Raw genomic sequence first — 112399 nt, forward strand, 5'->3', positions numbered from 1 at the left:
GCAATGCACAAATATTGTTTAGCCAGTTCACACTTTTGGAAGCTTCCCATCCCATGTTATATATCACAGCAAGGCAATGCTATTCAATGCAATGCAATGAACTGCTCTGTTCTTAATTTACTTTGTGCCATGCACCCCTTTGGTCGTCTGGTAAAGCCGATGCATTTCTTCTCACCATAATGTATAAAACAAAATCCTTGAGTTAAAAGGAAATCAACTACACTGAAATACAGTTATCAAAATATTTTTTTTATTTAAAAATATGTGCACTTATTTATTAATGAGTTAAGACACAAGATCTAGTGGTGGGCCTAATAACTACTCTTAATATCAAAGTATGGACGAAATAAATGATATTGCAGAATGGCTGCAACAACTGAAGTATGCATAGAAGATCTGATTTTTACTGGTAACAAAGGCTCAGGTTGACACTATTGTGGCTTCCTGCCTACTTTCATAATGAAAGGAAATGATAAATTTCGGTTAGAGTTTAATGAAAACCAAAACACAATTTCTCCCCTTTCCAATCTGATAAATCCCCTAGATTTTCCTGTGCAGCCCTTATCAAGAAGCCCTAGTGTATACATGCATCATTTTCTAAATATTCAAGTATCTTTGTATACATTTGTAAGTGGCCAGAAGTGTTTTAAATGAGCAGATATGAACACATTTGTCATTGAATGCCTGCTGTCAAACTGCCGGAAATACAGGCATTCCACCAGCATTAAAGGAAGGTGTGTGAGCAAGCATTTTCATCTTTGCCAATCTGAGAGATGAAAAACAGTATCCTGGTGTAGTTTTATTTTGGGTTTGTCTTATTAAAAGCAAACCTGAGCATCTTATCATATATTTAAGAGCCATTTCCTATCTGTTCACGTCCTTTGCTTACGGTTTTATCGGTTCCTTTGCAGGTTTGTTGCTGCATCTATCACCACGACGAGGATGTAAACAGCGCCCCCTGGAGTTAAGCACGGAGACCCTACTTACTGGTCAAGGTGAAGATTTACATTGCTATCCATTGTATTTTTACCTCAGATTATTGTTTGTTTGAGTCATCCAAATAGATTAAAATAGAATGTGCAATCCTTAGGGCACTAGTCTTATTTAGGGAGCAGTGTGGTCTAAGATGAAGTCTGAAAGAAGTCACAGCAATTTCATAAATGCAGTTATTGCTGGCAAGGGAAATGTCATGGAAAAGGTTTGATAGAATGTTTACTTCGACTTTTTTTTTCAACTCTGTAATTATGTACTATTTGTACGCAACAAACAAATGATAAGAATGAATACACGTGGTGAAAATTCAAATAATACAGAGGAGTATGAAAAGAACAGTAAAAGAATCTCTTTTCCCAGTGTCACTCCAACATCGGAATTTTAAGAACAATTACACTGGGGATGTTCCTTGAGCCCAAATTGTGATTTTGAAATACGTTTTCCCACTACAAAGATCCAGGGCTTCTGAGAGAAATAATGGGTTCCAGGTCTAGGGCAGGAAATGTACAAAATGAGCCTGGTGCTTCATGTTATACCAGATAGCAAGAAGTTACCAAAGACTAGTAGGTCATAGCAAAAGGACACAGGACTCAACTTGACCTGAGAGGGAACATCTTGAGCATCAGTACGGATAATAACTGCCATGGCCTGAAGTGCAAACCAGAATACTAAACTGAAATAGTATACAAAATAAAAAATAATTGGTCACACTGGGGGGACAATTGGTCACACAGGGACACAGCAAAGGCCCAGCCAGGAGCATGACTTTGATAGGCAAACTAGCCAATCTAGAGCCTCTTCTCTCAGGTTCATGATTTCGGAGGCCACATTCTTCTGCCTTGACCATCCCAGGTTGCCAGGCAACCCGGGACCATTCCTACAGCTGAGAGCTCACCGAAATTATTCAAACTAGCCACATTTTAAATTATTTAACCAGCCCAGCTTTGACTTGTCCTTCAGCTTCAATAAAGGTGGCCTAGGCTCTGCTGACTCCTGCCCCTCTGCCTGGTGTTTTTTCCAGGTGGCCCTGTGCTTCCTGTCTCTAGGGCTGTGAGTATAATCTATTTTGTTTCCCCAAACTTCTTTGTCTCCTCTGGCCATATCTGACTGACCATCGCATAAAAGAACACAGAACACTGGATAAGACATCCCAGAATTATCTTGTGTTTCCCTTGCTTCAGTTCTAGAATCAACCATTTCTTCAAGGAGTCCTGATTCCTTTTATTGCAGAATGGTATTTAGAAGCCAATATCTGAGCACTAAGTATATTTTATGTACAGTGTACAATGCTTTTGTCAATATTTGCTCTTATCTGACCAAGCCCACCAGGTTGGAGGCGGTATGATGTCGCGGTTAAGAGAGGGGGCTCTGGATTCAGAATGCCTGAATTCAAATCCTAGCCATCAGGTTCAAGGTTTGAGGACTTGGGAAAGTCATTTAAGCTCTTCAATTTTATCACCCGTATGATGATGTATAGTACCTACCTCAAAATGTTGTTGTGAAAATTTAGTGAACTAGACAACTAAAGTTCTCAGACCTGCATGCATGACACACAGGAATTACTCAATTGATATTTGTGGAATGAATGATCCTCATTCATTGATCAGAAATTCTTTCAGAAGAATGAAAATGAGAGGAAAATTCTGATTCATATCCTTTCCAGAAAATGAATAAAAAATGAATTTGTCAGAGATCCTTAAAAATGTTTTCCTTAAAAATTCCCCACAATAATTGTATTTTATTTTTTGAGAGAGAGAGAGTGCATGCGTGCGCACATGAGTAGAGGAGGGGCAGAAGGAGAGGGACAAGGAATTTTAAGCAGGCTCCATGAGCTAGATCTCACCACCGGGAGATCACGACCCCAGCCGAAGTCAAGAGTCAGACGCTTAACTGACTGATCCACCCAGGCGCCTCTCCCACCTCCAACAATAATGTTGTTGTTTTTTTTTTAATGTTTTATTTAGTTTTGAGAGAGAGAGAGACAGACAGACAGACAGACAGAGCACGTACAGGGAGAGGGCAGAGAGAGAGCGAGACACAGAATCTGAAGCAGGGCTCAAACTCAGGAACCATGATATCATGACCTGAGCCGAAGTTGGACGCTTAGCCCACTGAGCCACCCAGGTGCCCAATAATAAGTTTTAAATTATCTTTCATATATTGTGAGCAGTGAAAGGACGTGCCTATGTAATGTCACATACACGATTTTAGGGAAAAAATGCTTTCCACTTGTCTATGTTCATGTTCTTTTTTCTAATTATAAAAAAAGTCGAAAGAAACACACAAGCCTGGTGCCAACGTAGATGTGATGCTGTATCTGGGCTTCTGATTCCTAAAAGTATCAAGTCATGGCAGAACACACCGGGAACCCTGGAAAGGCAGTCAGGAAGGTGGGGGAGGAGGGCGGTCTAGAAGGAGCAGGCCCTACAGTCATTCTCCCCAGTGTTGTCTTGAGGGGGCGTGAGAGCTGCCAGAACCTGCATGTGCAAAAAGAGATGCAAGGCAAAGCAGGGATTCCACATCCCCGGCTTACTTTCAATAGCATTCCCTCCACAACTGGCATTTCTATCCCAGATTCCTGATTCAATGACTCATAGGGAGAGCACTCTAAAGGATCTCACCAGAGAAGCTTATTTGGTTCCTACTGGGCAGGAATTAATGCATTACAGGTATTCTAGATAATTTTTAGGCTTCAAGTTGGTGTTTCAGTCCCTTTGCAATTCTTGCTCAAGTCTTTTCCTCATCTTGTAAATCTGAAAAAGTAACTTCCAAACCACTTTTTTGAAAACCCATGACTCTGCAGAATCTTTTAGTCATTTGAAATGGGGCAGACTAATTATTTAACATAAAAATGGAATGGATTTCACATCAGCATTCCCATAGTAGGCTACTACTGTGTTTTTGTAACCTAACACAATGAAAGGCGTTGTCACTAGATGATTCAGCTAGTTAGAATCTCAGCTCCCTTTCTGGGGAGGAAATTTGAGGCATGGCGTTTATATTAGATGCTAGGGTAGTGCTTACCCGGACAGTAATGCTTCAATTCTCCTCCATCAATGCCAGGCAGAGACTATGAACAAGGAGATAGGAAGTTAGGTCAACCAGCCACCTTGGCCAGAAGCAAGCAAGCATTGTAGCCAACCCAAATCTGTCATGCTTCATTGATATCTGTCTGTCCCTCTCACACACACAACACATGCACACACACACACACGGAGTCTCAATTGCTCCATTGCTGTAATGCCCTTCTCAGTAAAATTCCCTAGGGCAAAATCAACAGTTACCTGAGTTCTCAGCTCATTCAGTATCAGTGGGAAGCGTGCCATGTTGGACTTTGACTGACAGTCACAAAAAACCAGTTTGACTGAGAGTGGCAAGGCCATGAGGTCTAAGTGGAGTATTAACTCACCAACTTGGAATGGTTCCTTGGAGAACGCTCACATTGCCTCTTATTTATGCTTCAGCCTAAGTCTCCAAGAGTGTCGAAGTCATAGAAACGACTAAACAAATGTACAGCAGGAAGATTTGTTATTCAGAACTCAACCACACACACACACATAAAATCTCCTCTGTCACCAGGGATCCCTGGAAAGTGGTATCTAAAAATCTGCTCTGAGTCAACTGCCTCAGTTCTCATCTTTGTGTGATCTTTGACTCCCAACTGATAGAAGCCCCATGGAACCAAATTTTAATTGGCATGAGAGCAAGAGGGGGAGAGTTTCACCCCCACTTTTCTGAAAAAAAGCAAGCATATTTTTTATCTAAGGTCCAAAGCCAGGTGGGGAAATCCTTTTCCACATTAGACTGGAGTAAAGAAAATGAAAATAACCTTTATTGTTTCTTTCCTGTACTAAGTGTAGGAAAAAAATTACTCTTTTTTTTTGTTTTTACTTTTAATTGTGCTCATATCTTAATTGTTGACAGTTCTATTTTGCTACAGGAAAACCAAGTTTATTGAATACCACCATAGCCTTAGTACTGTGCCCACCAGAGTTCTGATAATTTCACTCAGATTGGTGTAAAGTCTTCCTATTTGAAAAACACTGGATTGATTTTTAGAAAGATTAAAAAAAATTTTTTTTAATCTTTATTTATTTTTGAGAGAGAGAGAGACAGAATGCAGGCAGGAGAGGAACAGAGAGAGAAGGAGACACAGAATCCAAAGCAGGCTCCAGGCTCTGAGCTGTCAGCACAGAGCCCAATGCAGGGCTCAAACTCACGCAGTGAGATCATGACCTGAGCTGAAGTTGGAGGTTTAACTGACTGAGCCACCCAGGTGCCCCCAGATTGATTTTAAAATCATTTATCTAATTAAAGTAGAGCCCAAATGATTAGTGTCTTGGAATTGTGTGATTCAGAAATATCAAATAAAAAATCCTGTAAGTCATTTTTCATGGGTGACAGTGTTGGGAAGTAGTATAAATAAGCCAAATGTGTGAAGGAAGAATATGAGTGTCTGAGTCAGAGAGATCTGAGTAGGAATCCAGAGCATGTCACCCGCCAGCCTTGTGACTTTAGCCTACGTACTTAACCCATCTGAGTCTCCCTTTCTTAACCTGGAAACGGCTCCACACAGAAGAGCTGTAAAGTTCAGTTACAACATGGGAGAAACTGACACGTCTCTATTCTGCATACTATTTAATTGTCCTCTCTTCCTTCCCCTAAATGTACAGAAGCTGGATAACAGTTTTGTTTGTTTGTTTGTTTGTTTGTTTTTGTTTTTGCCATTCTCCCCAAAGGCAGCTGGGATCTGGGGAAGCAAAAGAATCACAGAGAACCACCTGGTTGACCAGGTTCAAAATACACATGCAGAGGAATTGGTTTCCTTGTTTAGGGTTTGTTTTTGTTTTGATTTAATCTGTGGCTTTGCTTCTGAACTGAAATTAATCTCTCTAGACCTCAGTGGTCTCATTTATAAAATTAGGAAGTCAGACCATCTACCTCAGTGGATTTCAACTTTGGCTGTGCAAATAGAATCACTTAAAGAGTTTTCTTCAAAGGAAATTCCTGTCCCCACCCTTAGAGATTCCCTGTTTCCTTAGGGCTGAATCAGTGTGTGTGGTTTTAGAAACCCACAGGCCACTCTCCATTGAGACTCAGGTGATCTTTGAGGCCTTCCACCATTTCACGTGTCTGACTCTATTATAAAACCCAAGGAAAAGATACTCAAACTAGAAAACAAGTATTCATGTGCTGATTGTCACAGGCATGTTCTGGAAGTCCTCAGCTCCCCTATCCCTCAAGGGAGCAAGCCAGCCCTTTGGAGCAGCCAGACCCACATCTTGAGCTTCAGACCATGGGGCAGGCATCCCAGGAGCTACCTTGTCTGAACATGACAATGAGACCTAGGAGATTCCCTGGCTTGATGAGGGGGTAAATGGCCACTGTGAGATGCTGAACTACAACTACCAGATGGGGATGGGAGCATGGAAGAGAAAGGGCAATGCAGGTGAAGGTGAACTCTGGTTTAATCTTGGGCCAAGAAGCATATTTATTTTATTTTATTATTTTTTTTTGAGAGAGTGGGAGTGTGTGTGCATGCCTACACGTGCAAGTGGGGAGGGGCAGAGAGAGAGAGGGAGAGAAAGAATCCCAAGTAGGCCCTGCTGTGTCAGTGCAGAGACCCATGTGGGGCTCGAACCCATGAACTGTGAGTTTGTGATCTGAGTGGAAACCAAAGAGTTGGACGCTTAATGGATTGAGCCACCCAGGCGTCCCAAGAAGCTTATTTTTAACCCAAGAATAAAATTAGCCACAGTCTAAAGTGAGGAGAGAGCCAGGAGATTGTAGCTAAGATGACTTAACACTGCTCCTTCTCTCCACCTTTCTTTTCCTGCAGTTGTATGTCCTGATTATAGTTTCAAATAAAGCACAGCTCCCAGCCTCTCTGCCTGGTCCTATGCTCATGTTTCCTTTAGAATGCCTGTTCCTCCATCTACATGGGTGCAGAGATGGCTCCTAGCAGCCATGTTTATTCAGTCGCCACGTATGTGAGCGCATCCTTGTCCAGTGTAACTCCCTTCCTTGAGAATCTGAGGTTGATGAGTCTCTTGAACAGAGAAAAATGTAAACTTGGTAACTGCCAGTAGCCATATTCTTTTGTGTGGACTGTGAAAGAGACAAATGAGTCTGCATTAAGAAGAATGAAGTTACAGACAGAAGAGTCAAAAAGAGTCCAAGATGGAAAGTAAAGACATTCTGGATTTCCTATGGAGTTTGGTTCCCCCCGTCCATCTGCATTCTTACTTGTTAGTTCATAATTAATGTCCCTTTGGTTAGGGCAGCTAGAACTGGCTTCTGCTACTTATATAGTTGACCCTTGAACAGCCATGGGTTTCAACTCCATGGATTCACTTATACTTGAATTTTCTTTTGATAAATATAGTACAATATTGTAAATGTATTTTCTCTTCCTTACGATTTTCTTTTCTTTTTTTTTTTTAATTTTTTTTTTTAACGTTTATTTATTTTTGGGACAGAGAGAGACAGAGCATGAATGGGGGAGGGGCAGAGAGAAAGGGAGACACAGAATCGGAAGCAGGCTCCAGGCTCTGAGCCATCAGCCCAGAGCCCGACGTGGGGCTCGAACTCACGGACCGCAAGATCGTGACCTGAGCTGAAGTCAGACGCTTAACCGACTGAGCCGCCCAGGCGCCCCCTTATGATTTTCTTAATAACATTTTCTTCCTCCAAGCTTACTTTATTATAAGAATACAGCATATAATACATATAACACAAAATATGTATTAATTGACTATTTATGTTATCAGTAAGCTAGTGCTCAACAGTGGCTATTAGTATGTTAGAGAGTCAAAAGTTATATGTGAATTTTCAATTGTATGGGGTGTCAGCACCCCAAGCCCTGTGTTGTCCAAGAGCCAGCTATAATTAAAAAAAAAGCTCTAACAGGTATGGTTACTATGTATGGATCATTATATTTTTCATGTCCAAATGAGTGAGAAACTAGCGGTTTCCCAATAAGGAAGGGCAAAGCACATTTGGAAAAAAGCAACCAGGAGGCAGGAGGTCTGGGTTTAAATCTTCCTCTTAGAATCCCACAACCATATGGAATCATAGACTATTGACATTAGTTCTTAAAGGAAACTGATTTCCCCTGCCCACTAGCTGGACGATACTGGGAAGAGTTTTTAACGCTTGTGAACTTAACTATAAAGTGGCCGTAAAGATTCTGTAAAGGGGTGAGAGCTGAACCATTCACTCTACTGAGGCTTCTTCCAACATTTAAACATTTCTACGATATTATCAAAAGGAGTTTCCCCAGGAATTATTCTTGAAGCCACATTCTGCACATCAAATGGTTAGGAGAGCTAACCATAAGGAGCCATACCAGCCGCTGTTATAAATGACACGTAAAACTGAACATTTAAAAATGTAAATGTAATAAGTGCCTATTGTGCCCAGCTTTCCATAAGACATTTTGGCTTTGCTTAAAAGCAAATAACCTTAGAACTGAACATATTCAGCTCCCCTATTTATTTGAACAAAATTTAGCAAGTGCTTATTGAGAGCTAGTGAAATTCCTGCGACTGTGCCTGCTGTTGTATCCTCAAAGGAAAGATAACCTGCTCTCTGGGACCTCTGCAGAGCCGGGGAGGCTGATGAGAATGCACACTAGTACATCGTGATCTGATTGGTGCCGAATGGGGGTGTGTCCAAGGACGATGTGGGAGTGACCAGCAGGTCTAGGAGGCCGGCAGGGGTGTGGTAGAAAGTGTCATGGAAAAAGTGATGAGTTCAGCCAAGGGAACAAAGCTGGGTGGGGTGGGCTACGGTGAGAAGGAAGATCAGGGCCTTTCTGGCAGTGGGGCAGCACGCCCAAAACACGGGGTTGACAACCACTGTCCAGAGCTCAGAGGCCTGCAGTCCTAGGATGAAGTAAAGAACACTCTTTTCAAAGGTGTTTGTGCATTGGGGCTAATTCCAGAGAGAATGATGGAGATAGAAGTGACCTTTTCTTTTAACGTTTATTTATTTATTTTGAGAGAGAAAGCATGAGCCAGGGAGGGGCATAGAGAGAGGGAGAGAGAATCCCAAGCAGTCTCTGCGCTGGAAGAGCAGGACCCGACGTGGGGCTCGAACTCACAAACTGTGAGATAATGACCTGAGGTGAAACCAAGAGTTGGTTGCCTAACCAACTGAGCCACCCAAGCACCCCAAAAGTGAACTTTTAATATAACTGTGGGAGCTCCAGTGTCTAAAAATTAGTCACAAATGATAATAAAGGGATCCAGTACATAATGGAGTAATGGAATCCTAGAGAAGTAGATATATCATAAAGGGAGTAGAGACACCTTGCCTGGGACAGGGGGCTGATGAAAATAGCAATAACAAGTAACATTTATTGAGTTATTACTAAATGCCAGGTGCTTCATGCTTTGCAAACATTGACTCACTTTATACATCACAACTCTGTGATGTAGGTTCTATTATTATCCTGTCTCAGGAGGCTGTCTCCCTCCCTCGTCTATTCCTCTTTCCTGCACTTATCACCACCTAATGAACAAGGTATTATATTTATTTAATATGATTTTGTATGTGTCTCTCATTTTCTGATAGAACAGACTCTCCTTAGGGCAGGGATTTTTGTTTCTTTTGTTTCCTGCTGTATACCCAAAACTTAGAAGACACAGTAGGAGCTCAATAAATATTGGTGAACAAAGAATGATAGAAACTGAGGTACAGAATGGTTAATGCCACCTCAGTCAGTTAAGCTTCTGACTTTGGCTTAGGTCATGATCTCGTGGTTTGTGAGTTCGAGCCCCACATTGGGCTCTGTGCTGACAGCTTGGAGCCTGGAGCCTGCTTCAGATTCTCTCTCTGTCTCTCTCTCTCTCTCTCTCTCTCTCTCTCTGTCTGTGTGTGTGTGTGTGTGTGTGTGTGTGTGTGCCCCTACCCTGCTCATATTCTGTCTCTGTCTCTCTCTCTCAAAAATAAATAAACATTAAAAAAAAATTTTTTTAAAGACATTGATTCACGTATTTATTCAATTTTTCAGCAAATATTTACTGAGTACCTACCACACACCAGGCATTGTTCCAAGCCCTGGGAAACAACGGCGGGTGAGGCAGAAAGGTTCTGCACAGACAATAGAAAAGGAAACTAGTGAATACATAGGTTAACTTCAGGGATGATAAATTCTTGGATGATAACAGAGCAGCACGATGTGATGAAAAGTAACTGGGGAAGGTGCATAATGCCATTAGATGGGGTCTTTGGAGAGGGCCTCTTTGAGGGGATGTGTAAGCAGAATCCTTCAGCAGGAAGCTCCAGAAGGCAATGCTTAGAGCAAGGAGGACAGGGAGGCCGGGGAGGGAGGGGGGTTGGGGGGAGGGCCCGGGGGGGGGGGGATTTGGAGAGTGGGATGAAACCCAGAACGTGCCCATGGAGATGGCAGCTCTGTATAGGAAACTGAGAGTTCACAGCCAGGAGAAAAAAGCCAGGGTCATCTGTGGGACAGAGTCTGGCTAGGACCAGAACCAAGTAGTTAAACAATTGTCCAGAAAAGCATATCTGATTATTAAACGAGGAGCCCAAACCAGAAAAGACCCTGATTTAGGTTCCCAGATGAGGGGCAGAAGCAGAGGGTACCATGCAGAATGACAGGAGTGTGGGCAAGGTGGACAGACTCCATATTACAAGTGAAGCCTGAAAGTGGCCTACATCGAGTGGCACTTTGTCCCCCCACCATTCATGCATATGCTGTATGTCTGTCTAGAGCTGTGGAGCCAGTGGAGGTGACAGTGGCCTCAGGGAACATGTAATACAAACGGTATTTACCCGGCCTGTGGACCAGTGATCCCCAACCTGAGCTAACATAAGACTCATTTGGAGTACTTGTAAAAACTTCAGATGACTGGGCCTCATCCCTAGAAATTCCTATTTATTCTGTTGAGGGTGGACCAGGTATCTGCATCTGTGATGCAAATGGTCTCCAGACAGGATTCATCCGGAGAAATGTGGAAGAGAATCCACTAATGGGCTTCAGGGAGTCCATGAAACCCTGAAAGTGAGTGAAAAATGTGTGTGCTTGCATACACGCACATTCTCTGGGCAGGGAGAGAATCCATACCATCACAAGAGTCTCAAAACTTAAGACCCACTGATCCAATCCTGTCCCACACTTTAGAGAGGAGGAACCAGAGTCCCAGGAATGTGATGACTTCCCTGATCCACAAAACTGGAAAACAGCAGAGGTAGGCTGTCACTCCAGACTTTTTGCATGACCCTCACTCTCTTCTCCACACTCTGTTGATCGTAGGGGTGGGGGAGAAGGGGAAAGGTGATTAAGCACTCAGGAGCAAAGTCGTCAAACGATTGCTCACCCTCATTTTGGCCCCAGGTGGGATGGATCAGCAGAGAGGAGGTTTGCAACGATGATGCCTTAACAAAGGGCCCAGGCATTCACCTGTATGCCACCCCAGGCCTTGCTATCTGTGGAATCTCCTCTCCATTAGGACCGAAAGCCAGGGACAGAGGGTGCATGTGCCCAGTTGTTGGATGCATGGTAGAAACAGAGCAACGTTCTTGTGAAGATCTGCCCACCTATGCCCGAGCAGCTGGGCAGTTCCAGGCTTCTCCACCTAAAGTCAGTTTTCCATCCCTCTGCTTCCTCAGGCCAGTCTGGATCATGGCCCCACCTTTGTGAGTATGTTCCTCCCAGTCCAGATTCTATGTGACTAACCCCAGCTCGCCTCCTCACATTTGGTATGCATCCAGCCCTCCAGTGTTGGCCTAAATCCTTCAGACTCCGGTCTCAGCCTGAGCTGCTGGATTCGACAGCCTTGCTCACCTTCCTCTTCTGAACTAACAGTACCCCATCTTGGACTTCTGCCTCTTTTCTGCACTCACTATTCTGTCCTGGGCACACGTCCCCTCCAGTCCTGGCCCCACCTGGCCACCCCGTCCTTCCCCAACCTACCTGGCTTGCACAAGCTGCTCTTCAAGGGCTAAACTTACTCATAGTCCGACCCCTCCTTCTGTAAGATGGAAGTAACACCCTTTCCCTGCCTTCACATGTAAGCCTGCAACAGCTGGTTCAGGAGCTGGCTGGGTAGACCACAGGTAGACCCGGGCCCTGATCAACAACCCTGGCTCTCCCGCTCATTCTGCATTCTCTCCGTCCTGTTTCCCTGCTCTGCTTGCCGAGTCCCTTTCTCTTCTGTCTCTTTCTTCTTCTTCCTTCCTGTCTTTTTCTTTCTATCCTTCTCCCATGCTTTAGGCCTCCCTTGGCCTTTCCTGGCATTGCTTTGCCTGAGAGTAATACTCAGGAATAGACAGGTGCCTGAGCCCTTTGGGTTGACTAACGCCACCTTTGTTTTGGTACCAGATTTGTTTTGGAGGCAGATATCCAGGAAAGCTGGACAGTCGGATCGGTCCTGCAGAGCAGGCAGTAGGCAGAGGAAAGAAGCCTGGTTGGTAATTTTCCCAACAGCCACCTCCAATCTGTGGGTGATGGCTTTTAGACACCTTACCTTTAACAGACAAGGAGGCAACCTCAGAGCTCAGGAGACTTGCCCCAGGTCTGGAATTAAGTCAGTGCAGCAGGGGAAGTGAACACAGAGCCCTCAGACTGGCAGCTGTCCAGACAGCTGCATGGAGCAGGATCACAGCTCGCTGCCTTTCAAAGCCTCAACCGGCACGGTCACACTACGGACACTTGACAGTTACTGGAAAGTTGTATTACGCGTTCCTGTCAATTCTTCATCCTGTGAAGGAGTAGCACTGTGAATTTCTCGGTGAAGATTAATCATTTTCTTTCTTGCTTAAGACTGAGGCTGTTTCCCACATCCCTACCCTGGTTTCGCTTGTCTCAAGGATTTCATTGCAAGGGCGGGACATTCCCCCTACCTCCCCCCACCCCAACCAGAGCCTGCAATCAGGACCAATGAAAGCCAAGTACCTCACCGCCTCCCCCTCCCCCAACCCGGTGACTAAGAACTGAGTATTTAAGAGGTTGCAGGAATGGGCTGAGAACTGCTTTTGCTTTCTCCACAGACAGGCATACTCTCTTCTGACTTGGCCATCACTGAGCTGCAGAGTGAAGAGGGAAATCCTCGCAGCCTCTGCCACCACCATGTGTTATGGAAAATGTGCACGGTGCATCGGACATTCTCTGGTGTGGCTGGCCATCCTCTGCATTGTAGCTAATATTTTGCTTTACTTTCCAAATGGGGAAACAAAATATGCCTCCGAAAACCATCTCAGCCGCTTCGTGTGGTTCTTTTCTGGCATCGTAGGAGGGGGCTTGCTGGTAAGTTGTTCAGAATTATTACAAGCTTAAAAAAGTCTCTTCTGTTAAAGAGGTGTTTTCATGGAAAGTTTTCTACAATGCCTATTTCCAAAGCCAGTTATTTTTGTTCATCTTCTTTTGAAAGCAGATTGCACAAAAGTTGAGCTACGCCTAGTGTATTAATTTTATCAGACGTTTTACAAAGTCCTCTTTCAACCAACAGCGAACTTCCTTTTTGCTAAGCTCTCTCACTTTACGGCTAGAAAACAGATATTAGCTTTTCAATCAGATCTGAGAGTGTCTAGAGTTTCTAGAACTGAAGTGGGTAGGCATTTAACATTTGCCCTAGGGAGCTGGGAGGGCGTCACTGGTTCTCTGTCTAAATCAACAGTTTCGGATCCAAATTATCTGCCGTTTATTCTCAGACATCTGTGACAGGAAAAATTATCAATTATGAGTGTATTGCTACTTAAAAAGAAGGATACATTTTCTCCTTTATGTAATCCTGGGTGTGGTGTCTAGGAAAAATCCTCCCGTTAGCAGCAGATCAGGATCTGAAGCTAACAGCGGAATGTGTTGTTTTTTCCAAGGTTTGTTTTTAATTGAAGTGAGAGGAATTTGCCTGCCAACCTGGGAGCTGAAAGTATTAGCTTCAACCACAGCACGGAAAGAATGTGGACAAACTCGAGCTTGCCACTTTAAATGCTGGGATTGAGAAGTTTAAAAAGACATTTTGTGGAATTGCTCATACCACACAGAATATTTTTCTTAGTCAAGAAAAGACCTGAAAACATTTAAATTTAATGCACTAATTATGGTATGGCAAATCGGCTTTGAATTTAAGTATCGTTACCATGTTAACAACGGTTTGTCCTTAATATAACGTCACCCTTGTTTAGGCTTCTTTTGATCAAACTCAGAGTATTTCATACTTACTTTATTTAAGGAGCTTTATTGTGAAGCAACAACCATACAATCGCATCATCAAAGAAACGGTTTTTATATATTATATGGTGCTTTCATCTCTCCCACTTACAAAAACGTTTCAGTTATTATATTAAAGACTTGTATCATCTATGTGTACAAGGGGGGAAAAAACGAATTAAAGGCAGGGTGTAACAGAAACAGAGTTTGCCTCTGGGACTACGTGAGGGAACTCTTGTGGAAGAAACATATTTATGGGTTATTATTCTATCCCTCCCATACGACACCCTCACCCTAAAGAATGCTTTGACACATTACATGAAAACAAGCAGATATTTCATTTAGAGGTGTTGTTTTTTTCCCCCTCATAGTTTTACATTCTTTGTGATACTGGGCCGACCTAACCCAAAGCCATTCCACATTGTCAGAAAGCAAGGTATTTTACCAAAAGATGCTTAGCCTGACCCTCATGACAGGCTTTAATGTGGGAAAAGATGGTGATTTTAATTTGATTGTTTTCTAACCAGATGTTCCTGCCGGCATTCGTATTCATTGGGTTGGAGCAGGACGACTGTTGTGGCTGCTGTGGCCACGAAAACTGTGGCAAGAGATGCGCGGTAGGTGCTCCAGCTCTGGTGGTGAAAAGGGTCCCTGGGAGGCAGGTGCGACGCTTGGGCTCACTTCTGCCGTCTCTCCTTTCCCTAGATGCTTTCTTCCGTCCTGGCGGCCCTCATTGGGATTGCAGGATCTGGCTACTGCGTCATCGTGGCAGCCCTGGGCTTGGCCGAAGGGCCAGTATGTCGTGATTCTCTTGGCCAGTGGAACTACACCTTTGCCAACACCGATGGACAGTAAGTCATTGTTCCCTGTCTGACCACACATTCTTGTCCACCACATGGTATAGGGGCAATCCCATAGAGTTGGAAAGGCATCAATTATCCACGTATCCGTGCACTCAGCCAGGCGGTGACTCAGGCACCAGGCAGTGGTGTCAGAGGGTGGATGCCCAGTCTCTGACCTGGAGAAGCTCTAAGTGCTTTTAAATGGATTCACTGATTCAGCCCTCATGATACTCCAGGAGTTGACTTCCACTCTTGCTCCTGTTTTACAGATGAGGAAAAAGAGGCACAGAGAGCTGAAGTAATTTATCCAAAGGCACATTCCTAGGACATGACAGCCAGGCAGCCGGGCTGTAGAGTTCGGGCTTATGTAGTGTGTGCACTATACCAAAACAATTGGCTGGTTTTACTATTTTATAAGAAAATATTGTGGAATCCTTACATACTATGGATGGAAAGCATCTGAATTTAGCCAACTCCCCGATTGATCATACTATCCTCATACACACACTCACAATATAACATAATCGCTATGTACAACAAACCCTTTATTTAAAGTGATCAGGCGGGGCACCTGGGTGGCTCAGTACATTAATTGTGCACCTACAACTCAGGTCATGATCTCAATGTTGGTGAGTTCGAGTCCCACCTCAGGCTCTGTGCTGACAGCTGGGGGCCTGGAGCCTGCTTCAGATTCTTTGTCTCCCTCTCTCTCTGCCCCTCCCCTGCTTGGACTCTGTTTCTCTCTCTCTCTCTCTCTCTCTCTCTCTCTCTCTCTCTCTCAAAAATAAATAAACAACTCTGTGTCTCTCTCTCTCTCTCTCTGCCCCTCCCCCGTTCATGCTCTGTCTCTCTCTGTCCCAAAAATAAATAAACGTTGAAAAAAAAATTTAAAAAAAAAAAAAAAAAAAAGGGGCGCCTGGGTGGCGCAGTCGGTTGGGCGTCCGACTTCAGCCAGGTCACGATCTCGCGGTCCGTGAGTTCGAGCCCCGCGTCAGGCTCTGGGCTGATGGCTCAGAGCCTGGAGCCTGTTTCCGATTCTGTGTCTCTCTCTCTCTCTCTCTCTGCCCCTCCCCCGTTCATGCTCTGTCTCTCTCTGTCCCAAAAATAAATAAACGTTGAAAAAAAAATTTTTTTTAAAAAAAATAAATAAACATTAAAAAAATTTTTTTAAATAATAAAAATTAAGAGGAAAGTAAAGTGATCAGGCTACATAAGACAGTCTTATACATGATCTTAGCATCAGGATAATTTAAGCTCCGTTGTTTTATGTCGGTACTTATTTCTTATCTATTACTGAGAAAAGAACAGAAATAGCTCATAGAAACTGATGTACATGACAGCAAATGAATGACATCCTTCGTTGAATTTTGAAAGGCTTCATTATGAGATTAAGGAGTGGAAATAATATGAATAATGATTTCAATTGCCCTTACCCTATCGAGACTGTCCCCCGTGAATTGTATAGCATACAGTGAGTTTGTAAAATCGTGAACATGGAATTATGTGGACCTGGATTTTAATCCCAGCTCTGCCTTTCTCCCTCAGCAACCAGGAAACAGTGAACTGAGCTCTGTGTTTCTCAGTTACTTTGTAAAATAAAACCAATGGCAGTTGTCATAGGATAAATGAGATAATAAATGTAAAGTATTTATCACACAAGCTGACACACTCTGAGGCTGGCCTCTGTTGGCTGTTAATATTATCTGCTAACTGACAATGAATATAACCCAATAGTAGCCTCTGAACAAATGTTAGCTTTACGGGGGTTTGAAATTTGGGTGGCCAATATAGTTATGGATCGTGATTCAACTTTGTTCAGAACATACTGAATGTGTGAGTGGAATTTGGCTATATATGCACAGACATTCAAGCTACTGCACAAACCCCCCTCCAAAAAAGATCATGATGGATGAAGCTGGAATGCAAGGAGAAGTGAGAATATCGCTCAGCATTTTACAGCTGTTTGATTGTATGCCCCTCCCACCAGCCACCCCAGCTTCTGTAAGAAGCCTTCTGCTTCTATATCATTCCTCACTTCAACCTGTCCAGGGATTTCTTTCTTTTTTTTTTTTTTTAATTTTTTTTTTTTAACGTTTATTTATTTTTTTGGGACAGAGAGAGACAGAGCATGAACGGGGGGAGGGGCAGAGAGAGGGGGAGACACAGAATCGGAAACAGGCTCCAGGCTCTGAGCCATCAGCCCAGAGCCTGACGGGGGCTCGAACTCATAGACCGCGAGATCGTGACCTGGCTGAAGTCGGACGCTTAACCGACTGCGCCACCCAGGCGCCCCCTGTCCAGGGATTTCAATATGAGGAATAACTAATGGTCACAAACCAGTGATTAATTGCTCAATAGCCAGATGGGGACAAAGGAATTTTTTACATTGTGTCCTAAAATTACAACTTCCCCCCACCTCCTGATATGCAGAAAGATGGGGTCATAAGGACAGAATTCTTTTTTTTTTAACCAACACATTGAGTTTCTGATTGGCTCAATGAACCATTCAAAGTTAGGTCTCTAATTCTAAGCCCCTTTGTTCTGCTGTGGTAGGAAGAAGTGATAAGAAAAGATTTATACCAGACCTCTTTGTGGGATTAAGTCAGTTGTAGATTTTCCCACGATTGAATCCTATTTCATTAAGAATCCAAATGCTTTATGATGTAGCAAAGGCTGAAATTCTAAAAGAGGAATCAGAGATAGAATTTTTCAGACTGTAAGAATATCCAGGTACTTAGAAAGTCTCCTAAGTTGTATATATACGTGTATATGACTTCTGTGTGTGTGTGTGTGTGTGTGTGTGTGTAGTCAAATGTGACTTCAGTGTGGTTTGCTAACATTTCACAGAGTGACTTCGGATTATTTATCGTTCAATTACTTTTAAAATGTGTTCAGTACCTACTATGTACTAGATACTGATCTAGGGTCTATATATACAATGATGAAAGGTCTGGTTCCGGACTTCATGGAGCTCAGACTTGTGGAATAGTTACATAAGCAGGTACTCTCCTGGCCTAGGGGAGATGCCCTTCCTCACACTTGGTCTTCCTGATCAGTGTACTGGTTACATTGAGATTGCATATTGTCTCCTCCCTTAGATGCTATGCTCTTCCAAGGCAGAACCCATGCCGTGTTCACCATTATATCCCCAGCCCTGGCTTGAGGTCTAACTCACAATGAGTGCTCAATAATCTTTGTTGAATTTTATGTTTATCATTGCAGCAAGATCTGAATTTGTCACTTCGTGAAATGGCAGACTAGAAAAATTTGACACAGGTCATTGCATTAGTTTCTTTTTTTCTGAACAAAAAAGCACCACACAGAAAGTAGCTTATGAGACATCCCCTTAGACGTGGTCGTATATCAGAAGTTTCTTCTTTTCATCCACAGGTACCTTCTGGATACCTCCACATGGTCCCAGTGCACGGAACCCAAGCATATTGTAGAATGGAACGTCTCTCTGTTTTCCATCCTCTTGGCCCTGGGTGGAATTGAATTCATCTTATGTCTCATTCAAGTAATAAATGGTGTGATGGGAGGCATATGTGGCTATTGCTGCTCTCGCCAACAGGTAAGAGCTGTGAAAATGTCACAGCCTGGCCCTGGGGTATTCAATTACTGTAACACACTGTTATTTTCATCATAAAGAAAAAAAAAGGCAAAATCAGATTCTGCTCCAACTACCAACGTTTGTTCCTATATCATCTTTGTGGCAAAGCATTTACAGCATTCAATTTTGCTTTCAGTAATAAGCTTCCTGAATATCATAGTTGCTGGGTTATCTTTTTTTTTTTTATAGTTGGCTCTGTGTATATAGGAAAATGCTGCCCGTACCCAAAGTTTCCTTTCAAGAGCAAACTCACTGCCCCTTTCACTACCCCTGCTCTGGCCAAAGAGACACAATTTTGCTTGCTCTCATGTTCCCAACTAGTATATGCAAATAGTGGTCAATGTTCATTGCACCAGGCACGGAGCTAAACTCACATCTCAGAAGAGACTATGAGTCAGACATTAAGCAGTATGTCTAAGATCACCTAGGCAGGAAGTAACAGGCTTCAAACCCTAGGTCATTTTATGCGAGCTCCTGCTCTCAACCTGTCCGCAACACTTGCTGTTCTGTTGGATTTTCTACAATGCCTTCTAATAAGGAGTCACAAAAATACCCAAACAGCTAAGCACAGAGAATCACTAATAACCTTTGAATAGCAGCTCATGAAAAAAGCCTTTCATGGTGAAAGAAAACCAGGAAGCACTTGTTTCCTGGGGATATGATTTCAGAGAGAAGTATGCATTTGTTAGTAGCGGGGAAAGTTCTTGTTTCTATATCCTCCTAAAAAAAAAAAAAAAAACCACATAGTAATGAATTGATGGAAGTCCAGCTTTGGTCCAATTTTGGGAGGTTAGTTTTATGTCTTATTCTGTAAAACAGGACTAGGTAAACAAACTTATTTAATTTATATTTTCCTAATCATTTACTCCTTTGGTTCAAGGTCTCTTAACTGTCTTTTAAAATAAGACAAAATCTAATTAAAACTGAAAGCATGTGGCTACCATGAAAAACCTTGCTATGAATAAAAGGAAACTTTCTAATTTTTGAGGGGACGTTAAAAGAAAAATCTAGTTTTCCTTATCAGGCAAGTACAGCAAGATTAATAATTTCCTTGGGAGCCTGCCAAATTTCCAAGAAAACAGCGCAGTGGGAAACCTTCAATATGAAGTTGTTTCCAGGCAGTATGGTTGGGGAGAGGCAGAGGAGAGTCCTCTCAGACTTACTCTAATGTGACCTATCTTTAGCCTTGGATTTCATACAAGGCAGAGTTTAAATTAGGTGAGGCCCCTTTGGACATCAGCACTTGTGCATTTTGGGGACAGGCATAATATGTCAATGACCAAAATTGCTGTAGCGATTTGCCAGAGTGACCCTCTTCTCTGAGCGGGGGTGGGGAGCAAGTAGTCCCACGGGATTTCCCGTCTGAGTCACCGAAGAGATGGCTTTTTCACAGACACCACGGTGCAGATCTGCTATCTTTGTTTCTAAGACAAAAGACGCTTTCAGAGGGCAAGGTTTTTAGTGTAGATGAGTCAAGTCTGTAACTTGGTAGCACTTAATTGGGAAGGTTACCCGCATTGAGCCCACTCCTGTGTGAAACTCCCATGGCATTATCTCTTAAATCCCTAAGATTAAAAGCCTACCCCAAACGCATTCAAAGCCAAGCAAACACCAGTAAGCTGTGGTTTCCATGGCCCTTTCCTGCAGCTTTTCCTAAGAGAGGACAATGGATCTGGTTTGTTTAGGAAACATTTCAGGAACATTGTCCAAGCTCTCAGTGTTGTTGGCCAAAAGCTCTGGGTAGTGGAGATCAGCCCACTTTATGTTTGCTTAGAACAGGAATTTTTAGGACTAACATGGCATCGTTGTTTGTTTAGCCTGATTGTAACGTAATGCATATTTCATTTTCTTTACAGCGATACGACTGCTAAAAGAACCACCCCACGACAGAACCACGATCTTCCTTTATTTCATTGTAATTTATATATTTTACTTGTATTAATTTGTAAAACTTTGTACTAGTGTATCATACTCCGTATATTCTACTTTTATAAATGTGTATAGAAGCTGGCATCTTCATGTGATGTCAGTGTTTGAGCGTAGCAAACTGTTTTTTTAGGAATGAGAAAATCCATGAGGTAATTTACAGACTGAATGACGGTCGGTCCTCAGCATAGCTGAGACAAACTCTGGCCTGAGTGATGTTTTTTAGAAACATTATAAGGATAAATATCACACTCCAATTACTATTATCTATGCCTGGGTTTATTAAAGGAAAGATTTTTAATTGCTTTTTTTAAGATCGTGAAGGAGAAAATCCAAAAACTTGAAAAGATGTGTCTTTTTTCACTGTTTATATGGTGTTTCCCATTCATATGCCTGCAAATCTCTGGCAAGAGGCCTTTTTGAAGTGTTTCATGTTTCATAAGAGACAGACACTTGCCCAGAGAGGGTGCGCTGGTTGAGTGCCCTGAGCTAAAGGAAGGCATCAAAACATGCAATGCTGCCGAGAGTACTGGCAGGTCCTAAGTTTCTCTAACAGGTAGAACACTTTTTGTCCTTCAGAGACAAGCACCAAGGATCATGTATTGACAAAGAAAAAGGCCTGGATAGTTGGATGAGGAAAAGATGGGAAACGGAATAAAGCAGTTTCATCAGCATCATGGGAAAATGGGGCAGGGGGAGGAAGGGCAGAAGGACCATGAGGAAACAGCCCCCAAATTTGATGGTTTAAATACAACAAAATAAAGTATCCACTACAAGTTTTTTTTCTTGTTTAGTTTCACTGTCCTTTGTTTAAGGTTCTCCCTTTTGGGGTGCCTGGGTGGCTCGGTCAGTTAAGCGTCCGACTCTTGATTTTGGCTCAGGTTATGATCTCACGGTTGTTGAGTTCGAGCCCTGCATCGGGCTCTGTGCTGATGGTGCATTTGCTTGAGATTCTCTCTCTTGCCCTCTCTGCCCCTCCTTTACTCATGTGCATGCTGTGCATGTGCGCTCTCGCTCTTTCTCTCTCAAAATAAATAAATAAGCTTAAAACTTTTCTCCCTATATATATATATTTTTTTTACAGCCTGAGGGGTGTGCAGCCCTTATTGCTTAGGGCTTTGTGTCTTCTGGGTTTTTTATCCCACTTTCTCTCCCTCATCCTCTCCTTCTTCTACGTTTCTCTGTTCTCCGTGCATTGCTGTTGCTGTGCCATTACCTTGGGGTCATTACACCACTTAGGTCCTTTCTACTGGATGCCCGAGGCATCAGGCTCCTGGGGAGGGTAACAGACATTTTCTCCCTTGATATTTTATATCTGTTATACAGAGTTGGGCCCTTTCAAGAGACAGGATTCCCTGATCTATTGGGAATTATCTTCAGAAGTTTTCTGCTTTTCGTGTTTATTGGCCTGGGAAATAGATGAGTTAATAAAGGAGCTTCTTGGGCTGTTGGACAGCAGAGTCCCTCCTGTGTGCTGGGTGCCCTACAGTGGCTTCCCGACGGAACGGTTCTAATCTTTTCTGTGCTTCTGTCTCCCTCTGGCAGTCCTATGAAGACTACGGACTTCTTTGAAGAATGCCATTTAAAAGTGCATAAAATAAAGCATGATCTTTAATCGAATTGTGATATTTCATCAAAATGTTTTTGATAAAATATTGCGATATTTTTATCAAAATATTTTTGAAAATTATAATACAGTTTACCTGACAGCCAGCTCCATCACACCAGCCTCTGTAGACAGGAAGGCAGGCAGTGGTCTAGGGGGTGGGCCTAACAACTGTACTTTTGATACAGAAGTAACATATAATTTATATATTCTTTATAATCATATATGCTTTGTATTGTTAATCAAAGCATGATCAGCATTGCTGATACTACTGTGAATTGTTTCATGTAGTCATAACAAAGGAAATACTATATTTTCCTTACAGGTTAGTAAAAACATTGGCATTTTTTTTTCTCTCTGGAGTTTAACACCCCTTCTCCCAGGTAGCTATCCCTGGGCCTCTTGGGAATTCTTGGGCACCAGATTAAGAGCCCCTGAAAGAGAAAATCCAAACAAGAGGCATAATGATCAGGTATAAGCACCTCTTTTTCTTGAGTCTATCCTCAAGGCAACAACAATAATAATGATTAATCATGATAGTAACAATAGCAACCATTTATTGAGTTCCTTCGATGGGTCAGTTACTATACTTAGTTTCTACACATATTATTTCACTGAAATCTCTCAGCATTCCTAGGAAGTGTTGCTTGTCTCCACTGTACAGAGTCAAAGCTCAGAGAAGTTAAGTAATATGCCCAAGGCATATTATGATATGACTTCAGGTCACTCTAACATGAAAACCCATGCTTTGCTGGTTTCTGTCCTTGGCCCCCTCTTCCTCCTCTGTTACCCCTGCCCAGGTGCTGGGGTCTTGTCTCCTCCAACACTGACTCAGCCTCTCCACTCACCCAAGGGGGGCTTTGACAGGTCCCTGTGACCCTCAGTCATCCCACCCCAGAGCTGAAGTTTGAGTGACTCAAAGTTTTCCCTAGTTTGTAAATTCTTTAATAGTAGACATTGCCATTTTCCAGAGGAAATAGCAAAATAAATCACCTTCTACCCTAGTTTATTTATATTTATAGCTCACATGGTGGGTCTATAATATTCCAAACCCTTCAATTTGACTGGAAATTCCCTCAGAGATTGTATCAAAACAGCTTATTATATCACCTGGCAACATAAAAGCAATACAATTACTGTAGAATCTGAGTCACCTGAATAGCACACATGGCCCAAAGGTTAGATAGTTCCCTCCGAGTATAAATTTACCATAGTTGCCAAATTTATAAATAACTTGCTAGATATAGGGAATCTCTTGAAGTAAAGTCTGAGGAAATTGATGGAGCATTACCTTCACCACAATTTGTTTCTTGTATGTATGTGAGACCCTTTTGACTATGTTTCCTCTGATGCTTACCCACCATGGGAACAGGTATGGGATTTGGTGCAACTTTTCAGAAAAGCAACAATCTGTAAGGTCTGCATATCCTTTTTAACCCAGTGTATGTGCGTATGTGTCTATCTGTCTATTCTATCTATCTACCTATCTATCATCTGTCTACCTACCGTCTACCTCCCTATCTATCTATCATCTATCTATATATCTATAACTTCTAGTAATTTATTTTAGGAAAATCATTAAGGATATTTGATTTTAGCCTTGCAGATGCCACCACCCGGAGCCCCCTGAGCCTCCCAGCCACAGTCAACTCCATCTAGTTCTTCAACATTGCTATGGATGGCGAGCTCTTGGGTCAAATCTCCATCGAGCTGTTTGCAGACAAAGTTCCCAAGATAGTAGAAAACTTTCATGCTCTGAGCACTGGGGAGAAAGGATTTGGTTATAAATTTTCCTGCTGTCACAGGATTATTCCAGGATTTATGTGCCAGGTGACTTGACTTCATAAACCATAATGGCAAGTCCATCTGTGGGGAGAAATGTGATGATGAGAATTTCATTCTGGATCACACAGGTCTTGGTATCTTGTCCACGACAAATGCTGGACCCAACACAAACAGTTCTCAATTTTTCATCTGCACTGCCACACCTGAGTGGTTGGGTGGTCGGCATGTGGTTTTTGGCAAAGTGAAAGAGAGCATGAATATTTGGAAGTATAGACTGCTTTGGGTCCAGTAATGGCAACACAGCAAGAAGATCACCAGTGCTGATTGTGGACAAATCTAATAATTTGGCTTGTGTTTTATCTTAACCACCAGCCCATTCCTTCTGTAGCTCAGGAGGGCATCCCTTCACCCCAATCGACTAGAAATATCCTATAATCTTTGTGCTTTCACTGCAGTTCTATGGGTTCCATATTTTCCTTATTCCCCTCCAAGTTTAGCTTGATTGCAAAGTTAAATTTGTGATTATGAAATAAAACCTAAACAAATAAACAAAAAGATGTTCAGTTCCAGGGATAATTTTGGGAGTAGTATTTATACCAAGAAAAATAACAAGAGCCTAAATGTCCAACAAGGAACTGGTTTGGTAAAATGTCAGCACAATAAAATTTTATTTATATTTATATTTATATTTATATTTATATTTATATTTATATTTATTATATATATGCACTAAAAAGTAATTTTGGTTAGATTCTGGGTGATTTTTGTCTTGATTCATTTTGTCTATCTATACCTACTAAAGTTTTTACAATAAACACATATTACATTTGGAAAGAAAGCAAAAATGAGAAAACAAATATTCATTCCTGAAATCATTCAGGGAGTCGTCCACAGTCTTTGAAGGAAAATCCCCAAGTGTATGAGAAAACCATTGTTCCTTTCGGTGGACAGAGGAGTCATTCTTCAGTGAACTCTGGAGAATAATTGTGCAGGAAATTAGCTGAAGGGCTGGGCCAGGTGAGACAGGCAGTAACCACAGGCTAAAAATATTGTGGGGAGGCCATAATTCCCACTCTGTGTTTGGGAAATGTAAGTACGTGGTGTCTACTTAGTCTAGCTACCAAATAAGATTTTTATAAATATCAGCTACATATCTGTTTTTCCATTCTTAAAAATGAAAGCAATGAAATGCTTTTACTTTGAGAATTGGCCTTTTATCAGCGCTTTTTGTAGCACAGCTTGAATTTTCCTCATTTTCCTCTTCTGAGATGAGAGGGATGGTCAACAATGGGGTTATAGGACATGGTCCAGCCTGGTTTGTGGAGATGATTCACAGCACATTATATAGAGAAATTGTCACCCACCCCAGGCTAGTAAAAATGGTCCTTCCTCCCCTTTTAACACAAAATAATTTTTGTGTTTGTTCATCTTTGTCAATTTAGATACTTTTTAAAAAAGTGGGCCAGGTTGGGATCTCACAGAATACTTAACTCCCTATTGTTTAATCCCTTGGCTAAAGTAGATGTGCTAAAACTACACTCAGTTCTGTCAATAATCTCTGACACCTAGGTTAAGTTTTTAACTTTTTAAACTTTTATTGAAATGTAAATTTTTTACATGTAGAAAAATGCACACAAAAATGTGTAGCTCAGTGAATTTTTTTAAATTTCAATTTATTTTTGAGAGAGACAGAGAGAGCATGAAGGGGGGGAGTGACAGAGAGAGAGGGAGACACAGAATCCAAAGTAGGCTCCAGGCTCTGAGCTGTCAGCACAGAGCCCAACATGGGGCTCGAACTCATGAACCCCAAGATCATGACTTGAGCTGAAGCCAGATGCTTAGCAGACTGAGCCACCCAAGTGCCCCTACCTCAGTGAATTTTTACATATGTTTATACACATGTAACCACCATCTAGATCAAGATGTAGGACTCGCAGCACTCAGACAACTCTCTTGTGTCCTCTCCGAGACAGTATGTACCTACCATCACCACACACACTCAGAGTAACTACAGTTCTGATTTCTATCACCATAGATTAGTTCTGTCTGTGCTTGAACTTTATAGAAATTGAATAATAAAGCATGCTTTTCTTGTGTCTGGTTTTTCTCACTGAACGTTATGTTGTTGAATGTTGACTCCTGAAATATCAGCAGAACGATCTGTTCATGAGACAACGCTGAATGTATTGCTTACGGCCATCAGGGAGAATACCACCTTGAAAGAACTTTCATTGGAGGGAGAAAGAAAAGGCTGAATTTGAGATTTTGATTCTGGTTCAGGTGAGTCTTTCAGTGCGAAGACTTGAATAGGATTTGTAGGAATTCTATCATTTAGGACTGTGGGAAAAGCATGGCAAGGATTTCGAGGCGAAAGGTTCAAAGACTCCTGAGATAGGAACTCTTGATGTTTTCTATTGAAAAGATGATGGGGTCTTTTGGGAAGTTCTATAATGAAAAATAAAGTTATTTGCCTGGGTAAGAGTATCCTGGAATAGTAAAGCTATGTTAATGAAGACTATGGAATAATAAAATCATGGTAATATAGACAGTAAGCTGTGGAGCAGTTTATGGTTTTAGTCCTCAGTGTCCAAGTGGGGGTTGGAAGGTAGGTGGTTTCAATTTGTAATAATTTTGGTATTCATCTGTGTTGTCTTATGTAGCAGGAGTTTGTTCTTGTCCTTTGCTGTATAGTGTTCCATTATTTGAAAATAATACAGTTTATTTACTCTGATTCTATTAATGGATATTTGGGGTGTTTCCAGCTTTTGTATCTTTGGAAATATGTTCTTATGATCATTCTTGTACGTGTTTTTTTGGTGCATATAGTACAAGTGTTGGTTTGTTTGCTTTTGCCTTGGTAAGGACCCAAACTGCCAATAGAGGTTCTTTTGTTGTGCTCTAGTTAGCATCCCAGGGAACCCAGAGTTTCCCCCTGGCCCAGCACCCTGAAGGTTTGGCTCATCTCTTCATCCAAGGGATTTACAATCAGTCACGAGTTCAGTATATCTGAACTGACCACTACATGCCCTGTCCTGTACAAAGTGCTGATGACCCAGCTGTAAACAATATTTTACAAGCTCTAGTAGGCAGAGTCCTTGACCATGTGGCTCACCATGGTATTCATGGCTCCTAGAATAATGCCCGGCAAGTAGCAGGTACTCAATGATCAGTGGGTCAGCAAATCTGGTCTGCTGCCTGTTTTCGTAAATAATGTTTTGTGGAAAGACAGCCATACTCATTTGTTTACATAGTGTCTATGGTTTCCTTCCTGCTGCAGTGGCAGAATGGATAATTGTGAAAGTTAACTTATGTTCCCACAAGACCTGAAATATTTACTATCTAAATCTTTACTGAAAGAGTTTGCTGACGTCTAGTCTAGCTGGCCATTTGTCTCACTAAAAATTGACACTTCCATTACAACAGGAGAAGTATGGGTATTTTTGTTATTTTTAAGCTTATTATAGAAATTAAAAAACATTTTAATAAGTAGAGAGAGAAAAAAATGAAATTGGTTTACCGGCCGACCAGCTAGAAGAATGGATACTAGGGAATATATTAGTTTCCTAGGGATGCCATAACAAAGTACCACAAACTGGGTAGCTCAGAGCAACAGAAATTTATTTTCCCCCGGTTCTGGAGGCCAGAAGTCAAACATCAATGTGTCAGCAAAGCCATGCTCCCACTGAAGTTGCTAGGGAAGGATTTGTTTCAGGACTCTCCCCTAGCTTCTGGAAGTCTCAGGCATTCCCTCCACTTGTAAAAGGACATCCTTTCCCTATGTCTCTTCATGTAGACTTGTCTCTGTGCATATCTATATCTGTGTCCAAATTTCCCATTCTTAGAAGGACACTAGTTGAATTGCATTAGGGTCCACCCTAATAACCTCTTGATTAATTTGATTACCTCTGTAAAAACTGTACTTCCAAATACAGTCACATTCTGAGGTACTAGGTATTAGGACTTCAACATATCTTTCTTGAGGGGACACAATTCAGCCCACAACAGAGGAAACACTAGCTGTCTCTGGGACTTCATTAGCATCTTCTAAACTAAACAGATGTCCTATGAGACCTCTTTGGAAAAAGTCTGGGAAATAGTACACACAAGACAAATCTTCCTGAAGATTCACCACACCCATTAACATTCCATAAACTCTGAGAAGTCTTCTTGTAAAACCTGCTTAACTCAAAACTTCCCAAATTATTTAACTCATAGACCCTAGGGCTGCAGCTTTGGAAAGAAAGTAAATAGCAGATAAGAAGAGAATCACGGATTTGGAAACATGATAAACTTGTAAGGGGACAATAGATGATAGAGGTCACAGAAATTTTTAATGGTGACCAGGAACTTAGGATGAAAGAAAAAAAAATTCTCAATATAATTAGCTGCTGCCTGTTCAATGTACAGAAACTCTGATGTGCTTTATCTACATCTGCTGTTCTTGAATAGCTATGCAGGGTTACCACCCTTCTGGATCTTGCTCCAATTCCCTAGGAGAATATTATGTGTCCTTCAAGGACCCCAGCTCCCTAGGTTTGTAAGGAGTTCCGATTTCCAATGTCACAATTTTGGAAATGAAAGTTTCTACTGTAGCTGTCTTGGTCTCCAAGTGGGAGATGTCTCTGAGTGGGACAGACAATAGAATTTCAGAGATATAAGTAACTTAATTATAAGTAATTTCATTCCTCCATAGTTTAGGGTCAAAGCTAGATCTTCCACCAACTCCATTTCCAAGTCCCAATGTGTTAATCGTGGGGTGTGCTTGTATGTGAGTGTGGGCACTGGTATATGTAACCTACAAACCCTTGCAAAGACTGAGAAGAAACTTCCCTCTGCATTTGCCTAGGCATCCTCTTGTGCATGGGTGTAGAGGTATGGGGAGCAAGGACATGCCATGGATGTGAGGTAGGCAAAGCTTGAGGTTAGAAAGAGACAGAAATGAAATGACATATTAGTAACCAGTTTCTGCAAAGGCAAGTTGGATGATTCAGTCTCTAGCACCTCTGGCTAGAGGGTTAGGGTGTCCTGTGAGTCAGGTAATCTGTGAGCAATTAGGCGTTTCTTTGGCCCAGGGAAGCGTCACACTAGAGGCGATGGTGAGTCTCACCTTGTATAATGAGAGAAGTATTCATATTCACATCTTCAGGACTCCCTATGCAGATGAGAACATCAGGGTTTGGAAGCTTGTAGATGTGCTAGGTGGGAGAACCGCACCCAGATATAGAGAAAGTATGAGGAGGGCTGCAGAGGCTCCCTTGACCTTCCCTGAGCACCACACTTTTCTTGGCTCCACACCTTTTACTCTCCCATCACCTCTGCTTCTGAGGGTAAAGCAAACTAAATGAAATGGTTTCCATAGACCACAAGGGGGTGGTTCTATTTTCCTTTCTGAAGATTTCTTTTTTCTTTGGAAGTCATGCCCCCTTTTATTAAAAAAATTTTTTTTAAGTTCGTTTGTTTATTTTGAGAGAGAGAACATGAGTTTGAGCGGGGTGGGATAGAGAGAGGGAGAGAGAAAGAATCCCAATCAAGCTCCATGTTGTCAACTTAGAGCCCAGTGTGGGGCTTGAACTCATGAAACGTGAGATCTGACCTGAGCTGAAATTGAGTCTGCCACTGAACCAACTGAGTCACCGAGATGCCCCTCACTCCCCCTTTAATGCCTCAGGGAATTAAATGACAACTGGACTCTGACTTTGACTTTTACCAAATAACAAGCACATTTGAATAACTAAAGGTCCACAGAAATTTGATCAGCCAAAGGACCATGCAGAACGGGTGCTGGTTTTCACTCAAGAACCTGGGATTTGGGTTATGACTGGTGATCTTGGAGAAGTCATTTTTTTCTCTCTGAGCCTCAGTTTCCTAATTTGCAAAGTGGAGATAATGTAATCTCTAACTGCCTATCAGGATTAGGATGGTCAAACTAGATCCTATATGAGATCATTGTAATTTATAAAGTTTTGTGTCATATTATTGTTATTTTTCCATGAATAAAAGGATTAGAATAGTAGTTCCATTCTCACTCTCATTAATTCTTGCCTCATCATCATCTTCCTCACCCAAGTCATGAACTCTGGGATTCAGGAGCCACCCAACATGTGAAGACTTTGCATATAACTTCTTCTTCCTTTGAACTTTAGAACAGGAGCTCATCTCTGTATGTTAAAATCACCCAGCAACTAGGCACCAGTATCTCTCATGAACATAGAGGTAAGAATTCTCAACAATCTAGTAGCAAATCAAATCTTAACAATGTATAAAAAGAATTATCTATCACAGCTAAGTGGGATTTAGCTCATGAATGCAAGTCTGGTTCAACATTTAAAAATCAATTAATGTAATCTGCCACATGAACAGACTAAAAAAGAAGAAAAATTACATCTCATACCAATATATGGACAAAATCCAACACCCATTCATGATAACAAAACAAAACAAAACAAAACAACTCTTGTCAAACTAGGAATAGAGGGAATTTCCTCAACTTGATAAAGAATATCTACAAAAATCCACAGCTAACATCTTACTTAAGTGAATAACTAGAGTGTTTTCTGCTAAGATCAAGAGCAAAGCAAGTATGTCCCCTCTCATCACTCCTTTTCAACATCATACTGGAAGTTTTAGCTAATATAACAAAACAAAACAAAAATGATATAAAAGGCATACAGATTGGGAAAGAAGAAATAAGCTGGTTTTGTTTACAGCTGACATGATTGTCTCTGTAGGAAATCCAAAAGAATCAACAAAAAAACTCCTAGAACTAATAAATGATTTTAGAAAGTCGCTCACTGATCTGTAGCAAGAAGGGCAAATTTCTGGAATATATGCTGCAAACTCACTTGTCCTGTCACCCATGGCAGACCTCACTGACCTTTCCCAAACTCTTTCCTAGTGAGCCCAGACATGGCCTTAGGATCCTTCTCAGCCCATCAGGTGGGCATCAATAATTGATCAGAGTTTGCCAGTGGAATCCCCTTTGTCATCTCTGCTTTATAGATTCACCCCATCTCCAAACCAGGGTCGGCTTTGCTGGATCTTCTTCCCCCTAGTCCTGCCTCCTTCTCCATGACTTGAAAAGTTTGGTGTTTTCACAGGAAAGCTCTCCAACAGAGAGGCTGAACAGACTCTGTGACAGCTGCTCAGGCTCTAGGACAAAGCTGTACCTTCATACTGTGCTTAGTCTTTAGCTCTCAAGGACTTTCTGCAAACATTAACTCATTTATTTGAAAAGTCTGGGGCTATGAGGACTAATGAGATAATGCTGATGAAACACTCTGTGTTCCCAAGATGAAAGACAGCAGGCTATTCATATAAAAGGCATTTTTAGAGGCTACTGAAAATTCTCACAGGGGTTGGCTGCCTTTTTTGCTTTGCTGTGAATATTGTTTAAGGCCAGGAGACAAGGCCTCACTACTGTTCTTTAGAGAAGGCTCGGTGATGTGGGAGGGGTAGCGGTGAGAACAGCTTGGTAGCACTCCTGCATCTATCACTTTCTAGTTTTATTATCTTAAGCAAGTTTCTTAATGTCTCTTAGCTTATTTTCCCTCCTATGTCCAATGGGAATGATAACGTCTGGTTCAGATAATGTATGTGAGAATAGACACTTGATGTCAGCTCTTCTAAGGAGTTGGGCCAGCTTGGGCTGATTTTATAGAGCCACACAAGCAGTATATTTGCACTTTAGTAAGAGGAAATGTAGAGGATGGTGATGATTAAAAATCCAGAAAAGAGCCTTTCTCTGACTAACACGAGAATTAGGAGTTCTCAACTCTTTTAGAAATCCCCCTTATTGATCTTTAATTAAAAACAAGAGCCATGATGAGCCCAGCATGGCTCTAGAAGTCAGGTTGTATCCATTCAGACAGCTGACCTCTCTATTCAAAACATACCAAGTGGTTACTCCACACCAAGCTAAATAATGGGGATGAAAAACAAAGCTGTCATTTTCCCAATGTGTGAGAAGAAATCCCTGCTGCAAAATACAGATAACACATTTCATTAATTCTAGGATGCACATTTTTATCACACTGTAACATACCTGAAATTGGAGTGCATCTTAGACCTATCACAGTTTAAATAACAGCATTTCCTTCTTTTATTAATGCATCACAGAATAAATGGAGCATCTTGCAAATGATGACATCAGATTCAGTGAAATACAGCAATAGCTATCTCTCAGGACTATTTGCGGGTTAAAGGGAGTAAATTGGAAAAGCACCTGTATTTATGATCTACTGATTCATAGCAGATAACCCCAAAATTTAGCAGCTTAAAGCAATAAACTTTTTTTTTTCCTCATGGTTTCGGTGGCCAGGAATCCAGGAGCAGTTTAACTCAGGTTCTAGGTCAGGGTTGCTTATGAGGCTGCAAAGGGAACTGGGTCTACTGTCATCTGAGGTTTGACTGGGCATGGAGGATCCACTTCCAAGATCATTCATGAAGCTGTCAGCTGGAGGCTTTAGTCTCTACAATGTAGCCTTCTCCATTGAGCTGCTTATGACAAGGCATCTGGCTGATCCTAGAGTCAGTGGGGTGTGTGTATGTGTGTGTGTGAAAGAGAGAGACAGAGACAGAGAGAAAGTCCCAAGATGAAAAGATTGAAGCTGCAGGTGTTTATACCTAGTCTTGGAAGTTACATACTGTCTCTTCTGCCACATTCTGTTGGTTACACAGACCAACACTGGTACAAGATAGGAGGGTGAGGATGGGTGTCATCTTGGAGACTATCATAGTACCTAACACACTGAAGGATGAAAAGAAAGTCAGAAATAAATATTAGTTTTTCTCCCTGTGTAGTACTCTCCTTTTTACCTCCTATAAATTCTGTTGGAAGAGATTGGGTCTTTAGGTTTATACCACCATCCAATTCATACTTTCAGTTTGCATAGCTATCTAGCTGGAGTGGCAAATGTAATGAAAGTGAAAGGATGTCAAAGAGAAGTTTCTGTGTTTGACAACTTGGTGTGGCTGGGGATGGAGACCTTCCCTTCTGGCTTGTGTTCAAAATGGAGAATCTTAGGATTTTACTGATCTCTCTTTATAAAAAAAATGCATCCAAACTTTAGAGGCTAATCATCCAAGAGAACTCAGCCACCTTAGGGCTTCTGACCTTCATAGAAGGATGGTTTGGCACCACATGATGGCCTAAATACAAGAGCTCGCAGGATCTCAGACCTGGAATCTTTTGTTTGGATGCAAGGAAACTGGCTAAGCAAATCATCATTTGCCAGTGTAGTGAAAAAAATAAACAGATGATTATAAAATTCTGGAGCCATCAAATCCTGATTTCCAAGTATTATTGGAAATAAGAAGCCTAGTTATTCACAAATGAATTTAGAGCAGGCCTGGATATTGTCCCATGTACCCTAAGTCTATGGTTCTGGAAGTGTGGTTCTGGCCCAGCATCATCAGAGTCACTTGGGAACTGATTTGAAATGCAAATTCTCAGTCCTCACTTCAGATCTGCTGAATCAGCCCACATGAGAGTGGAGCCCAGTGAAGCTTCTGTGTTTTAATAAGCAGGTGATTCTGATGCTTACTCAAGTTTGGGAACCACTGCTCATGGTAAAATCCTTTCCTCTGATGTAAGATATATCCCAACTGTCCCTCCATCTGCCCTCCACACACACACAAAGCAGAGCTGAATTACAGTGTTTGGGGATGCACTTGGGTAATACAATTATGAAGAAAAGTAAGGAAATGATTACTGTAAAATCAGGAGAGTGGTTACTTTTGGAGAAAAGGGAGGGAGATATGGGTTGTGTAGGAAGGCGCACATGGAGGGCTTCTGGGATAGGAATGTTACCCATTTGAAGGAGTGTGGGATCACCCGCTATGTGTCAAGCATGTGCTTTAGGAAGGTAGAGACAATGCAAATATGATGGCTGGGGATGGACACATTCACACCCCTAGTTCCAGCACAGAGTAGCAGTGCTATTCTTTTCACAAAAGTAGAGTCTCAAACAAATGAAACCCAGTAAAATATAGTGGTTTTCCCACACCAGCGATCAATTTTCCACTACTCTGAACATCAACAGTTGTCTGACATTTTTCTCTAATTTAATTCTGATTCTAATTACCTGGAGTTAGTGTCAGATTCCACGGATTTAAGAGCTCAGTCCCATAAGACTGTGTGATCTATGTATCTCCTGGCTGGGACAGCCATGCCTGGGGATGATATGACCTGATAAGATGGATGCTGGCTTCACTATACATAGATTTGGTGGGAACCCCTTATTGGGTTACTTTGCACCCAAGATGGAGAGAGGGACAGGGAAAGTGTAGAGCAGAGTGAGGTGACTCCAAAGACCAGCAGCAGTTTGAACTCAGCAGTCCTTGGAGAAAGATGTGTGTTCAGTGTGGAAGCAGATATTGAGGAGTCCACCTTAACCATTCGCTTTGACTTATTTCTATCTCCCATCCGGCTGCTACTTAATCCCTTGGCCCTCCTAGCCTGGTAGTATCTTCAGAAATGGAGATGCAGGGTAGTGTTGCAGAAAGAGCACTAGACTAGGGGTCAGGGCTTTCATCCCAGGCTTGCCCCCTGACTTGAGTAAGTTCACTCCCTTCTCAATGCCCGTGACATTAGACCAGACCATATATAAGCAGATTATAGTAAAAACACGCACAGGGCTGGAATTGGAATTGGAAGGATAAAATACCTCTAAGGGCATTGGATGTATTTCCCATCATGCAGATATTATATTACAGATCTATAACTTCATTGAAAAATAAAGATGATAGAATGAAAATGTATTTGGTATTATTTTATCGTAGCTTTGTAACAGGAGTTAATCTTTCTTGTATCTCTTTGTTTCTTTAGTGAGAGAAGTGGAAGTTACTTTTCCTAGTGCCAGGGTAGAAAATGGCTACGTGGACTTCCCCAGGGGAGTTTTCCCTTAGGAGGATACATATCAATTTACACTGTAGAAGACAGGTAAGTAAAGGGTGAGGAGCCCTGAACATCCAGGGAAAGATGAAATAGAGAGGCCCTTTATGTTTGGAGAGTTGGGGGGTAGGGGATAGGTGGTGGAACTAATGCTGCACTCCACCTCTTGGGGATCACTGGAGTGAAAGGACTGAGAGAATTCTGTAGACAGTGGAATCCATTCCGACTCAGAGATTCAGGGGCCAGCTCTGCGTGTACAGAGACTAAAAGAGCTGGGTTGAAAGGGTGGCCATATGAGGGCCTCTGACAGAGCCGGGTGCTGCAGGGTACTGTCCCTGAAGAGCCCTTATGGCCCCTTCAGAACAGAGCATGCTATGGGCCCCTCACAGCAGAGGAATCATTTTAAGGTCAACCAACTGGTCTTCAACAGCGACACCATGTGGCTGAGAGAAGTAAAGACAGCACTGGACTTGAAAGATCCAGGGTGAGCCTGCACCCAAAGGAACAGTGAGTGGGTGTACGTAGGTCAGGAGGAAGACTGACCTTTTTATTACTAGACTAGGTAAGGACTACAGTGATTTTGTTTGGTATTGGTACTTTGAGTTTTGGGAGCAATTCATACTAGTTAAATACATTCTATGATAAATGTTAAAAATAGATTTTACATTTCTGGAAATCTGTAACTACAATGTTTTGACTTTTGCAGGTTTTGCTGGAGCCTCTGAGCATCACACTGCAGACTACTGAACACAAGCATTGTTTGGTTTCCTCTTTCACTGCATGGTGTCCAACCTGTTTTTTGAAAAGGAAGAGGGAGAATGGAGGACTCAATTTTTGAATTTCAAATGAGATTACACCGGGGTCATTATATTTTTCTCTAAGGTACCTTTCAGCTCAAATGTCTATAGTTGTATATGGAACTTTTTAATGTTTTAAGACTCTCCTGGAAAAGTTATTCATGCTACTCACTGTGGACTTCTAGTTGATCAAATGTTTCATTTCGCTTCCAGCTGAATAGCACAGTATTGGTTTCTCAAAGCATTTATTTGTAAATGTATTAGGAATAAGACTGTGTTAACTAGTCAAATGGGTATAGTCCACGTGGTTTAGAGTGTCATACATTCAAACAAATAGGTAATGTGTGAGTCCCACTGTGTGTCAGGCATTGTTCTGGTCATGGAAGATAGAATGGTATAGAACAGAACATGGCACCTCCCTCAAGGAGTCTCCCTGGCTAGAGAGAACCACAAGATGCTCTAAGAGCAGAGAGAAGGAAGATCTGAGCCAGTCTCAGTTGCCAGCACTGATTTTGAGGGGCATAAAGGCACAGATAGATGAATGCCAACAACCAAGCATAGAACCAGCCCATGGAATCAATAATTTACATGTAGGCAGGCCTGCTCAGAAGTTGTAGTTGAGTGTTGGAATCAAGACTACTTGGGTTTGAATCCCAATTCCACCACTTAGCAGCTATATAATTTCAGGTATGTCACTAAAGCCCCAAGTACCCCTAGTTCCTTACCTGTGAATTGGAGAGGATATCTACCTCAGGAGAAGTTTAAATTAGAGAATATTGATAAAGTGTAATGTTGAGCAGCATTGCTGTATAAATTGAGCTTTATTTTAATAATAATAATAAATCAAAAATTTGTAGACCAATCAGATCATCAGTGAATTTTTGTTATATTTGAATCAGGATTGACCCATTTAATAAAGACTTGCTGGTTTAGACCAGATGAGATTTACCATATTTCTCTAATGCTCTCGATATTGACCTTGGCTGCATATCAGAGTCACCTGAAGAATCTTAAAGCTGATGCCTGGACTTCAACCCCAGAGTCTGATGCAATCAGTCTGGAGTATGCTTTGGGCTTCAGGGTTTTTAATCATGCAGCCCAGGTCTAGCTGAATATGGAAAGTGAGCAGATCTGTCCTTGGGTCACAGGCAACCAAGGCAGTTACTGATGACTTTCCCCTTATATACCTGCATTCTGAGCTAGAAGTTGTATTGGAAACAACCAGTGGGAGAGGGAGTCACTTCCACCAACTGGTGCTAAAAATTGACAGAGGCACCTGTACTTCTAACCCTGTGAGGCATTTGTTAGTCCTAACTGTACCAGGACGTGTTCCTCAGCCAGCAGCTATGGGATGCCTGAAATAGATGCAGTTAGAAAGGTGGATTCCAGGGACAGCTTTGCTATAGCCCAGGCAAGGGACTATCGACAAATCATTCTTCCTGCTCCATCTCGGTTTTGTTATCTGTGTCTGTTTACGGAGACGAGAATATTCTTTCCGTATGCCCATAGACCTGTTCTTAGGTCCATGAGTTATGCTGGTAAAGCACTTTGCAAGCCATAAAATACTGTATGAATGAAATAAAATACCCAGTAGAGATTTGACATTGCACTTTTTGAAACTAAAAACTGCTATTTTGTATAGTTTCTGCTGTCCAGAGCTAAGTTTTTAAATACCTTATACAAAGCTGTGATGATTGAGACCATTTTCTATAGCAATTCTATGTCCTAGGTTTCACAAAAACAAAACAGCAGTGAATTCTATTTTCTATTCTAATCAATAATTTATCGTGATAAACCTTTTGCAAAACACCATCTAAGGTGTGGGCCTACAGGGTAAAATGACTTCTTTTTTTTTATGGAAAAGTAATTACTGTAACGAGTTTTTGTTTTGTGGGAGGCTCTGTAAAGGAAATCTAATTCAAATGGAGTCAGAGAGCTGAAGGTAGAGCTCTCAAACTAAACCTCTGGCTGCAGCCCTTGTATTCCCAACAGGAAGAAACCTATACTTTACAACCCCAGCAGGAAGAAAGATTTTCACCTTACGTAGCAACAGCCAAGCCAATGAGAGACTGTTGCAATTCAGCCAATGAGAAGCCACTACCCTTTGAACTCCCAGTTTATTCAGATGGACTTTTTTGTTTATAACAGCCTCTCCCAACTCCAGCTTTCCTCTATAGAAGAACATTCCTCTCCTTTGTTCTCTGAACTTGGAGTATGGTTTTGGCATAGCTTGCCTGTCCTGAGTTGAAATTCTCTGCTATTCCCAAATAAACCCATTTTTTGCTGGTAAAATAACTGTCTTTTTTTTTTAAAGTTAACATATGTAAATATAAAGCACTTGGGGCCATGCAATTTTATTGAGGATAAAAAGTAACCAGAATTCAAATTAAGGGTTCTAATTAGTAATGTAAATTAGCAACATAAATTAGTGAGGTTTTTTTTTTGTTTTGGTTTGGTTTTGGGGATTTTTTTTTTTTTTTTTTTTTTGTAGAATTATTTCCTTTCAGGTTATGGAGACGTTAGAGAACATTTATTTTTCTTAAAAAACACAATTCAACTAAGTAAATTTTAAAGATCTTACTAACTTTATTCAGAGATTCATGAACCCGGCAGCACCCAAGCTACCAAATAAAAAGGAGCCCCGAGTAATTGTACAATTCAAGAGGGCTGATAGACCAAAGTGAGCAGGAACAGAAAGTTACACTGGGCAAAAGCAGATTGGTTATTGCAAGGTTACCTTCCTTACAGCTAAGGGACGTGTTGGAGCTGGGTCAGGTTAGCTGCGCTGAGCAGACGAGCACTGATTGGTTGACCTGGGCCTTTCTTTCTTGGGAGGGCTGAACATAGAAACTTAGTTAAAAGTTTTGGTTTGCTGACATCAGACTGAATGTGAGTGACTCCACCTTGAGCCCAAACTGGTCACGTTACCACCTTTCTAAATCTGATTTGGACTGCCTAGCAAATACGCATTGTTGTATGTTCTTCCAGAGCTGTGTGTGCTGTGCTGTGAGCAGCTAGATGCCGATGTGGAGCTGGCAGGTAGGGACCACTGGAGAACTCTGCAGGCTGATCTCTTAATCTCATGCTGCAGGACAAGGTTATATGAAAAAGACAACTTTTCTATGGAAAAGTTAAAAGTATGTTGAGAGGCTACAGATTCCATGCAGTCACATTGCCCTCTTTGAATCCCAGTTTCAATTTTTACCAAGTGTGTGACTTCAGGCAAGTAATTTAACCTCTCTGTGCCTCAGTTTCGTCTTCTATTAGATGGAGGTAATAGAAGTAACTACATCATTAGGTTGTTATGAAGATTAAATGAGTTAATAAAGGTAAAATGATTAAAACAGTAGCTGGGACATAATAAATACCATGTAAGTGTTAAGTAAAATACACTTTTTAACACAGTGTTACAGCATCTGTAATTTACTCTAAGGCATATTGGTATAAACAAACTATAGGAGAATAAACTTTATTCTACATCTTCGTGGTGAAAAATTAACAATGAAATGCCCAATTTGAGAATCTACTTTCCGAGGATGGTTAGAGCAGAGCTTTGAATATTGCCAGATAAATCTATATCAGAAGGTAAGTGATTTGATTTAGTGTTAAAAAGAAAAAAATAGCGGGGTGCCTGGGTGGCTCAGTTGGTTAAGCGTCCAACTTTGGCTCAGGCCATGATCTTGTGGTTCCTGATTTCAGCCCTGTGTCCGGCTCTGTGCTGACAGCTCAGAGCCTGGAGCCTGCTTCGTATTCTATGTCTCCCTCTCTCTCTGCTCCTTCCCTGTTCATGCTCGCTCGTGCTCTCACTCTCTCTCTCAAAAATAAACATTTTAAAAAAAGAAAAAAATAATAAATGATGGTAACAGCAAAAAAGCAATTTGTTGAATAATATGCTTCATACACTGTCATTTACATTTATTCAAATGTACTGTCAAGTACATTTATTCACTCAACATATATTAAGAATCCACTACATTCCAAGTACAGTGAGAGGCGTGAGATACACATTGGTCTAAGATGGACGTGAAACCTGCCCTTTGGGGCTTCAAGATGAGACCTAAAGGATGAGGTGGTGCCCACCAGCCATGGCAGGTGGGGATAGAGTTCCAGGCAGTGGGAACAGCAAGGACAGGACCTGAGGGCAGGATACTCAGCAGGTTTGGGCAAACGAAAGGCAACTTGGATGGTCGGATAGTGGAGGGCAAGAGGATAGCAAGCAGCAGATGACTCTCTGGGAGTGTTTTTGCTTGATCTTCCCGAAGCACTGGACCTATTGAACCTTGAAATTGTATCCCCCTTGATTTCCACGTTGCCTCTACCACTTGATTTTCTCCCTTCTTATACAAGGTTAGTGTTCCCCAAATTCATATCTACTCAGAATATGACCTTATTTGGAAATAGGGTCTTTGCTGATGTAATTAGGCAAATGATTACATGGATTACATGGATTAAAGTGGGCCCTAAATCCAAGGATAGGTGTTCTTATAAGAGGCCCATGTGAAGATGCATAGAGAGATGAAGGCCACGTTATTACAGAGCCAAGATTGGAGCGATGCAGCACAAGCCAAGGACTGCCAAGAATTGTCACCACCACCACTGCTGGCATATAGGCATGGAACAGTCTCCCTCAGAACCTCCAAGGAACCAAACCTGCTGGCACCTGAATTCAGACCTCTAGTTTCCCAAACTGTGAGACAGTAAAGTTTCTGTTGTTTTATAACACCTGGTTTGTGGTAATTTGTTATGGCAGCCCTAGGAAACTGACATACATCTCTTCAACTGTACATTCTCAGTCCTTTTCCTGGTTTCTCCTTCCCGTTCATACCCTTGGTGTCATCCAAGGCCTCTATCCTTGTTGATACTCACTTCTTACATCCTGTCCTTGGCACCTATTGGCAAACAGCCTTACTCTCCACCCAAGGCAAACAGGAAAGAAGTCTGGGAGTTAGCCAATAGGGTTTCCTCTATTTCAGCTTCCACATTCAGTTAGTCACCAAGTCCCATGAACACTGCACTCTTTTTAAAAATTATTTTTCAAGAAGAATGGGTGGGTAATACTTGCACGTGATTTTAAAAGATATAACATGAATAGATAAATACACAGACCAATGGAACAGACTAGACATTCCAAAATAGATCCAAACATATATAGAAATTTATTAAAGAATAAAGATAGTCACTAGAAAAAATATTTACTTAAAAAACTGGTGTGGGGGGGCACCTGGGTGGTTCAGTCAGTTAAATGTCTGACTTTGGCTCAGGTCATAAACTCATGCTTTGTGGGTTCAAGCCCCACAGAGGGATCTGTGCTGACAGCTTAGAGCCTGGAGCCTGCTTCGGATTCTGTGTCTCCCTCTCTCTCTGCCCCTTCCCACTCGTGCTCTGTCTCTCCCTCTATCTCAAAAATAAATATTAAAAAAAATTTTTTTAATGGTGTAGGGACAACTGGATAGCCATTTCAAAAAAAGATAAAATTAAATCTTTTGTATTTTTTTAAATTTTATTTTTTATCTTTTAAAACTTACATCCAAATTAGTTAGCATATAGTGAAACAATGATTTTAGGAGTAGATTCCTTAATGCCCCTTACCCATTTAGCCATCCCCCTTCCCACAACCCCTCCAACAACCCTCAGTTTGTGCTCCATATTTATGAGTCTCTTTTGTCCCCCTCCCTGTTTTTATATTATTTTTGTTTCCCTTCCCTTATATTCATCTGTTTTGTCTCTTAAAGTCCTCATATGAGTAAAGTCATATGATTTTTGTCTTTCTCTGACTAATTTTACTTAGCATAATACCCTCCAGTTCCATCCACGTAGTTGCAAATGGCAAGATTTCATTCTTTTTGATTGCCAAGTAATACTCCATTGTATATATATACCACTTCTTCGTTATCCATTCATCCATCGATGGACATTTGGGCTCTTTCCATACTTTGGCTATTGTTGATAGTTCTGCTATAAACATGGGGTGCATGTGCCCCTTCGAAACAGTACACCTGTATCCCGTGGATAAATACCTGGTCATGCAATTGCTGGGTCATAGGGTCGTTCTATTTTTAGTTTTTTGAGGAACCTCCATACTGTTTTCCAGAGTGGCTGCACCAGTTTGCATTCCCACCAGCAAGGCAGAAGAGATCCTCTTTCTCTGCATCCTCGCCAACATCTGTTGTTGCCTGGGTTGTTAATGTTAGCCATTCTGACAGTTGTGAGGTGGTATCTCATTGTGGTGTTGATTTGTATTTCCCTGATGATGAGTGATGTGGAGCATTTTTTCACGTGTCAGTTGGCCATCTGGATGTCTTCCTTGGAGAAGTGTCTATTCGTGTCTTTTGCCCATTTCTTCACTGGATTATTTGTTTTTTGGGTGTTGAGTTTGATAAGTTCTTTATAGATTTTGGATACCAACCCTTTATCTGATATGTGGTTTGCAAATATCTTCTCCCATTCTGTCGGCTGCCTTCTAGTTATGCTGATTGTTTCCTTCACTGTGCAGAAGCTTTTTATTTTGATGAGGTCCTAATAGTTCATTTTTGCTTTTGTTTCTCTTGCCTCTGGAGACGTGTTGAGTAAGAAGTTGCTGTGGCTAAGATCTAAGAGGTTTTTGCTTGCTTTCTCCTTGAGGATTTTGATGGCTTCTTGTCTTACATATAGGTCTTTCATCCATTTTGAGTTTCTTTTTGAGTTATTATTTTCTTACAAGAAAGTGGTCCAGGTTCATTCTTCTGCATGTCGCTGTCCAGCTTTCCCAGTCCCACTTGCTGAAGACACTGTCTTTATTCCATTGGATACTCTTTCCTGCTTTGTCAAAGATTAATTGACCATACATTTGTAGGTCCATTTCTGGGTTCTCTATTCTGTTCCATTGATCTGAGTGTCTGTTCTTGTGCCAGTACCATACTGTCTTGATGATTACAACTTTGTAGTATAGCTTGAAGTCTGGGATTGTGATGCTTCCTGCTTTGGTTTTCTTTTTCAAGATTGCTTTGGCTATTCAGGGTCTTTTCTCATTCCATACAAATTTAAGGATTGTTTGTTCTAGCTCTGTGAAGAATGCTGGTGTTATTTTGATAGGGATTGCATTGAATATGTAGATTGCTTTGGATAGTATTGACATTTTAACAATATTTGTTCTTCCTACTCAGGAGCATGGCATCTTTTTCCATTTTTTTGTGTCTTCTTCAATTTCTTTCATAAGCTTTCTATAGTTATTCAGTGTATAGATTTTCCATCTCTTTGCTTAGATTTATTCTGAAGTATTTTATGGGGTTTTTTTTGTGCAACTGTAAATGGGATCGATCCCTTGATTTCTCTTTCTGTCACTTCATTGTTGGTGTATAGGAATGCAACCGATTTCTGTGCGTTGATTTTATATCCTGCAACTTTGCTGAATTCATGAATCAGTTCTAGCAGTTTTTTGGTGGAATCTTTTGGGTTTTCCGTGTAGAATATCATGTCATCTGCGAAGAGTGAAAGTTTGACCTCCTCCTGGCCAATTTGGATGCCTTTTATTTCTTTGTGTTGTCTGACTGCAGAGGCTAAGACTTCTAATACTATGTTGAATAACAGTAGCGACAGTGGACATCCCTGTCTTGTTCCTGACCTTTGGGGGAAAGCTCTCAGTTTTTCCCCATTGAGGATGATATTAGCGTTGGGTCATTCATATATGGCTTTTATGATCTCGAGGTATGATCTTTCTATCTCTACTTTCTTAAGGGTTTTTACCAAAAAAGGGTGCTGTAAAAACTAAATCTTTACCTCATACCATGGACCAGAATAGATTCCAAATGAATCAGTAACCTAAATGCAAAAAAAAAAAAAAAAAAAAAGCATGAAAGAAAACATAACCAGGTTTGGAAAGAACTTCTTAAAGCTATAAAACAAGATCCCAACACAACAATAGAAAATCTTGATAAATTCAACTATATATATATATATATATATATATATATATATATATATATGTTTTTTTTTTGGCAAGGCATACAACATCACAAAGAAAGCCAAAAGGCAAATGACAAATTGGTGGAAAATACTTGCCACTTACATTGGGACTAATCTTTTTAATATATAAAGAGTGCTTAAAAGTAAAAAAGAATGGAATGTAAGACCTGATAGAAAAATGGACGAAATCATAAACAGACAATATGAAAAAGGGATATACAGTTGACCCTTTTTTTTTAATGATTATTTTTGAGAGAGAGAGAGAGACAGAGTATGAGAGGGGGAGGGGCAGAGAGAGAGGGAGACACAGAATCCAAAGCAGGTTCCAGGCTTCAAGCTATCAGCACAGGCCCTCCACGGGGCTCGAACCCATGAACTGTGAGATTATGACCTGAGTCAAAGTGCCATACTTAACCGACTAAACAACCCAGCCACCCCATAGTTGACTCTTAAATATGTAAAAAGATGTTGACATTTACTCAGAATAAATGCAAATTAAAATTATACAGAGATATAATTTCTCACCTACCAGATTGACAACAATTCAAAAACTTGGAAAATATACTCTGTTGGTGAGGCTATGGGGAAATAAACACTTCCATACAATGCCTATGGGACTGCAAAATGATACAGACCCGGGTGAAGGGAATTGGACAATTCTTTTTTTTTTTAATTTTTTTTTTCAACGTTTATTTATTTTTGGGACAGAGAGAGACAGAGCATGAACGGGGGAGGGGCAGAGAGAGAGGGAGACACAGAATCGGAAACAGGCTCCAGGCTCTGAGCCATCAGCCCAGAGCCTGACGCGGGGCTCGAACTCACGGACCACGAGATCGTGACCTGGCTGAAGTGAGAAGCTTAACCGACTGCGCCACCCAGGCTCCCCTGGACAATTCTTAATAATAATTATGTATTTACCCAGGAAAACCACTTATAGGAAATTACCTTGAAAGGGAACTTTCATAAATATGAAAGAATGTGTGTACAATATTCCTCATTACAATATGACTTGTAATAGTAAGATAGTGGAAACAATCCACATGACTACCAATAAATTAAACTGTGGTACAGCTACAGGAGTACTATGCAGTCATAATTTAAAAAATATGAAATATTTCTATAACCTGATATGGAGTGGTTTCCAGTATGATATTATTAAGTGAAAAAAATGAGGTGTAAAAAACAAGGAAACATAAAATAAATATATATATTTATATATATATACATACATATAAATATATATTTATTTATTTATATATGTACACATATATATGTTTTTGTTTATTTTTTGCAAAAAAAAAAAAAGGGAACACAAGAAGGATAAAACCAAGACTAATGAAAATATCTACTTCTGGGGATGGTAGGAACAGAGCAAAGAAAAGGGATGAGAGTGGCATTTCTTTCCTTTTTATATTGTTCTGATTTTTGAACCAAGTAAAAGTGGTCCATAAAACAATTCAATAAAATGTAGTAAAAAGATTTTTTAAATCAAAACCTAAAATCAAATATAAAAAGAAGCAAATGAATCTCTATCAAATTACTATCAAGATTTCTTTGCACTCCCTTTTGTTCTCATGTATCTTAGTAAAGACATACAGAGGACTGTGTTCAAAGGTACTTGAATTACCCTGTTCTGTACTTTACACAGTACCATGATTGCCCATCCTTGGTGTCCTTAATTGTAAAGAAAAAAGGAGATTACAAAACATCTAAACTCTACTTCATAGATTTAAGATGGTATGAACATTAGAATTGAGATTCTCAAGCTATTTTGTATATACAATATTGTAGAATACAGCAAAAAGGTAAATATGTGAATGCAATTAGGAGCCAAGATTTTCAGAGTGGTCATGTAGAATATTCTTGGTCTTAGAAGATGCCTACTGAAGTTTTTCCAGTGAAGTTCATGATGTCTACAACTGTCTTTTAAATGATTCGGAAATAAAAAACATGTGAGAAACATAGAGCAAAGAGAGCAAAATATGAGCAACTGATGAATCTAGCTGAAGAATAGTGATCTTTGGATAATTCTAATTTTTTCAATTTTTCTAAGTTCAAAATTGCAATAAAAATTTTAGAACAAGCAATATATCTCATTGGCATTTTATAAAACACGTTTTGCTATTAACTCTAATCAGAAATACATCATTTATAGCAATAAAAGTAAGCTAGATTTTTGCTCCATTAAGAATCAGCAGGGGTGCCTGGGTGGCTCAGTCCATTGAGCAACTTATTTCGGCTCAGGTCATGATCTCGCATATGATGAGTTTGAGCCTTGCATCAGGCTCTGTGCTGACAGCTCAGAGCCTGGAGCCTGCTTTGGATTCTGTGTCTGCCTCTCTCTCTGCCCCTCCCCTCACTCATGCTCTGTCTCTCTCTGTCTCAAAAATAAATATAAACATTAAAAAAAATTTAAAGAATCAGCAGTAAAATATCAAGGGCTTAGAAAATCAAAGGTTTATTTCTTGCTCATGCCATCTACCCATCACCCAGTCTGTGCAAGAGGAGAAAGAGAACTGTGGAAGGTCTCCCACAAATAATGAATTGCTTGACTAGAAATGTCACACACAACTCATTAATCACATGACCTAACTCACCCCTATAGGGAGTGAGACATTGGGAAATACCTGATGAGCAGTGTAAATGATTATCACCTCGCTCGTTCACTATGTTTCATGCCACAGTAAACATTGATAGATGTGAGAAGTTAATACAGTGTAGAGATTAAGAACACAGGTTCTGCAGCCAGATTACCCGTTACTAGCTCAATCACTTGCTAGCTAATCTTGGGCAAGTTACTTAATCTCTTTGTGCCTCATTTTCTTCAGGTGTAAAAATTGGGCCTAATAATAAGTAACTGAGGAAAGATTAGGTAAGTTAACATAGTTAAAGCATTTAGAACAATGGCTGACATATAACTATCATCAACATTATTATTTTATAGTATGAAACTCAAGATAATGCATTAAAGAAATTTCTCAATGTCCCTCCTCCAAAGCAAACAGTGCAGAGATTTACAGTGAAAAGTGAGTTACTCTCTCACATCTGAGCCTCATCAATCAGTTTTTCTCCCCAGATATGATTGTTACCAGCTGTGGCATTTATTGGCTGGAATTTATTGCCTTCCCGCTCCCATCTCCCCATCATCTCTCTGCTTCTGACAAATGAAGCATCTTTCCTTGCCCCCTGACAGAATGTTAAGCTTTGGCAGTAGAGGACACTGGTGGGACTCTGGAGGAAAGATGGGCTTCTCTTCCTGGTTCTGGTGGGTTTTCTGTTCTTGCACGTGTGGCTGGGAAGGTGTGTGGGAGACCCAGTGATGGTGGGGGCCCCAGCTGGCTTTCCCAGGGCCAGCTCAGCAACCCTCCTGTAAGCAGTTTATTTCCTGGCAGGTTTCCACCGCGGCCAACTAGTGGCCCAGCCAGCTTCTCATCAAGTTCAACAGCACTCTCCGTGGCAGTTTCCCAGAGAATTCCATCAGTAACCCCCAGCAAGTGATTTCTTTCCTACCAGCCGCAGACGACTGGTTCCTCACTGGAGGTATTTCCAGCTTGTCAGCCCTGGACTGTCAACCAGCTCTGACTCAAGACAACCCAGCAAAATACTGCACCATGGCAGGGAAGGGGCTTCTTTTCTTTTCTCCAAGGAGGTCTCTGGGTCCAGCCTTGAGACTTCATCTTCCAAGTTCCTTCCTTTCTTGGGAACTCTTTCTCAGCTCTAAGAGTTCCCTTATTATCATTTAGTAAACTACCTGTAAATAACCACTTTTTCTCCAAGAACAATTTTGTGATTTATTCAGAAGACTGGCTTCCAGATCACGGTGGACAAGACCCAACTTGGCTGGAAGACACAGTCCTTGGCAGAACCACATGGACAGCTCAGATGGCCAAATTTTATTCTCAGAAAGGATCAGAGATGAAAATACCCTGATTTCCCTAACGCCTTGTTTCAGTATTCGGGAGGGTGTAACTCTCGTATTGAAAAGCAAATCGTTTCAAGAAAAAAATTCCACTATAGGGACGTTCTATAATATATGCAATTATGTCATGCAAATTCAACAATAGGCATCCAGCAGAATAGTAAAAATAACAATAATAACATAATAATAAGAGAAAAGACCGGATAAATGAATGAAAGTGCCAGGCAAGCTTTTACCTGTCGTTCTCCCAGCGTGGACCTGGGGGCCATTCTGTAAGCCTCTGCCTCTGAGTGCCTCTGTGCCCCAAGCATGAGTCTAGTGCTTAAATATCTACTGTTTTCATATAATATAGCTTCTAAACGCTGGCCAGCTTCTTCATCTGGTGTTCAACTGAACAAACAATAACCTTCTCCAACACCATAGAAAACCTGGCTGCTCTGGACTAATGGAAAAAACACAACAGTCTCCAATTTAATGTCTCTCAAGGGTTTTCACAGGTCATTTCTGACCATAGAAATGTGTGTTCCTCTCCAGAGTTCCACACACTATAGAGCTGCCCTACCACATCAGATAGGACTACCCTGGAGCCTCAAAGCTGACCAGAATCAGGTTTGGTCCATATTGTCAAGGCAAATATTTTCTGGAAGCCAGGACTAACCCTATGACTGGGTTCAGTAGGGGCCACCATGGAGGTAAGATTAAAGGCAAGTCAATCTTAACCATGCTATACCCCTTTTCTCATTCCCTTGACACTTGCCCCCCTGTAAAAAAAAAAAAAAAAAAAAAGAAAAAGCCCTAGAGAAAACATTTTTACTCTGATTGTGCTACCTGAATGAGATAGCTCTTTAATCCTCAGTAGACTAGCAACGATCAGTTTATTCCCTTAGCCAACAGCCCGCTAAAGATTGGGGGTGGGGATTCACAGATCCGGAAGGCTCAGCATCTTGGGGAACACCGAATCAGTTCTTGCTCTCTCTCAGCTTCTTCCCCACTGCACACAAACTTCCACTGCCCACAGAATGATGTCCAGTTTCAAGAATCTTTGTCTGCTGGACCAGGACGAGCTGAGTCCCCCAAGCAGGGTCTGGTTCTCACTCACCTGCAGGTATGCCCAGCACTGAGCACAGTTAATGGCACATAAGCCAAATGGAGCTCATGAATGAATGGCAACTGAGTGAAAATGTAACCCATAGAAAACACAGGCACCATATGTGCAAGTCTTGGTACAGTCTCATGTCAAAGTAAAGAAACAAAAAATTAACTGGAGAGCCCTTTATTATTTTTTTAAGTTTGTTTATATTGAGAGAGAAAGAGACAGCATGAGTGGGGAAGGGGCAGAGAGAGGGGGAGGGAGGGAAAATCTCAAGCAGGCTCTATGCTGCCAGAGCAGAGCCTGTTGCAGGGCTTGAATCCATGAAACCATGAGATCATGACCTGAGCCAAAACCAAGAGTCAGATGCTTAACTGACTGAGTCACCCAGGCACCCCAACTGGAGAGCCCTGTAGATCTTTGCCAAGTTTCTCAAGGAATACCAAAAAACTCTGTTTATAATGTAAAACAAACTTATGAACTTATATCTCACCTCCATGGCAGAGGTGGCCCCAAATCTCTCTCAAATTACCCCCAATTTTTTTTTAACTTTCCTTATTCCCTTCCCAAGTCCCTTTCCAAACACAGCTTCCACTCTTTCCTAGAAGTACAGAGTAGCTGCTTAAAAATGCAAGCTCTGGGGCTTACCTTGATGGTTTCAAATTTCTGTCACCATTTAACTGGAACAGGTGCTTGGCATGTGGTAAGTGCTCAATAAATGCAACTGGTTATTTAAATCCTACTGGCTTCTCCAATATCTTTTCTTTCTTTTTTTTTTTTTTTTTTTTAACTTGGCCTCTTTTTCCATTAATACAAAAGAAATGTCTATTAGTTTTCCAGGGCTTCCCAAACAAATCGCCACAAACGTGGTGGCTTAAAACAACAGGAATTTATTCTCTTGCATCTCTGGAGGCCAGAAGTCCAAAGTCAAGGTGTTGGTAGGGCTGTTCCTCTCCAGAGCTCTAGGGGAGACTCTGTTCTTTGCTTCTTCAAGCTCTCGTCGACTTTCAGCATCCCCCGGTTTGCAGCTGCATCACTCCAACAGCTGCCTCTGTCTCCACATGGCTTTCTCCTGTGTGTATCTCCTCTGCGTGTCCACGGGAGTTTTGTCATTGAGTTTAAGGCCCACCCAGATAATACAAGATGATCTCATTTCAAGAATTCAGCCTGCTGTGAAATGACCCTGGGTCCTTCCTCTTGTGGGTAGCGAGTGGGGAAAGACTGGATATACCTGTGATTTAATTTTTTTTCTTTTACCCTTGTCATGATGAAGATATCAAATCAGCAGCCAGCATCGACTACTTGGGAACCTGGGATGAAGCCCTGCACTCAGCCGAACACGATTCAAAGTGATCTTCCAGGGCCATGAAGAGGTTCTGGAACGCCATAGCTGCCCGGTGGAGGAAGCACTCCAGAAGTTGCCTGCAGGGTTGCGTGCAGGAACACGCAGTACCCGAAAGCACCGCAGGAGCCGTTGGGCAAGCAGCCGTCCCAGTGGTAGTGCTTTGTGCCAGGCAAGTTGATGTTACAGCAGCCAGGCCTTTCTTTCACAAATGTATTCTAGCTCATCTGTGATGAGGTGCTTCCCTTGGATGGAGTCCCGGCACCAGGAAAACTGCTGCTGCCCAAACGAAAACGAACTTTCTACAGAATGGGCGGTCATGGTCTTGAACCTGGAGGAGATTCCAATCTCTCACTGCCCTCTCCTCCTGCCTGAAGGTGCTGGTGAGGAAGTGGAGAGACAGCGCCAGAAGACCAGGGTCAGAACCTACCTCCTCCGGAGGAGCCAGTGCCACACCGGCTGACTATTCAAATATTAGGTCATTACTGTCTCCTGAATGGACCCTGACAGATAAAACAGCTTCTGGTCATAGTCTTCCAGAGATATTCTATGGCTGTGCTCTGTGTGTGTGTGTGTGTGTGTGTGTGTGTGTGTGTCTGTCTGTGTGTGTCTGTGTGTCTGTGTGTGTGACATTTCTTTTGTTGCATAATTAGCAATATTCTGTACAATGTTTTCTTTTTCTTTTTAAATTTCTTTTAATGTTTATTTTTGAGAGAGAGAGAGAGAAAAAAAAAGAGAGAGAGTGGGGGAGGGGAAGACAGAGGGAGACACAGAATCTGAAGCAGTTTCTAGGCTCTGAGCTGTCAGTACAGAGCATGACGCTGGACTCGAACTCACCTAGTATGAGATCATGATGAAAACCTAAGTCCTAAGCTTAACCGTCTGAGCCACCCGGTGCCCCCGTTTTCTTTTCTTTCTTTCTTTTTTTATAACTCGCCATCATTGCATATAGGCACACATATATTTGTCTCATGTTTAACAACTACATAGTATTCTGTTGTACAGATATGTCATCATTTACTTAACCATTTTCCTATTGGAAAATTAGATTATTTCCACTCTTTTCTCCTTACAAATACTACAGTAGTATTTTTTTTTTTTATTAAGAGAGAGGGTGAAAGTGAGCAAGGGCAGAGAGAGAGGGGGCTCAGCTGAAGCGGGACTCATGTTCTCCAGAACCCAGGCCTGAGCTCACCCAATAGGGGGCTCATGCTCACAAACCAGGATATCATAACCTGAGTGGAAGTCAGATGTTTAACAACTGAGCCACCCAGGCACCCGCACAGTAGTATTCTTTTTTTTTTTTTTTTTGGATGGTAGGTTTTTTTTTTTTAATTTATATTTTATTTTTTTAATTTACATCCAAGTTAGCACATAGTGCAACAATGATTTCAGGAGTAGATTCCTTAATGCCCCTTACACATTTATCCCATCCTCCCCCCACAAGCCCTCCAGTACCCTGTTTATTCTCCATATTTAAGAGTCTCTTATGTTTTTCCCCCTCCCTGTTTTTATATTATTTTTGCTTCGTTTCCCTTGTGTTCATCTGTTCTGTGTCTTAAAGACCTCATATGAGTGAAGTCATGTGAATTTGTATTTCTCCGACTAATTTCACTTAGCATAATACCCTCCAGTTCCATCCACGTAGTTGTGAATGACAAGGTTTAATTCTTTTTGATTACAGAGTAATACTCCATTGTATATATATACCACTTCTTCGTTATCCATTCATCCATCAATCGACATTTCGGCTCTTTCCATACTTTGGCTATTGCTGATAGTGCTGCTATAAACATGGGGTGCATGTGCCCCTTCGAAACAGTACACCTGTATCCTGTGGATAAATGCCTAGTCATGCAATTGCTGGGTCATAGGGTCGTTCTATCTTTAGTTTTTTGAGGAACCTCCATACTGTTGTCCAGAGTGGCTGCACCAGTTTGCATTCCCACCAGCAGGGCAAAAGAGATCCTCTTTCTCTGCATCCTCGCCAACATCTGTTGTTGCCTGGGTTGTTAATGTTAGCCATTCTGACAGTTGTGAGGTGGTATCTCATTGTGCTTTTGATTTGTATTTCCCTGATGATGAGTGATGTGGAGCATTTTTTCATGTGTCAGTTGGCCACCTGGATGTCTCCTTTGGAGAAGTGTCTCTGTCTTTTGCCCATTTCTTCACTGGATTATTTGTTTTTTGGGTGTTGAGTTTTATAAATTCTTTATAGATTTTGGATACTACCTCTTTATCTGATATGTGGTTTGCAAATATCTTCTCCCATTCTGTCGGTTGCCTTTTAGTTTTGCTGATTGTTTCCTTCACTGTGCAGAAGGTTTTTATTTTGATGAGGTCCTAATAGTTCATTTTTGCTTTTGTTTCTCTTGCCTCTGGAGATATGTTAAGTAAGAAGTTGCTGTGGCCAAGGTCAAAGAGATTTTTGCCTTCTTTCTCCTCAAGGATTTTGATGGGTTCCTGTCTTACATTTAGGTCCTTCACCCATTTTGAGTTTATTTTTGTATATGGTGTAAGAAAGTGGTCCAGGTTCATTCTTCTGCATGTCTCTGTCCAGCTTTCCCAGTCCCACTTGCTGAAGACACTGTCTTTATTCCATTGGATATTCTTTCCTGCTTTGTCAAAGGCTAGTTGGCCATATGTTTGTGGGTCCATGTCTGGGTTCTCTATTCTGTTCCATTGATTTGAGTGTCTGTTTTTGTGCCAGTGCCATACTGTCTTGATGATTATAGCTTTGTAGTATAGCTTGAAGTCCGGGACTATGACGACTCCTGCTTTGGTTTTCTTTTTCAAGATTGCTTTGGCTATTTGGGTCTTTTCTGGTTCCATACAAATTTTAGGATTGTTTGTTCTAGCTCTGTGAAGAATGCTGGTGTTGTTTTGATAGGGAATCCATTGAATATGTAGATTGCTTTGGGTAGTATTGACATTTTAACAATATTTGTTCTTCCTATTCAGAAGCATGGAATCTTTTTCCATTTTTTTTGTGTCTTCTTCAATTTCTTTCATAAGCTTTCTATAGTGTTTCAGTGTACAGATTTTCCACCTCTTTGGTTAGATTTATTCCTAGGTATTTTATGGTCTTTTGTGCAACTGTAAATGGGATTGATTCCTTGATTTCTCTTTCTGTTGCTTCATTACTGGTGTATAGGAATGCAACCGATTTCTGTGCATTGATTTTATATACTGCAACTTTGCTGAATTCATGAATCGATTCTAGCAGTTTTTTGGTTGAATCTTTTGGGTTTTCCCTATAGAGTATCATGTCATCTGAGAAGAGTGAAGGCTGACCTCCTCCTGGCCGATTTGGATGCCTTTTATTTCTTTGTGTTGTCTGACTGCAGATGTTAAGACTTCCAATACTGTGTTGAATAACAGTGGTGAGAGCGGACATCCCTGTGTTGCTCCTGACCTTAGGGGGAAAGCGCTCAGTTTTTCTCCATTCAGGATGATATTAGCATTGGGTCTTTCATATATGGCTTTTATGATCTCGAGGTATGATCCTTCTATCCCTTCTATCTTGAGGATTTTTATCAAGAAAGGATGTTGTATTTCGTTAAATGCTTTCTCTGCATCTATTGAGAGGATCATCTGGTTCTTGTCTTGTCTTTTATTGATGTGATGAATCACATTGATTGTTTTTGCGGATATTGAACCAGCCCTGCATCCCAGGTATAAATCCCACTTAGTCGTGGTGATTAATTTTTTTAATGTATTGTTGGAGCCAGTTGGCCAATATCTTTTTAAGGATTTTTGCATCCAAGTTCATAAGGGAAATTGGTCTATAGTTCTCTGTTTTAGTGGGGTCTTTGTCTGGTTTTGGAATCAAAGTAATGCTGGCTTCATAGAAAGAGTTTGGAAATTTTCCTTCCATTTCTATTTTTTGGAACAGCTTTAAGAGAATAGGTGTTAACTCTTCCTTAAGTGTTTGGTAGAATTCCCCTGGAAAGCCATCTGGTCCTGGACTCTGTTTTTTGGGGAGATTTTTGATTACTAATTCAATTTCTTTCCTGGTTATGGGTCTGGCCAAATTTTCTATTTCTTCCTGTTTCAGTTTTGGTAGTGCATATGTTTCTATGAATTTTTCCATTTCTTCCAGATTGCCCATTTTATTGGTGTATAATTGCTCATAATATTCTCTTCTTATTGTTTTTATTTCTGCTGTGTTGGTTGTGATTTCTCCTCTTTCATTCTTGATTTTATTTATTTGGGTCCTTTCCTTTTTCTTTTTGATCAAACTGGGTAGGGGTTTATCAATTTTGTTAATTCCTTCAAAGTACCAGCTTCTGGTTTCATTGATCTGTTCTACTGTTTTTTTGGTTTCAATAGCATTGATTTCTGTTCTAATCTTTATTATTTCCTGACTTCTGCTGTTTTAGGGTTTTATTTGCTGTTCTTTTCTCAGCTTTTTACGGTGTGAGGTTACATTGTGTATGTGAGACCATTCTTCCTTCTTTAGGAAGGCCTGGATTGCTATATACTTCCCTCTTATGGCTGCCTTTTTTGTGTCCTATAGATTTTGGGCTGTGGTGTTATCATTTTCATTGGTTTCCATGCACTTTTCAATTTCCTCTTTAACTTCTTGGTTAGCCCATTCATTCTTTTGTAGGATGTTCTTTAGTCTCCAAGTATTTGTTATTTTTTCAATTTTTTTCTTGTGGTTGATTTTGAGTTTCATAGTGTTGTGGTCTGAAAATATGCATGGTATGATCTTGCTCTTTTCATACTTTCTGAGGGCTGATCACATCCCAGTATGTGATCTATTCTGGAGAATGTTCCATGTGCACTGGAGAAGAATGTATATTCCACTGCTTTAGGATGAAATGTTCTGAATATATCTGTTTAGGATGAAATGTTCTGAATATATTTGTTCAGTCCATCTGGTCCAGTTTCCTTGGGCCAGTTTCCTCTGGGCCATTGTTTCCTTGTTGATTTTCTGTTTAGATGGTCTGTTCGATGTTGTACATGGGATGTTGAAGTCCCCTACTATTATGGTATTATTATCAGTGAGTTTCTTCATGTTTGTGATTAATTGATGTATATATTTGGGTGTGCCACATTTGGAGCATAAATGTTTACAATTGTTACGTCTTCTTGGTGGATAGACCCCTTAACTATGATATAATGCCCTTCTTCATCTCTTGTTACAGTCTTTATTTTAAAGTCTAGATTGTCTGATAAAATATGGCTACTCCAGCTTTCTTTTGTCGACCATTAGCATGATAGATGGTTCTCCATCCTGTTACTTTCAATCTGAAGGTGTCTTTAAGTCTCAAGTGGGTCTCTTGTAAACAGCGTATAGATGGATCTTGTTTTCTTATCCATTCTGTTACCCTATGTCTTTTGACTGGAGCATTTAGATCATTGACATTTAGAGTGAGTACTGAAGATATGAGTTTATTGCCATTATGTTGCTTGTAGAGTTGGAGTTTCTGGTGGTGTTCTCTGGTCCTTTCTAGTCTTTGTTGCTTTTGGTATTTATTTATGTATGTATTTAATTTATTTATTTAGTTTTTTCTCTCCTCAGAGAGTCCCCCTTAATATTTCTTGCAGGGCTGGTTTAGTGGTCATGAAATCCTTTAATTTTTGTTTGCTGGGAAACTTTTAATCTCTCCTTCTGTTTGGAATGACATCCTTGCTGGAGAAAGAATTCTTGGCTGCATATTTTTCCAATTCAGCCCATTGAATATATCCTGCCACTCCTTTTTGACCTGCCAAGTTTCTGTGGATAGGTCTTCTGCAAACCTGATCTGTCTTCCCTTGTAGATTAAGGACTTTTTTCCCTTTGCTGCTTTCATGATTCTTTCCTTGCCTGAGTCTTTTGTAAATTTGACTATGATATGCCTTGCTGATGGTCTATTTTTGTTGAATCTTATGGGAGTCCTCTGTGCTTCCTGGATTTTGATGTCTATGTCTTTCCCCAGGTTAGGAAAGTTTTCTGCTATGATTTGCTCACATAACCCTTCTACCTCTTTTTCTCTCTTTTCATCTTTTGGGACCCTTATGATTCTGATGTTGTTCCTTTTTAGTCAGTCATTGATTTCTCTAATTCTTAAATCATGGCCATTTGCCTTAGTCTCCCTCTTTTTTTCTGCTTCATCATTCTCCATTGTTCTCCACATAGCTGATTCTCTGCTCTGCCTCATACATCTTTGTCACCGTGGCATCCTTTCTAGATTGCAGCTTGGTTATAGCGTTTTTTGTTTCATCCTGACTAGATTTTACCTCTTTTATATATGCAGAAAAGGGTTTAATCAATTTTTGACTCCAGCTAGTATTCATATTATCGCAATTCTAAATTCTGGTTCAGACATGTTGCTTGTAACTGTGTTGGTTAAGTCCCTGGCTTTCCTTTCTTCCTGCTCTATCTTTTGGGGTGAATTCCTTCGTTTTGTCTTTTTGAAGGGAGAAAAGGAATTGATAAGGTAAAATAATTAAAATTAAAATATTAGAAACAACACACACACACACAAGTGAAATAAATGATGCTAGATCCTAGGTGTGTTTTAGTCTGGGTGTTGAAAGGGGCTTGATAGGTTAGAGAAAAAAGGGGAAAGAAAAAAAAGGAAATCATTTGAAAATTTGAAAAAATACATACACTGAAATAGAATAAAATGAAATGATGGAAGTAAAATAGAGGTTGAACAAATTTACCCAAAAGTAAAAAATATAGTAGGAAAAAAATTCAAGAAAAATATTTAATAAAAATTGAAAATAATAATAAATTTTTTCTGTTTCTGTATTTAAGAATAAAAAAGGAAATTGAAAGGATGGACCAGTGAACAGACTGAAATACTATTGAAATTACTTTGTTTTCCCCTAGAAGTCAAACTATGAAGCCATTTATAGTCCGGAGACTAAGCAGCTGGAAGGATTTGTGTTCCTGAAGAGCAAGGTCGGCCCAGTTGGGCGGGGCTTAGTGTAACAGCTCTACTCTCCACTAGATGGCGCTGCTTAGCTTACTGAGGTGGATTGTTGCGGTGGCGCTTGTCGGTGTGTGCGCGCATGCACAGGAGTGGTAAATATGGCGTCACCCAGCCTCTAGTATCAGAATTCTGTTCTCCTGGATCAGCAATCGCACACCCGTCCTTTGTTTCAGCTTTCCTCCACTCCTCGCTTTTACACTTTCCGTGACCAAGCCCCAGGTAGTACCTCTCTCCCGAGTTTTGTCTCAGATGCGGCTGTTTTCCCCGGCCTCTTACTTCTGAGGGACTGTGGCTTTGACCTATTCCGCCCCTCTGCGGAGGGTCTCACCGAGCAATGGCTGGGTGCCGGCTGCACCCAGGAATATTCACGGGACCATGCTGCTTGCCGGTGACCAGAGACTGTGTGTGGGTGCCAGCCCACCTCAGAAAAAGTTCACGCGATTGTGTGGCAGCCGCATTTCAGGGATTATGGCAAATCACAACACACATCTGGCAGCAGGCTTCGCCCCCAATGACCTTGTTCCAGCACCAGCAAATGTGGTTGTTCTCCCGGGTCCACTGGGACCTTTGCCTGTGGCGGTCTACACAGCCTCTACCAGATGTCTTCCCAGCAGGGGAACCGCCTCTCCCCATGTGGACTGAAGACCCTGGACTTCACTCTGCTCCCGGGGATTCACCCTTCTCACCAGAGCACCACCAGGTATTGAGCTGCAGAGTTTCAGACTCTGCGCTCCCCCTGTTTTTAGAGTCTTAATGGAATTTAAACCCTCTCCTTTCTCCTTTCTCCCTTTTTAGTTTAGCCTCTGTGGCTGTTTCCAATTTTCCACTTTCTCTCCAGCTGTTTTTGGGGGGGGGTGCTTTTCCCGTACTCTCCCTCCCACCCCGGTCTCCATCCTCTCTCTGCAAGCAAAAACAGCTCTCTGCCCTCCGCAGCTTCTCTCTGCCCCAGTTCACCTTTCCGTGCCGCGTTCCTGCTGAGTTCTGTGGTTCAGGTTGTGCAGATTGTTGTGTTAATCTTCAGATCAGTTTTCTAGGTGTGCAGGATGGTTTAGTGTTGGTCTGGCTGTATTTCATGGATGTGAGAGGCAAAAAAAACTTCCATGCTGTTCTGCTCTCTTGGCTCCTCCCCCCACCCCCAGTAGTATTCTTATTTGCGAGGTCCATATGCCCACGTGCAAGCATATCTTATCTGGAAAATCATTTCCTGGAAAAGATTCTACCTTCTTAAATTCTCTCCAAACTATCTCCATGCTGACTTCTTCCACCATATCACAGGTATTTTTCATTAAAAAAAAAATAATAATATATATATTTAGTGTTTTTTATTAATTAGAATTAAGAAAGCATTTGCATGTAAAATCCATGAAAAACATAATCCAGGGAAAATTATCATCAGATATTTGAGACAGGAATGCCTACACACACACACACACACACACACACACACACTTTTTCCCAGAATTTAAGTTTCTTCTTGAGAATCCATTATGCACTTTCTAAAGTTAATAACATTTTCCTCATACTTGCATCAAACTGACTGCTAAAATAATAACATAAAAACAGATGAAAATATTTTAGTACATTCTGAATTCCACCTATATATAACTTGATTGATCATTTTATTCTTGTAGCAGTTAACTGGCTGTATTAGGTGCTGTCTCTGACATTTACACTTCTTGTATTAGTGTATCTGTTTTCTTGATCACCAAAATATCTTTCGCTTTTCTTTTTCCTATTCATTATCCATTCAATCTTCATGTCCTATTTTTCTTTTTTATTTACCTTTTTAAAAAATATTTATTTTTGAGAGAGAGAGAAACTGATCAGGGGAGGGGCATAGAGAGAGAGAGAGAGAGGGACAGAGGATCTGAGGTGGGCTCTGTACTTATAGCAGACAGCCCAATTTGGGACTCAAACTCACAAATCATGAGATCATGACCTGGGCCGAAGTTGGACACTTAACTGAGTCACCCAGGTGCCCCATTATTTTCCTTTTTCTGAATTGAGGTATACTGAGATGTAATTTTTATACAGTGAAATTCACACTATTAGGCGCACAGTTTTGATAAATATATGTAGCTCTGTAACCACCACCATGATAAAAATACTATATAAAATATTTTCCCATACCCAGAAAATTCCATGTGCCCCTTTGTAGGCAACTCCTTCCCATACCCTAGCACCTGGTAACTATTGATCTGATTTCTGTATCAATGGCTTTGACTTTACCAGAATGTCCTATCCATGAATCATACAGTGTGTAGTTTGACTTCTTTCACTTAGCATAAGGCTTTTGAAATTCATCCGTGTTGTAGTATCGGTTTATTCCTTTTTGTTGCACGGTGTTTTGTTTATGAATGTACACTTTACCAGTTTACTAGTCAATACTCCCAATTTTGGTGATTATGAGTAATTTTGCTCTAAACATTCCTGTCAGAGCATTTGTGTGGACTCCTGTTTTAGTTTTCTTGAGTAAATACCTAGTAGGAAAATGACTGGGTTGAATCATAAGTATATATTTAATTTTGTAAGAAATCGCCAAACCCTTTTCCAAAGTGGCTTGCTTGGCATCCTCCCCAACATTTGGCCTTTTTTATTTCTGATGGAATTACTGCACTTGTCTCTGCAATGATCTCTTAGTTCTATGCCTTCCAAACTCTGATCCGTCCCTCAAATGAGCCTCTAAAATGCTCTCCACTCTTAAGTGGCCTGACTTCCTGGAGATAAAGTCCAAACTCTTCAGCCTGACACACACAAGGGTCTTCAAGCGCTGAGGTCCTTCCTCACCCACCCTCCCTGCCACATTCATTTCCACTCAGGCAGCTGGACACTGGCTCCAAGTTGCAGAGTTGGCCCCTCTTTCCTAACTCAGTGCTTCTGGGTAGCCTAATGCAGCTGTTTGGGCAGAGTATTTATTTGCTATTTTGAATTCCCAGCATGAATACACTCCATGAATTTTGGGTAAATTTATCCAACTGAGTGTGTCCACCAGGTACTTTTTTTTTCCAACTATTTTTTATGAAAATTTTCAAAAACTCAAGAAAGTTGAAAAACTACTACAATGAACATCCAGATTCAGTTCAACAGTTGTTCACATTCTGTTATGTTTGATCCCTTTATCTATCTACCATGCATTCATTTTTCCTCCCCCTGCCCTCCTCTCTCCTCCCCTTCTGATTTCCCTCCCCCTCCCTCCTCCTCCTTCTTCTTCTTCTGCTTCTCCTCCTCCTCCTCCTCTTTCTCCTTTTCCTCCTCTTCCTACTTTTGCTAAACCATTTCAGATTTCAGATGTTTGCTAAACCATTAGCAAAATACACTTCAAGTGTATGTATCTCTTAAAAATTAGAGCAACCTCATTTGTAACTACACCATTACTTTACTCAAAATAAATTTAAAACCCCTTCTAATATTGTCTAATACTCTCTGTTTTCAGAGTTTTGTAATTATCCTCAAGATATATTTCACCTCATTTTCCAAGCCAAGCTCCAATCAAGCATCATACAATGCATTTATCTACCAGTGAATGTTTGACTTTGATTGAGTCTCGTTTTGCCCAACTACCTGTTTCTTAACCTTGGTGACTCAATTCTTTCCCTGCCCTTTTAAGAAATCTCCCATGAACCCCCAGTTCCATTCAAGTTCCCTTTGCCTTGCTGTATTTCCATGAAGCCTATGCTTAAATCTACTGGAGATTTGACATTTTGTATCACAAACCTTTTGTTGAACTTTTCTATTTCCCCAATTAGACTCTGAGCAGAGTGCATGTTGAGGGCAAAAAATGGGTGTTCTTTGCCTTCCTGCTAGATGACAATTGCTCAATACACATTTAAAGACTAAACGATGGAACACAGTTCTTTAATCCCTCCCTGTGAAGAGCTGCAATAAATAAATGGACACTGAGGCCTGGGGCCAGGAAGAAGAGGGAAAAGGGCAGGTAAGATAAAGGTTTTAGAGGTCATTCCAAATATAGAATACTGCTTGGAGAGCTTTGAATATGAATTGTATACTTCTTCCCCTCTCTCAGTAGGTGAAACACTAGGTGTTTACCTTTAACTAGAGATAAACATAGAGTCTAGCAGTCCCATAAATACTTTTGGCCAAATAATTCTCGAGAAAGAATTATAAACACAAAAATCAAGGCTACTGCAAGCCAGTGGTCCATTTCTGTTTACACAGCTGTTCTGCTGTTTTTAATGTATTTTTAAGAAAACATCCACTCCCAGTGGGTCCCTAGATTGGGCCATGACTAACACTTTATGCCTCTGGTCACTGAAGAAAATCACAATTCATCCACTTTGAACTTTAGGGATGAAGTTTCTCCCTGAATATGAGCCTTTTCGGCAGTTAAATTTTCATCTTTGTGGCAAACTTTTTTCAGTAAACTTGTTTGAGATACTTCCTTCTTCTCCACTTCCCATCATCTGTAGGATTACTTTCAGGATCCCACGTTAACTTTGATTCCAAAGTGACTCAGAAGCTGCACACCAAGACTATTTTAGGTGGAGTGTTTCCTCCTGAGTCACCTTGTCCCCTGGTAGCACGCATCCTGCGGATTTCCTCAGCTCTGCCGCGGAGAACAGGAAGCCAACGCCAGAAGCAGCCAATAGGCACAGCAGCCAGAGACTCTTCCTGGTTCCTGGAGGACCAGCAAGAAAATCCTGATTTAGTAAGAATTCCTTGGCAAGAAAATTGGGAGTTTACTGGAGACAAATGGCTTCAGGAATATTTTTTTTTTTTTATGAGTACACATATTTTTTTCAGGAGGCAGGTTATGAAAGAGTGTTCTTAGAAATGAACTTAAGTACATTTTTTTTTTTTTTTTTTTTTAGTTGTCCAGGGAGACTTCATTAGATGTTTGTATTAATGGGATAACCAAAATAAGGACATTACTCAACTCCCCCTTTGACAATTTTTAAAATGTTTATTTACTTACTTTGAGAGAGCAGAGCGTGTGCAGGAGTGGGGGAGGGGCAGAGAGACAGGGAGAGAGAGAATCCCAAGCAGGCTCCGCACTGTCAACACAGAGCCCTACATGGTCACTTAACTGACAGAGCCACCCGGGCGCCCCTCCCTTTTAAATAATTTTATCAAGTTTTCCAGCCTGTCATATTCTCTTCATTCACTTCTGTCACTTTTACTGAACAATCTTCCAGATGACAATTAGCCCTGCACTTCCTCAAGTCTTCTTAACTACCTGTGACATAAAAACATCACTGGAGACATCTTTCTGGGCTTGACTAAGACTGGGGAATATTAGTCATGCCCTTCCATGTTAGTGTTGCCCTTCCATGACCCTGTCTCCACAGCAGACATCAATAATCGATCTAACTAACCTATCTGGCCTGTGTATCTCTCTAACTGAAACCAGCGTGTCTTTAAAATAATATTGTAGGCAGCCACTACCAATGAATCAGAATATCCAAATTCAAAACCCATTTGCAATGAAGAGGGGATTGATGCACAGAAGTGTATCAGGCAAGGGTAGGTGAAGAGTCCAAAGAATATAAAAGTCTTGGACTTAACATCTAATAGTTGAGCAAGTTTAAATTTTTTTTCTTAGATCCATTTTTTTTCACATGCAAAATGAGATTAATAATGCCTTTGCCTTAGTGCCGTTGAGCTCATTTTTTGTTTTAATGTATGTCAGAGCTTCTAACACTGTTTCTAGCTCAAAAAAGAGATATTCATTAGATACCAATTCATCATTATTTTGAGGGACACCTGTTTAGGGGTGACCATTCAGCTCAGACACTAAAATTTACTGGAAGCAATAGCATTGAAACAAGATAGAAATTGGTCAACGATTTCTATTCTCTGTAAACTTAAAAAAAAAGGTATTCCTAGTTACTCCTCTTCAAAGTGAAAAATATGAACAATAAAAACCTTTACAAAATCTCAACTAAACCTTCTTTTTTCCAATCCTCTTGCCTCCCACCCTGCCTCACCACTCACTCCCATGGCCACACCTTGTGTTAATCTGCTGGGGCTGTTATAACAAAATACCACAGACTAGTGGGTTTAAGCAACAGAAATTTATTTTCTCACAGTAATGGAAGACAGAAGTCCCAAATCAAGATGTTGATAGGTTTGCTTTCTCCTGAGACCTCTCTCCTTGGCTTACAGATGGCTGCCTTCTTTTGTCCGATGAACGTCTTTTCTCTGTGCACCTGGGTATCTCTTTGTGTGTTCAAATTTCCTCCTTTTATAAGGACACACGTCAGATTGGATTAGGGCCCATCCTACCAACCTTGTTTTAACTTAATTACCACTTTAAAGACCCTATCTCCCAAATATAGTCACAATCTGAGGTTATAAGATTTAGTGCTTCAACATGAATTTTGAGGGGACACAATTCAGTCTATAATACACTGTTAGACTTTATCTTCATCAATTTTGGAAACATCTTAATCTCAAATTCCAGTATCCCACTTCTCAATCACTAAATTCTATCTTTCTACCACTTTCTCTTTCTGCTACCCCAAACCAGTAATTCTTCAGCCACACTGGGACACAATCTCCAAATCCAACCTTTTTTATTTGAACTGTTCTTCACATTCTCTTATGTCCTTACTTGCCTTCTTTTTTGCACTAGGTTCCATAGTCCATCAATGTAATCACTCTCTTACATACATTCTTGAGTCCTTTGCCCCTCTCTCCTCATGGTACTTGTCTAGCAGAGTACCAATCCTGGTGATTCCAGCTTTCTTTCTACTCTCCCCGCACCTCTGGAGCTAAACTTCACTAGAAAAAACACTCAGTTATGTTGCCTAGTCTCACCATAAATTCATGACCTCATTGGGCCCTCCCTGCCTGCTGGTGATCCTGCCACATTGCTGTAGACTATTCACCATCCTAGGCAACTGTTTCATACCTTTTTCTCTTTCTCCAAACCTTTAATACTCTCTCCCACTCTCATTCTTGGCTGATAAGCCTGCTTCCTGTTTCACTGAGAAAACAAAAGCAATCAGAAATTCCCACTACTTTCAATCCCATCTGTTCAGTCTTCCCTTCTGTGAGTAGGACTGAAGTGTCCAGGCTGTTAAGACCAGCTCCTCTATCCGTGTGCATGCTCCCACCCCTTCTCATTTACTCGAGGACGTGTTCCAACAATTCTCTCCTTTCTCTTTTGCATCATCAAACCCTACCTCCCCTCCCCCACTCTCAACAAGAACATGCCCATCAACGTATGGACATGCTATAACTTTTCCCATTAAAATTTTCCCTTGACTTCCACTTTACCTCCAGCTATTGCCTCATTTTTCTGCTCTCCTTGGAGTAAAACTCCAAAAGAGCTCCCTTTGTCTCTCTTTCCAATTCCTCTCTTTCCATTCTCTCATGAACCCATTCCAGTTACACTCCCATCCATGTCTATTGCACCACCAGAGTTTCTCTTATCAAAGTCATTGGTGACCTCCACGTTGTTAATCCAATAGCCAACTCTCAGTCCTCCCATATTACTTGCTCTATAGGCAGCATTTGACTCACTTGATTACTTTTTCCTAAGCTAGAAACTCAACTTTTAGGATAAGCTTCTGGTTTTTCTTCTAATTCACTGGCCACTTCCCAGTCTCCTTTGCTGGCTTCCCGTCATTCCCTCAAAGTGAAGTCACTGGACTACCCAGGACTCAGTCCTTGGGCCTCTTTTCTGTCTACACTTATTCTTGTACTGTTTTTTGGCTTTAAATACCATTCAAATGCTGACAACTGTCATATACTCCATCCCACATCTCTCCCCTAAACTTCATATTTGTATATCTACTGCCTAATTGACATCTCCACTTGGATTTTAATAGTATTTCAACACTTGGAATGTCTGAAACTTACCACCTCATCTTCCCCCTCCCAAACCTGCTCAACCTGTTGTTTTGTTCATTTCAGTTAATGACAATTTCATTTTTCCAGTTGCTTGGGCCTTGAACCACGTAGTCCTCTTTTTTTTTTAATATTTTAAAATGTTTTTTATTTATTTTTGAGAGAGAGAGAGAGAGAGAGAGAGAGAGAGAATGAGTGGGGGAGGGGCAGAGAGAGAGAGAGAGAGGAAGACACATAATCCAAAGCAGGCTCCAGGTTCTGAGTTGTCAGCACAGAGCCCAACGCAGGGCTTGAACTTGTGAACCACCAGGTCGTGACCTGAGTTGAAGTCAGATGCTTAACTGAATGAGCCACCCAGGCACCCCCCCCCCCCCATATAGTCATCTTTGATGCCTCTTTTTCTCTTATACTCAATCCAGTCTGTCACCAAATACTGTTGATTCTGTCTTAAAAACATGCAGGGGCACCTGGCTGGCTCAGTCAGTAGAGCATGCGACTCTTGATCTCAGGGTAATGAGTTTGAACTCCACATTGGGTATAGAGGTTACTTAAAATAAAATCCTTAAAAAAAATACGTACAGAATCCAACCTTTTCTTACCATCTCTGCTACTTCTGTCATGGTCTAAGCCACTATTATCTCTTACCTGGATTATTGACATGACTTCAGAACTGATCTCCTTTCTTTCAGCTGGATCCTTTACAACCTATTCACAACATAGCAGCCCTGGTGAGCCTTTTAATATAGGAAGTCATTTTCCTACTCAAAACTAATCTCAGATGTTACTACTTTTCCCCTCTTGCACTTGGCTCCAGCCACAACGGTCTCTTTGCCAGAATTAACTTCTACCTCGGGGTTTTTGCACACTTGCCATCCTCTCTGCCTAGAATGCTTTCCCCCAATTTCCCTGTATGCCTCACACTCTCTGCTTCCTTCAAATCTTTACTCAGATATCACCTTCCCAGTAAAGTCTTTCCTGACCACTCTGTTTGAAATGATATCCCCAACCCCATTCTCTGGCACTCCTAGTTGTCCTTTTCTTGATTTATTTTAGCCACACTTATCATTACCTGACAAGCTGTATTTTTTTTTTTTTTTTTTTATCATTAGTCTCCCCACAGTAGAACATAAGCTCTACAAGGGCAAGGATTTTGGACTGTTGTGCTCATGGATCCATCTCTCCCCACCTCTTAGAACAGTGCCTAGCACATAGGAGGTGCTCAATAAATACTCAGCCGGAACTGTTGCTTTCCCCATCATCTTAAGGGTCCTAGTAAATATGATTTTAGTTTGCTTCTATGTCCCTGGGGAAAAAAAAAAAGATTTAATGACCAGACTTTGTGATACACTTTGCTGCAAAACACTGTATAAAACAGAACGCAACAAAACAAAACAAAACAAAATCACATTTACCAGGAGGTACCAAGTAATCTCTTTGGAACCTATCATAGAATAAGACTGTTAGTTTCTAGGTTTGTTTTATTTGAATCCAAAAGTGGTTCAAATATCTCCATTTTTTAAAATAAGCACCGTTTAAATATAATATAATTTAAAATTATTTATATAAAAATAAGTTTTTATTCTCTTGAGTTAAAAGTATAAATATTGCTAGAATATTAATACTCTCTGGAGGACACCAGAAAATTACTGTAAACACTCTGGGATCAAGATTTTAAGAGCTCATGATACAGATATTATTTGGGTACCAAGAGAAGATAAATAAACAGACTTTACTTCTGATCTCTGTACTATTTTGACAATTAAGTCCCTCTAACTTCCCCCCCCTCCTCCTCCTCCTCCTCCTCCTCCTCTTCCTCCTTCTTCTTCTTCTTCTTCTAATGTTTATTTATTTTTGAGAGAGAGAGAGCACGTGCATGTGTGTGCACAAGTAGGGGAGGGGCAAAGAGTCGGGGAGAGAGGATCCCAAGTGGGCTCTGAGCTGACAGTAGCAAGCCCCATGGTGGCTCAAATTCATGAACCATAAGATCATGACCTGAGCTGAAGTTGGATGCTCAATGAACTGAGCCACACAGGTGCCCCATTTCTTTTTATTATTACTGGTGGCTCCTATTTATTGCCTATTCCTTCCATATCACCTGACACTGTGGTTTGCACACATAATCTTGTTTAATCTCCACATTATTCTTCTGAGGAAGGTAACTTTTTTTTTTTTTTTTAATTCCCATTTCATAGATGAGGAAGTTGAGATTAAGAAAGTTAAGTTGAGCAGGGTTCTGACGTTACCAATAAAGGAGCGGCAACGAGGCCGGGCAATCCTTGAGTTCCTTACCACATTGTCTGCATCATTTTTAACATATTAGTGTCAGAATTCCTTCCCTTAATCCTTTCCTCATGCCATCCAAATTGGAGGAGATCTGTGACTCTTTCAATTTAAGACAATCATTTGGAATGGAGAATTCTTAAATCCTTGTTTCAAACTTATTGCTCATAAAGTCTTGATCAAATTACCCAAATTCTTTTTCCCATTTTCCTAAACAGTAAGAGAGACATGAATTTAATTCTGTTATTATTTTTCAGAGGATAGTAATAACAGGTATGAACTCTTAGAAGGAAAGCCTTACTGGTATTACAACAGTAAACTCACCAACAGTGTTATCTTGTTTTTCTCACTCACCAGCCTGTCTCTTTCTTTGTTCTTTTTGTGGCCCCTACAGTTTGAACAAAATTTGGTGATAGTGAGCACAAAATAAAGAACATTGAATAAAAGGCTGGTATATAAAGTCAGGATATTTGAGCAAGCACACCACATACTATGCTATGATATAAACTCTCTTGTTCACTGTTGGATGGAATTTGCCAGATTCAGTTCCAACCCCCACAACCCCAACTTCCTTCTTAAAATTATGCTCAGGGTTAAGTCTTCAGTTTTCTAATCCGGAGGAAAATGACTTATTTTAAAATGCAGTAAAAACACCGCATTCCTTTGGCACAGGATGAAGACCAGCTCAGCTCTTCAGCCGTTGATCATTGTCTATTGTTCTCCAAACAGTAAACCACTATTTCACACCAAGAGACTGTGAGCGGCAGTTCTGGCTGAGTCCTGGGCTTCTCATGAATATGAAGTAAAGGGCTCTGACCCAGAAAGTGGTAGGTAATCTCAAAGAGGAAAAAAAAAAAAAAAAAAAAAAAAGGACAGGTAGGAAGAAAATTAGGTTTTATGTAATTCTACACTCTTGAAATCTCCTGCAGGTTCTGAGCAGGGTAAAATGGGGTCTCGGAAATGTGGAGGCTGCCTAAGTGGTCTGCTGATTCCGCTTGCACTTTGGAGTATAATTGTGAATATATTACTGTATTTCCCAAATGGGCAAACTTCCTATGCATCCAGCAATAAACTCACCAACTACGTGTGGTATTTTGAAGGAATCTGTTTCTCAGGTGTCATGGTAAGTGTGACTTTGGAGACTTGGGATTGCAAAGGGGGATGTTTTTACTAAGAATTGTCTTGTTCCTAGCAGAAATGATGAATAATGGAAAAATCATTCTACTAATTCTGGGTTTGGGATTTGGAAGATGGGTGAGGGTAGAGACTGGTAGTCCGTGAGGACTTGGGAGGGCAGCTTTGTTTTCGGTAAGCTGCCCATTTATGTCACTCATGCAATGTAGGAAATTAGTCCTAATGAAAGTTTGTGGGACGCTGGCTTTAGAAATATTATGTCCTCATGAACCCTGTGTGTAGGTTTAAGCTATTTAATTTCCAGTGGCATTGCTCTTTTCCAGAATAGTTTCTATCTGCCCTCACAATTTCTCTAGATTGGAGAGGTATGAAGACCGTGTGGAAATAGAGATTTGGAGATTCAGACAAATTTGCATTCAGATATAAGTTCTGCTATTTGTGTCATGAGATCTTGAGCAAGTTACTCAATGTCTTTGAGCCTCAGTATCCTATTTGGAAAATGGGAGTAATGGCATTTACTTTTTAGGGTAATTGTGGGGATTCAATAAAATCTCATGAATGAAGGGCCCAGGATGGAGGCTGATATGTAGTAGGGAGTCAGTGAATATTGTGATTATAAATACTCGATGATGGGCCACATTATCATTAAATAATCTTATATTTTGCCCCTAGTAATGGAGCATGTTTTTGAAAACTAAATTGAGTTATTTACAGTAAGCATCCATGAGTGTTTTCCTGATGACTTTGTACTCTTTAAAAAAAAACTGACAGTAAATCATGTTGGCAACTTAGAGGAAAAAACACTTTTCCTGACCATGTCATATCTAAAAACAGCACATTGTGCACTGTAAGCTTATCATACTTCCAATAACATAAAAAGAAATGCATTATAATTTATCTCTACATCTTTGTGGGTGTTTATTATGGTATTTGGATAGCTATGATGAAAGGCAGTGTTCGTTTGGTTACTATTTTGAATAGCAAGGTAGTCAACTTTAAAGTATTAACACCCAATGCTATTAAAGTTGCTATGTGATAGGTACATAGTGAGTTTTTGGTGATCAGACTATAAATAGATGCAAGCCATTTGGAGAATATCTTGATATGCTATATTAAGATCCACGAAAATGTCTGAAAATTCATTCTGAGGAAATAATCCATAATAAGGAAATTGATGCACAGATATTTCTGGCAGCAAATAATTAGTAGGAGCACCCTAGCATAGAATTGGCCAAGTAAACTGTGGTGCATTCACTTCATATGGTGATGAAAATTATAATTGCGAAGATGTAATAACATGGAAAGTACATATTATTTGGTGTTAGGCAAAAAAAGATACAGAAAATGTGAATAAATTACGATTGCATCTAAGTAAAATATATACACGTGGTAAAACACTGGGAGTAAATACATAAAAGACATGTGAGGGTGGTGGGATTTGGGGTAATTTTCCTTTAGTATGCTTGAGCCCTGTGTTTCAGTTATTTAGTTATTCAGTTTTTTACAATGAAAAAAAGAAAGGAGTTTCTCTTTCAACACAGGCAATGCCTGTGTTTCTCTTTTGACACAGGGTTCCTGGGTCCAGGTGTAATGATTTCTAATAATATTGGAATGAAGCCTGTTACTATACCTGATGAACAGTGCCTTCTCTCACCATTGTTTCCCTCGATATGTAATTGTAGTAAATGGACCAGTTGTATGGCATCACTAAGATTAAACCAGAATCTACTAAAATCTGTGATACCTAATGGTGTTGAAAGGAGGAGAATATAGGACTCTTTTGTTTATATTCCGTATAAAATTTAAAACTTGGAAAAAGAACTTGTTCTCTATTTTCCATGGTCAAGGAATTCTTGAAAAACATTATTCTTCCTGCATTGAATCCTTTTTGGAGAAAGAAGAGGAATATAGATAAATAAATAAACAGACAAATGAAAGCTGAAGGAATTTGGAAACTGGAAATGTTGAGTACACATAGTAAAATAACGATGAACTCAGCTTCAAAATTCAGTCCTGAACATTGAGAGTGAAGGATAGGTAGAGAATTTTCCAGAAGCAATTCATGGTCCATACCTGCCCAAATCAGGAACTGTAACAATAAAGAAATCTATGTTCTTTCCAGAACTTGAGCCCTTTGCCTAAGATACCAAGAAAGGGAAGTAGAATACATTGAACTCTCCCAGCCTGTTGGCTTGATAAAGACAAAGCACACTTGAAAATTTGAACCTTAGATGGTTTGAATGCTTAGGGAAATTAAACCGACTTTACTTTGAACTAAGACATGTAGTTTCAATTTATTTTCTTTTTTTTTAATTTTTTTCATGTTTGTTTATTTTTGAGAGAGAGAGAGAGAGAGAGGGAGGGAGAGACAGAGAGCATGAGCAGGGGGAGGGGCAGAAACAGAGAGGGAGACAGAATCCAAAGCAGGCTCCAGGCTCTGAGCTGTCAGCACAGAGCCCAATGTGGGGCTTGAACTTACAAACTGTGAATTAGATCATGACCTGAGCAGAAGTCTGACGCTTAACAGATCACCCAGGCATCCCAAGACCTGTAGTTTCAGATTAACTATGCTTCTTACCTGCATTCCCAGAGGGCAGTAAATGGAGAGAGTCTGGCAAACAGCAAAGTCTGGTGAATGATTTTCCTTTGACCTCCACAACCGAGTCAGCGAGAAATGTGGGTTTGCTGCCCAGGGTGGTATTCCTATGTCCATACCATTTACTGCTTAATCATTAACTTTTGATGACTGATAATCAGGATAATAATAGCTATCATTTATCAATCACTTACTATAAATCAAGCACTATGTTCAAAATTTTACATACATTACCTCATAACAACCCAAAGAAGTGAGTCTCCAAAACCATTTTATAGGGAAGGACTCTCAAATTTGCACCGCTAGAAAATGGCAGACCTGGGATTCGAACCTGGGTCCCCTTGGCCCCAGAGTCCCTACTCTAAATCACTGTGCTCTGATTATGACTAGTATTCCATTTCTGATATCTCCTCTCTTTCCTACTACAGATGCTTATAGTAGCAGCAGTTCTTCTTGTACTGGAGAATGATAATAACTGTAAATGTTGCCAGAGTGAAAACTGCAGCAAAAAATACATGGTAAGAGCAATAGTACTTTGAGGATGGTTGAGGGAGCCCTGGCTCACTCAGACACATGGAAATATTGACACTATTATACCCTCTCCATGCTCCTTTCAATTCAGAGCCCAAGAGTTTCCTCAAAAAAATTATCTTTCATTTTGTTTACAGTCTTTCCTCCACCTTTGCCCTGCTGATGTTCTTCCAGAAGTTCAGGATTTAAAGATACACAAAATTAGAAAATAATACTACCTTTTCCTAACTGGGTTTCTGTGAGTTTATTTTTTTTCCCTTTTCTACTTCATTGAGGACAAATTTGCATAAAATAAATAGCATCCATTAAAATTGTACATTACTATGAGTTTTGACAGCCAAATACACTCATGAAACCACCATCACCATCAAGACACAGAACACTTCGCATCAGCCCCAAGAGACTCACCTTTGATCTGCTTTATATCATAATTAGCTTGCACTCAATGTAAATAGAATCATGCAGTATCTGTCTCTTGTATCTGGCTTCTTTCAGCATAATGATTAGATTTATCCACGTGTTAGGTATATGTGATGTATGTTTTTTGAACTCGGTCTTTAAAAATAATTGAAATAAAATCAAGAGAGAATAATACAACCAAATTTTCTAAGCCTGTGTTCAACAGGCAGGTGCTAGGCTCCTACATTTCCGTCATTGTTCTTCTCTTCCTCAAGGTTAGCTTTGAATCTTATTTGCACAGCACTTTATTACACTTATTTGCAAGCACTTTTTAATACTTATCCAGTGAATTAGATGATTGTTATCCATACTTTCTATGAGTTATCTGTGGCTCAAAGGGAACATGTGATGTATTAACTAAAAAGAACTTTACTAGAGGCCTGGCAGGCATATCTTGCAATGGCAGTTGCCCACCTTGGCTGAACATTGCAATCATCTGAGGGCTTGGAGTTGGAATCCCACCTCCAGACACCCTGACCTAGTTGGTCCGAGGTGCAATCAGATTTTAATGTGCAGTCAAGATGGCATGGCCGGCTTTCTTTGACAGATGCCTTTGGATGACTAAAGTAGCTGCTAAATTTAGAACTGTGCTCCTGGTGAAGAAGAATTGAAAACTTGAAATGCACTCTGTGCACGTGCATGCACATATGCACTGTGTGTATGTGTTTTCTTAACCAACTGACTCGGCATCCCCCTGTAGCTGCTGGTATTATGCTTATGGAAACGCTTGCAAAATGGCTTAGGTGAAGCAGTAGATTCAGGTAAACATTAACCTATGATACTCAGGGAATCTCTAGAAAACAAACCATGTGCCATTAAGTTTGTAATAAAAATAAATGTGTCCATTTTGCCTTGACTCACTTTTAGCATTTCTGGCACAAATGGATGCTATAAACAGTGTGGAGTCTGGACAAGGTCTTAAAATGAAATTGAATGAGATGACTGGCATCTCAAAGGGAAGAGCAGGGGGAAGGGAGGAAGCATTCCCTGGATTCTCTGCTTAGCTCTTTCAAGGTAGGCTCTCAAATAGGGTCCCAGTTTATATGCCCCCGGGAGTCAATACCTGATGGAAAAGAAAGAAGTTAGCCTGGTAGCCATTAGAGCAAGATTTCTGTTTAAGGAAGAGAGGAAGCTGCTACTGAAGTCCAGCCAAAGTTATCACGACAACACTGGGCAACGTTTCTCCGTTGTCAATAGAAAGTAGAAATACAGAGTTTTATGTAAAACTTCTCAGTTATGTTGGTAATTAATTGTCATTTAAATTAAATAAAGCACATCTTGCAGGCTAAATGTGAGTTTGCACCAGTTTGCAACTGCTAAAGTTCTGTGATGGAAATTGATTCACTTTACAGTGGAGAAAAAGTTTTCCTCAAGTTTCCTTCCTCCTTAACAAAAACATACCTCCATTACTCTTTATTTATTAACCAAAACACATGCCTTTTTTTAAAAACAAAATAAAACACATCCTTCCTTTTTTGGATACAGAGTTGTATACTATTACTTATAGTAGTTTTGTTTTTTTCGTGGTTTTAATTACATATATTCACTAGAATTCTTAACTCTTAGAAACCTTAATTGCAAGGGAAAACCAGGAAGTAAGCAATTGTGAAGTGTTGTATATCAACATTCAGTTGATTGGCAAATTCATGAATATGCTATTTCATAATTCCTTTTTTTAATTTTTTAATTTTTAATTTTTTAATTTTTAATTTTTTAATTTTTTTTAATTTTTAATTTTTTTAAAAAAATTTTTTTTCAACGTTTATTTATTTCTGGGACAGAGAGAGACAGAGCATGAACGGGGGAGGGGCAGAGAGAGAGGGAGACACAGAATCGGAAACAGGCTCCAGGCTCTGAGCCATCAGCCCAGAGCCCGACGCGGGGCTCGAACTCACGGACGGCGAGATCGTGACCTGGCTGAAGTCGGACGCTTAACTGACTGCGCCACCCAGGCGCCCCTAATTTTTAATTTTTAAATTTTTAATTGTTTCCTTTTTTAATTGTTTGCCATTAATAAAACATATGCTTTGATTTTTATTTTATTCTATCTTTGGCAAATGGCTGTCATAAACTTGTGGTCGTGATTTGATTAGCATTATTTTTTTTAATTTAATTAATTTTTTAAAATTTATATCGAAGTTAGTTAGCATATAGTGCAATAAAGATTTCAGGGTAGATTCCTTAATGCCCCTTACCCGTTTAAACCCTTCCCCCTCCCACAACCCCTCCAGTAACCCTCTGTTTGTTCTCCATATTTAAGAGTCTCTTCTGTTTTGTCCCCCTCCCTGTCTTTATATTATTTTTGCTTCCTTTCCCTTATGTTCATCTGTTTTGTATCTTAAAGTCCTTGTATAAGTGAAGTCATATGATACTTGTCTTTCTCTGACTGATTTCACTTAGCATAATACCCCCTAGTTCCAACAACATAGTTGTAAATGGCAAGATTGTATTCTTTTTGATTGCCAAGAAATACTCCATTGTGTATATATACTACCTCTTCTTCATCCATTCATCCGTTCGATGGACATTTGGGCTCTTTCCATACTTTGGCTATTGTTGATAGTGTTGCTATAAACATGGGGGTGCATGTGTCCCTTCAAAACATCACACCTGTATCCTTTGGATAAATACCTAGTAGTGCAATTGCTGGGTCATAGGGTTGGTCTATTTTTAATTTTTTGAGGAACCTCCATACTATTTTCCAGAGCGACTGGACCAATTTGCATTCCCACCAGCAGGGCAAAAGAAATCCTCTTTCTCCGCATCCTTGCCAACATCTGTGGTTGCCTGGGTTGTTAATGTTAGCCATTCTGATAGGTGTGAGGTGGTATCTCATTGTGGTGTTGATTTATATTTCCCTGATGATGAATGATGTGGACCATTTTTACATGTGTCAGTTGGCCATCTGGATGTCTTCTTTGGAGAAGTGTCTACTTATGTCTTTTGCCCATTTCCTCACTGGATTATTTGATTTTTGGGTGTTGAGTTCAAGAAGTTCTTTATAGATTTCAGATACTAACCCTTTATCTGATATGTTGTTTGCAAATATCTTCTCTCATTCCGTCGGTTGCTTTCTAGTTATGCTGATTGTTTCCTTCGCTGTGCAGGTTTTTATTTTGATGAGGTCCCAATAGTTCACTTTTGCTTTTGTTTCCCTTGCCTCTGGAGATGTGTTGAGTAAGAAGTTCCTACAGCCAAAAAGAGGTTTTTGCCTGCTTTCTCCTTGAGGGTTCTGATGGCTTCCTGTCTTACATTTAGGTCTTTCGCCAATTTTGAGTTTACTTTTGTGTATGGTGTAAGAAAGTGGTCCAGGTTCATTCTTCTGCATGTCACTGTCCAGTTTTCCCAGTCCTACTTGCTGAAGAGACTGTATTTATTCCATTGGATATTCTTTCCTGCTTTGTCAAAGATTAGTTGGCCATACGTTTGTGGGTCCATTTCTGGGTTCTCTATTCTGTTCCATTGATCTGAGTGTCTGTTTTTGTGCCCGTACCATACTGTCTTGATGATTACAGCTTTGTAATACATCTTGAAGTAAGGGACTGTGATGCCTCCTGCTTTGGTTTTCTTTTTCAAGATTGCTTTGGCTATTTGGGTCTTTTCTGGTTCCATACAAATTTTAGGATTATTTGTTCTAGCTCTGTGAAGAATGCTGGTGTTATTTTGATAGGGATTGCATTGAATATGTAGATTGCTTTGGGTAGTATTGACATTTTAACAATATTTGTTCTTCCTATTCAGAAGCATGGAATCTTTTTCCATTTTTTTGTGTCTTCTTCAATTTCTTTCATAAGCTTTCTATAGTGTTTCAGTGTATAGATTTTCCACCTCTTTGGTTAGATTTATTCCTAGGTATTTTATGGTCTTTTGTGCAACTGTAAATGGGATTGATTCCTTGATTTCTCTTTCTGTTGCTTCATTATTGGTGCATAGGAACGCAACCAATTTCTGTACATTGATTTTATATCCTTAAAACTTTGCTGAATTCAAGGATCAGGTCTAGTAGTTTTTTGGTGGCATTTTTTGGATTTTCTATATTAGAGTATCATGTCATCTTGGAAGGGTGAAAGTTTGACCTCCTCCTGGCCGATTTAGATGCCTTTTATTTCTTTGTGTTGTCTGATTGCTGAGGCTAAGACTTCCAATATTGTGTTGAATAACAATGGTGAGAGTGGACATCCCTGTGTTGCTCCTGACCTTAGGGGGAAAGCGCTCAGTTTTTCCCTATTGAGGATGATATTAGCATTGGGTCTTTCATGTATGGCTTTTATGATCTTGAGGTATGATCCTTCTACCCCTTCTTTCTTAAAAGTTTTTTATCAAGAAAGGATGCTGTATTTTGTTAAATGCTTTCTCTGCATCTTTTGAGAGGATCATGTGTTTCTTGTCCTTTCTTTTATTGATGTGATGAATCACATTGATTGTTTTGCAGATATTGAACCAGCCCTGCATCCCAGGTATAAATTCCACTTGGTTGTGGGATTTTTTTAATGTATTGTTGGAGCCAGTTGGCTAATATCTTGTTGAGGATTTTTGCATCCATGTTCATCAGGGAAATTGATCTATAGTTCTCCTTTTTAGTGGGGTCTGTGTCTGGTTTTGGAATCAAGGTAATGCTGGCTTCATAGAAAGAGTTTGGAAATTTTCCTTCCATTTCTATTTTTGGAACAGCTTCAAGAGAATAGGTGTTAACTCATCCTTAAATATTTAGTAGAATTCCCCTGGAAAGCCATCTGGCCCTGGACTCTTGTTTTATGGGAGATTTTTGATTACTAATCGATTTCTTTACTGGTTATGGGTCTGGCCAAATTTTCTATTTCTTCCTGTTTCAGTTTTGGTAGTGTATATGTTTCTAGGAATTTGTCCATTTCTTCCAGATTGCCTACTTATTGGCATATAACTGCTCATAGTATTCTTTTATTATTATTTTTATTTCTGCTGTGTTGGTTGTGATCTCTCCTCTTTCATTCTTGTTTTTATTTATTTGGGTCCTTTCTTTTCTCTTTTTGATCAAACTGGCTAGTGGTTTATCAGTTTTGTTAATTCTTTCAAAGAACAAGCTCCTGGTTTCATTGATCTGTTCTGGGTTTGTTTGTTTGTTTGTTTGTTTGTTTTTGTTTTGATAGCATTGGTTTCTGCTGTAATCTTTATTATTTCCTGACTTCTGCTGGTTTTGGGTTTTATATGCTGTTCTTTTCTCATCTCTTTAAGGTGTAAGGTTACGTTGTGTATGTGAGACCTTTCTTCCTTCTTTAGGAAGACCTGGATTGCTATATACTTCCCTCTTATGACTGCCTTTTTTGTGTCGCATAGGTTTTGGGATGTGGTGTTATCATTTTCATTGGTTTCCATGTACTTTTCAATTTCCTCTTTAATTTCTTGTTTAGCCCATTCTTTCTTTTTTTTTTTTATTTTTTTTTTCAACGTTTATTTTTGGGACAGAGAGAGACAGAGCATGAACGGGGGAGGGGCAGAGAGAGAGGGAGACACAGAATTGGAAACAGGCTCTAGGCTCCGAGCCATCAGCCCAGAGCCCGACGCGGGGCTCGAACTCACGGACCGCGAGATCGTGTCCTGGCTGAAGTCGGACGCTTAACCGACTGCGCCACCCAGGCGCCCCAAGCCCATTCTTTCTTTAGTAGGATGTTCTTTAGTCTCCAAGTATTTGTTATCTTTCCAAACTTTTTCTTGTAGTTGATTTCAAGTTTCACAGCATCGTGGTCTGAAAATATGCATGGTACAATCTCGTTCTTTTTGCATTTGTTGAGGGATGATTTGTGTCCAGTATGTGATCTATTCCGGAGAATGTTCCATGTGCACTGGAGAAAAATGTATATTCCACTGCTTTAGGATGAAATGTTCTGAATATTTCTGTTCAGTCCATCTGGTCCAATGTGTCATTCAAAGCCATTGTTTCCTTGTTGATTTCCTGTTTAGATGATCTGCCCATTGCTATAAGTGGGGTGTTGAAGTCCCCTACTATTATGGTATTATTATCAATGAGTTTCTTCATGTTTGTGATTAATTGATGTATATATTTGGGTGTGCCACATTTGGAGCATAAATATTTACAATTTTTAGGTTTTCTTGGTGGCTAGACCCCTTAACTATGATATAATATCCTTCTTCATCTTTTGTTACACTGTTTATTTTAAAGTCTAGATTGTCTGATATAAGTATGGTACTCCGGCTTTCTTTTGTCGACCATTAGCACGATAGATGGTTCTCCATCCCCTTACTTTCAATCTGAAGGTGTCATTAGGTCTAAAGTGGCTCTCTTGTAAACAGCATATAAATGGATCTTGTTTTCTTTTGCATTCTGTTACCCTATGTCTTTTAACTGGAGCATTTAGTCCATTGATGTTTAGAGTGAGTACTGAAAGATATGAATTTATTGCCATTATGATGCTTGTAGAGTTGGAGTTTCTGGTGGTGTTCTCTGGTCCTTTCTAGTCTTTGTTGCTTTGGTCTTTTTTTCTTTTCCTATCCTTTCTTTTCTTTTCTTTTCTTTTCTTTTCTTTTCTTTTCTTTCTTTCTTTCTTTCTTTCTTTCTTTCTTTCTTTCTTTCTTTTCTGTCTTCTCTCCCCTCAGAGATTCACCCTTAAATTTTCTTTCAGGGCTGGTTTAGTGGCCATGAACTCCTTTAATTTTCATTTGTCTGGGAAACTTTTAATCTCTCCTTCTCTTTGGAATTACATCCTTGCTAGAGAAAGAATTCTTGGCTGAATATTTTTCCGATTCAGCACATTGAATATATCCTGCCCCTCCTTTCTGGCTTGCCAAGTTTCTGTGGATAGGTCTGCTGCAAACCTGATCTGTCTTCCCTTGTAGATTAAGGACTTTTTTCCCTTTGCTGCTTTCATGATTCTTTCCTTGCCTGAGTCTTTTGTAAATTTGACTATGATATGCCTTGCTGATGATCTTTTTTGTTGAATCTTATGGGAGTCCTCTGTGCTTCCTGGATTTTGATGTCTGTCTTTCCCCAGGTTAGGAAAGTTTTCTGCTATGATTTGCTCACATAACCTTTCTACCCCTTTTTCTCTTCATCTTCTGTTACCCCTGTGATTCTGATGATGTTCCTTTCTAATGAGTCACTGATTTCTCTAATTGTCAAATCGTGCTCTTTTGCCTTAGTCTCCCTCTTTTTTCCACTTCATTGTTCTCCATAAGTTTGTCCTCTATATCACTGTTTCACTGTTCTGCCTCATGCATCCTGCTGCTGTGGCATCCATTCGAGATTACAGCTCGCTTATAGCATTTTTTTTATTTCATCCTGACTAGATTTTACTTCTTTTGTCACTGTAGACAGGGATTTTAATCTGTTTTTGACCCCAGCTAGTATTCTTATTGTTGTGATTCTAAATTCTGGTTCAGACATCTTGCTTGTATCTGTGTTGGTTAAGTGCCTGGCTGCCGTTTCTTCCTGCTCTTTCTTTTGGGATGAATTCCTTCATTTCATCATTTTGAAGGGAGAAAAGGAATTAATAAGGTAAAAAAATAAAATTAAAAATTAAAAACACCTCCCCCACACACACAGAAAAGAATCAAATAAACAATGTTAGATCTTAGGTGTGTTTTGGTCTGGTTTTTAAAAGGAGTTTTAGGGGCGCCTGGGTGGCGCAGTCGGTTAAGCGTCCGACTTCAGCCAGGTCACGATCTCGCGGTCCGTGAGTTCGAGCCCCGCGTCAGGCTCTGGGCTGATGGCTCAGAGCCTGGAGCCTGTTTCCAATTCTGTGTCTCCCTCTCTCTCTGCCCCTCCCCCGTTCATGCTCTGTCTCTCTCTCTGTCCCAAAAATAAATAAAACGTTGAAAAAAAAAATTAAAAAAAAAAAAAAAAAGGAGTTTTATCGATTAGAGAAAAAAGGGGGTGGGGGGAGGAAAACGTTTGAAAATTTGAAAAAAATGAATACACTGAAAGAAAATGAAATGATGGAAGTAAAATAGAATTTGAAAAATTCACAAAAAAGTAAAGAATACAGTGAAAAAAAATAAAGAAAAATATATTTTTTTAATTTTTTTTTCAACGTTTTTTATTTTATTTTTGGGACAGAGAGAGACAGAGCATGAACGGGGGAGGGGCAGAGAGAGAGGGAAACACAGAATCGGAAACAGGCTCCAGGCTCTGAGCCATCAGCCCAGAGCCCGACGCGGGGCTCGAACTCACGGACCGCGAGATCGTGACCTGGCTGAAGTCGGACGCTTAACCGACTGCGCCACCCAGGTGCCCCTAAAGAAAAATATTTTTAATGAAATTAAAAATAAAAATTTTTTTTTCTCTTTCTGTATTCAAGAAAAAGAAAACAAATGAAAAAGAGAAAAAAAAAAACGAATAGATGGACCAGTGAACATACTGAAATGCAATTGAAATTGCATTGTTTTCCCCTAGAAGTCAAACTATGAAGCAATTTATAGTCCATGAACTAAGCAGGCAGAGAGATTTGTGTTCCTGAAGAGAGAGGTTTGCCCAGTTGTGTGGGGCTTAGTATAATGGCTCCATCCTCCACTAGATGGCGCTGCTTAGCTTACTGGGGTGGATTGTTGTCGTGGCGCTTGTAAGTGTATATGCCCATGCGCGGGAGAGGTGAAAATGGCATCACCCAGCTACCCAGCCTTTGGGGAGAAGTCTGTTCTCCTCGATCAGCAATCGCGCACCTGTCCTTTGTCTCTGGCTTCCATTCACTCCCCGCTTTTACACTGTCCGTAACCAAGCGCGGTCAGGTTGCCAGGAGGCACCTCCCTCCTGAATTTTATCTCAGATGCAGCTGTGTCTCCCGACACCTCACTTCTGAGGGACTGTGGCTTTGACCTGCTCAGACCTTCTGGGGGAGCATTCATGGAGCAATGGCCAGGTGCCGACCCCACCCAGGAACGTTCATGGACCATGCTTCTGCCAATGCCCAGAGACTGCAGCTGGGTGCCAGCCCACCCTAGAAAATGTTCACGCAACCGTGTAGCAGCAGAGTTTCAGGGATTATGGAAAATCTCAACACACGGCTGGCACCAGGCTTTAGTGTTAACGACCTTGTTCCAGCACCAGCAAATGTAGTTGCTCTCCAGGGTCTCTGGACCCTTTTGCCTGTGAGGCCACGGGGGAGGGCACACAGCCTCCACCATATGTCCTCCTAGCAGGGGAACCGCCTCTTTTCTGTGGCCTGAGGACCTTGCTCTCTCCTCCTGGGGATTCATCCTTCCCACCAGAGCACCACCTGGTATCCACTGCGGAGTTTCAAACTCTCTGCTCCCCTTGTTTATCGAGTCTTAGTGGAATTTAAACCCTCTCCTTTCTCCTTTCTCCCTTTTTAGTTCAGTCCCTGTGGCTGTTTCCACTTTTTCTCCTGCTGCTTTTCATGGACGATGCTTTTCCCATACTCTCTCCCCCTCCCTCTGGAAGCAAAAACAGCTCCCTGCCCTCCACGGCTTCTATCTCCCCCAGTTCACCTCTCCATGCAGCGTACCTGCTGAGTTCTATGGTTTGGGTTGTGCAGATTGTTGTGTTAAAGCTCAAATCAGTTTTCTAGATGTGCAGGGTGGTTTAGTATTGATCTGTCTGTATTTCATGGATGCAAGATGCAAAAAAAAACTTCCATGCTGTTCCCCCATCTTGGCTCCTCCTCTGCTATTTTATAATATCTAAAGCATATGTTTCCTCATAGTGTGATTTTTCAGTGTGGCACAAGACATTTACCAACAGACCCAAATATCTTTAGTTCCTCCCTAATAGAAAGAGAAAAGTAGGTAAACTTATGTTCAGTAAGCAATGTTTCAGTAACTTATTTTGTTTGCAAGTGATGTACCTATTCAATGAATTACCATCATTTAACTTGACTTAGTGTAACTTTAAGGTTTTAAGTTAGCAAAAAGATTTTGGAAGCTAATTTAAAACCGATGTATTTTATAAAACCTAATCATTATTGAAAAATTCAGTATTAAACTTTTATCACATATGTATTTAACTTGCTCTGAACACTTAGGTCACTTAGATTACTCATGAAGATTTCCTGACACAATAGACAAAGTTACCTATCATTTTAAGTTATTTTCTGGTTGACAAATTTTGTGAATTATATATATATTAGGCAAGCTTCAAACACCATAGAAATGAAACACCTAAAAAGTTGAACATGCATTTTCTCTCTTTCTCTCAACTGCTGTGCTTGACATACATTCAGCAATTTATTTTTACTGTAGGCTTTTGTTTTAGGTTGAATTTATGGTTCTATATTCTTAAACACACAGTAGAGATAACATAAGTTTCTTTGACTAGTAATCCTAGATAGAAAAAAATTGTATGACTGTGTTATGTTTAATGATGACAACTCTAAAGATATGCTTGTTAGGTTTTGTCCCCAACAATTTTTAAACTAGCTTTATTTACCAAGGATTATCCCAGATCTTGTGAACTTAAATTTTTTTTAGATTAGTCTCTGTGTTTCTGAGGGTTTTAAGAATACTTAATTTATATGAGAACTCATTTATCTCTACTCCAATTAGAATAGAACCCTTTTGAGAGATTTTATAAATTGTTTTGGTAATATCATGTGAAGGTAGGAAAATATCACACATCTGTAACATACACATATAGACATAAAGAAACATATAGACAGACACAGAGATTGTACAGCCTTTGTTTTGATACAAAACTCACTAGTTTATAAAAGAGTCCATATTGTGTTTCTGGTAGAAGAAATCATGGCTACCAGCTCAGTTAGCTGTAGCTTTTTACTAACATTTGTGGAGAAGACTGTTAAGATTTTTATCTGCCCTTGACAAATCATTTTATGAAGTCTGCGGACTAGATTTGGGGTGAAGGAATTTCTATAGCAGTTTTTTTTTTAAACTCCTCCCCTACCTCCAGGCCCTCCCTCCCCCACCCCTTCAGTCCCAGGCAATTGTGAGCAGTGTTTTAATTATCTCCTGGGATGTTTACATTTCAAAGACATGGTAAGAGTTATAGCTCCCAGGGATAGAGAATATAGATTCCCTTTCAGAAGGAGTTTGGGGGCATATTTGTCAATTATTAAGAGATCTAGAATAATTACTATTTAGATTTTTTCCTCTTTTACTGAAGCTTGGGGCAATTCTGTTTCCAATGTCCTGATCTTTTACAACATCTATGGACATTTCGAGATGAATAGGTTTGGGAATTGGTAAGGATAGATAGGTGGAACTTTGAATTGCTTTTAGCTTCTAGTTCCATAAAGACTAGATTTGTAGGGCAAGGAGAGTTGGTTTTTAATTACTGAAGGAATTGGGTCACAGCCTGAATGTTATCAAGGGACTGGCCCACCCATCCAACTACATTATCTTCAATTTGCTTCTTTATATCAGGAAGACGAATTTCAACTAAGATGGAAGTAAAAAAATTTCTGTGTTCTAGATTTACAGTGGTGTATCTTTCTAATATTTTCAAAATTATTTCACAAAGCCTTCAGCATCCTTTCTTTCCCTCTGAGGGCCCCATTTCAGCTTAGGAGAGACAGCCTTGATTTTAAGTGTCTATCAGGATCTGAATATGAATTTTCAGTTTGGCCAACTTCTGACCATAGAGCCCCTTAAAAAAATTGTTTCAAATATTTAAACCAAAAGTAAGTCCATCACGTAACTCAAAACCAAAAGTAAGTCTATCAAGTGACTCAAAACCAAAACCAATACTTAACCATGAATATAAAAGATGTCCCCAAAGAGGATGCAAAAGATACAGTCCTCGCAAGATCCAGAACGACTCCCAAAGGTAGCAATAGCAAAGACATAGACACCTCCTCCTGAGAGCTGGTGGACAGTTGGTAGAATGCTAGCCACAAGGGGGGTGCAACCCAATTTCTGTATGGCATATTCTTGGGGGCCCGATCTGACAGTTCGTCATTTCCAAGAACTGACACTTGCCTGCCTGACAGGCAGAAAGCCAAGCCAAGTTCTCAGAACTCAAATAAGAGACAAACAGGAAAGTGATAGCTGTTCCTAGGAGGGAAAGGATCAATAACTAATGGATGACTTGAAACCAGATTTTAACCAGAGTTACAATCCAAAGAACCAATTCTGACTATGTTTTTCTCCTGCCAATCTGAGTCTGAAAAGGAAAAGACTCCTACCACCTTTGCTCGACCAGTCCCCCACAGGCAGAGATCCAAACAACTGACATGGCAAGAATTCTGTGGATTTTGTCAGAGATCCAGGATCTCTAACTGTAGCTCCTGAATTGAGCAAGGTGTCCCTGGCCAGTGTGCCCTGTGTTGGGTGCCAGAAACTGTGGGGGAGAAAAGTTTTACTCAGCTCTCTTACGGTTCCCGGCTCAGTCTGAAAATTAAAACTGACAGATTAACCAGAGAAAGGCATACACATTTTATTAAGATTTTACGTGTACATGGGAGCCTTCACAAGAGAATGAAGACCTGAAGAAGTCAGAGTAGCAAGTTTCTATGCCTTTTACATAAAGAAACAGCAATGAATTTGTGAAGAATTGGTAGGGGCACCTGGGTGGCTCAGTCGGTTGGGCAACTGACTTCGGCTCAGGTCATGATCTCACGGTTTGTGGGTTTGAGCCCCGTGTCGGACTCTGTGCTGATAGCTCAGAGCCTGGAGCCTGCTTCAGATTCTGTGTCTCCCTCTCTCTCTTCCTCCCCTGCTCGTTCTCTGTCTCTCAAAAATAAATAAATGTTTAAAAAAAATTTTTTTAAAGAATTGGCAAGAGTGAGGGGTTTGGGCTAGGGGTAGTAAGTGGTGAAGAAGTAACTAGGAAGATAAGGTTTAGTTTATCAAGGTTTGTTTCTACAGGTTTCTTGGCCCCAAATTCCCTGTCTCTGCTGATAAGAATGTCTTCTGTCCTCCTGGTACAGAGAGGGTAATAAAACATGGCAGTTTTATGACCTGTTTCAGCGAAGAAGGGCAAAGAGGTTGGGAGCGGTCAGAGTGACCATCCTGCTTCCGCCATTTTCTTGAACTCCTTCAGTTTAAGGTATTCACTATGCTAAGGTGCCATGTTTTGGGGGTGATCTGAGCCCTATTAACTTATTGCTTGCTCTTCATTCTTCTGTGGAGCCTCATTTTCTACCAAAATGCTGTAGGTTGTTATCCCTGGAAGCAACTATCAGTTAAATCAAGGTACTTGGAATAATAGATAATATTTTAATTATATTTACACTTTTCAAATAATTTTTATATCCACTCTGTCCTTTAATTTTGAAACAGTCCTGTTACGGAGTTACTATAATCATCTATATCATTTACATTTTATAGAAGCTGAAACTGTAACTCAGAGAGATTCTAATTCTGGATTTATTTTGAGGCTTATCTGGGTTGTGTAATGGTATGCACTCATTAGACTGTAACTTATATATGTACACACACATACGTATTATTCTATGGTTGCCAGTTTCCCCAAATGAAAAAATTCTTCACTGATCTTTCCAGTGAATGTCTTAAGAGCACATTTGGTAAACAAGGAGCTCAATCTTTTCAAAACATCCTTCTTCCTTTTTGGAAGACTGCATCAGTGAATAGGTAAATTTTCTTTATAAAGTGTAACAAACAGTAATCTACTGTTAAAAAAAAGGGTAAGTGTGTTTATCACATCCCATGATGGGGCAACATTCTATTAAAGTCAATATGAAAAATATAATTTGAAAGATATTTTAATCATATGTGAAGACATCAGTGAAATAATACCAAATAGGTAAAAAGCAGAATTGTTCTTTTCTTATGTTTTCTTATATTTTTCTGATTTTCCATAATGAGCATGTATTAATGTTATTAATTGGTAAAATAATGCTAACTTACTTGAAATATATATGATTTGAGATTACTTTTGTTCCAAAAAAATCACAGGGTTGTTTTGCTCAGTTTTCCTGGTTTCAGTTTTTGAGTTTATTGTTAACTAGCTTGGCTGTTCTACTCTCACTTGAAAGCAACATTTCTAAAACTAGATTAAATTGTCTCCCAAACCAAACTACCCTTCTTGGCATCCCTATTTCTGTCCTTTTTGTTCAAGTTCCAAACTCTGGAATTTTTTTTTTCAGTCCATCTCCAGCTACCTATTTCCATCCCAGTGTGTTTTCTTTAGCTCATCTCTTTGTCACCTCAATTTAAAGTTGTCTCCACATGGAATCCTTATCTTGGGCTCTGTCACTTCCAGCTAGCATGCTGTCGCTGCCAGAGCCATCTTTCAAAATTATGTATTTGCTCACGTCACTTCCTTGCTCAAAAACCAAGTACATGGCTTGTTGGAAAAAGAGCTATTCTGGGTCTTTATCAATTCAAAATGAACTTGGTACATTTTGTTTCAGGAAGCAAGGAGGTGCTCAAGGAATGATAGGGGTATCTCAAAGGGTACAGGAATTGACTTAATAAGATGTTCCCACTGCCATACTTGGACCAAATGAGCATCTAAAAGAATAATAACAGTTATGAATTAAACACATTGAATTAGAAAATCCATGAGTCCACAATAATAGGAGGTTAAAAATGCAGAAGAAACGATAGAATTAGAGAAGCAGCACCCTGCAATCAATCACTGTGATAACTGGTAATCAGTGGATATGAGGATCATCAGTGGATGGTAAATCCATTAGTTGAAATGTCCTTAGGGAATAGCATATGACACAGTCTCAAAGTATTACCGCACAAATTACTAGTTGCAAGGTGGCATATGTTTATAGATCTGAAAAACATCACCTTAACCAACAGATCAAAAGCATCACCAATTGTAGTGAGAGGCCCATAATGTATGCACATCCATTAGGTGTTCTTGACAAAATGTTGAACCTAAGTTTGGTTGTGAGGAAGCAATCAGAAAACCCCAGGTTGTGGGACATTCTGTAAGGCAACTTGCTGGTATTCTTCAAAAACAGTTTAATATTCTAAAAAACTAAAAGGCAGCAAGACTAGTGTAGATTAAAGGAAACTAAAGAGATGTAACCCTGTGTGTAAATTTTCATTGGGTCCTGTACAAAAAAGTAAAAAACAGTTGCAGAATAGTAGAATATCTTTATTTTGGGGAGATATGTACTGATGTGTTTAGGTGTGAGATATCACAATATCCACAACCTATTTTCAAGGGGTAAAGCAACAAAAATGTGTAAATAAATAAATATATGTGCATGTATATGTGCATATACATACAGAAAAAGGGAGAGCAAGCAAAAATGGTAAAATATTCACAGAAGGTGAGTCTAGATAAAGAGTATACAGAGGTATATTGACTATGCATTCAGCCTTTTGGTAGATTAAAAAAAATTAATGAAATGCCACTGGATATAACAAGTTGCGCTCATTTTGTAAGCAACTCAAGGGCTGAGTCATGTCCAATAACCTCATTTCCCCAGCATTAGCACCCCATGTCAATCTGGTCTTCATAAACTTCTCCCCTCTGATGCTTGATAGGAGCCCTCCCTTAGGTCAGACCAGTCTACTTGCGCTTACAACTCTGCTTGTACCCATCCGCCTATGAATACTGCTCATTCTCTCTACTTGAATGAAAACGTTCTCCTCCTCATCAAGACCATCCTCACCTGAACATAAATATGGTCACCTAGGCTGACACCTGCTGTTTCCCCCTCATATTTATATAAGTGAAGATATTCACATATCATCCTCACATGAGAAAAGCAATGGTCATAGCTTGATTCTTAGAGAACCCACCCTACCTAGAAAATAACGTCTTCAATAAAGAAATGTAGGTTGATTGATCACACACCTTCACTGCATTAATGTATGATCATTATTTTGATATCGAAATTCCATAAGAAAGGAACAAATTTACTAAATTAACTAGTTTCCTCTGTGGAATGCCGAGCAAAAAGTCATTTTAAAAACTTATTTGAAACATTAGGTGCTTTTGAATTAAGTGTTTCCATTTTTATGTGGGCATTTGGTATTACACAGTCTGCAGTAGGCATGGATGAGAGGGGAAGGTACCTGTCTGATCATTTATCCACAATATCTCCTTGTCTCATCCTATAGCATTAACCGTCTTCTTCTATGTTTAATTTAGACACTGCTGTCAATGATTTTTTCTTCCCTTGGAATTGCTTTCTCTGGATACTGCCTGGTCATATCTGCTCTGGGCCTTGTTCAGGGTCCATACTGCCGCACTCTCGATGGCTGGGAGTACGCCTTTGAAGGCACTGCTGGACGGTAAGGAATAATTCTCCAAATCAAGAGGCTCAGAAAACCAGAAACACCTGGCTTCATGCTCCTGCTCCCTTTCCATGATAACTTTGGGGTTCCATGTGGGTACGTTAGTGCAGAATTTTCCTATTAGTTTAATAACACACAGACCAATTTCTTCCTTCACAGATCTCTGGTTAGATGGAGGGTTTTTTTTTTGCCAGTCTTTTAATGTCCTATGCATTCACTATTTTGAGGCCGATGTGGAGATATCCAAATGAAAGGTGTGTTTTTCCTGTACTTCAGAACAAAGCTTTGTGGTTATTGTGGTCTGGCAACTGCTGGAGCCTGGGACTTGAGTGGTTCTAGCAACTCAGTCTTGTTTTGTGGCCAATTTGGATGTGTGGTCCGTTACAGATGGGAAGGGGCTTGGCTGGGAAAGAATCACAGTACCCATGGATGGTGTTACCCATGCTATGCCATCAAGGACAACACAGAGATAGAACTGGGCAGGGTGAGCAGCAAAGTGCAGAATGAGATCCAGGGACATGACCAGGTGCAGGAGTTTATGGAGGAGCCAGGAGATTATCTAGCATGTATTGAAGAAGAATCTAGGGCAGTAGCCTTACTTAGAGGGCTGGTGGTTCAGTCAGGTGTTGAGGAACCCAATCCTAGATCGAAGAACACCTCACACTGACATTGAGCCTACCAGCACCTGGTTTATTGACCTGCCAGCACCTGTAGAAATAGCTCTAGAGGAAGCAGGGCCCAGTCGGAGATATAGGAGAGGTTCATTGAATCTCTCCCTGTCTCGTCTTGTGCTCAGAATTCTAATGGTATAAATTGAGGGAGTGTCAGTATCACTCCGTAGGGAAGTTACAGTTTCTTCTCAACACCATGTGACTGGGTCTATTGTTCAAGGCCCACATTCATTTGAATGCTTACATGCTCACCTAGGCCTGCATTGCAAAGCTACTTCTGTGCCCATAGTTGCCTTCATTCATTCTTCCAGTGCCACGTGCTTGAGCAGAGCTCTCTTTCAGGTCAGGGGAACTAGAAAATAACTCTGAGCACTCTTGTGGGACACAAGGGGCTTAGGAAAGGGGACCTAATGTAGAAAGTCCCACTGGGTACAAAAAATCATTTTTTGTGCCATCATCCCCTGAACTTTCCTCCACATCCAAACCAATGAAGACTTCCCCTTCAAAGCAAGAACCTCAGACTTCTCACATGCCTCTCCATTACTCTTTAAAGTTGCCCTTGATAGTCATATTCATCCAATCCCAACTATATACAAATATTTGGAGGTAAAACATCGGCAGCCACGAAGGGAAGTTAAGTCTCTGGTCTCCTAAAGAAATTTCCAAGGCTTGGCAAATTCTGGGTGAAAAAAGTGTTAATGTTGAAATTCTACAAATCAGTTATTGATTTGCACATTTATGCAACAAATATTTATTGAGCACCTACTATGTTCAGGTCTTGAATTAGGTGCTAGAGAGTCAAAGATAAATTACATAGGTTTACTTCCCTCTAGGAGCTCAGACAGACCTTACCGAATAGAACGCTAAGATGGGAGCTTTTTTGTAGCAGAGGGTCTTCAATGCTTATACATCTGGGTTCAAGTCTTCTATATGCTACTTACAAAATCTATGACTTAAACAAATATCCCTAAGCCTCTGTAAATGGGAGATCATGATCATTTCTATCTCATAGAACTCACAATTAAATGGAAGGAAAGCACAAATTAGATTTCATAAATGCTTAAGACATGCCAGCTTTTATTACTAACATCATTACCCTGTGTAATCTTTTATGCCACATGAGGTCCTCCACCTGCCCAGGTGGGGTGGGGTGGGGGGCAGTAGATACAGCCACTGATATGGTGACTGGTAAGGATCCTGAATCAGTTTCATTCAACAGGTATTTGTTGATCTTTGCCATGTACCAGGCACTGCTTTAGGTCTTAGACCTGGCTATTCAGGGGTGCATAAATCACAATGAGGCTCTCAGAGTACACAGTTTAGTGAGGGAATAGATATAGATACAGATAAGATAAAATTACAATATAATAAAGTAAAAGTTGTGATAGAGTCGTATATGGAGGTTGTGGAGGAAAGGACTATCAGAAAAAGTGTCTCTATTCCTTCCAGACCCTGCTAATGCACTTACGAGCCTGTGGTTTACACAAAGAATAAATAGCACCGTAGTCCGGGAGAAAAATCAAAGCCCTGCAAATCGCCTTGCTTAAAAGTGTTGGGTGATCTGTGCATAGCATATACTGGGAACAGTCTAGAGTAAGGATCTTGAAGGGATTAGCTTCCCTAGTGGCTGAGACTGAGTTAAGAGTATGAGGGTGTATGAAATGGGTCTAGGGTAATAGTAACAGAAAATTATATCTGTACCATGCTTTGCAGGCTCCAAAGCATTTTTACACACTTTTCAACAAATATTCATAATAACCCTAGGGTTAGATATATTAAGCCCATTGTCCAAATAAGCCTCTAGAGGTCAGAGATGTAAAGTCTCTTGCTCAAGATCCTACAGATTCAGGAGTTCCATATTGAATACTCTTTGCTACTTGAGACCTAAGGGCCATTAGCAATATCAGGAAATTCTCAGAGTGCTTCTGAGTGTCCTGGAGCATAGAGAGTAGGAAATAAAGAGAGGAAACAGAGAACGAAAGAAATAGAAGAGAAATGGAGGGGGGAGAAGGAAAAACTAAGAGAAGAGAGAAGTCATGGTGGTAGTGTTCCTCAAAATGCAGAATTCATCTCTTTCTACCACAGATGCTAATGCTCAAGGCCACTTGTCCAGTACCCAGGTTGCCTTAGTTGCTGTCTTAAGGAAAAGCATATTGCTGTTGACAAGACATTTATAAACAACTCTGCCATATAAATAGGTTCGATTATTTTTGTTTGGGGAATTTTCTGAGGAGGCCAGTTTTCCACTTTGATTCAGTTGAACAGTGTCACCCTTAGGACAAGTGCTGATAGCCATAGCATATCTGGAAGTGAGCATAAGTCAGCAGGGTAGATTCAGCATGGTTTTAAGATTATCTTCATAGTGGTTTAATTCTCACAATCTAGTGCAAAACTGAACTAACTGAACCTTTCAATCTTTTGCATTCCCACCTCAGAATCTAAATCTCAGCAGCAGTCAAGTAGCAATGTTCTAAAGTCACCCTGTGGACTCCAAACCAGGAACAGTAGTATCACTGGGAACTTAAAAAATCTTGGGGCGCCTGGATGGCTCAGTCAGTTAGGTGTCTGACTCTTGATTTCAGCTCAGGGCATGATTTCATGGTTTGTGAGATCAAATGCTTTGTTGGGCTCTGCTGGGACAGTGTGGAACTCTCTACTTCTCATTGCCCCTCCCCCACTCGCTGCCTTTCACACGTGCACACTCTCTCAAAATAAATAAAAACCAATTAAAAAAAGAAAAAAGAAAAAAGAAAAAGAAATGAAAAATCTTAAGCCCCATCCAGACCTTCCGAATCAGAAATTCTGGGGTGTATCTCTGTAACCTGCATTTTCAGAAGCCCTCCAGATAATCCTGATCTATGCTCAAGTTTGAAAACCAGTTTGAAAGGTCTTTGGGACAGAGTCTAGGAATTTCTAGCAGCATTTACCTTTGCTATTTTGCCACATGTGTGATTTTTGTATCTAGCACAAGCTCAGCTTTGTCTCTGACAGCCCAGGCTAACTTCTGGACTTTTAGGGAAATGAACAATCTTCAACTTTCTTGGTATTGACACATGCTGCCTTTTGTTACTAGTAAACTTATCCATATGTGCTTGCCTTCTAACTGAACTAAAATGGTCTCTGAGGCAGGCATCATGTTTAAATAAGCATAGCCCAATGCTATGCATACTATATATTATATATATATATATATATATATATATATATGTATATATGAATGATTTTTTAAATGTATTAATTCACATTTAATAATATTATGTATTTCAATCATATATATTAATTTCCCAAACAGACCAAACATCTGTGGCCTTCTTGCTTGGACCAATCTTGCTGACCATATCCCTCCTCTCTGTCAGTTTCCTTACAGATTCAAGCATCTGGATTCAGTGCCTGGAACCTGCACATGTAGTGGAGTGGAATATCATTTTATTTTCCATTCTCATAGCACTCAGTGGGCTTCAGGTGATTGTTTGCCTCATCAGAGTAGTCACTCAGTTATCCAAGATACTGTGTGGAAACTATTCAGTCATCATCCAGGTAATAGATCATTAGTGGCACCTGTACGTCTTCCATTTTACCCCCACTGTCCAAGATTCAGTGACTCTTGTTAAATGGTTTTTAGACTCCCATCATTTTCTTTCCCTTCCTACTGCCCTCATCTTTCCTCAAACTTTAATATTTCATTTTTTTTTATATTCCAATGTGTCTCTTGGCTTGCCTATATGAAATGAATCAATGGAATAGTTATAAAATCTGCACCCAGTGTTTAGTGGTGAAAACAGCAGAAGTGTTTTGCATGAGCAACATTTCAGTGTTCTGTGTAGAAATAACCCAAAGCACAGAGAAGTCTTACTGTTTATTGAGAATTTCCCTGTTCATAAGATAACTGAAGGCTCATAACATTATCCCATTGAAATAACTTCTCTTCTGAATGCTGCTACATTAATAAAGAATAACTATTCTTTATTCTGAATCATTAGCAATTGATTTTAAAGGAGAGAAATCTGTTTTTATCCCTTCAAAACTGCTTCTGCTTCATCTACTAAAATACTGATGTTAATTTAGTTTGGTTGAAACTGCTAAAACTACCCGGCAAGTCCCAAGTGAACAGAAATCATGAGTGAGTAATCTTGCGTCTTATTTAAAAATAACGTACACCCTTCCTGGTAGTTTCAAATAGATATTTTCCAAATTCATCATGTTTTGAATATGAACTATAATTTTAAGTTGCTACCTGGATTATGGATCATTAATCAAGCCAAATTTACTACTTTACTCACTTTATTTTTCTTTTTTCATAGCCTGGAATTATTTGAATAAGGACAAGAATGTTTTCCATTATCAAGATATGCCATCTGTTTTTCTCATATCTACTGTATAGACTTAAGGGCAATATTCCAGTGATGATGTTTTCTCCATTTGGTGTTTGTTGTGCCTGCTTATGAAATTTACATTCCTCACTGAATGTGCCAACTATGCTACCTTTCCATTTAGAATATTTTTCTAAGCAATATGTGTCAGGATCTTCAGAAATGTTTATACCCTTTGGTCAAACAAATCCATTTCCAATAATCCATACTATGGAAATAAATAAAACTTTATGGAAATATAAATAATACAACATTATTTAATATTCTGGAAAATTAGAAATATCCAACAGTCTAACTTTAGGGGAAGAATTAAATAAAGAGTAGTATATTAGTTGTAATATTATAAAGTCATTACAAAATATGTCACACAATCATTACAAATTACATTGTTGAGATTATGAATACTGTTAATTTACAAAACAGATTACAAATTCATGTTTATAGTATACGTATAACCACCTAAACACCAAATAATCAAAATTTACAATAAAAACTAAATCTAGAAGGATTTTCAGAAAAATGTCAGCTGTCATTGACTTGGATCATAGGTGACCCTTCCTACTTTTCTATATTTTCCAAATTTTCTTTATTATGTTTTATCATTAAAATACATTTTTAAAACTCATATTTTTACTATTAAGATTTTTTGCTTTTTTCTGTTTAAAGATACTGCATTTTTCATGTTTTCCTACCTTGAGTATCTATAATATATCATAAAGTAGTACTTAATGTTCAGTAAGGAAAGTAGTGAGGTAGAAAAGACAAAAAAAGTTTTATATAAGCCTATGTAATCTTACTGAGCTGTTAGCCTAATTTTCTCATTCCTGATGATGAGTGTGGTGGGCTACAAGAGGTAGCCTTGAAATAAATGATCAGTTGAGGATATGCTCAGTGGGTTAAAGAAAGTGACCATTGATCAGTTGATACCTATATTATGGGCAGTTACCACTACTTGCATTTATAGAAAAAAAATTAAGTAAAACATTTAGAAACTTTCTACCTATACTTACCATGACTTCTTGGAGAACAGCAACCATGTTTTATATTTCCCATCATCCATAGGACATAGCATAAAGTGGGCATAGTAGACACTCAGTGTTGAATATTCATGTCAGGCCCTTCTGCCCTTCATCGTTGCTCTGCTGAACACCTGTCTCCAACATAGGCCCACCAGGCCATAACACTTCTGCCACTTGCCCATTGCTCTCCTCCATGAACACTGTCAACAATACTCTGTCAACACTTGCTCTGTGCCAAAGCTGGGCAGTAGCCTGGGGCAAAGGGGAAAATGCTTCTCTCTTTGGTGCCTGCTCTGCCTACATCCTCCTTTGAGGGCAGCCACCCTGTCCACAGCCTTTGCTGATGTAAGTAAGCATCCTGAAAGCAAGCCATATTGTATATCAGATGACCTCCATGCCCTGGACCCAGCAGAAGGAATTGGGATGGGCACCCAAGCCGTGGGCAGCCTGTTGTTACCCTACTAGCTTTGACTGAGCCACGAGTGAAACACTATCCAAATGAGATTGGTGGTCATTCTTGCTTGAGAATCTCAACTAGGAAGCCAAGAATGAAGCAACCCAGTCACTGCTTTCAGGAAAATAATTAAAGGATGAGAAAGGATGCCAAAATACTGAGAGTATCTGATTACTCCACCAAGCCCATAAACTTGTCATATCCAGCACGCTCTTTTCTTAGGTCTCCCAATGACTCCTCAGTCCTCTTGTAAACAGACTTCTGGAAGGTCAACCCCACCAGTTTGTCAGACACGTTCAGACTGTCTCAGTCTTATTCAGATTCAATACAGCATCATACCTTGAGTGGACCATGAGTAGACAGACGTCAGCTGAACGACTCCACCACAGAACTGGAAACATTGTCTAAGAACAGGGGTGCAGCCAAATGCAGTACAGTGTATGTATTATTAAATTATTAACACAGCCATTCAAAATTTTGTTTTTATTTATTTTTTTAATGTTTTATTTATATTTGAGAGAGCACAAGCAGGGGAGGGGCAGAAAGAGGGGGACAGAGGATCTGAAGCAGGCTCTGCTCTGACAGCAATGGGGCGATGTGGGGCTTGAACTCACGAACTGTGAGATCTTGGCCTGAGACAAAGTCAGATGCTCAACCAACTGAGCCACCCAGGTGCCTCCCCCAATTTTGTTTTTAAAGAGCATTTGCTAATGACGTACTTTCAAAGAAAAAAGCTGGATACAAATCTATGTGGGAAGTTTGAGCTCAAATTTTTAAATAACCATCTGATTACATGCAGACATGTATAAAATTTCAGATACAGACCAAAAAAGACAGGAACAATACCTAAATGTTAACAGTTAAGAATTATCCCCTAATAATGGGATTATGACTTATGTTTTTTTTATTTGAAATTTTCATTTGAAAATGTATTTCTTAAATAATGAGAAAAAAAAATCTCATTTAAAAAGAAAGTATCCTCTCATCCTATCTGTAAAATCTGTTTAAGGAGCTGAGAATAGAGAAACCCTAAACATGAAGGCATGTGTGTGATAGCCTTTTTTTTTTTTACTCTTTTCATTTTCTAATTCTCAGAGAGACTGACTATTGCTAGCTAATTTTAATTAGGAATGAATTCTGTTTTATACATTTATGCTTTTATATTTGCAATTTCTCTCTTATTTCCTTTGCTTCAATCTCAATGTAATTTTTCTAACTTCTTAAATTCAATGCCTAGCTTATCAATTTTCAATCTTTCTTCTTCTCTTCTTAAAATAAGCATCTAAGACTTCGTACTTTTTCTGCAAGTACCACTTTGGTTGCATCTTCCAAGTTTTGAAATGTTGTATTTTCCTTATTACTTAGTTATAAATATTTTCTACTTTTCTTTATGATATTTCCCTGTCTATGTGTTTTTAAATGTGCTTTTAAAATTTCCAATTATGTGAGTTTGGGCTTTTTTTTTTTAATTGATTTCCAGCTTAGTTATATCGTGATTATACAACGTGGTGTATATGATTCTGATACTTTGAACATTTTAAAAACATGTTTTATGGTTACTATTTGTAAATATTTTATTTACTTTTTTTAATTTTATTTTTTAAAATTTACATCCAAATTAGTTAGTGTATGGTGCAACAATGATTTCAGGAGTAGATTCCTTTATGTACTTTAAAAGTATATGTTTATCCAAATATTGGGTTCAAGATTCAATAGTGTCCATTAGGAGAAGTTGTTAATTTTGTCGTTCAGATCCTTGGTTTCTTTTCGGCTGTTTGCTTGATCTATAGTATCTATGAAGATTAAATGGGTGTATGTATGTATACTAATTTGTATAATCTTATTTGCATATTATATATAATATAAATATAGAATCTATTTATTATATATTATTTATCATATATTATAATATTATAATTAATTATATATTATTACATTAGTATATTATAATTGTATATTATATATTTATTATATGATTATATATTATTATGTTATATATTATTAATATATTATCCATATATCATATATTATATTATTATATATAACAATTATATCTATTATATATTATTATATAGATATATAATAAGTAAATATATAAATACAATATATAAATACACACATATCTCAAAAAACAGTGTTTGGCACATGGATACAATTTATAAGTAGTCTATAATGTGGTTTAAAAAATTTTTTTTAATGTTTATTCATTTTTGAGAGACAGAGTGTGAGTGGGGCAAGGGGCAGACAGAGATAGGGAGACACAGAATCTGAAGCAGGCTCCAGGCTCCAAGCTGTCAGCACAGAGACCAGCACTGGGCTCAAACTCACGAACTGCGAGATCATGACCGGAGCCAAAGTCAGACGCTTAACCAACTGAGCCAACCAGGCGCCACTATAATGTAGTGGTTTAAAGATGTACTCGGGAGTCAGAATGCTCAGATTCAAATCTGGGCTCTGCCTTATTAGCTGTGTGATCCTGGTCAGGTTTATTTAAGGCATTTGTGCCTCTGTTTCTGAATTTGTAAAGTAGGAATAAGAACAGAGCTGTGTACATTTTGAGTTGGTACATATAAAGCTCTTAGAACCAGGGTGACTCAGAACCCAGTGTAGTTGGAGCAGATTTGCAATGGCTAGGACCTGGAAATACCACAGATACAACAGAATGGGAAGGGAGTGAAGAAAGGTCCTAAGATTCTAGGGAGAGAATAGGGTCAGAAGTCTGGGGAGGGAAAGGTAAAGTAGGCAAAGGTAAGAGGCAGGCATTGCTAGGCTAGAGAAAATGCAAGAGAGGCGAGCACTTCATTTTGTCATTTTGACGCATGTTTGGAGAGTATAAACATAATAGCCATCAGAATCTGATTCCTAAAACCCTAATCTCTGGTGTATATACTTCCATCCCACTGAAAAGGTACAAGGAGGGGGTGTCTGGGTGGCTCAGTAGGTTAAACATCTACTCTTTATCTCAGCTCAGGTCTTTATTTCAGCTCAAGTCTTGATCTCAGGGTTGTGAGTTCAAGCCCCACGTTGGGTTCCATGCTGGGCATAAAAAAAAAAAAGCTACAAGGAAAGGGTACAATTATGAAAATTACAACTATTTATATTTAAAATGACTCCTGCTAGTTCTGCTTCCTGCTTTGTGAGATGAAGCTGGGAATTAGGGACAAGATTCCAGTCCCAGAGGAATTGGGATACCTGTAGGAAACCAAGGTAAGAAGTCAAGGTTGAGTGTGTGTAATTGGGCAGATAGGGCAGGACACACAAACCTGGCTACTAAAATCCTTTTACTAGATGTGGTGCCTGGCTACCCTGGCCAGAGCCAGCCCATGCCTGACCCAAGGAACAAAACCAGTTCAAATCAAATGTTTTTCTGCGTTAATATGAAAACACACACATGCACACACACACACACACACACACACACACACACACAGAATCTGATTTCACTCCTGCCTGAAATCACACTAAATTTATAATAAAGGTTTTTTTAAATACATAAACCAACAAATATTCAGAGATTAGGGGAGACAACAGCAATAAAATTACAGAAGCTACAAAGCATACTGATAAAACATAACTGACAAAACCACCTTAAAAAAACATGAAAATCCCAAGCTTTAGGAGTAGGGGTGGTAAGCTGAGAGCCAGCATAATTTACATGTCAGAATCTTCAAAAGACTCCCAGATGGATAGCACCAGATACATCTGGAACTGGGAGTAAAGGAAGACCAACGAGAAGGATTGGTCGAGTCCCTGTATCCCTCTCTATGTCACTGGAAAATGGCAGACATTTGAAAGTTTATCCTCTGGAAAGGGTAAAATAGAGGGTCTCTGAGTTCACCAAAGAGATGGATATTACACCCAAACTAGAGAGATTAAGTGACTGTTACATCTGAATGAGGGATACTGAGACACACCTGCCCCAAAGCCCTTTTAATCCACTCAGATCTCAGAATAACTATTAGCCAGAACTTTCCCTTCCAAGTTGGAGCCTCTTGTAGGGAGTCTGGCCAGTGCAAGAGGAAAACTTAGATACTAACTGTGGTAGGCTGAATAATAACCCCCCAGAGTGTCCATGTCCTAATCCCAGGGGACTGTGAATATGTTACCCAGAAATGGACTTTGCAGATGTCATTAAATTAAGGATTTTAAAAAGGGGAGATTATCCTGGATTACCCAGGTAAACCCAACATAATCACAAAGGTCATTATAAGAGGGAAACAAGTATCACTTTCAGAGAAAGAAGATACAAGGACAGAAACAGGAATCGGAGAGGAGAGAAGCTGCCAGGAGGGGGTCAATCAAGGAATGCAGGTAGTCTGCAGAAGCTGGAAAGGTCGAGGAAATGGATTCTCACCTAGACCTCCAGAAGGAACTTGGGCCTGCTAACCTCTTGATTTTATAACAGTGAAACTGATTTTGGACTGTCATCCCCCAGACCTGTATGATAATAAACTTCTGTTGTTTTATGTTACTATGTTTGGAGTTATTTGTCACCACAGCTATATGAAATAATATAGTGGCATTTGCAATGCTTCAATAAATGGCTCACCCAGTTTACCCAACAATGAAGTTCAGAGTCAATAAGCACACACTCAACTTCCAATTAGCTCTTCCCTTCCTTCATAATCATGAGCAGATAGACAAGGGCCCTCACACATCTGAGGAACGTGTCTTACATGAAAGATAGAGACTTTTGTTTTAGTCTCTATATCTAACTGAAGACCGATTCAGAGGAAACCAATTTGGAAAGAAGAAAACTTTAAAAATATATATATCATGCATTCCTCAGGAAGATGAGAAGATTTTGTGTTCATGAAGGAAGACAAGAATTATATATTTTTTAAAAGCATTCAACGAACAACAACAAAACTCTTAGAAATTAAAAATAAGATAGCATAAATGAAAAACTCAGTATAAGATTTGGAAAATGAAGTCAAGGAATCACTTAGAGACTAGAGCAAAAAGAATAAGATTTTTTTAAGTGAGCAAAAACTAAGGAAAATTAGAAAACTAGTCAGTCTAAGAAGTCAACACCAACTGATAGAAATTTCTGGAAAGAAAGAACAGACAAGATGGAAGACAAAAATAACAATGCAAGAAAATTTCATGAAACGGAAGAGCATAACTATCCAGATAGAAAAGTTATTCCAAATAGAGTTTTAAAACCCCTGATTGAAAGAGGATATTCTACAAGCGTTCAGAGGAAAAACGGAACAGGTCACATAGAAAGTATAGGGAATCATATTGGCTTTAAATTTCTAATAGCTAAATTAGAGAACAACTGGAGCAATGCCTTTAAAAGGAAGGAAATAATTTTGAAGGAAATCATTTCCATGATACATGACATTTTCTATGAGTAACTTCTCAAAATATCACCTTCCTGGAGAATGCACTCCACCAAAATGAGAGAATTCTTCCTCCTTGAAGAGGAAGAATTAAGATTCAGGAAACAGGAGATAGAACACAGAATAAAAGTGAGGGGAATTCCCAGAAAGGAGGAAAAGTGTGTTCCAAAATAACACCTGTTCACCAGGTGTAGAGCAATAGTCCCCTGGAGCAGTATGACTTGAGATACAAATATACATCAAGGGCAGTGATCACAAAGAGCCCTGATGCAAACATACTATCCTTTAACTTGAGGACAGTATGCCCGAGTGAAATTTGTTTGTTTGTTTGTTTTCTTTTCTTTTTTTTTTCAACGTTTTTTATTTATTTTTGGGACAGAGAGAGACAGAGCATGAACGGGGGAGGGGCAGAGAGAGAGGGAGACACAGAATTGGAAACAGGCTCCAGGCTCTGAGCCATCAGCCCAGAGCCTGACGCGGGGCTCGAACTCACGGACCGCGAGATCATGACCTGGCTGAAGTCGGACGCTTAACCGACTGCGCCACCCAGGCGCCCCTGAAATTTGTATCTATACCTGGTCTGGCTTACCCACGTGCTGATGATGTTCCTGCTCTCCCTTCTGTTGTCCACTCTTTCAATCAGCTGAGGACCCTCAGCACTTCTGCAGAGTGCTCCTCTGCCAGCTCCTAAGAACTGAGAGGCCATGGGACTGTTCCACTTATCTTCTCCCAAGAACCTTCAGCCAAAAGTTACACAGTGGCCCTTTTCGAACACAGATGGGTTTATGTTTGCTATTAATTTTTTTCTTCAAAAAGAAACAATATATTGTTTAAGAGATAGATATCTTAAATAAAATGATTACAGAAAGGAGCAGCTTACTTTCCAGAGAATGAGCTGTGTTCACCTAGGCCAATTCAAACCTCTCCCTGCCTGTTCCTGGGTCTTTGACAATAAGTTCTGGATTTCATACAAAATGGTGTTTTGGAAGTCGGGGGAATTTTAGTTCAAGGAAAGTCTCAAGCACAGCAGTGCAGGAACTTGCATTAATATTGAGGTTTGGTAGCCTTTCCCACTTTCTCCAAATTTGTAAGCAATCATATGTGCAACCTAGATCTTGTCCTCCATATTCTTCCATGTACCCTGAGGTATTTGGGCACCCTTAGGAACTCTGGTTCTGGTAGAGTTCATAACTTGCCCTCTAGGCACTAAGGTTAATATATTTGATTCTAAATATTTTTATAAAAACTTATTTTTATTTATAGACAAAGTTGGGAGCCTGAGATCTTTAGAGAACAACTCAATATAGCTTCTGGACTACCCTTCATCCCTTTTATTTTCTGTGAGAATCTGGTTCTCTCTTTCCAGAACCACTGTATCTAATGTCGAGATACAACAGAAGATACTCAATGGAAATTGGAACTCCTTTAGGCTGGGAGCTGTGGTTTCGTCTGCAGACCACGGACATAGATCCCTGCCGAGTGAGTACCACTGAGCAATCTTGGCCTCAGGGCATCCAGTTAAAGCTACTCCTGAAGGGCCTAGAAAAAAGAACCCTGGAAAATCAGCAAAATGTGAAAGCTTTCATTCCAGGGAGCAGGAAGAGGTACTCTAGCTGAGTCCTGCAGCTCTAGGGAATCCATCGGGTCCACCGTGGTGGAAATCTCTAGGAGTACAAGTGCTGACTGTCATGGAGGAGTCTTCCATTAGCTTCTCCAAACTGGAAAATGAAGCTCCCAGGAGTCATTTGGTGTTCGTGGATATGACAGGGCACATCTCACTGCTTAACCTCTAAGTTTAAAGCCTACTCTTCCCCTATTTTGGCAGAGGCAGCAGTATCTAGCCTAGGGGAAAGACAGGAAGATGGAAGAGAAACATTTGCAGGAATCCTGGAGGCAGTTCCGAGTACCTTGCGTCAGCTTTTATAATACTACAGCCCCCTAAGGATGAGTTCTTTTGTACCTGAAGATCTAAAAGGAGAGCCAAGGGGAAAGACTATGGCTGACTCAGAGTTCAGGGGCCCAGATTATAGCTTTTTTGGAGCTCAGTGATCAGAAATAGGGTTTGGTCCCTTATGTTAAAGAGTCATAGTAAAATCATTGAGTAAAAAGTATGTTTGGGGAATATGATAATTATTTGATCTCAAAAAGCACTTTTGAAATTGTAAATTACAAAGGGGTAAAGATACCTTTTTTTTTTTTTTTTCAACGTTTATTTATTTTTGGGACAGAGAGAGACAGAGCATGAACGGGGGAGGGGCAGAGAGAGAGGGAGTCACAGAATCGGAAACAGGCTCCAGGCTCTGAGCCATCAGCCCAGAGCCCGACGTGGGGCTCGAACTCACGGACCGCGAGATCGTGACCTGGCTGAAGTCGGACGCTTAACCGACTGCGCCACCCAGGCGCCCCTAAAGATACCTTTTTAATGGAGATATCTGACATCACTTTCTCTAAGTGACCAACTGAATGTAGGAGGCATGTCGGTGCCTCTTGCATTTCCCCTAAATTCACCCCACAGGGCCTCTGCAGATAGTTCCAGTATAGGCAGACAACTTTCTGCATCTAACTGAATATATTCTCTGGATGTAGGGACGTGCTTATACAGGAAACAGGGAGGCCAGAAGTGCCTGGGAGCCAACACCCCAACAGTGACCTTCAGGTGAGTAAATTTCATAACCTCCATGCTTTTCGATCTGATAGTTCTGAGGGGGTACTATTCAGTTTTTCAAAGAATCCCCAGCCCGACTGAATCCTAGCTACCCACAGCATTAACTCACTTTTTGGCTTCTTTCCCTTCTTTGATTCCCTTCCCAGTGCCAATTAAATGTAAATATTGCAGGATTTTAAAGTCATTGAAAGTAATGGAGAACTGCTCAAGTCACACACAAGGTTTTGACAAATAAGGATTTGGCAGGTTAGGTTAGCAAATGTTTGAAGAAAAGTAAAAAAAAATTATGACAGGTTATGTGTGTCAAAAGAATGATTTGAATATGATAGATTAAGAGATGCCCTTAGGGGGCGCTTGGGTGGCTCGGTTGGTTAAGCGTCCGACTCTTGGTTTCAGCTCAGGTCATGATCTCATGGTTCGTAAGTTCAAGCCCCACATCGGGCTCTGTGCTGACAGCATGGAGCCTGCCTGGTATTCTCTCTTTCCCTCTCTCTCTGCTCCTCCTCTGCTCTGTCTCTCAAAATAAATAAACTTTAAAAAAATTTTTTAAAGGATGCCCTTAGTATTCCCTTCAATATTTAGCAAAATGACCCTATTTGTAAAGGTACTACATGTATTGAAAGTGAAATGAAAGAATCTATATTGTGCTCTCTTAAAGCTTTGTTGACAAAAATTATAACATTTAAATCCAAATAACACTTGATTTGCTTTTGCCTCATCCTAAGATTTTGTCCAGACTTACAGGCCTAATCAAAATTGTGTGTTAGTGCCGGGGTGCAGGTCATGATCCCAGGGTCATAGGATTGAGCCCCTACATCGGGCTCCAATGAGCATGGAACCTGCTTAAGATTCTCCTTCTCTCTCTCTCTCTCTCTCTCTCTCTCTCTCTCTACCCTCTCCCCCAGTCATACTCTTTTTAAAATAAAAAATAAACAAATAATTTTAAAAATTGTGTTAAATATTAGATTAAACCATGTAAAACATTTTTAGAAATAAAAAAGTAACATTTAAACTGATGTAAAATAAAATAAGCTTATTTTCCCAATTGGTTTCATTTCTTTTTTTAAAAAAAATTAATGTTTATTTATTTTTGAGAGAGAGAGAGATTGAGAGAAAGAGAGCGTGTGTGAACAGGGAAGGGGCAGAGAGAGAGAAGGGGACACAGGATCTGAAGCAGGCCCCAGGCTCTGAGCTGTCAGCACAGAATCCAACACTTGGCTCAAATCCATGAACCATGAGATCATGACCTGAGCCAAAGTCAGATGCTTAACCAAGTGAGCCACACAGGTGTCCCTATAATGTAGTGGTTTAAAGATGTACTCTGTTTTCTTTGAAGAATTTTGATCTACAAAATCACAGTTTGCTCATTCTTAAAGATATTAGGGGAACCTGGATAGACAGGACTAGCCAACATTGTACTGTTGTGGGAAGGAAAAAAGTTTTCTCATGCGCAGTTGTGTCATAGTTGCACCTGAAAGTAGGAAGTAGGAATATTATGAAGGATATGCAATGTGATGTCCCCAGAGCCATCAGTTCCTGGTTCCTTCAAGTCATTATCTTATATCTTAGTCTGAAAACCATGAGCGAAGTAGATAAAACAGTGAGGCAGAGTGACATACAGTTTTATGAATATGGAAGGATCCTTTAAAATACTGTGGCACAACAATTTGTAATGAAGAGGAAAATGCTTGAAGTACAGAGAGGATAATCTGATTTTTCAGCATACCACGTTGCTTATGAACTTGAGCCCTGGAGCCTGAATGGCTGGGTGTTCAAATTCTGGCTCCGTCTCTAATTAGCTGTGCAACCTTGGGTGGGAGTCTTACCTTCTTCCTTCTGCTTTACTTGTCTCACTCTTGAGGTGGTAGAGATTAAATGAGTTAAATTCCTCAAGTGCTTAACACATGTAGAAAGCAGTCCAAAATTGTCACTATTGTCACTCTTATTGTTTTTCCAGGTCACAAAGCCAGTTTGAGGGTATTCTACAATGCATTCATTCAACAAACATTCATTAGGCACATACTGTGTGTGAAACACTGTTCTGGATGCTGAGGATACACCAACAAACAAAACCAACAAAAATTTATGCCCTAATGGAGTTTACATTTGGTATGAAGAGACAGACAACAAACCTGATAAATAAGATTTGATAGTAAATTGGAAGATAAGTGCTATGGACAAAAGGAAAAGTAGGGGGAAATCCCACGTGCTGGGGAGAGGGGAGGTGGAGCAGGTGTTGATATTAAATCATATGGTCAGGGTAGACCCCACTGAGAGGGTGACATACATACATACATACATACATACATTTATTTATTTATATTTTAAGTAGGCTCCACACCTAATGTGAGGCTTGAACTCATGATCTTGAGATCAAGAATCACATGCTCTACCAACTGAGCCAGCCAGGCACCCCAAGAGGGTGACACTTAAATTAAAACCTAGTGGATGTGAAGAAAGGAGCTATGAGGATACCTGAGGGGATGCATTCAGGCAGAGGAAGTGTCAGCGCAAGAGGCTTCTGTTGCAGGTGTGGCTGGTAAGGCTGAGGAGCAGCAAAGAAGCAAGCCTGGTCAGAGCAGAGCAAGCAAAGCAGAGAAGAGTGGAGGTGGGAGAAAAGAGGGAACAGGAGGTGAAATCCTTAAGGAGCTTTGAAAGTCATAGAAGGGACTATGGACTTTATCCTGCAGGAAATGGAGAGCCATTGCAAGGCTTTGAGAAGAGGAGTGACCTGATGGAATTTATATTTTTAAAGGGTCACTCAGGCTGTGCTAAGAACAGACTGGAGGGAGGCTAGAGCAGAAGCAGGAAACTATTTTGGAGGCTGTTACAGTTCCCAAGAGGGACACAATGAACGGCTTGAACCAGGGAAATGTTAGGAGAGGTGGTGAGAAGTGGCTGGATTTTAGATTAAGTAAAACCTTGGAATGCAAGTAAGTTGTTCTGTGAGTGTTCCGCAAGATGAGCAAGCATTTCTAATACATTTTAACTTGATAAATGAGTGGTGTCTTGGAATACAAGTAGTATGTGACACGGAACATCACATGACCACAGATGAGCCAATGATTCTTCTCTCTCTCTTTCTTTCTCGCTGCAGGATTGTGGGTGATCATCTCCCATGCTCAGATGCTTGGTCTCAGGCTGCGGCGTTTGGCAGAAATCAGTGATTTTTTGGAACATTGGAAGGTGCCCACTACTGGTACTAGTGTTTTTCTGTTTGTTTGTGTTTTTTTTGTTTGTTTGTTTTGTCACTTCAGAGCACCTATGGAAAGTCCTTTGCTTTTCCGTGCAAGAGTAAGCTTAGGAAGGCTTTGATTCATTCTAGGTCAGGCTGCCTGCAGGTAGACCCTTTCTTCTGCTGCCTCATTGCCAGTTACATTAAATACAGTATATGACAAGAGTTTATGAATACTGTACTGTAGTCAACATCTGTGCGAACGCATACAATGGCTCTATGCAGAAAAAGGTTGAAAAGAAAGGAGGTAAAAAGATGGAGCTGATTACAGTGGAAGTTAAGAAGGAAATCATCAAGAAGTGTTAACGGGGTATGCGAGTGGCCGAAACTGCAAGATTTTATAAGAAGTCTACGTCTTGGGGCGCCTGGGTGGCGCAGTCGGTTGAGCGTCCGACTTCAGCCAGGTCACGATCTCGCGGTCCGTGAGTTCGAGCCCCGCGTCAGGCTCTGGGCTGATGGCTCAGAGCCTGGAGCCTGTTTCCGATTCTGTGTCTCCCTCTCTCTCTGCCCCTCCCCCGTTTATGCTCTGTCTCTCTCTGTCCCAAAAATAAATAAACGTTGAAAAAAAAAAAAAAAAAGAAGTCTACGTCTTGCATCTCGTCTGCAGAGGAGGGGGAGAAAAAGGCAGAGGAATACCTCACTTCAAATGAGATTAGGGAGATGTGTAAAATGTGGGAAGCAGTGCAAAATTTTGTAGGAAAGCATCACCCGAATAAGGCTGTAGCAGTGAGAGCGATGAATCTGTTTAACGACAATGCAATGTCACATTTACGCGAAATCCTCAAAAGGAGGCAAAGTCAAGTGTCATTGGATAGGTTCCTTGTTAAAGTGGCACGAAAAGGGAAAGATTCCATTGAGCCAATAGATAGCAGTGATTCCGTTAGTGATAGTGAAAGTCGTCCTACACAATAATCCTCCTCTCTTGTCTCCCTCACACCAGCCATGAAGGTTTTCAAAGGTAAGTGCAGGTTAATTTTTCTTCATCGTTTGCATTTGCTTTATTTTGTATTATATTAAATTATTGTATCATTTTTATATGAATATTTTTGGGTTGTAGAATAAATCATCTGAGTTTCCTTTATTTCATATGGGGAAATTTGCTTTGATAGGCAAGTGCTTTGGATTACAAGCATGTTTCTGGAATGAATTAGGCTCACAAACCAAGGTTTTACTGTATACTTTGAACAGGTGACAAACTGAATGTGAAATGTGAAAAGGAGAGGAGATAAGGCTGAATCCAACGTTTCTGACCTGGCTTAGAAGGCTGCAAGTGCCATGAACTGAGATGAAGAAGGCAGTGAATAAAATGGTTTTCGCAGGATGAGCAAGATCGGTTCAGTTTTGTGATTCTTCTTCTTGTTTCTCTACAGGTAAGATATTTTCCTCTCTCTGGCTTCTTTCAAGATGTTCTCTGTAGATTGAGTATGATATGCTTAGGTATAGGGTTTTTTTTTGTTTTGTGTTTTGGTATTTATTCTAGCATTTGTTTTCTGAGCCGTTCAGATTTGTAGCTTAGTAGTGTCTGTCACTAAATTTGGAAACTTCTTGGTCCATATTACTTTGAATATTTTTTTTAGTCCATTTCTTTCATTCGTCTTCTGGCCCTCCAATTTTGTTACATTTAAAAATTATCTCATAGTCCTGGAATATTCTCTGTGTGTATGTGTGTGATTTGTTTGTTTTTTTTGTTTTCATTCTTTTTTCCTCTTTGCATTTCAGTTTTGGAAGTTTCTATTGACTGATCTTTAAGCTCACTGATTCTCTCCTTGGCTGTGTCCAGTCTAATGAAGCATCAGAAGCACTTTTATTTCTGTTATAGTATTTTTGATTTCTAGTATTTTCTTCTTCTTCTTCTTCTTCTTCTTCTTCTTCTTCTTCTTCTTGTTATTATTATTATTTAGAATTTTCATCTCCCTGCTTGCATTACTTCTCTAATGGGTTCAGGAAAAGTTGTTGATTTCCAGTTTGTCCAGTGTTTCTTATTGTAAGGATGGTAGTGATGACATCCAAGCTCTTAACATGTTGGAGCTAAAAATGAAAGTCTTAAAAATTCATATTTGGGCATATTGATATCGAGATGTCTATGAGGTTGTTGTTACTCAAAGTATGGTTCATGAATCTGCAGCACTGGCATTCCCAGAGAGCCAGCAAAGAAATGCAGAATATTGAGCTCTACCCCAGACCTACAGAAGCGAAATTTACATTTTGAAAGATCTTCAGATTTTTATGGGGATTCATCTGCATGTTTGAGAAGTGCTGTATTAAACAATTAGGCAGAGAGGTCCAGGTTGGAGACATAAATTTCTGAATTTCAGTCATGTTGACAATATTTTATTTTATTTGGAAATTTTTTTCTTAATGTTTATTTTTGAAAGAGAAACAGAGCATGAGGGGGGAAGGGGCAGAGAGAAGAAGACACAGAATCTGAAGCGGACTCCAGGCTCTGAGCTGTCAGCACAGAGCCCCACACAGGGCTTGAACTCACCAACCGTGAGATCATGACCTGAGCTGAAGTTGGTCACTCAACCGACTGAGCCATCTAGGCACCCCTACAATATTTTAATAGTAGCTATGTCATAGACTTTTTTTCTAAGGGAGATTAGCCTCAATGCACTCCAACCAAACCACAGGAATTTACCTATAATTGAATAAGTTGTGTTTATTGCTCGTTGCAATGTAAGACAACACATACCATGGAGAACCACGGAGTATCTCAGACAGAAGGTGTTACAAAGGACTTATAGGATTGTGTTAGGTGATTTAAGGGAGGTTTAAAGAAGTAGGGCTTTAGGGGCACCTAAGTGGCTCAGTCAGTTGAGCATCCAGTTCTTGATTTCAGCTCAGATCATGATCTCATGACTGAGATTGAGCTCTGCACCTAGCTGAGGGTGGAGCCTGCTTAGGATTCTCTCTCTCCCTCTCTCTCTCTGCCCCTCCTCTATCTCTCTCAGAATAAATAAATAAGCATTAAAAAAAAAAAAAAAGGAAGCAGGGCGTCTGGGTGGCTCAGTCAGTTAAGCATCTGACTTCGGTTCAGGTCATGATTTCATGGTTCATGAGTTTGAGTCCCATATAGGGTGAGCTCGAGTCCCACTTTGGGTGAACAAGAGCCCCACTTCAGGTGAGCCTTGCTTCTCTCTCTCTCTCTTCCTCTCTCTCTCTCTCTCTCTCTGTCCCTTGTGAGATTCTTTCTCTCCCTCTCTCTCTGCCCCTCTCTCACTTGTGCCCTCTCACTCTCAAAAAAAAAAAAAAAAAAAAGAAAGAAAGAAAAGAAAAGAAAAGAAAAGAAAAGAAAAGAAAAAAAAAGGAATCAGGGCTTTGCTCTAGATTGGATGCAGTATTTATTCTATGATTCAATATCTTAACAAAGCAGTCAGTTATAGCCAGGATAAGAGAATACTTGGTTATTTTAAAGGTTTGGGCAATGTTTGTGTTTTTCATGTGTGTTCAGACATTACTTTGGAGTGGACTTGTTTTTGTCTTGATCCATCATAATCACAGTAGTGTTGTCTGATGTACTTTTCTCTTTATTCTTCATTTTCAACATCTTCCCACTATTTCATTCTATGCCTTATTTTGTGGGCGTCTAGTCCCTCATGGTGTCTACCCCATACTCTGAAAGCTTGTGGTTTACGTACTTTTAACCTGAGAAGGACACAGGGCTCTAGCCTAAGTGTACCTCTCTGACCCAGCTACCAGTTGCTCTACTTATTTAACTCTTATCTGGTTGATAGTTGCCCTGAGTTGCCCAGAGTACCAGGCGGGGGGGGGGGGGGGGGGGGTGGTGGTTAGTAGTGAGAGCATCCATTAGGCTTTAAGGGCTGGGTTTAACTGACAATAACACCTACTTGCTTTGGTAAGTTCCTTACTAGAACCAAGTTCTAGTTTTCTCAATTACAAGGAGCCTAACAACTTTCCTTTCAGGATTTGCTGACACAATTAGAGTTACTGTTTAGAAAGTGACTGAGGTTGTGACATTCAACAAATGGTGGCTATTGGTAGAAGAAACAGAAAGAATGGAAATGGGTGGAAAAGTTGCTAACATCTACTCCATTGTCTTTAAACTCCCCATCCTGCCCCAACATCATTTACATCCCATTGGTCTACCTTGTTGGAAGATACAATTAGAGTTTTATATTCTGAGCAAAACTTAGCATTTATTGATTACTGTAGAAGTACATATGCTTAAACTACTGAAGCCAATTAATAAGGTCACATGGAAGAAATATTTGACTTGGAATCCCGTGATTTCTATTTGAACCCTGCCTGGCACCATAACTTGGAAGTGTAAATTCTGTGGCAAATTACTAGGCCCTCTGAACTTTAGATCCTTCATGTATTAAACAGGTATAAGGGTTGGGTTGAGGGAGAGTGTTTTGAAGATAACATTTTGAGGAATACTTTTAAAGGTATTTTATATATTGTAAAGCTTTTAAAACATAAGGTGCTATTATCATTAGGTCCCTGTACATATTTTCATGTGCTCTATTTATTCTTAGACTTATTTTTAGCTGTGGAATAGAAAAACCAGGAAGGAATCCAAATTTTCCTCCAAGGTGTTTGAGCTTATACATTTGAGCCAAATTCAATAAAGCTTAGCTAAGTAAGTTGCCTTATGTTCTTGGGATACAAACCAAGAATATAATCAAATAATGGTTACCAACTTCAAATACTGCTGTACCAAGACGGATATATTGAGGGCTATGCAGGAAGAGAAGGGCAGAAATTTTTATTTTGCCAATCCATAAAATATAACATTATCTAAGAAAAAGTACCTCCTTCCGACCTCCTCCCTACCCAACCACCACCACTACCACCACAAAAAAAAAAAAAAAAAAAAAAAAAAAGAAGAAGCCAGTTTCTCTATTCATTTATTGAGAAGAAGAAGAAGAAAAAAGAATATTTACCAACACCATTTTCATTGTCTGAGGGGAGGATGTTTAACTTTCTTTGACAGACTAGAAGCTAGGTCCTCACTGGACCACCAAACTTTGATTATTGTTACCCTCATGTTACAGATAAGGGGACTTGGGTTCAGAATGATTATGCAACTCATTCCAAATCACATAGCTAATAAATGGTGGAGTTGGGAACTGGAGATAGATTTATTTGATTTGAATACACTAGACTTTTCATTTCTTAGGGTACTTACTGAGTTAAAAAAAAAAAACAAAACAAAAAAACAGTCAGCTGAATGGGTCTTCTATTATCCACCTTCCAGAATAAAATTAATGTTTCTGGGAGGATGAGGAAAGAAGTCACAGAATTTCAGGATAAAGAGACATTAGAAAACCCATTTAAGGGATCTTGCCACCCCTACGTGATGGGTAGATTCTTCCACAGCTACTGGTCTAGACCACAGGGAAGGTCCTAAGGTTCTTCCATATCCAGAGCTAAATATGTGAACCAACTATTCCAACCCATGGATTTCCTCCTTGAAACCACAGAGCCTATCTTAAACTCCTCTCTCTCATAAGACCCTCGTGTCTGACCCATGTCTGGATCTTCTCTTCAACCCTTTCAACTGTTTCCCAAAGGGTGCCACTTGTGAATCCTTTCCTCTTGATTTTTCTATGGGCAGTTTCTCCACACACCGAGGTCCCACCAGGCCCAGCTTTTCTGAATTCCTTCCAATGTCTTCTGGTGACCTTAAAACCTACCAAAGCAGTGGACTGTTTACCCAACTTCCTTTTTTAAACCGTTTTTTTTTTCAACATTTATTTATTTTTGGGACAGAGAGAGACAGAGCATGACCAGGGGAGGGGCAGAGAGAGAGGGAGACACAGAATTGGAAACAGGCTCCAGGCTCTGAGCCATCAGCCCAGAGCCTGACGCGGGGCTCGAACTCACGGACCGCGAGATCCTGACCTGGCTGAAGTCGGACGCTTAACCGACTGCGCCACCCAGGCGCCCCTACCCAACTTCCTTTTAATGTTTGTTTATTTATTTTTGAGAAAGGGAAAGAGAGAGACAGAGCTCAGGCAGGGCAGGGGCAGAGAGAGAGGGACACACAGAATCTGAAGCAGGATCCAGGCTTTGAGCAGTTAACACAGAGCCTGACATGGGGCCCCAAACCCATGAGCCATGAGATCATGACATGGGCCAAAGTTAGGTGCTTAACTAACTGAGCCGCCCAAGCGTCCCAGCCCAACTTTCTTTTAAAACTCACCTAAGAATTCACAAATGTGAATAAGTTTTGTGATACAACAACATAGAAGTTTTGATTTTGGTAGAATTTAGCAACTGTTGCTTATGAGGAAGATTGATAGCCTCTTAAAAAAAATTTTTTTTTAATGTTTATTTGTTTTTGAGAGAGAAAGACAGAGCATGAGTGGGGGAGGGGTAGAGAGAGAGGGAGATACAGAATCTAAAGCAGGCTCCAGGCTCTGAGCTGTCAGCACAGAGCCTGATGTGGAGCTCAAACTCCTGAATCATGAGATCATGACCTGAGTTGAAGTTGGACGCTTAACTGACTGAGCCACCCAGGTGCCCCTATAGCCTCATTATTTTTTAATGCAAGAAAGAAAAAATGCAAATAGTTTGATTTTTAAAATCAAGTAATATAGAAATGCATTCTCCTTGTAAGAAATAAATATAATAATCCTATCTCTTCTCAGTGCTGTATGTGTGTTTGATATGTACCCCCCCCCTTTTTTTTTGGCACTTTCTTAAGTTAGTATAGACATCAGTCTGCACACCCAGGAAAAGTATACTTTGATCTTGTATGTTTTAAAATATGAAGAAATTACATTCATGATAAAAACATGTTGCACTTAAAATGAAAGAAGTAGACTTCTAGGCAGTGATATGTAAAGGTGTCTCAAACATGTAGTTGAGAAATAAGAGCAAGCT

At 40.1% G+C, this 112399-nt stretch overlaps 2 protein-coding genes, 1 long non-coding RNA gene and 1 pseudogene across 8 annotated transcripts; 3 read left to right on the top strand and 1 right to left on the bottom strand.

The window, feature by feature from the left end:
- The first annotated feature begins 921 nt into the window (after positions 1-921).
- TM4SF1 (transmembrane 4 L six family member 1) lies at positions 922-26734 on the top strand. Of its 4 annotated transcripts, XR_006718656.1 has the most exons (7): positions 13009-13264; positions 14695-14784; positions 14873-15018; positions 18400-18580; positions 20476-20534; positions 23750-23981; positions 26088-26734. XR_006718656.1 is itself a non-coding variant. In XM_045503309.1 (6 exons), the coding sequence occupies exons 2-6, from the start codon at positions 13088-13090 to the stop codon at positions 20488-20490; spliced, it is 609 nt and encodes a 202-aa protein (XP_045359265.1). In that variant the 5' UTR covers positions 922-995; positions 13009-13087; the 3' UTR covers positions 20491-21598. The 4 variants fall into 4 exon arrangements, 3 of the variants coding, with proteins under 3 accessions (XP_045359265.1, XP_045359264.1, XP_045359266.1); XM_045503309.1 differs by lacking the exons at positions 23750-23981; positions 26088-26734 and adding an exon at positions 922-995 and having other exon boundaries at positions 20476-21598; XM_045503308.1 differs by lacking the exon at positions 26088-26734 and having other exon boundaries at positions 23750-24617.
- A 6997-nt stretch (positions 26735-33731) lies between these two features.
- On the top strand, positions 33732-48730 carry LOC123611418. Its single transcript, XR_006718658.1, has 3 exons — positions 33732-34875; positions 35534-35709; positions 48019-48730. It is a non-coding gene; the product is annotated as an uncharacterized LOC123611418 (long non-coding RNA).
- Positions 48731-49872: 1142 nt separating this feature from the next.
- LOC123610387 lies at positions 49873-50360 on the bottom strand (annotated as a pseudogene).
- Positions 50361-67511: 17151 nt separating this feature from the next.
- Positions 67512-94771, top strand: TM4SF18 (transmembrane 4 L six family member 18). Of its 3 annotated transcripts, none has more exons than XM_045503313.1 (6): positions 67513-67764; positions 67867-68060; positions 71096-71185; positions 87643-87785; positions 91816-91996; positions 94525-94771. In XM_045503313.1, the coding sequence occupies exons 2-6, from the start codon at positions 67884-67886 to the stop codon at positions 94534-94536; spliced, it is 603 nt and encodes a 200-aa protein (XP_045359269.1). In that variant the 5' UTR covers positions 67513-67764; positions 67867-67883; the 3' UTR covers positions 94537-94771. The 3 variants fall into 3 exon arrangements, with proteins under 3 accessions (XP_045359270.1, XP_045359269.1, XP_045359268.1); XM_045503312.1 differs by having other exon boundaries at positions 67518-67764; positions 92761-94771; XM_045503314.1 differs by lacking the exon at positions 71096-71185 and having other exon boundaries at positions 67512-67764; positions 92761-94771.
- The last annotated feature ends 17628 nt before the right edge of the window (positions 94772-112399 follow it).

This window comes from Leopardus geoffroyi, chromosome C2 (genome assembly GCF_018350155.1).
Source record: "Leopardus geoffroyi isolate Oge1 chromosome C2, O.geoffroyi_Oge1_pat1.0, whole genome shotgun sequence".
NCBI lineage: Eukaryota > Metazoa > Chordata > Mammalia > Carnivora > Felidae > Leopardus > Leopardus geoffroyi.

What these genes read in the sequence shown, in the direction of transcription:
- TM4SF1 (XM_045503310.1), top strand. Translation starts at nt 13,088, where the DNA reads ATGTGTTATGGAAAATGTGCACGGTGCATCGGACATTCTCTGGTGTGG. An exon ending in ACTGTGGCAAGAGATGCGCG is followed by an intron (nt 14,785 to 14,872) that starts GTAGGTGCTCCA and finishes TCCTTTCCCTAG; the next exon opens with ATGCTTTCTTCCGTCCTGGC. An exon ending in CAGGTAAGAGCTGTGAAAAT is followed by an intron (nt 18,598 to 20,475) that starts GTCACAGCCTGG and finishes TTTTCTTTACAG; the next exon opens with CGATACGACTGCTAAAAGAA.
- TM4SF18 (XM_045503312.1), top strand. Translation starts at nt 67,884, where the DNA reads ATGGGGTCTCGGAAATGTGGAGGCTGCCTAAGTGGTCTGCTGATTCCG. An exon ending in TCTGTTTCTCAGGTGTCATG is followed by an intron (nt 68,061 to 71,095) that starts GTAAGTGTGACT and finishes TTCCTACTACAG; the next exon opens with ATGCTTATAGTAGCAGCAGT. An exon ending in ACTGCAGCAAAAAATACATG is followed by an intron (nt 71,186 to 87,642) that starts GTAAGAGCAATA and finishes TGTTTAATTTAG; the next exon opens with ACACTGCTGTCAATGATTTT.